The following is a 144,179-nucleotide window of genomic DNA, read 5'->3' as shown; positions in this document are numbered from 1 at the left end:
CAAGACAGAGACACAGGTCATTGGAGCTGCCCATCCCCAGGGCTCGCCGCACGCTGTTGCCATCTAGGTAATGTAAAACAAAGTTTTATAAAGCCGCCGCCATCTTGCCGAGGATCCATTGCTTTGACAGCCTTGGGTCTTCCGAAAACCTGAGGCTGTCTCGTTTTATCCCTTTCATTATGAGGAGGAAAATCCCTATATACTGCCATACTCTAGTATGGCAGTATATGATAGGATCGATCAGACAACCTAGGGTTAAAGTACCTTAGGGCGTCTGAAAAATAGGAAAAATATATACATTTTTTTAATTATAATAAAAAAAACCCAAAAATTAAAATCACCCCCTTCGCCTAGAACTGATATAAATATAAATAAACAGTGTTTAACCCTGTAACGAAAAATGGGGCCCAAAGTCGAAAATGGCACTTTTTGGGCATTTTAAAAAAAATATAAAACATTCTATAAAAAGTGATCAAAGGTTGCACAGTCCTAAAAATGGCAGCATTGAAAACATCATAAAAAGTCACAAAAAATTACACCAAACTTCACAACATATGAGCAACCTGCACAAAAATGTATTTTGAAATGTCATAAAATTCTATAACCAGCTATTCCCATTGATTTGTTTCCCCACCACCCAAGCCATCTTGGATGGCTCTTTAAGTGCAGATCTCCTTTAACAATCCAGTTGAGCTATTTTTTGTAGAATAAATTGACAATTACCAGTACTGCACCAAGTCACCTTCACAAGAAAACCAATTCCAATTAAAGACAGCTGCCAGGCATTGGCATACCTTGAAGCCGGAGTTACATAGTGAAACGTCTTTGAGATGGGTATCCAAAATTTCAGTGAAAAACATTTCTAGGAAGAAAGTCTAATGAATCATGGGCCTACATACATAAAAGATAGGGCGTTTAAAAAGACGTTATTTCAAAAGGATCGGATCTAGACGGTGAGTGGTCTTCTCATTAAAAGGAACCTGTCACCAGGGACCTAATTTTCACTAAAGACAGGTTGCAGAAGACCATTACAGCTTTATTGCAAATATGTCTTTCTGTTTTCTATTTGTATTACAATATAATTGTGTGTTATAACTTACCTTGCACCCTGAAAGAATCCTCTGTGTAGTCCTAGGGGTTGGGCTTTGGTTTCAATGAGAAGGGGTAGAAGCGGTAGGCGCACAACGAGACCGGGTATATAATTTCTCCAAAAGGGTTTATTACGAGTAAAAGAACAAATCACAGATCATCACAACGCGTTTCGGGGAACTGGGGTCCCCTTTGTCAAGTGAAAAAATTCGGTCTCCGGTAGGCCTCTGGACACACTCTCCAGGAACGTCCGGAGGTCTGTGTTGTCACTGCTTTCCCCGGCAGGTCATGTGACCATGATGTCATCACAGGTCCTTCAGCCTCTGCAGCTCCTGCTGGGGAAAGTAGTGTCTGCACATGTACTCATCGTGATCTGTGTCTGGAGGACACAGATGGCAATGAGAGAGGGAAGGAACCTTCTGGGCAGCGGGGCAGATGTTCTGCTGACCCAAGGGCCCGAGTGGGCCCCTCAAGTACTGGCACCAGGCCTGGGTGCATCTAAGTGCATGGGCTTGCGACACAATTTGAAGGTTAAAGGGGTTGTCAGCACCCGTCCAGCAAATTCGCAACCACAACCAGGCTTGGCGCTAGCTGTCAGACTAGTGTTGGCGAACTCACCCTGCGACGTCCCTGCGGGCTAAGGTCCTGCCTAAAGCAGGGCGAACCCACTATCAGGAACCTAACTGACGGTCTCTGAGCGACCCTACAACATGACAGGGAAGACTTACTTCATCTGGCAGCTGCTGGATGGTGGAGCGGACAGGTAACGAGAATACAGGTATAGACTAGTGTTCACATTGGCGCATGGAAACCAACACAAAACTGAACAGGTAACGGGAATACAGGAATAGACCAGTGGTCACACTGGCGCACAGAAACCAACTCAGGACTGAAAAGGTAACCAGAATACAGGAATAGACCAGTGTTCACACTGGTGCACAGAATACAAACACAGGACTGAGACAGGGACAAAACAACAGATATATACAGGTCATCAGGCAGATATACACAGGTCAGGTCAAGATACAGGTACAGGCGGGAAATACACAGGTCAGGTCAAGAACAAACGAGTTATATACAGATCAGGTACAGATACAGGCAGACAAACAGAGACAGGTAAAACTGAACTAGAAACACAGGGAAGACAAGACTCCTGCTGGGCAGGACAGAAATGCAAGCAGCAGGGTGTGGCTCAGTTAATCCAAAACACAAGAATTAAACCACAGTTCACACACAAATAAATGCCATGTATTCCGCCAACTGCGGATGGAGCGACGTTCAAGCACGGACATTACAAGCGTATTCTCGTCTGGGCATTCACATTCAGTGTCATTAATTTGCCATATATAAACATTTCTTCAATGAGATGTTATTAAAAAAATGTTCCTGAGTGAAGATAATTTCTCATAAATGTAATCATATGGACCCTTAGAAACAAGACTGTGTCCTTGGACTGTGACTGTGGACCACCTTTGCTGGAGTTATTGCACAACGTCGTGACAGGTCAAAGCCGTCCTGTGGTAATGATTGCTTAAAGAGAACCCGTCATGCAAAATAACCCCTCTAAACTAAATATATTTTCATAAACTGCCATTAGAGAGCATTGCATCTATCCCTTCATTGTCCCTCTACATGCCTGTAAACCTAAGCAATGAGGTCCTAAAGCTGTATGCAAATGACCTGTGAAATGTCCAATGAAGCATTAGCATATTCAAGCTGTCCACTCTATTCATGAGTGGGAGGCACAGCCACACCCCCAGTGCTTGACTGACAGCCTGTATAATGATGTGAGGCTGTATAATGATGTGCTTCCTGGTGCTGGTGGCCACGCCCCCTGCAGCCTGTGTGTGCATGTGTGTGTGTTTAGGAGATATACAGCAGCTCCAGGCAGCCATGTTACAGCAGAACATGTCAGGTACTTGTGTAGCTGATATCTGTGTCTCTCACCTGTATATTAGGAGGATGCAGCATGTCAGCAGATGACATACACACTAGCCATGCTTTACTATACATTACACACAGGCATGAGCAGGGGGAGGAGAGGGGAGGGGGAACAGGGGTGACATCACTGCCTCTGACCATGTGACCCACCTCATTTACATAATGAAAAATAGATGATTTTACAATGAATAATGTATGAAATAACTAGATAAAGGCTGGGATGGGATCCTTCTGAGCTGCTCCAACAGGAAGAGGTGACAGGACTAGTGACAGAGACCTGATGACAGGTGTCCTTTAAGCCAGGTGGTCAGGCAGAGCTCAATAGGGCATGTCTAAATGTGAGGTGGTCGTATCCGAGGAAGCTATCTCGTTTCTAAGGGACAACTTGGCTACATTTATGAGAAATTATCTTCACACAGGAACATTTTTTTTAATGACATCAAAATGAAGAAATGATTACATATGGCAAATTAATTAAATTAAATGTGAATGGCCAGATGGGAATACCCCTTTAAATCCCGTGCTCAGTCCAAATCACATGGAAGCCATCACAGCTGTGCCAAAAAAGATCCCGTGTGCCAAAATCCCAGCAGAGACACCTGTTAAATACCTGTCCAAGCCGTGCAATCCCCAAAAAAGGCGCAGAATCGCGACCCTTAGTAAATAAGCCCCTTTGTCTACTCAATCCAAGGTGTTGGTGATCAATGTGAATTGATATATCTTTCACTGTTTATACATCATTATTTCCTATAGCCTTTACCATGAGCAGAATATTCTATGTAGAAGAATGTAATGATGCTGGAGCTCCGTCTTGTTTTACGGAGTCCTTACTGTGTTTGTAGTTGGTATATATATCTATTTATTTTACTTATATTTTTTCTTATTTGTAGCCTTTTTGCTGCACCAGTCAGTCTTTTATAGGCTGATAAATGGAGCAAACATCTTGCAAATGAACAGCTTAATATTATTAATTGTCATTTTAAAAAGAGATAGCCAGAAACTGCTCAAATGGAACAGATTATACCTTTAATTACATCCTTATTTCTGCTGATTTCTCACTTAGCAACCGCATTTTCTGTTTACTCTTTAATTGTTGTGTGTGTGAGGAATAGATGAATCACCAAAAACATGGTCAGTAATCAGAACTGCTTACAGATAGGAAATGTTCAAGAGGTTTTTAATTTCTTTCTCTCTTTTTTTTTTATTTTCAATGTATTTTAAAGGCCGGCGTCCTATGTGCCCAAGTGTTAGAGGGCGAGTATAAAAACAGCCTACTGTGCAATGTATCTTGGGATTTAAAAAGTAATTTCATTATTATAAAGATTAAGTCTGAAAAATTCTTCTCTGTGAATCTGTACAGGCAACAAGCACTCAATTTCAAAGCCTCTAATCTTTTTTTTGTCCCCGTATTTCATAGTGCATATCACTACCCAGCAGTCCCTGTTCCCTTACATGTATTTTATCTTTGCTCCATTCCAAATCAGAAACATGAAAACGAATGTAGTTGGCCACAATGTAAATTATACTGACACATACTAGGCTGAGTGTACGTCTAATTATACATGTACATTTCTGCCCAGTTTTATGTGTATAATTCTGATGAACACCAGCTTAGCACATGCTATTTTGACACATGTAATCCTGTAGATTTATTTAAACTGGTTTATATTCAAATAATAAATGAAATATGGAAAATCAACCCATTTAATATGGAAGTAGCACATTCAGAATCCGCACCACTTCGACTGCATTACAAAAGAAAATACAGAGAGAAATATATCCCTTAAAGGTGATGACTTTGTATATTGGTCCCTGATTTTACCTTTATTTTGCATTGTGTTTAGACATTACTCATATACTGTAGCACCGTCTTATCCCGCATCAATAATAGATCATGGATTGCAGATATTCTATAAAATTGGACAGTCAATAAAAAGTTTATGATGCTCATCATTGGTCTAGGTTCACCTAACCTTCCACATAGAGTTTGTATGAAATGGACAATTTTTCACGATCAGGGATGTTGATATGTCTATGCATCTCCAATGTCCAGTCTCTATTTTTTTCACAACACAAACTACAATATTTTCCACAAAAACATGTCAAGCATTCCTTGTCATACTGTGCAGACCATTTCCAAAAATAACTTCATGTAAATTACTTTTTAAAGAAGTTTTCCTATGGAAGAAAGTCCTCAAATCCTAATCCCCTAGTGATGCTAATGTGATAAAGATAACTTTTAACCCGTTACTTTGCAATAATACAGAGTAGAATTGCAGTTTGTACCCTGAGAGATTCAGATCTGTGGGTGGGCACTAGCTGAGCAGTCACGTGGTGCATGTCAGGGCTCGGGGGTCAGTGAACCACCTGGACCACCACGGACGATGACACTAGCCGACACCTGGGACGGTAATCTAAGGGGTCTGCCCATGGTGACAGCCAAGGTCGAGGTACAGAAAAGGGCAGACGTTCAAGGCAGGCAGCAGAGGTGGAGAGTCAGGGTCAGGGCCGGGGTCACAACAGGCGTATGAGCACAAAGATCCGGCAGGGATTGATAGGAGCAGCTGGCTTAAATAGAAAAAACGGAAGTGGCCAGCGCCAATCAGCGGTGCGTTGGCCCTTTAAATCTTTGAGAGCTGATGGAGTGAGCACGCGTGCCGACCTTCCGGGATGGAAGCAGGAACGCGGCGAGGTAAGTAAGGGCTGGGGAGGGCACCGCCACGTAGATCGCTGGAACACCCGTGACAGTGCAGAGCAGACAATTCCTGATTCCTCTTTGCTGTGCTCGTGCATAAGAGGTTCCTGTCTCCTTTTACTGTGTGCTGACAATGGGGTTAGATTATCAGGATACAGGGTTTATCTACACTTTCATTTAACCTCTGAAGATTCTACTAATATCTGACACATCAGATAGATAGATAAGAAAGAGTCATGAGAAGGATAACACACTCAGCTCTACTAGCTCACCTAAGCAATCAGACTCAGCCCTACTATGCCTCCCCTCCTATCAAGAGGCTTGTCTTGTAGGGCAAGGAATATTAAATACCATTACTAGGAAGTACAATATTTTTATACACAAAACAAGCCCTCATACAGCTCTTTACATGAAAAAAATAAAAATTTGTAGATCTTTGAAGGTGGGAAGCAAAAAATGGAAACACCAAACAAAAAAGGGATTAAAGGGAATTTGCTATCAAAATCTATCTTGATAAACCAGGGCCCCCTACTCAAAGATCTAGGCACTGTTACTGTGATAATCTACTTACATTTCTACTTACATTTGTTATCCATGGCCTTCTTCCTTCTAAAATCAACTTTTCTCATTATGCTAATGAGCCCCAAGGGCTGTGGTGGGTGAATCTGCCTTACTGAGGGGATCTGGTCCCGGACTCCTTCGGACTTGTTAGCATAATTTTAAAAGTTGATTTTAAAAGGTAGGAGGCTATTTACGACAAATCTAAGAAGATTACCACAGTCATGTTGCCTGGATAGAATAGAATAAAACGTTATTTATCCCAGTGGGATATTATTTGTACATCATGGATCCAGACAACTTGTTACACTTGTTACACAGGAAACTTAACACAAAACAATGCACATTGATACAGCAATAGGAGGGGAGGTTCTACCAGGTCATCTTGTTGTATAATTTAATTGTTTTAATGACTTCTGATATCTCGTAGTCTGATGGCACGTCTGGCAATATCGATTGTATCTGTTACTCTGTTGTTATGGAATAGTGCTACACAATGGGTGTCCGGTGCTTGCAGCTATAGACATTTTTTCAAGCATCTGTTTTTCCAGATTACCTCAAAGGGACCCCTGGGCACTCCAAATGAATGTAGTAAATGTGTTCTTTTCCTTACCATTTATGCCTCCTCCCCAACAGATGGCAGTATAAAAAATGGCACTCGCTATTGTTGTTTCATAAAACAGGTTCAGTATCTTTGTGCAAATGTTAAACACCTTGAGCCTTCTTGAAAGGTACAATCTGGACATTGTTGTTTGTCCTCCAATCTAACCTGTCATCAATGTACACAGCTAGATACTTGTACTCCCTGACCCGCTCCATCCGTTGCCCTTTGATCACAATCGATTCTCGGACAGTTTTGTTGCTCCTCAAATCGATCACCATCTCCTTGGTCTTATCGACGTTAACGGCAACCTGTCACCAGGGACCTCACTAAAGCCAGGTTGCAGAAGCCCATCACACCTGCAGTGTATAGATGCCTCTCTGTCTTTGCATTACAATATAATTGTTCGTTATAACTTAGCTTGCACCCTGACAAAATCCTGGGGTAGTCACCGGGGCTGGGCTTTGCTTTGGATGCATTTCAAGGTACTTGATTCATACTGAGGTTCTACTGTGCTCCAGGTGTGAATACGTTTTCTGTAGCAGAAGAACTAATGCATTGTCTATGCCTATGTTGTCCTTGTAGATGTATTGGGTCTAAACACCCTCTGACAGCCTCTCTCAGGCCTACCTAACTTCATGATCTGGCAATTGGTCTGTAGTCATTGGAGCTTTTTGAGTCATTTGAGTCTATTGCAGTGGTCGTATACATGAGGTTTTCCAGATCACTGGTACAAGCCTGCAGCTTAGACTGCCATTGAATTGCTCCACTAAAACACACAACCTACCGGCACAGGTTTAAAGAAGGCAAGAGCAGATCCTGAAAGATCCTAGATCTATTAGTAAGTGTCCCTGGTTTATCATGCTTCATATTGATAGAAGATTTCCTTTAAAGGGAACCTGTCACCAAATTTGCACTTATACAGCCGGTGACAGTTACTAGAGCTCTATAGGAAACTGACACCCTCCTTTTAGCCAAAAATTATTTCGCTTACATCCACATAAATCACCTTTTATCTGCGAAATCTGTGTGCGCTATACAAATAAAGGAATTATTATTATTATCTTCTAGTACCAGGCATCAGAGGTGGCATGTTCTGCTTGACCAGCCCCTCCCATATCATCCTCCCTATGCCTTATGCCTCCTTCCTATTCAGCAGTTCATGTCACGTGACCAGGGTGAGATACCTGGGACCGGAGTCTAAGTGGAACCCGGGAAATCAAAACACACGCAAAGGGCAACAATACAAGCTTTCTCAAAGGCATCTAGCACAAAGATCTGGCAAAGTGTGTGGGGAGAGGCTGGATTAAACGGAATTCTGGGTAAGGACAGCGCCAAATAATGGCAAACAGGCCCTTTGAATCTTCAGAAGCCAGGACACGCGTGTACGGCCTAGGACCCGGAAGAAGGAGCAAGGATGGGAAAGGAGTTTTGGAGTGGCGCGGGGGCACATGGAGGGGCACAGGTGAGCCTGTGACCCGAGACATGGGTTGCGGGACCACCTGTGACACATGCATTCACTTTGTCTACTTTATAATTGCAGCTCTGCTCTGCTGATGAAGGTGAAGAGATTTGTACTCTAATATATCCAATATTGAGTCACCCAAAATATCTTTAAAAGTTACATGTTGATAATATAACTCCTCAATCCACCCTAAACAACATTTTCACTGTTCTCAAGCCACAAAACAAATGATCTATGGTTATGTCATCAGTATGTAAAATGTTGCCAAGAATTATGTCGACAAATACGGATCATATTTCATTCCGTAAACCATTTGTTTTGTGCAAGAAAAAAAATGAAGGCTTGGAAATTTTGCCACTAGCTTGTCGCAACCCCTTCAAGGATCACATAATTGTGTTACCAAGCAACAGATTTGCAAATGGGTATCGCACATGGATGACCCTCCGTGGCATCCTTTTTTTCACTTTTACTTCGGGCAGATGCCCACACGCATTATTTTAACAGATCATGCAACCAATTTGTTAAAAATTTTTAATGGCCACTTTTGACAAAGTTTTACATATAGCCTTAGACTTCTATGGGAAGGCTCAAGTTGTAAAGGCAGAAATAGCTCTAAGTTCAACACAGCTTCAACACAGATCCATTAAAAAAAAGTTGATGTGCATAGGGCCATTGAAATTAAAGGGCTCATAAGATTTGCTGATTAAATATGCAGACAGCCGTTGACATCACGATCGGTGGGTGGGACCAGGCTAAAATAAAGAGTGTGGGGGCATGTCAGCAGCGGCAACACTGCAGCATTATAGTGTGTGCCGGGGGGCAGAGCGTTGACGCCTCTCTCCTCTCTCTGTTTCTAGACCAGGGAAGCAAAGGAGCATCGGAAGGTGAGTTCATTTTTTTACACACTCGTTTATGAGCAGAGGTGGTGTTTTTCAGCAAATTTTTGGTGCTGCAAAACTTGGCTTGTATACGAGCATATACGGTAATATTATTACTAATATAATATCCTTGTATCTTTGAAGAAAAAACTAATCCAGTTGGAACATGATAAAATTAAATTGTGAATACTCCATACACTTCGTTAGCTGGTCCTATCAAAATTGGTGGATTTGGTCAATTTTGCATTGAATAAAACTTTAAGACTATATACTTAGAATGTACTTTTATATACAAGCCCATGTGTCTTTTCTAAAAATGGTAACTTTGAGATTTGGCGCCCATATACTTCTACGAAAAAGATTTGATGGATACCCTGGTCCTGGTAGCCTGGAACACTAGTCCGGCACTGTGTGTCATAGTGCAGCTATAACTCCCAGCCGCTTATTGCACGTAAATAAATAATACTTTACATCTGAGGATGATTCTGATATCACAGGTAAAATAATACTAGTAACAATGTATAAAATTGTAATACAGTAATGTAGAACATAGTGCACATGTGCTCCTGATGTCTTTTAAATCAAGGGATAATCAATACATAATACAGCTGTACAAGTTTTCATTTTCCTTCAGTTATGCTGCAATCTGGTAGCGGTATTGATTATTTTTTGGCAATATAATGCAGTAATAATAAAGCTAAGCAAACAGCAGGGAAGAAATCACTAGTGAGACTAGGCCTAAATTGACAGTGGTACATGTGCAAGCATGTTGGGTATGATGTCATCTGACAAGCTCGCTCTATCACTCCATGAACTTCGCCTAAGTGCTCCAATTTGTGCCATATGTTTTTATTGGTTGAAAGCTGTCTGAATCTGAGCACAAGAAGCATTACGTGCTGCACTGCTTTTCAACCCCTTTAAACGAGAAGAACAAGTCTCGACCTGCATCACGTCATTGATTGTAGCTCTTCAATTTAGCAGAATCAACATGAAGCTTAACACTTTCTCCCGGCAATCTGCAAACAGTCCTGTTATTACAGAAGGCGCAGGGAGGATACAGTAAAATAATAAGCAGACTGAAAGTTTAACCTATGAGCCTGGCCGTGACTCATTACAGATCTCTGCATGTTCTACATGAGATCCAAGCGCTCTGCAACACAAATGCCTTTCAATATGACACGGATTTGACATGGATATAGGTGAGAGCGCGGGCCTTGCCCATTATGCATTGTGCTGGCGGCACGGCTGTCGACTGCTTAGCATGCATCCCAGGTATTCCTCGGCTAAAATGGCATCTCAGCAACTGCTTAATTATGACTTAATGGAAACAAATTGATAGTTATCTACAATAAGCCGTTCTCACATTCGGATGACCTAACAACAGGTAAAAATAAAACAAAGAAACTAACTACAGAGCCAGGCCAGGATAGTACCATATTAGATGAATTGGAATGTACATGAGTTCTTAAATAAGCTTTATATCATATTTAGTGAAATGTAGTTTAATGCAGAAAATCTGATACAACGTTTGGTGGGAGCAGAATTTTTTAGTGTATGTTAATATTAATCAACTCATAAGGGTGGCTCAGTGGTAAGCACTACAACACTACAACTCTCGGGTGCCGGGTTAAAGTCCCATCCAGGTCAATATCTGCAAAGAGTTTGTACGTTCTCTCCTTGTTTGTGTGTGTTTCCTCCGGCTGCGCCGGTTTCCTCCCACACTCCAAAACATACTGGTAGGTTGATTAGATTGTGAGCCCAATGGGGACAGGGACTGATATGGCAAACTCTGTGTAGCGCTCTCTAGTGGTGCATAATCTGGGTAAAATAAATAAATAAAGGAATTAATGTAGCATGGAATGTGAAGCTAATTGAGAGCTGTGATGATGTATGATGTTGGCATGTAGGGGTGGAGGCCACTGCTCAGATAAGGTAACATTTTTTGTAATGTTACTGAGGGCACCATACTGAAAGGGGTTCTTAGATTGCAGCAAAATAAATAAAATAGTTGTCATTGTAGATAATGGGGTGCAGGCCCCACACTCCCTATGAATCATGGACTTCTAGATGATAATCCCTCCACTGGATGGGTGCACAGGAAAGACACCAAAACACAGAGGGAGAAACAACAAGATAAGTCAAACGAGAAAAGTCAGACAGAATCGGGTCAAGACCAAGATGGCAGAGAGGTGCAAAGTCAAGAGATGGTCAAGTAAACGTAGTAGAAGCCAGACACATAGAATAGCAAAATAATAGAAATAGCATGGACAACAAGTGTCAGAGGATTGAAATAACCAGCAACCTGTAATCAGTCCCTCAATCAATCCACAAATGAACACAAACTGAACTCAAAATTACCCAGCTTTCCCCAAAGAATAGATCCTAAAAGGCAGATATCAATCAAAAGCAGCCCTGGGAGTGGTTTACAATCACATAAGCCTGAAACTTGATCCCCATTGAGGGTTCTGACAGAAATGTTATACGATTTTCCAATATTTTTTTCTAGCAATTTCTCACGGTTTTCTAGATCTCTACTTGGATTAATTTAACAGGTCCGGTGGATGAAAAACATTTCATGTTCATGTGATGTCACACAGTTCTAGGATTTTTAATTCATTCCCTATTTCATTTTTTGATTTTCATTGTTGAAATTGATATTCCAGGATTTATAATTCATTATCTATGCTTAGGATAGATGATCAATATCAGATTAGCAGGAGTCAGACACCTAGTACTGCCACCGATCAGGTATTTTAAAGCCAGTGATGTCACATTATTGTATTGCCCATTAATCATGTGGCCTGGTTACAGCTCAGTCCTATTTCAGTGAAGGTGGCAGAGCTGCAATATCAAGTACAGCCTCTGTACAGTGCAGGGCACTGTACAAGTGTGAGGAGGCCACAGCATTAATGCAAATTGGGGATCTTCACAAATAGCTGACGGGTTGGGATAGCAATTGTCCACTAAGGATAGATGATCAAAATAAAAAAAAAATCATAAAAAACCATGTAACAGAACTTTGTCTGGAAACCTTCTGCATTTACACCAAAAATTATTAACTCCGAAGGTGGAGTCTAAGATTCTGATCTCTATAATCCATTTGTCATCCAAGATCCATCTAGGTCTATCCATCTAGATAATGTCCATTGTGTATGGCTGCCACTTATCTACTTTATATGACATAAAAATTGTAAAAGCCTCTTAAAGGAGTTTTTCTCGGGCTAAAAGTCTTGATGAATTATCCTACAGATATGTCATCAATATCCCATTTGTGGGGGTCTAGTACCTAATGGATTAGCTCCTGAAGATGAAACAAGCAGCTCCAGTCTTTGTGTAGTGGCAGAACTGAGTCACTGAAGCGTTACTCCTATTCAACTGAATTGGAAGCTGCCTGCAATAGCCTTGTCTGACCACTACATTGAGAAAGGAGCAGTCGCTTCCTATTCCATCCTCTGTTTATCAGTTGCTAAAAACAGCTGAAACAGCTGGACCCCCTCCCCCCCAAATTTGTTATTGAGCATGTATTATATGGAAAAAAACTAGAGATGAGCGAACATGCTCGTCCGAGCTTGATGCTCGGTCGAGCATTAGGGTACTCGAAACTGCTCGTTGCTCGGACGAATACTTCGCCCGCTCGAGAAAATGGCAGCTCCCGCCGTTTTGCTTTTTGGCGGCCAGAAACAGAGCCAATCACAAGCCAGGAGACTCTGCACTCCACCCAGCATGACGTGGTACCCTTACACGTAGATAGCAGTGGTTGGCTGGCCAGATCAGGTGACCCTGGGATAGACTAGCCGCTGCCCGCGCTGCTCGGATCATTCTGTGTCTGGATGCCGCTAGGGAGAGAGCTGCTGCTGGTCAGGGAAAGCGTTAGGGTGTTCTATTAGCTTACTGTTAGGCAGGAGTGATTCTCAAAGAACCCAACAGCCCTTCTTAGGGCTACAATAACGTTCTACTTTTTTTATTTTAATTTGCATCTAGTACCATTTTGTGAGGAATTAGCAGGGGGACTTGCTACCGTTGTGTTTAGCTCTTAGTGGCACACATATCCATAGCAAAGACCGAAGTGGGAAAATTTAGTAGGGGTTGGATTTCAATTAGGCACTAACTCAGTGTCATCTCATCTGGCATAGTAGTGTGCTTTGATACTTGGCTAGAAAATAGCCATAGGAGAATACAAAGAGCTTACTTACGCATACAGTAGCGTTCTATATATTTGATTTCTGGTTGATCTGCTGGTGGCTGTACTTTCTGCAGTGCATGTACTAGCCAATTCTGAGCAATTTGTAGTGAGACTTGCGACCGCTGTGTTCTGCGCTTAGTGACGCACATATCCATAGCAAAGACCGAAGTGGGAAAATTTAGTAGGGGTTGGATTTCAATTAGGCACTAACTCAGTGTCATCTCATCTGGCATAGTAGTGTGCTTTGATACTTGGCTAGAAAATAGCCATAGGAGAATACAAAGAGCTTACTTACGCATACAGTAGCGTTCTATATATTTGATTTCTGGTTGATCTGCTGGTGGCTGTACTTTCTGCAGTGCATGTACTAGCCAATTCTGAGCAATTTGTAGTGAGACTTGCGACCGCTGTGTTCTGCGCTTAGTGACGCACATATCCATAGCAAAGACCGAAGTGGGAAAATTTAGTAGGGGTTGGATTTCAATTAGGCACTAACTCAGTGTCATCTCATCTGGCATAGTAGTGTGCTTTGATACTTGGCTAGAAAATAGCCATAGGAGAATACAAAGAGCTTACTTACGCATACAGTAGCGTTCTATATATTTGATTTCTGGTTGATCTGCTGGTGGCTGTACTTTCTGCAGTGCATGTACTAGCCAATTCTGAGCAATTTGTAGTGAGACTTGCGACCGCTGTGTTCTGCGCTTAGTGACGCACATATCCATAGCAAAGACCGAAGTGGGAAAATTTAGTAGGGGTTGGATTTCAATTAGGCACTAACTCAGTGTCATCTCATCTGGCATAGTAGTGTGCTTTGATACTTGGCTAGAAAATAGCCATAGGAGAATACAAAGAGCTTACTTACGCATACAGTAGCGTTCTATATATTTGATTTCTGGTTGATCTGCTGGTGGCTGTACTTTCTGCAGTGCATGTACTAGCCAATTCTGAGCAATTTGTAGTGAGACTTGCGACCGCTGTGTTCTGCGCTTAGTGACGCACATATCCATAGCAAAGACCGAAGTGGGAAAATTTAGTAGGGGTTGGATTTCAATTAGGCACTAACTCAGTGTCATCTCATCTGGCATAGTAGTGTGCTTTGATACTTGGCTAGAAAATAGCCATAGCAATAGGATAGCATTGTTTGGTTTTAAAAACTCAAAAAAAAACAAAAAACACAAAAAAAAAAAAAAAACACAAAAAAAAACAAAAAAAAGTAAAAAAAAAAATAAAGTTATAACTCTCATTTTAAAAATGTTTAACCCGAGGGCTAGGGGTAGAGGACGAGGGCGGGGACGTGGGCGTCCAACTACTGCAGGGGTCAGAGGCCGTGGTCCTGGGCGGGGTGAGACACCACCTGCTGATGAGGGAGCAGGGGAACGCCGCAGAGCTACACTCCCTAGGTTCATGTCTGAAGTTACTGGGACTTGTGGTAGAGCACTGTTGAGGCCAGAACAGTGCGAACAGGTGATGTCGTGGATTGCTGACAATGCTTCGAGCAATTTGTCCACCACCAGTCAGTCTTCCACGCAGTCCACCCATGTCACCGAAATCGCCACTCCTCCAGCTCCTGCACCTCAGCCTCCTCCCCCCCAGTCTGCCCCCTCCCAGGAAAATTTGGCATTTGAACCGGCATACTCTGAGGAACTGTTTTCTGGACCCTTCCCACAGTCACAAACCACTTGTCCGGTTGCTGCTGAGCAATTTTCCGATGCCCAGGTTTTCCAACAGTCACAGTCTGTGGGTGATGATGACCTTCTTGACGTAGTGGAAGTGTGTAAAGAGGTGTCCGACGATGAGGAGACACGGTTGTCAGACAGTGGGGAAGTTGTTGTCAGGGCAGGAAGTCCGAGGGGGGAGCAGACTGAGGGATCGGAGGATGATGAGGTGACAGACCCAAGCTGGGTTGAGAGGCCGGGTGAACACAGTGCTTCTGAGACGGAGGAGAGTCCTCGACCAGAACAGGTTGGAAGAGGCAGTGGTGGGGCCAGACGGAGAGGCAGGGCCAGAGCTGGTGCATCAGCGCCAAATGTGTCAACTAGTGAAGCTCCCGTGGCGAGGGCTCCTGCGGCGAGGGCTAGATCTTCAGAAGTCTGGAGGTTCTTTAAGGAAACACCGGATGACCGACGGACTGTGGTGTGCAACATTTGCCAAACCAGGCTCAGCAGGGGTTCCACCACTACTAGCTTAACTACCACCAGTATGCGCAGGCATATGAATGCTAAACACCCCACTCAGTGGCAACAAGCCCGTTCACCTCCGGCCGTGCACATCACTGCTCCTTCCCCTGTGTCAGCTGCTAGTCAGCCCCCTGCCCAGGACCCTGCCACAAAAACCCCATCGTCGCCTCCACGATCCTCCACAGCATCCACCAGCGTTCAGCTCTCCATACCCCAGACGCTGGAGCGGAAACGCAAATATAGTGCAACCCACCCGCACGCCCAAGCCCTTAATGTGCACATCTCCAGATTGCTTAGCCTGGAGATGCTGCCCTATAGGCTAGTAGAGACCGAGGCCTTTCGCAACCTCATGGCGGCGGCCGCCCCTCGGTATTCGGTCCCCAGCCGCCACTACTTTTCCCGATGTGCCGTCCCAGCCCTGCACCAGCACGTGTCAGACAACATCATCCGTGCCCTGACCAACGCCGTTTCTGACAAGGTCCACCTGACCACGGACACGTGGACGAGTGCTGCCGGGCAGGGCCACTATATATCGCTGACGGCACATTGGGTTAACTTGGTGGAGGCTGGGACCGAGTCTGACACTGGGGCTGCTCATATACTGCCGACGCCGAGGATTGCGGGGCCTACCTCGGTCCAGGTGTTTCAGGCCTACTATGACTCCTCCTCCTCCCACCCCTCCTCCACCTCCTCCTCCGAACTACCATCCGTGGGCACGGCGCCATCAGTCGGTAGCTCTAGGCACAGCAGCAGTGCCGTCGCTAAGCGACAGCAGGCGGTGCTCAAACTGCTGAGCCTAGGCGACAAAAGGCACACCGCCCAAGAGCTATTACAGGGCATCACGGCGCAGACTGATCTGTGGCTGGCACCGCTGAACCTCAAGCCGGGAATGGTTGTGTGTGACAACGGCCGTAACCTGGTGGCGGCTCTGCAACTCGGCAGACTGACACATGTGCCATGCCTGGCCCATGTGTTAAATCTGATAGTTCAGCGTTTCCTCAAGACATACCCCAATCTGTCTGATTTGCTCACGAAGGTGCGCCGCATCTGTGCGCATTTCAGGAAGTCCAGCCCAGATGCTGCCACTCTCAGGGCAGCGCAGCGCCGCCTCCAACTGCCCGCTCACCGACTGTTGTGCGACGTGCCCACGAGGTGGAATTCAACACTGACCATGTTATCCAGAGTTTACCAGCAGCGCAGAGCGATTGTAGACTGCCAGATGTCAACTTCCACCAGAACTGGTAGTCAGGTCAGTCAGCTTCCTCAAGTCTACAATGAGGAGTGGACGTGGATGTCTGATATCTGTCAGGTGCTGAGTAACTTTGAGGAGTCAACACAGATGGTCAGTGGCGATGCCGCCATCATCAGCCTCACCATCCCGCTGCTTGGCCTGTTGAAAAACTCTCTGGTCAGCATGAAGTCGGAAGCTTTGCGCTCGTCACAAGAGACAGGGGAAGAATATTCCCTTGTTGATAGCCAAAGCACCCTCAGGTCTGTTTCTCAGCGCATATCGGAGGAGGTGGAGGTGGAGGAGGATGAGGAGGAAGAGGAGGAGAATGTTGGTGAGACACAAGAGGGGACCATTGTTGAGTCCTTTACTGTTCAGCGTGTATGGGCAGAAGAAGAGGAGTTGGAGGAGTTGGAGGAGGAGGAAATGGACAGTCAGGCCAGTGAGGGGAGTGAATTCTTACGCGTTGGTACTCTGGCGCATATGGCAGATTTCATGCTAGGCTGCCTATCCCGTGACCCTCGCGTTCAAAGAATTTATTCCAGCACCGATTACTGGGTGTTCACTCTCCTGGACCCACGGTACAAGCAAAATCTTTCCACTCTCATCCCTGCAGAGGAAAGGAGTGTGAGAATGCATGAATACCAGCAGGCCCTGGTGCACAAGCTGAAACAGTATTTCCCTTCTGACAGCGCTAGCGGCAGAGTGCGTAGTTCTGCGGGACAAGTAGCGAGGGAGAGTAGGCGAGCAGGCAGCTTGTCCAGCACTGGCAAGGGTACGCTTTACAAGGCTTTTGCCAGCTTTATGTCACCCCAGCAAGACACTGTCACCTGTCCCCAGTCTCGGCAGAGTAGGGCTGATCTTTACAGAAAGATGGTGAGGGAGTACGTAGCTGACCATACCATCGTCCTAAATGATCACACAGCTCCCTACAACTACTGGGTTTCAAAGCTGGACATGTGGCACGAACTGGCGCTGTACGCCTTGGAGGTTCTTGCCTGCCCTGCCGCTAGCGTCTTGTCCGAGCGGGTTTTCAGTGCAGCTGGTGGCATCATCACCGATAAGCGTACACGCCTGTCGACTGACAGCGCTGACAGGCTGACGCTTATTAAAATGAATAAAGGCTGGATTTCTCAGAATTTCCAATCTCCACCAGGTGAAGGAAGCTCAACCTGAATAATTGATCCACTCCTCCTCCTCCTCATTTTCCTCCTTCTCCTCCTCTTTGTACAGTAAAGCAGAGGAAAATGGCTATTTTTTGACAGGGCCCACTGGCTCTTGCTATAGTACTTCATGCATTTAATTTTTCTGGAGGGCCACCTACCCGGTCCTCTGTTTGAAACAATTTTTGTGAGTGCCACATACAGGCACTCAATCTATTCCATTTTACTGCAGGGCCACCTACCTGCTCCTCTGGTTTGAAACATTTTTGGGACTGCCACATACAGGCACTCAATCTATTCCATTTTACTGGAGGGCCACCTACCTGCTCCTCTGGTTTGAAAAATGTTTGGGACTGCCACATACAGGCACTATCCAAATTAAATTGTCTCCATAGCAGCCTCCACACGTTGTCTCCATTGCTACCTCCAAAAGTCGTCCATATAGCTGCCTCCATACATCGTCCCTTTATCAAACGAGGTGTGTCAGGCAGAAATTTGGGTTGTTTTCATGGATTCCACATCAAAGTTGTTAACTTTGTCGCCACCCTGCTGTGTTATCCACAAAATATACTGGCAAACTTTTACCATTTAGGGATATTATTTCAGCGCTTCTTGCGCATCTGTTTACATTCCCCTCACCCGGCATATCCTAAACTTATAAGAACGCTACTACACTTGATCTTATACAAAAGGTTCTTAGAAGTGCTGTTTGGGGAGTAGCCTAGAGACAGGGGCTTGAATTGGCGAAAGCTCGCCTGGCAGCGGAGCGCCAGCTCCATGCGCATCATGCGCTTCTTGCGCATCTGTTTACATTCCCCTCACCCGGCATATCCTAAACTTATAAGAACGCTACTACACTTGATCTTATACAAAAGGTTCTTAGAAGTGCTGTTTGGGGAGTAGCCTAGAGACAGGGGCTTGAATTGGCGAAAGCTCGCCTGGCAGCGGAGCGCCAGCTCCATGCGCATCATGCGCTTCTTGCGCATCTGTTTACATTCCCCTCACCCGGCATATCCTAAACTTATAAGAACGCTACTACACTTGATCTTATACAAAAGGTTCTTAGAAGTGCTGTTTGGGGAGTAGCCTAGAGACAGGGGCTTGAATTGGCGAAAGCTCGCCTGGCAGCGGAGCGCCAGCTCCATGCGCATCATGCGCTTCTTGCGCATCTGTTTACATTCCCCTCACCCGCCATATCCCAAACTTATAAGAACGCTACTACACTTAACTTGGTGCAGGCTGGGACCGAGTCTGACCCTGGGGCTGGTCATATACTGCCGACGCAGAGAATTGCGGGGCCTACCTAGGTCCAGGTCTCAAAGGCCTACTATACCTCCTCCCACCCCTCCTCCACCTCCTCCTCCTCCGAATTACCATCCGTGGGCATGGCGCCATCAGTCGGTAGCTCTAGGCACAGCAGCAGTGCCGTCGCTAAGCGACAGCAGGCGGTGCTGAAACTGCTGAGCCTAGGCGATAAAAGGCACACCGCCCAAGAGCTATTACAGGGCATTCCACATCAAAGTTGTTAACTTTGTCGCCACCCTGCTGTGTAATCCACAAAATATACTTGCAAACTTTTACCATTTAGGGATATTATTTCAGCGCTTCTTGCGCATCTGTTTACATTCCCCTCACCCGCCATATCCTAAACTTATAAGAACGCTACTACACTTGATCTTATACAAAAGGTTCTTAGAAGTGCTGTTTGGGGAGTAGCCTAGAGACAGGGGCTTGGATTGGCAAAAGCTCGCCTGGCTGCAGAGCGCCAGCTCCATCCCAAGATCCAACTAACATAGTTGCAGCACCTTTAATCTACTACTAGTTCACTGCCTCCATAATAATAATAATAATAATCTTTATTTATATAGCGCCATCATATTCCGTAGCGCTTTACAAATCATAGGAAACAAATACAAATGTATTGTAACAGAGCACAACATTTGTATGGAACAACAGGAGTGAGGTCCCTGCTCGCCAGAGCTTACGGTTTATGAAGATGATGGGGTAACACGAGGTAAAAGAATATTTAACGGTCAAGCCATTCTTCTTAGGGAATAGAACAAAATATAATAAATGGAATTGCTGTCGCTTGAACCACTCAGCCGTCATCTTATATACCAGGTCCAGGGTGAATGGGACTGCAGAGAAGTCTGGTGCCTGTTGGTTGCTGGATAACAGATGGGAGGACGACACAGGACGGGTTAGTAGAAGAGTTAAAACTTCATGCAGTTAATGAGTGTTATAGGCTTGCCTAAAGAAATGGGTTTTAAGAGCACGTTTGAAACTTTGGAGGTTAGGTATTAGTCTGATAGTCCAGGGCAGAGCATTCCATAGAATTGGTGCAGCTCTAGAGAAGTCTTGGAGACGCGAGTGGGAGGTCCGCACTAGGGTAGAGGTTAATCTAAGATCACTGGCGGATCTAAGAGCACGGGTTGGGCGATAGACTGAGATAAGAGAGGAGAGGTAGGGGGGTGCAGCATTATACAGAGCTTTATGGATGAGGGTTATTATTATTTTAAACTGTATTCGAAAGGAGACTGGCAGCCAGTGCAGCGACTGGCATGAACTGTAAGCATACATGGTCCCCTTATCAAACGAGCTGTGTCAGGCAGAATTTTGGGTTGTTTTCATGGCTTCCATGTTAACTTTGTCGCCACCCTGCTGTGTAATCCACAAAATATACTGGCAAACTTTTATCATGTACCGATATTATTTGAGCGCTTCTTGCTCACCTCCTTTGGTTCCTCTCTGACACCCATTGGTTTGAAGCCTGAGTCCAATTAGGGTATGTCGCCATGCCACTCTCTAGCCTGCTGCCGCTGCCTCTGCCTCTGCATGCCGTCCCCTATAGTGTCAGGGTCAATTATTGGATGTTTTACATGCTATCTAGCTTCATTCTGTCACTCTGTCATGGCCATGCTGTTGCCCATAATTTCGGCATAATGGTGCGATTAAGCAGCCTCAGAGGCATCCATGCATGCTGCCCCTGCTGTTTCCTGTCCATTTCCGTGGTGTTTCCATCCTTTTCTGAGGTTCCCAGGTGTTTGGCCAAGCTTCCCTGTGCAGAGCCTTGGTCCCCTTGAAAAATGCTCGAGTCTCCCATTGACTTCAATGGGGTTCGTTATTCGAGACGAGCACTCGAGCATCGGGAAAAGTTCGTCTCGAATAACGAGTACCCGAGCATTTTAGTGTTCGCTCATCTCTAAAAAAAACCCATTTAAGGAAACATTAACACCCAGTGTGATCCTACTATTACAATCGCAATATACAGTCATTATTTCAGGGAAATTCAAGTTCCCTGCCTTGTTCCCAGACCGATGTTGCGATCTGCTTGTGTTTTGTCATTTTAATGAATGGCATTGTTGTCCATAACGACAATTTAACCAGATCAATTACAAATGACAAGTCATTCATCACTCCGCCATCTAGACTCACTAATGTATGGTTAACTTACGTCTCAGCAAGGGGATGGGGGCTCATTGCAGACCAGGTGGTGTGTAAGTGTGCGGCACAAATGGTTAGTTTCATTAAATGCTACTTTTACCATTTCTGTAAATGAGGACCACATCTGACGGAACCGCAATTAGTTCCCACATTAATCATATCCCTGTGGGATGCTAACATAGATGGTGAGTCCATGTATAGATGATTTGATTCTTTATACTGGGGTCTGTATTGGGTCATTAATAAACATTTTTCTATTTTATTCTTTTCTGCTGTAGGCGGAGCTTTGTTATCTTTTGCTCACTGAGAGAGGTAGTGTCCGACACTCTTCCACTATCTGGCTTCTACTTCCTTTCATATCTTACTATAAATGATAATGCAAGAAAAGACAATCCTGACATGTATATTTCAGTAAATACTTATACGTGATAATTATTGCTTATCTTTTATTGTACCCTATATCCTGTTGCTCTCAGCCCCCACCTTTCTGAGGGAGTGGTTAATAGTGTAGCAGTGCTGAGTCACACAACCACCATCTATCTCTCTCTCTCTCTCTCAATGTTCCAGCAAGCAATTGTGTACAACATCCTACTGCCCCAGAAAGTGAAAGTAAAGGGAGCTGTATATGTTGTAGTTGAATATTGGCATATTACATAATCAACTGTGTCAAGTGTTACCAATCCCCTTTTCAAAGGGTGCGTGTCCTTGGATATCTGATCCTGTATGCACTGATTAGTCAATGGTGCATAATGACTAACATGTCCCCAACCAGTAACACCCTGTTGTCATTTAAAAAGAGCCTGTCACCAAGGATCCACCAAAAACCACACACAGTACCTTTTAGTTGTCTTTATATATGCTCCACTGATCCATGGTATTAGAGCCACTGTTCAAGTACACTGTTCTATTCATTGAGGTGGGGAGCTGCAGTAGATACTCTGTACACCCCACCTCCAGACTGCTAACCCTGCCCCCTAGTGAATGAGAGAGAATTGTGACTCTATGAAGACAATTCCTGAAGGCAAATTGAGGTTGATTTGTATTCATATAGTCAGGTCTCTCTCAGTCCCCACTTTTCTGAGGGAATGGTTAATAATGTAGCAGTGCTGAGTCCCACAACCACAATCTGTCTCTCTCTCTCAATGTTCCAGCTAGGGAATGTGTACAGCATCCTACTGCCCCTGAAAGTGAAAGCAAGGGATGTTACATATGTCTGTAGCTGAATATTGGCTGATGGTCCCTAATTAATAGTTCAATATGGCTGCATCTTCTGTAGCAGTAAGACCTGTCAATCCAGAACAAGGAGACAGGGCAGTGCAGTGAACACTGCATATGCAGGACCCCTTTACTATCATTGGATTCACATTAGGTGATAACTGGTTAATTTGCATGGCAGGTTCTCTTTAAAGGGGTGCTCTCTATTTAAGGTCCATCAGCTGTTTTGACCATACAAAGCTGCAGAAAGTGTATTTGATCTGGAGATCTGTGTAACCATACCTTTGTGTATATTGTAAGTAGCAGCAGGACTGTAAAAAAATTAATTTATATACCAGGATTGTATCTGGACATAAGGGAGTGCCTCACACTGCTGTGTTCATAAATATCTGCATTTTATGCATTCAAACTGTTAACCATTACCACCTCTGCTGTAATATCTAACCAGAAGCCTAGTTATGGGAGGGGCTCTGCAGCAGTTTAGAAGGGAATCGCACAACACAGAGCCATGAAATTATTATTTCATGGGAAATATATTTTGGAAAACTAGATTCTGTTAATAAAAATGACATTAATATCATGTCCATGTCCTGAAAATAACCAGTATGGAGTTCATGAATAGAGTTTTTCCGCTCTTGTCACAACACGGTGAGCCGTGTACTGAGGTGTCGCCTTTGTAAGGTTGTGATTATCTACGGCATAGGTTATCCCTAAGCTCCTACAACAAGAAAGGCAAACTCAGACCCAAGCGATCAGAGCTTACTCTCTGCAGTTGTGTGTCTCTCCGGGCTGCAGACATCTGTCAAACAGGGAACTCGAATGCACAGCAAGCTCTTCACAAACAATCCCATGTCAAGCCATCAGCTGTACTAAGCTAGGCAATGCTTTCAGGAATCCAGAATCTATATTAAATAGGACTGAAGGTTTTAAATGCTTGTGGTTGGGAGCAAAAAATGTAGGAAAACCATTCTACTAACTACTTAAATATTCACTATTGTATATTAATAGTGCCATTAGCCCGTCTCCAATTTAGCACATCAAAGCAAAACCTTCATCTCCTGCCGGTGGATTATATGAACATGAGTGACATCTGTAATCTTATAGGTTTGCAATTTAGGAAATGCTTTTAAATCTTCCCATTAACTGAGTAGCAGTTCTTTAAGAACCCAGGGATATAATGGCTCATTTAAAGCGTTATCTGAACTTCGACCCTTACAACACTAAATACCTTTTTTTCGGATACTTACTAATTGTTAGCAGCCATGTTTAGCATTCCTCGCCTATCATACAGGGTGCTGGATTTCAGCCAGTCACAGGGCAGGATTCTCGCTAATACCCTGGAATTCTTGCTTATTAGCATATGGTATATGTAAGCAAACTTGAGTCATATGCGTATAATATATGACCTAAGGCTCAGAGTGCCAGATAAGATGGTACTAGTTTAAGCCTGCATGAAAATGATTAACCTCCACTGGTATCTAGCATCTACACAACTGTAGGGAAGCAGAACAAAAAAGGGAAAATACAACTGGATCATGAGCCCTATTACTTGTATGGCTCATTTTGAAGGACAGCGATTGAGTTGCACAATGTCCAATGTCCAGTCTAAGAAGCACATTCAAACAGTGTGGGACATGGGGTTCCTTGGCTTCGTCAGTAGTGTTAAAGGGGACACAAACCACAAAGTACAACTTTCCCCTGAAGTTTCGGTTTGGTCATAGTTCATACGAACCTCAATTTTAAAATTCTGTTCGGTTCAGTCCTGCCACCAATTTTGGGCTTTAACTCTTTACTTTTACAGTGCCATGTAAATGGGTGGGCCACATGTTGCCACTAACCCGCTTGTGGCGCAGGGTGCCACTATGTTTGGGAGGTTCGCCGCTCCCTAATGATGTCATAAGGAGCAACGAACCTCCCTAAAAAAGCGGTGCTGAAGTTTAATTTGGGCATTTGTGCGCCGGCAGCAGTTTAGGTGTCAGCATCGATCACGGGTGATCTGGGTTCAGGTATTAAGTCACTACCTATCAAATAAAATTATTCTGGGGAACCACTATAATCTAATTTTTCCATAGGAAGGAGACCCAACTAGCCTCCAAATTAGGTTGTCTCCTGCTGTATGTCTAGGGTCTATTATTAGAGTAAAGTCTGGGCCCACCGCAGGTTCCTCTAGTACTCTGGTGGTTCAGTCCGACACTACATACAAGCTATGTAATATCCATTATACTGTCAGATCACAGTTATTGACTAACTATTATGTTACGTTGTTATGTTGAACCTAGAGGCTTTTCTGAGTACTCAAGGATACGTATTTCCTTACAACTTTGTTCCTGTGTTTGGATTTGGTTGGTTGCTGTTTGCAGGATTACATTTGGAGATGGAGTGTTTCTTCTATTGTTTTTTCCGCTACATACTTGTGTACCAAACATTATACACTCCAATGCTAGCCATTAACTTCTTCTGTATACCGAGTCCCTGTATTGCTAGGTGCTTCCTTTATGTCCATTTTAGCCTTACTTCCTGAGCCTTTCTTAAGTCTTGGGTGTACACCCTCTTTGAATTCAATGGCTTGATGTATCATTTTGGGTACATTTGCTAAATTCAACCTCAGACGGATAAATCATACAACAGATTCCACTGTTATTGAACTATAATGCCACAGTTTGTAGAACCACCTTTAGCAGTAATAACCTAAAGGAAACAATCTCTGTAGGACTTTATCAGTTTCTCACATTATTCATGAGGATTTGGCCACTCTTTTTTCCAATGTTGCTTCACTTTATTTAAGTTTATAAGGGAGCTTTTCCAACCATTCTTTTTATAGACTGGTGCCCAGAACTGGACGGCATATTCTAGATGAGGCCTTGAACAATATCCAGGCTAATTATCCCTGAGGAAGTCACCTAAGGGTGACAGTACGCATGGGGTCTGCCTAACTCCCTCTCTGACCACCTCCCTCTCTGACCATGCCTAAATGCCTCCCTTATGTGGCCATATGGAATTAGCCTGGGTATTGTATCATTGGAGCATGTGGGCGCACATGCATTAAGGGATCCTTTGCACAAGTCGGTGCACGCATTTGCTGCATTTTTGTATTCATGTTCATGCATTAGCTTGTTTACATTGCTTTGGTAGATTTAGGGAGCAAAGGGCACATGTTTGGCCCTTGGTAGTTGTTTACACCTGGCTGATGTACCTTAATAAGTGTTTTTGCGAATTGATGTCCTGTTGTTTTCATTGTTTGTCTATTTTTGTACTAATATACTTGAGATTATATTGATGGTCCTATATACGCATCCAACTGTCTTTTCTTTTTGTGGTTCTCATAGTTTCTTGGGATGCGTGGACGCTTGTTCAGTGTCTGATATTGGTAGTGCCTGTCCTCATTTTTGCTTTGTTGTCCTGATAAATTTAACAACAGAATTCAAAGCCCTTCCTGCATTTGGAGGTTCCTGATCGTCCTGTAGTGGGAGGGGGACCAATCGGGGTTGATATTTGATCACCACTGGAAAAGCTGCCAATGGCGCATGGGCGCAGCCATATTGGCTCAGATTGCGGCCCCTTGTGACGTCATTGAGGAGCGGCAATCTGTTACAGACTGAGATAATACAAAGGTCTGAGGCTGTTTCGTTTTAGCACATTTATTACAATGTGTGATTTGCACATACGGTTAATGTACCTCTGGGGGTCTATACAATAGTAAAAAAAATTAATTAAAAAAAAACTAAAATTTCTAATCACCCCCTCTCCCTAGATAGTAAAAATCATATACATTTTAGCTATCTCTGCATCCCAAAATGTCCGATCTATCAAAATATAATGATTAATACCGGTATTTAACCGCATAACTGCAACCAAAGTCGAAAATGCTACTTTTTTTCCGTTTTGCAAAATAAAATAAAAAATCTATAAATAGTTATCAAAATTTCATAAAGTCATCAAAATGGTAGCACTGATAACATCATCAAAAGTTGCAAAAAAATGACACCACATACAGCTCTGTTCACTGAAGTTTGAGAAAATTATTAGCACCAGGATAAGGCAAAATGAAGAATTTCTTTTTTGTACAGGAGGTTTTAATTTTTTGTAAATGTGTGGAACCATTATAAAATCTGTATCAATTTTGTATCCCTGTGATGGTACTGACCCAAAGAATAAAAGGAACGTGTAATTTTGGGTGCAAAGTGAAAGCCGTAGAAAGCCCTCAAGAAAATGGTGCAAATGCATTTTTGTAATCAATTTCACTGCATAAGAAATTAATTTTTGAAGGTGGGGAGTGAAAAATGAAAAAGTGAAAAAGAACCTGGTCGTTAAGGGGTTAAAATCAAAGAATTGATTTTTCTTATGACTGCTTACTTAGGATAGTAAATGGTTATAGGTGAAGTTCAGTTTTGAGATTTGCTGCACAGTTGGCATTGTTATAAGTTCCATTCATACAGTTGTGATGATACATAGGCATATAGCAGTGCTGGCAGTATCTCACAGCGCAAGAGGAATCATGAAGTGTCTGGTTACCGAGTCCCCGCCCACACTCTGCAAACTTACACTGACCATCACTGAGTTACAAGAGCTAAAGCAGCAATACAACTGAGTAAAACGGTAAAGTAGGGGGTTAAAAATGATCTTTTAGTGTAAACATCAGTAGGGGATTAAAATTTGAGAACTTTAATTCATGGGCAAACCCCTTCAACTGAAATTGTTTGGCAGCTTTGGCTTTAGTAGACTGGCAGACGACTCTCCAGACAGGTGGCACTTTGTTTCTCACACCTCTTGTTTCTAGGTATTTGCTTATTGGTAGTTACCGGCAGCTGAGTCGTAGATTTATCAACCAGCTGCGGGGGAAGTGTCAGCAGTATTTTTGTTTGATAGTATAAATACTATAATTATCAGGATTCATGATTTTTATGGTTGCCAAACTTTTAGGCCTCGGTCAGATGAGGTGATAATTAAAAATACTACTTTTTATGTTAGTGATTAAACTTTTTTCTCAATTACAAGTGTGCGGGACCATTGTATAGACCTCTTTTTTTGGGTACCTATAATAGGTATATCAGGATCTTTGTGGCTGCTACACTGTATGACATGTAAACAACAGAGTAGTAGGAAACATATATGAGGTACAGTACTTTCCAAAGGGTTCCAGCAAATGTGACTTAATATGGGAGGCAATACATATATTGTGCCTATTACTTTGATGCAACTTATGATCTTAGGATGATCTCAGGCTGATTTTGACATTGCTAAATGTAACACAGAACAAACATTGTTCAAAATGCTAAAAACTTTTTACAATCATACATGTTTCACTTGGTTCACAAAAGTAAAACATGCTGCCAAATCTGAGAGCAGGATGATATGTGGGGAGAGAAGTTCAGCTCCAAAGAAAGTCCAAAGTCACAGAATTTGAGCATGGTACTTCAATCTATTTGTGAAACCTCTACCGTCCTGGATATTCCACAATATATGCGAAGTGTATTTGAAAAGGACATTACTGGGGGGCTGTGTGGGGGACATTACTGGGGGGCCGTGTGGGGGACATTACTGGAAGATGTGGGGGCATTTCTTAGGGATCGTTCACACGTGGCACTAGCCCCATCACATATGCGTTCTCAATGAAACGAGCACCGAGTAACGAGTCATGCTCCTCCCTTCAGGCTCAGTATTATGTATTATTTAATAAATTAGCTTTACCTGGAGTGTTCCTTTTATCCTTGACCTAAACATTTTGGACAATTGTATGCAGCCGACTTTATGGAAATATAATTAGGTCCAAAGAAGGAGCACTAGAAATTGCAAGCCTGATCCTCTAGTCCAGCATCAACTTTTGACCTAACAAATTCGGGATTTATAGCAAAAAAACCTCCACATTAAAAGTTTGTAGAAAGAATGAAAAGATGTGATCATCTACAATTGTAATGTACATGGATTTAGAGTTCTCAGGCAAATCATGCTCCCTTATCTAAAAATATGGATATACAGTACTAGGAGGAGTAAATCCTGACAGGAGTCTTAGGAGAAATGGTGGGAGTACTTTTTTTTTTACGTCACCCATACATGGTGATTGACACACACATATATAGTTAAAGCTGTCAACCATTATGTGGGATTGGACCCCTAGAGATCTGAAACAATCCTATCAGTATAGTGTGTGGTAGTGATACCGATATTTGTACTTGCATTATAATATTGTTCTCTCCATGCTCTATGGTTCGGGAGGGAAAGGTCACAAAATGGCCAGCATAAGTATTAGAGACATCTCAAGTGAGGAAAGGATTGAAAATTTTAGAACATTTACTTCCCATTCCAAGTGTGGATGTACTTGCCTTTTTAAGCACAAACATTCACATATAATACAGAAGTTGGACAAGAAGATCCTAAAATGAAATATTGATAGAGGTTCTCAAGTAATTTTCCTGGTTCCTTTTGGCCTCTCAACACCATTCATGATAATTTAGGCAATGCAGTTATAGGAAGTAGGTATAATGTTTCACCTACTACCATCACACTAATCCCTTTCATAGGGTTCATGCTCATATGTTTCATCATCATTTCATCTTGCTACTATGTCAGTGGGGATTAAAATATGATAACAGCCAACACAGGAAGCCCCAATATGATGGGTTAATTTTAGCTTCATGTCTGCTATACTTACAATGTAAAATGTAAATGTATCTAATACTTACAGATAAAAACAACAACTATATATAAGGACCTACAAACCAGTTTTTTTATATATGTGTGGTGTCCACAAGTGTCCCATGGTACACATGTTTCACTTACTGGGACTTCTAGGATGGCAATCTCCCATAGTTCCAAGTCAATACAGCCAGGGGCTAGCATGCCCAGCCCTATCTTGTGATTGCTAGACATTTCCAGTAGCCCCCAATATGCCTGTCTCTTAGACTAGCACCCCTACTTCTTGGTTAAGTTATAAAGTAAATATCAGTTTAAGACTTCGCAATTCTCATCTTTAGTCACCAAAAAATCTTACTATAAACATACCCATTTGAATTGTTCTAGTGATTACGTAGTGTATTTGGCCCCTTGCACGTTCTGTAAGGTTCAGTATGTAGGCTGCACCATTAGATCCCTCAAAAAAAGAATTGCTGAACATATCACCGGTGCGACAAAACAAGGGCTTACATAGTCCTCAGGTATGTCTGGTCTCTCACAACACTTCCATGAGGTTCATAACTGTGAGGTCTCTCACTTGTCTCTCATTCCGATAGAACGTCATTTGTTAATTTGTTAGATTTTGACCGTTAAAGATGTATACCGTTTGGTAAAGGTTTAATACATGTTACTCCTGGAGTAGAAAGAAAAAACAAAAAAAACTTAATACTTACCTAGACACCAGACTGCTCTCTGCTTTTAAGTCAGTAAACTCTAGACACCTAAACAGTAGACACCTAAAAATCCATGGATCGAAAAAGTTAAATATAAAACATGTAAACATTCAAGAAAATGCACAAAGTGCAGAAAAAAAAAATAGCTTAAAAAATGGTGACCTTTTCCTCAAACGCTCTATAAGGTTGTCTCATTAGATAACAATTTTTGATACTAGGAAACCTGTGGCTGACCAAGCTTTACCCAAGCACCAGCTGCCGAAGAAGAATGTAGTGAACATATAAACAAACTCCACTACGACGGAAGATTCTTATACTGTGCTACATTTTGACAGAGAGAGGAATTTTTAGCCGGAAACCCTATTATGTTATATGTAGCAGGGATATGTATATTATATACATATCCCTGCTACCCTGGGAAACAGCGAATCACAATTATAGGTTGGTTTTGCTTTCTTTGTATCATATATCACTTTGATTCACAGAGTCCCATGCTCTGTATTGTGGTTGGTCCGTGAAACATTACACAGCACAGTCTGTGATTCACGGACCAACCACAATAGTCTGAAACTGCCCTAAGTAAATGGCTTTATGATGCATAACACTTAATAGATACAAGTAGAATCAGCCTCTACCATTAGCCATAAAGAAGTTGGTACTTTTGCCCTATTGTGATCACGCACAGCCAGTACACAGCTATAAAACTGTTCCTCGAGTGTTTATCATAAAATATAAAACTCAATTTAACTATAGCATTTTAATCTTTTATTACTTAAATACACCATACTAGAGCAAGTCTCTGAAAATATCACAAATAAAAGTTTTTCTTCAATCAGCAAGTAGGTGAAAATTTCTACACAATAGCAGATTCTTTCCCCGCCCCTTCCCTTTTGCCACGGGAAGCAGCAACAATAAGACAAACAAAAATTTAAAAATAAAAAAAAAATAAAATAACACATACATGCATACGTACATTGTATTTTACAGAGAGATACAATAAAAGTGTTTGTGATAAAGTACCACAAAAGCTACAACTCCCCTTTATCTTATGTTCACTTGGATTGGAACATTCTTCCTCACAGCACGTAAAATAGACAAAGAGTGAGTAGAGCCGTCAAGGGAGAGGGTGCAAACTCTGGCCAGTGCCCTGCTAATCGGTAATGAGGGTAGGAAGCAGTTTCTGAATGCATCTTGTAATTGATTTCATTAGTCATTTCCCCCCTCGTCACAAAGTCCTCCCGTGGACTGCTCTTTAATGTTTCCAAGAGTCTCCCAATTTGCCCAGGTTCATGGAATCCTTAATATGTGTCTTCAGTCATTTTCATACACCAATAAATGTGGGAAGGGCAACCAAGAAGAGAAAAAAGGTGCAATGGCATGAAGCTGGCACTGACGCTAGCTACAAAGGTGACGTGTCTACTGGAGACGTATGGGATCCATCTGCGATGAACAGAACTTGAGATGAAGGCACACATTCTGTTTGATTCTGAACTTTTAACAAACCTAAAAAAGAAAAAAAACAGAGAAATATTTTATAAGTCTGGTTTGCAGAAGTTTGAGATAAAATGATTTTAATGTGTGTCATATGCACAGACTTTAGGTGTGGAAGGCAAAGCTTTGGAGAACATCAAGATCATCCTGGAAGGAAACCTCTGACGTACACATGTACCAGATGTCACAGTGTAAATCTAATGAAAATAGTGGAGGTTGTACATATGGAGGTGGACAACCATTTTAGTCTTAGGCTACCTACACATGAATTCCCAAACCTTTGGCAAGATAAACTGTTGTTTTCTTTTGTATTTCATGACTAATAAGCATCAGTCCGGCATCTGATTTTTATAGATCCTCCTAAACGTAAAGTTTAGGATCTAAACTATTAGTTTATTGGTAATCGGTGAAAAAAATCGGTTCTGACTAGGACTTGCTCTACTTTCTAATGGATTGGTCTTGCAATACCAAGCATAACCAGGGTCATACTTCTAGCAGCTCACTGGCTGTAAGTTGGAACTCCAATGAACTGATATTGGTGACCTATATGAAGAATAGCACAACAATAAAAAAAAATCTTGAAAACTCCAATAACTTTATAATGTGTTATACTACTGTAATAAAAATGACATATACCTAAAAGAGAGAAAGTTTTACCTTTAAGTTAAAAAGAAAATCAGTTTAAATTTAAGTTAAAAAGAAAATCAGTTTAAATTCCAAGTCTAAAATTTTACGAAAATTAAAAAATATATAAAAATGCTAATATAACAGAAGTTCAAATCAGTTTTAAAATACTCTTAACCTATGAGGGCACCAAGCAAGTAAAAACTTGAGGTCTCTGACTAAGTTCAAGATCCCCACCCCCCTCCTTCAGGAGCACCAGACTTTCAAGCTAATTAAAGTGGTGCGGGAGTAGAGGTTCAATTCCCAGGAGTTGAAGCTCAGTGTGAGAAAGGTAATTTGGCTGTCCAGAACAAAGAGATTAGAGAGCAGCCAGTGAGCATATTTAATAAATGAGCATCAAATGTCCTCTACTATGGACACAGACAACTCCAATTATATAACAACGAGGGAATTGTTGAGTGATATGTAAACTAGAAGATTTTTTTTAATAACCAATAAAGTGAATAGCGTAGACCTTGGTTTAAAAAGAGGCCAGAATAGATAACATAATACTCTATATGCTGATTGATTGTACAGGTGAGTTTGCTTGATTTGCCATGCTCACCCACCCTCTTGCCAAACACAACGTAACAAAGAACTTAATTAACAAGTAAGTAAATACGGAGGGGCACAACTACATGCGGTAGCCTGTAATTACAAAGAAACTTAATTAGGAACTCCCGTTAACAAAATAGCTTTCAGAGCTATGATCTTTGTGTTTTTTTGTTTCTTCAGGTGTATGGACGGTGGCCCAATTTTTTTTTTTCGATATTGCATTGGAATGAATGTATATTTCAACTGCATATAAAATGATGCTGTGAGTTGGCATTTGTGTGACATAAGAGCTTTGGTTTTGAATTCTGGCTACAAGTTAATAGCCTAACATAGATTTAATGTTTTTGAGACCAACCATGAAGTTATGGCCAGCTGTACACAAGCAAATTTGCAGTGAAACTCACTCTGGATTTATTGGCCTGAATAAATGGACATGCTGAGTTCAGTATAGCATTTCTACATTTGGGGCAGTAAATCCAGCAAGTGTCGGACTAAACTTGTAATGTCTCAGGTAGTCAACACACGCATGGCACTGTGAAAATCAAGTGTGAGCCAAAGAGGGTGTAACTGCAGTGGAAGCAGCCATAGTAGCTGCTATGGGGCCCGCAGTATCAGGGGGCCGCAGCATCCAACCTGACACACCAAAGATTGGAGGATGTGCACCATTATATACATATCATGCTGCACTTTGCACTGTATAATATGTATAAAACAATGTACATATTCCATAGTATACAGCATGAATCAACAGCTCAGATACGAAATGTTGGTGGGGGTGGGAGTATAATGATAGGACTAGAAATCTCTCATCTGTAATTCCCGCCATGTGGTCGGCAGCTACTTGGACACTGTGTAAGTGCCATAAATGTATTTATCAGTGCATAAAAGTATGCACATAAGTGTATAAATGTGTGAGTACACAAATATGTATATTTTCTGATGGGGTATGGGGCCCTAGCTCTCCTAGTTATGCCCCCGGTGCTGTTCTTTGAATCAATGGATCGGACATGGACAAAAAATAGGTGTGTGTAACAGGAAGCCTCAAACTCACAGCTACCAGGTGAGAACCAAGTAAAGCAAGTCAAACGTAAAGGATACATGACTTCAAGTTTAAAGACTGTGCAAAATAATATATTGATCCAAACGACTAAACAAGTGCCAATAAATTAGACATTTAGTTTCTTAGCTCATGGCATGTAGTAAATGGACACTTTTCTATGAGTAAAGTGACGGACCACTGGATACGCATTGCCTATGTGGTCCGTTCTTGCTAAACTTCCTATGACGTTCCTCACAACGAGCGGACCCTGCGGACGCTGATCACGTTGTATATCCACACTGCATGCTGGGAACTTATATATTTTTATTATCTATAACATATAAGATATAACATATAATACTGAATAATACTCTATATATGATTGTGCCAATCCTACACTTTGCGCTCTTGTGCCGGCAATTTGTAGGCAACAAGTCCTCATCGTTCTCGATGATTGTGATTTGGTCATCTGCTCTTCCTCATGGATTGCTCTGTTGAGGACTCGCTGTCACCCACACACCTTCATACACATAAGAAAGCAGTTGGCCCCACCAACTTTGGAGTGTGGGTGGTAACTGAAGCTCCATAAGAGCAAAGCATCGACAGTCCCTACTGTCCATATTTAATAGCCCTGAATAAACCCTAACCTCAAAATCCCAACTGTAATCCATAGTAATAAACCAATCCTGATCATCATCAATCATCTACGAGAGTCTAGACACTTCTAATAGGACATGTCAGCATCGCTCCCAACTTCCATTATAATATACACTAATTTAGTGATTCTATATTAAAAAAACATTCCTGGATAATTATTTGGCACACAAATAAAAGGACTAATAAATCCATTAAGTTGTGTTTAAATGTAATCCTATACTGAGGTAAACTGCTCTGGGAAATGGCACTAAGATATTGGGCGAATAATTGTATAAATGATATACGCGTATTAAAATACTGCTCCCTCTACAGGGAATGTTTTACTAAAATCCCGGCTTATTATATTACTCGGCAATGCGGAGCAGAGAATAAAAGCATTTTCTTTAATTCTCGGCACATTAATGAAGTTTCTATTGCAAATCCATATAGTAGCAGCAACTGGAGTATGCATTTTTTGTTTCACTGCAATAACTCAGTGCAGCGTGATTGCCTGGGTTAATGATGAAAAAGTCAAATACGCTATCAGAGCTGATGGAAAAATCTATCACCAATTTGAAATTAAAATTCATATGTGGTCAATAAGATTTACTACCCATGCAAGTGGAGCTGTAAAGAGTAAATGAATCAATGTCATCAATACATAATCAGTATGAAATATGATGTGAATACAATTATGTGCAGGAGTCGTGCATTCCTTCTTTTCCCCTGAACCAGTGCGGAATGAACAGACTTGGTGAGGACTGACAGTAATTGGTACAAATTAGACACAGCAGTTATCAAAATGCACTCACTAGAATAGCAAGGAGACTTATTAGGAAAATGAAGCTAGATCTTAAACAGTCTCGTTCTCGGAGATATTGTACAACTGTTGATCTGAATTGCCGCTCCCGATTCAGGCATTAGGGGGACATGTTCAATTTAATCTATGAATGTAAATGTGGAAAGATCATACTTTTTGCCCCTTTTTTCTAGAGTGTATTCCCGACTGCTATTTGAGCAACTAATACAATATTGATAAATGTTAGAACTTATCTATGGTGCTGGGTCATGGACCTTGAGTGTCCCTTGATGAGGTGCAGTATGTGCCCCACTATGTGACTCTGTTTTACAGATATACCCATCAATGGGACATATGGGACCTTTGACATGCATTTTTTATTGGCCAATATTATGTCTAACTCCAAGGATGATATAATGGGATGATGTTGCCCATTACCTCCCCAATTAAACCATATAAGAAGTCCATAATAAAAAAAAATTACTTTAAAGGGGTTGTAACAAGTTTTTTTATCCCTATTCCTATCCTGACTGCAGGGACCAGCACCGATCATGAGACTAGGGGTCCCTGTTCTCCATCAATAGGTGAGAAATTCCCCTTTTATAACTGAGGGAGTGTCAGAAACTGCTGAGCACAATGCTTACTTTTCCTTGGCCCTATATTTTCAACACTATATAACGCAGTCTGCTCAGCTCTTCCAGCTCTACAAGATGCTGCCTGCAGACAGGACACTTAGTGCAATCTGCTCAGCTCTTCCTGCTCTACAAAATGCTGCCTGCATGTAGGACACTAAGTGCAATCTGCTCAGCTCCTCCTGGTCTATAATATCCTGCCTGCAGATAGAACACTATGTGCAATCTGCTCAGCTCGTCCTCGGCTATAATATTCTGCCTGCAGATAGAACACTATGTGCAATCTGCTCAGCTCCTCCTGGTCTATAATATCCTGCCTGCAGATAGAACACTTTGTGCAATCTGCTCAGCTACTCCTGGTCTATAATATTCTGCCTGCAGATAGAACACTATGTGCAATCTGCTCAGTTCCTTCTAGTCTATAACATGCTGCCTGCAAATAGAATAGAATGTGAAATCTGTTCAGCTCCTCCTGCTCTATAATATGTTGCAACCTATGCAGCACCTCCTGCCCTATAAGTTTCTGCTTGCAGATGGGACACGATGTACAATCTGCATAGCACCTCCTGCTCTGTAACATACTGCTGGTAAATTAGACTGCCTGTCCTATGTGGCATGTTTTCTTTAATAAATGAAAAATCACACACATAGGGAAATGTACCATAAGCTGGCACTCCTTGCATCTGCGTATGATGTAGACCCCCTCCCGGTGCACCGGATACATGAGGGGGCTCTGGCCTTCTGATAAATCCGCTTGCACTGGCAGAAAATTCTAGATTTGTGCCATAAACTGTGAACGTTGATTCCTGACCATTCGCAGGTGGTGTAAAGGGGGAAATCACAATTACTGGTGATTCGCTAGTAATTGCGATTATTGTAGGTCTTGTACACGTGCCGATAATTCTCCCCCATATAGACTTATTTTAGATTTACCATAGATTAACAAGGTCTAAAAAAACGTGATTATGGGCTTTGCCATAATAGGACAAAGATACGTTTTAGTAGAGCAGTAATAGTATACTAGTAGCAGCGGGTATTGCTCTGGTGGCGGGCGTGTAGACATTTAGTATGATCTATGAAGATATCCAACAAGCAATTATGTATTTGTTGTTTTAAGAAGATAAATATAATTGCTCTAGTTAATTACACCGGATCAAATACGCAAAAAGGAAGTGAAATGACAAGTTAAATGTTGACAAAATAGTTAATTTGCTAGACAGGAAGGCTGGAAATTACATTTATTGTTCCTTGCCCAATGCTGAGAAGGGAGATCACTTCCTATTAGGAACAGTATCCCGATAAACATAGGCTTTATATGAGGGGAGGACAGTGAGCGACATGGAGTTTCTTAAATTATAGTACAATGGCTTCAAATAACCAGTGTAAAATATAAAATACCCAAGCTGATGACAGGACTGTCACCAGACAGGTCTCTTTATATAAGAGCACCCATAGGATGAGGAGTGGGGGAGGGGACATTCAGTAGGTGCAATTACAACTAATAACATAGAACAATTAGAGCATCTTGATAGAAGCTGTAATACACGCCATATAACAGAGCCTGTCTGGTGACAGACCCGCTGAGGTCACAGCTTATTTTTTCTGGGCTTTAATTAACGGTAAACAGACATTAAAAAAAAGAAAAAGCTCATTAATTATTTCAGCTGGAATTATAATTAAAAATCCCTTGTGAATAAAAGTCCTTGTGTTGTTCTCTAGTGTAAATGCTTCATATTCTATTCAGCAGTTTCCTAGTTACATCTGTTTCTAAAAAGGCTTGTTGACAAATATGGCCACCGTTATAACCCTGAGGGTTCGTCTCCTAGCGTATCCACAGCAGTGAATTTTTGAAAAAAAATCAAGTGACGTGCTATTCAGGTCTATAGATGAAATGGGTGACCCTAAATGTTCCCAAATACATAAGAGCAAGTGACATATAGTTGACTGTGCCTACTCTCCCCTGTTACATGATGTGGGACGAAAGAAGGTTCGGATATGGTAAACATCAGCATCTGATCCTTTGTTCTTAAGGATGACAAGCAATCTTATGACATTAGCTTACCTCCCTCTTCTCCACCAGAATCACATCTAATTCTTCATGTGAATGGAGGGGAATTGGGAAGAATAGCTCAATACCCTGACAGTTTTAAAGGTACCTTATGAGCAGTAATGGTGACCGTGTTACCGATTATCAAGTGCCAATACACAGCAGCAGGTAAACTCCAATCTTTATTCATTTCCAGAAAGATTTGCAGTCACCGGTTACTAAACATAAGGATCACCTCCAGCTTATCCTATGTTAATGATTAATCAAAGGCTGATTTTACTTCTCACCTGGGGGTCGCTACCTCCACATGTACAATCTGATTGATTTTAATATATAAATTGCTTAGAACATCTGCGAGAATCTAAGCGGCTGACCTGAATGCTCACTAGTAGCCACTGGTGTATGACATGCTCTACTACATTATGTCTCTTCTCCCCGGGGTCCTGTGGTTTCATACTTGAAACCTTAAACTTTACAGCAACATAGAATATCTAATTTTTGTACCCCAGAGCATTGGAGAACGACGACCATCTTAGGTCCTGCATTCGGTTGTGCAGGCCTAAAAATGAATTAAAACCTAGAGCATGCAAGCTCTATAGCCCACTAACATTTTTCTGGATAGTGGACTGGACAGGTTGTCTCACTTGGGGTGTTACATTAAAATGGTTACCTGAGTTCCACTGGAAATAAAATAAATTTTACTGGCTGCCTCTCGTCCACAACTTCAAGCCAATTATGGCTAAATATCTTCTTATTTAGTTGTAGAACTTACAAATTCGGGAAAAATGTCCTGCCTCATAATACAAAACCAGTATAATGACACACAATCAGTTTGGGGCCAACTTTCATAGTTTGCATTGGGGCCCCAAATTTTTTTTCTTCTTACGTCAAACTTTTGGTCAAACTTGTAACTAACTGGCAAGGTTAGTGTCCAAGTCCAAAGTATGATATTTGTAAAAAATAAAACTTATATATAGAGGTATAGTCACATTATTTTCTCTTTTTACAAGAAAAAAAGTTAAAGAAATGAAGATGTGAGCCCCAAAGAAATCAGATCTGTTGTGTAACTGGTTCCTCCTAACATGTAAGAAATGCAAAGAAGATCACGGAGAAAAGATAATTGTGGCAATTAGCCCCCTGGAAAAACGCTTGTTAATAAAGAGTCAAGTATTCACCTTCTGGTCTGGCAGTAGTGGATTGCTCTGAAGTGAATTCAAATGACCATTGATAAGAGCTGTAGGTCTATCATGTTCGCAGAATAAACTGCCATTGATGTAGTGAAACCGGTCCCCGGGGACGAGGCGATTCCGACAGGTTGAGCACGTAAAACACTGCATGGCAGAAGAGGGAAGGTAATAGAAACAAATTAATCACAGGAAAAAAAGGTTGATAACATAATACTATAGATCATAGCTTCAATCAAGTGACTTCGCTTTTTAACTCCATGTATGCCAGGCACCATCAAATGGCATCGATTTAAAGAATAAAACTACCCAGACAGCCCTGGATTGTTATAGAAGTACCTTAAGATGATAGACGTTTCCTTGTGCCCTCATGACCAGTTCGCTGGCTGGAATTGACTGCCCACAAGCGCTGCAAGCTCCGCTATTTCCAAATAACCTATAGCAAAAAGACAAAACGGTAAAAAGTATAAGGATTGATTGTTCTGATGGCACGTCAAAGCTTCAAAATCAGTAATAACTGACCACAAGATAGAGAAAATTCTGAAGATACGGTGCTGGGTTTAGAGCAGGGAACATGGGAGAGGAGGAAGGGGGGTAATATTTTTTGGTATCAGCAGAAAAATACAACCTGCCTTCGATTCGCAAGGAGCCATGGGATTTAATCAAAAACACTGGCTTATACTTCAAGCAAATACAAAACAATTCTGTTCTACACACATTTTATCAGATTTCCAGCCTCATCATAAAAAAAATAAAATAGATACAATTCATGACTGGAGTTTAAATGCATTGTGTCCTTGAAATTATTTGAAGAACTCGCTTTTTGTGGTTTAATCATATCAAGAGATATGAGTCATCAAAGGGGTTAAGGGGATTTGATTGTATATCTAAGAAGACATCATGCTCTGTGTATTGAAACTCTAGCAAACCGCCATCAGAGCAGAGTTTCCATTAGGAAGTCACTGCTATCCAGGTTGATATATAATGTGTATGGGTTAACCTTTTCAATCATAGTGTCAACACTTTAGATTTGCCTCCGCTCATCTCTTTCATTCTAACCTTCTCTCTCTCTCTCTTGATAATGAAATGCTTGCTCCGACTTCCCTCTATCTGCTCCTGAGTCCACAATTTAGATTACTTCATCTCTGCTAGCAACAAACTGAATGAAATTTCGATTTGAGCAGAAAGTAATTTACCGGGATCTGGACCCATTTGTCATCATATCTCTCTGGGTGTTTGTTGTATCACTGCAGTTTTCCTATGCAATCAAATGAGACCACAACATCTGCCATAGGGGGAGTGTAGAAAGGGGGATGTGGAAAAAAAAAATTTATATACATAATTTCTTAATACATTTAAGCACTCACCAAAACAGTGCACACGCTAGTTAATGAAGATTGCATTTTACCTCCGTCACGCGAGCGAAAAGTTAATTTCGTTTGACATTTTGCCTTTCACAAGGCACCAGTGGCTGCCTCATAATATCTACAACCCAAGGATAAGTCTTTTCTAAATGGACAGATGTTAATTACTGAACGATTTTTTTAATTTAAAGGGAAAGCTTCTGCGGGTCCTAAATTGAATCTTAAGATTGGCTTGCCTATTATTTCTACTGGATTAGAGCACTGACTGCTTGACAATTAAAGGACAATGGTGTTACATTCCCTTCTGCCTAATGGGACGGATGGAAAAAAACGAGGCAAGAAAGTAGAGAAGTCACCCATAGCAGCTGGTTTGAGAACCAAAGCAATAAAACATAATTAAAGTCCAGATTTAGAAGTTTAGAAGTTGTCATGAGCCTGTCCCAAATAATGATCAGTCTCTAATTCTTAAATAACTTCTTGACCGGTGTCATAGCATAGATTTGTATGACAAAACAAGACCCTGTAGATGTTTCTTCTTCTCCGGTTGCCACAAATGACCAACAAATATTTCTTAGTATGTCTAAAGTTTCCCCTAAAAGTAGAATTGGGATGTTAATCTCTGACTGAAGAACATAAGAATTCTAAAAAGTGGCCAATGTGGAAAGCCAATGTCGTAACATGTGCTTGTTGCTTCACACTTGCTGTGTGTATATATAATTTCTATATAACATGACATCATTTACATATGTATATACTAACTGACAGTTGGGTGGAGGCCTAAATATAAGACTAAAGGCATCAAATTATACCTCTGGCCATATCAAATTGAACTCATCTCTCTGAGACCACAGGCATTTTCTGCACCAGTTTTCAACACCCGAAAAAAGAAGTGATGATAAAGATGTTCTAAAAGTTCTAAAAAGTTGTAATTTTTGTGAAAATAGTACTATATACCATAGGTTATGACTTCTATCGGCTTACAAGGCTTGATAATCTCACCTGAAATGTTGAATGTTTGATACCACGAGCTAAACATTCCATGGGACAAATGGTCACAGACCTAGAAGCGGAAGAGGCCCTCTTCTTTAAAGGGAACATTGGATAGGCTGAGGAATGATCACCTATCTTAATGATAAGTGGCAGTCTGCATTCTGCTGCTCTTCTCTCCAGAAGCGGTATGTTTAGGCTAGTATCATACTTTTAGTTTTTGTAGCAGTTATTTGATGCTGTTTTTAAAAGCCAGTAGTAAATTCATAATGATGGTAAATGGAGTCACTCTTGTCATAAGATCTTCATACTCACATTCACCATCTTGGCCTAATGCTGTACTACCGGACACAGCCACTGCACCCAGGGGGAGACATTTCTGTACACACTGGAAACTTTTTTTTTTTTTCAAGCCTTTACATGCACTATGTGTTCCAACTCACCACTACAGAAGGTGATGGATATAATAGTTTAAATCATTCTATGTTACTATGAATGAATACATTTTATTTTGTATTACTTAGTGTTTGGTGTAAGTTAAGAGAACCTCTGTCCTGCGCACCCTAGAGATTAAATTCATCATATAACTGATTAAACTAAGAAAAAAAAAGTTTAGTTTTGCTCTTGCTGAAGATCCTGTTGAAGACTGTATTGTACTGTCTGGTCCTAGCTTCTGTTCTTGAATCAAGGACTTAACATGGACCAACCACACTGCAGGTGATGGGTCGCCATCGCGATATATAATGCCATTGCTTCCCCAAAAAAACACCAGAGCCAATGTGAATAGAACCTTATTGTGTCTATCTAAGACAAGATGATTAGATGGTAACCTCAGTTATTTCAGGGACTGACAATTCATGTGCGGTGCCGTGGAACATGTTAGCGCTATAGAAGAAAACGAAGGCTTTTGCATGAGCTCACAGTGGTGTGAAAAGAAAATATGGTTGTACCTCATTATATTCTGCATTATGCTTGCATTTTCTAGAATTATTAGTGGGATATAGCACTATAGTATGAAGTTGCTTGAGCCTACTCTCTATATAGCTTGGTTCTGCGGTGTGCACAAGGCCTTAGAATATCCCGTTGATAATAAAACCTCCCTGGAATTTAAAACACTTTAAAGCAAACCAATCCCTTCTAAATCTTTTTTCTCAAAGAACTCATCAATTGCTACAAACCAGCCGAGAAATAAGAAGCAGGTTTATGAAATAAACACATTAATAGGCTGCCCACCTACGAGTTTCCACACTAGCCCCGTCTTTCAATAATCGCTTGGAAAGCCTTGTTCAAGTCCGATTACCCCTAGGACATCTCTGAAATAAACGAAGGAATGCCCAGTGCGCTTTTAAAGAGGTTCTGCAATTGAATTGTCCTGTGGTTGAAGAGACAGCCTTCAAGATAATTAATGGTGGTCTCCAACACACAATAGCAGGCCTAAAACCGTCCCTCTGCCACCCAGTCGGAATGTAGCGCTCTGCCCGGCAGCACAGCAGGGGTTAATAATGAGTCTTCGCCACTACGAGTGCTTCTCATTACAGCCACATGCTTCCTCCTTAGGAAAAGAGGAGGAAAAAAAAAAAAACTAATTGCCCAGAGTTTTCTGAATCTGATCTTGCAGGAGGCTTGTCATGTTCAAACTACTAATTTGCTGTCGCCACTTTATTGAAAATAGCCTGTAAGTTGTTATTAAATGTATCGACTGAACGACAGGGAGAGTAGTAAAAACTGCCCCTTAAGATGGCTTTTAATAGGAAGCCCGAGAAACAAATTTTGCAGCAGCATCGATTTGGAGAGTTCAATCAAAACTCCATTTCAAAACTAATTAGTCTGAGGCCCGGGATCGCACGCTGACACGTTCCTGCAGAATGCTCAGGGTGGTGGGAGAGGGGGAGGGGAGCCCACAACACGTGGGACTTCCGGACATAGGCCTCTGGCTGCCAGGGCCCTTATACATGCTCTACAGGGAGGGGAGAGATGAGGCGGGGCAAGTGGAGGAAATGGAGGGATCATAAGTACCTAAAACAAGCCTTGTCTGTAACTACTTTAGAGGGGGCATGTGACATCCTGCTGCTAGGTATCTACTGGACAAAAGGGACAACGTCACTGCCAGCAGTTATGTGTAAGGATAAGCTGTGGCTATAAACTGAAGGAGACATACATATATACATTGTGACAAGGAAAGTCCATCACAGGTTTCTTAAATACTGCTGGGCCTTGTGGTTCCACTACAACTATCTAAGAGGCTGCAGATCATTCTTGGACTGGTGGTTCAGCTGAACATCATCAATTAGGACTTCTAACCTTCAGGGTGCAACCACACGTTCAGTTTTTCAGATGCAGTTTTTGAAGCCAAAAGCAGGTGTGGATGATAATGGGTTGTGACAAATAATTGAAAGGTGCTGCTCCTCTTCCTGCTTTTACTCCATTCCTGGTTTGGGCATCAAAAACAGCATCTGAAAATCTGAACGTGTGACTGCACCCATGACCTAGACAATTCTCAGCCATGAGAAACATTTGTTTCATTAGTATATTTCACAGCCAAGTTATATCCTTGCGGCATCCGTTTTTCACAGATGCTAATTAACTATAATATATGAGTGATCCATGAAAAACTGTTCAGACTAAGACATGCTCTACTTATTAACAGAATTCAAGTACTATCCATTAAAAGGAAGAATTTACATTTAAAAATTGGCAGAATACAATGTGCAAAATTATTCCCCCCCACCCCCAATGTTGTTTCGTATTGTAATACCGTCTACACATGACGTGCATATACGTTGCCTGGATTTCACAGACCGACCACTGTGTTAAGGACGGGACTCTAAGCATCATAGTGATATAGGGGAAGATTTATTAGAAGTGAGTAGTTACTTATGGCAGCTAATCAGAGCTCATCTTTTATTTTATAAACTACTGTGGGAAAATGAAAGCTGAGCTCTGATTGGTTGCCATTAATATGAGTCTAATGCAAGGAGCCCATTCTTTCTAGTGAAACAGCAGCACCGTGATGTTATGATTACAGTTTGACGCTACTGTTTTGGGGAGGAAGAAGGGACATTGTGTATCATATATGACTATGATGAGTCCGGTGGACCAACCACGGTTGTGTGCAATCAGCCTGACACAAAAAATGGAGCAGTATTGTGCATGCATAACCCCAGGGACCATGGGACCCCCATTCTCAGGAAAAGTGTAAATTACTGCAGACAGGCACCTGATTTTACACAACCACCTTATTGTGTAAAGTTTTATAAAGTTACATCCTGGATAGCCTAATAGACCAAGAATAAACCAGCCATCATTTATACTTAGAATACCTAAGCTTGAGTGCCCATCATAACATATGTAAAGTGATAACGTGCAAGCTATTGTTCTCTGTTATCACCCACCCGAAGGTAAGACTAGGTCAATATATGAAGAGACATATGCTGGAAATAGCCAAATTTTAGGAAACATTATTTGCCTATCCAGTAGCAATCTCACGCTTTTCTTTGGGCTGGAAGTAAAAAGCTTTTTTACTGAAAAAAAAAGCATTAAAGAAGAAGTTATTTGCATCTCAAATCTCCAATACAAAGGGGTTTATTCTTTATTGCAGGATAGTGGGTGGAGTCATGCAAATTCCTGCTTACACCTGTACATCACTATGTATTCAGAATGGCCGGCGTTCACAGGAAGCCCCAATGACTAAAAGCTACGGAATATGAAGTCAATGAAGTAGTCTGCGGTTATATGAAGCGGAGACATAGGTTGCATAATGCTACTGAGTAATGAAGCCACTCTCTTCGAGACATGGCAGACTCAACCTCTTAGGGTATATTGGGATTTGTGGTTTTAAAACAACTGGAGGAGTCACAGGCTGCAGATTGTAGGAACATAGTAATAAGTAATGGAGATTGTATTAATATCCTATGGGCCGATTAAAGCAACAATTTCCAAATAAATTGTTATATATCTGGCGATCCTGTAAACAAGCGGAGCTTTCAAAAAGTATTACATGTACAACCATCTTCATTACAAGTCATTAAAATGTCATCTTTTGTTCCACTGGTAACAGTTTGTCACTTAAGTGAATCATTGGACCTTTATGCAAGTTTGTAAGCCACATTAAACTTCTGCAGTCTGGAGTTCTGCATGTGGATACAGTCAATTTACCCCGTGTTAATGGACGTGGCGTCAGGCTTTAGACCCCGCTATCAGGACGTCAGTGCAATGTACAGGGAAATTGAGAATCTATACATCCCAAACTCCCTTATGTTAGACAAATTAAATTATATAAGAACCGGTACCAGAATTTAGGTTCTACTAGATTTTGCCATCCTGATTTTTTTTTTTATCCTGACCGATTGAACCCCTACAACTACACCAAACTTTGCCTGTGATGGAAAAGTTATGATATAGTTAACTAACTTTTTGATAAACTATTGATTCCACTGCATATCCGCCCAGCAGCAGCGCCACTCTTGCCAGTGGTCCCAGTCTGATAGTACAGTTCTTATCTATGAGTGTGCAAAAAATGAAGATGAATGGTAACCTGGTTGAGTGAGTAGCACTTCTGCCTTGCAGCACTGGGGTCCTGGGTTCAAATCCCACCCAGGTCAACATCTGCAAAGAGTTTGTATGATCTCTCCGTGTTTGCGTGGGTTTCCTCCAGGGACTCCGGTTTCCTCCCACACTCCAAAACATACTGTTAGGTTGTTTAGATTGTGAGCCCCATGGGGACAGGGGCCAATGGGACATGCTTTATGCAGCGCTGCGTAATCTGTGTGTGCTATATAAATAAAGAATTATTATTATTATAAAACCCTTCCAACCATTTGAGAAATCTTCAAGACTCCATTGTTATCTCAGCTTATGTGATACAATAGATCCTAAATGAAAACTTTCAAATTTCCAGAGGTTGGGGCTGCTTTGATGGGCCTAAAAGGGCAGTAGAGAAGCATAGGAACTGCAGCACTGTTCAGCTTTATGGCACTAGAGATGGGGAAAGGAACCCCACTCATGTAATTGTTGTCAGTGCCTACTAATCAGACCTTTAGTAGATAAAGAATAAGTTGCAATCGATAGACAACCCGTTTTATGCCACTGACTGTGAAAATTGGACACACGGCTGCACAAAATGCAGTTATTTTCAGATCCAAATCAGATGCCAAATGGACACGACAGGGTGTTAACATTAGTTTTCCACGGCTACAATTTGGCGTTGGCTTGGTTCTAACTGAAATGGCATAAACACTAGTAAATAGATATACATCAAAAGAAAACAGAGAAATGACTCTTTGCATTTCATAACCTAATTAGATCCGATACTAAACCCTTAGATTAATAACTCCCATTAATCTTCATAAATATCAAAAATGTGCCACACCTGTAACTTATAGATCCGTCCAACCCGATCGCTAACATAATTAATGAGACAAGTGGAGTGTTGTTCCCAGGTCTCGTACTTCCAGGAAAGTCTTAATTATAAATAGCCATGTTTCACACGCTAGAATTGTACAATATGATGCCTTCAGTGTTATGCTATCAACATTACTCCATAGTCTTCACTAGGCAACCACTAGCCTATGAAGTGGGGGGTAAAAAAAGCAGAAGAGCAAAAGTCATTGGAGACCTGCCTATCACCAATTATAATCTAATCTAATAGTAATACATACCATAGTAACTAATATGTAGACTATTCCAATAAATATCAATAGGGGGCAGCCTAAAGAATCCCGAATGCCTAATGTTTAATTCAAACAAAGTAATTATCAAATATACAAGAAAAAACATGAGCCAAGAAGGAAAATAAATCTCCTTAATGAAACCCCCTCCAGAGGTGTAAACTTCGCTATGAAAAGAGCTGACACACACCTATGGAGGGACCAGCACTGTTCATTCGATAAGGCTCAAAAGGTCCTCAAACTCTACACCTGAGAACTTTGTCCATCAGCTTATGACATTTTTGTATGTTACCCGTCAAAGTGGGTGTGACTTGACTGTCACCTACGTATAATTTTGTCTTCCCATTGTGTGGAAGATGATTGACGGTTGAGGCATTACGAGTGTGTTTTATTACAGCCTGAAGTATTTGAGACATTTATCATGAGCCGTGAGACATCTTTAAGAATAGGTCAGAAGCGCTACCACCGTGTAAAAACTATTGACAACTTAGCAAAACCTGTCAACTAAGTGATATATATCCAACTACTTGGCTTCTGAACTATGAGGAGATGAACCTTTTACTTCTCGCCTCCACCCAAAGTGTGAATTTCGATTATGGGCATACACAAGGTCATCATTAAGGACCATTGTTAGGTGCATGCTACACCTTTGCCTCCGTAACAAAATGAGTGATCACTGAAGAAAATGGGGGTCTATACAATTAAGTCGTATTCGGCAACAAGTACAGTCAATGGAGCAGAGAAGCCCTTAGTGCTTTTTAGACAAGGTTTCTATTGTATGCCCCATGTAGTCTTCACTCCTTTGTATGAAATAACCACCCAAGACCATATTGGCTACACAATACAATACTATCTATTGTTCTCTTTTAATTGCCTGGATGTTGGTTATCAGTCTTAGCGCATGAAGGTCATTTGTAGGTCAAACCCAATTTCCCTAATGTCGTCCAGTACGATACGTGTGCGTTTCCCTTTCTCACGCTCCCTTACGCAAGATTGGTCAAATTTCCTTTCACGGGGGACAGTTAGTGATGGTCTGTATAGGACAGAATATTTAATGATATCATTTTTGTGGAAATTGAAAAATCTCGCTGAATGTAAACCCTTGTAAATGACGAGAAGTAATTGCTTTTCACTTTGAGCCAAGAACGAAGGCAACTATGTAACTGTAGCCTTTTCTAAAAACTTGTTTTCACAGAGTTTCTGTGAGGCAGGAGAGTTAATTATCTAACCAGGGGATTGTGCAGGACAGTGTTTGATTTAAAAGGCTCGAGGCTTTAGGTGCTCAATTAAGTAGCTATCAGTCTCAGTCTGGACTTTAATGGGCTTTTTCTTCCCCTCCTCTTCAACTCCAGCTATGGGGGGAGATACACCCCAGGTCAGGCTAATTAAAGCCAGGGGACTCCTTAATTGTGATGACAGAAATGGTTTCAGTTTCCTCTGTTAAGGTCTTCAGACTGGAGGAGATCGTTAATATTTTAGCATTTGGGGAACACAATCAATCTCAAAACAGCAAGATGTGCCTAATACAGTGAGACCATTTACAATTACAGGCAGATCATTGTTCGGAATGCTAGATCTGACATAAGAGATTGCCTACATGTAAATATTTTATTTAATGATCTCCACTGCTTGGTGTCACTGGATCTCGTCTAATCTACGGACGTCGCTGGAGTTAATGCACTAGAGGAGACAGGCTAAAGTAGTTGAAAAAGCTCTGTCCGAGTAAACAAAAGGCATCTATAGGTTATATTGCAAAAATGAAAAAAAAAGAAGATAAAATGTATGTTCTTAAGGAGATGTGGCTTCCAAACAAAAGGTTGTTTAACTCTTAAAAATCTATTTAACTCTAAACAAAATCTATTAAGGGGCTAATAGACTTTTTAACATAAAAAACTAAACAAAGAAACTGTTGCAGACATTACAAAAAACAACAACATCCTTTTCCCCTCTATTTAACCCCTCCCCTCAAGATTCTACTTCAAATCAAGTTTGTCATTTATTGGGGCAGCACGGTGGCTAGTGGTTAGCACTACAGCCTTACAGCACTAGGAACCTGGGTTCAAGTCCCAGGTCAACATCTGCAAATAGTTTGTGTTTGAGTGGGTTTCCTCTGGGTCCTCCGGTTTCTTCCCACACTCCAAAACATACTGGTAGGTTGATTAGATTGTGAGCCCTATGCAGCGCTGCGTAATATGTGTGCACTATATAAATAAAAGAATTATTATTATTTACAAGCAGTCCTCATGTGACAACTACAGCCAATCACAAGACACACAGTGGTCACCTGCTATATTTTTCTGACCTAATGTAGGATAGTCAGCACTGGATTGCTGGAGAAATGCTTGCGCTTCTTCTTGCTTTGAAATATTTGCATAGATTTTAATTAGCTTTATTTTTAAGTTTAATCACCCTTTAATCAGGTCAATTGGGAGAACTAAACTAAGCACTGGAGGCTATTATCCTAGATGGCTGCTGAAGGTCTGGAAAACTATATCAGACATTTTATTTTGTACTTCAGCCTCAGTAGTGGGTGTGGCTATTAAGTGAAGAAGGCGTGGTTTAATAGTCACAGTTGTGAAAGATTTATATGGGGGGGGATATGCTCACTACAGGAGGATGGGTATGAAAATTCTGTTGCATGTGTGTTAGTAGTTTTTGAAGCAAAACTGCTTTTGCAATAATGTCTGTGTTAAAGTTTCGTATCATAACAACTTTGCTATTTTTGCATGTGGATACAGAAAATAAGAGCGGCCAAGCTTAGATCTGACACATTTGGCTTTAGTGTCTCACCCAGCACAGAACTGGTAGAAGAAATGTTCCTCAAATACCATGGGAAACTTTAAAGACCCAATACATTGCACCAAATCTGGGACCCGTGAGATCATTTTGGTACATTTTGGTAAAATATTTAGTAAATAAATATATACATTTGAAATAAATATTTATAAAGATCAAATGCTATGCTAATTATTACAAGAATGATAATAATGTGGTCTCCAATGTATGAAAAATTAGAGCTATAGTCCCTATCCCAGTGCCTACATTTATAATCAATGCCTTTTAATTACCATTTTAATTACATTCTTAAGAACTGCCCTGCAGATAATGCAAGGCCATTGAATATATATACAGGACACTAAAAATACCAATTCCTCATTACAAATGGTCGCTAAAAACAATAATCAGCTTGGCATCGCGACTTCCTAACTCCCAAATATCCTAATGTTAATAAAGACATTGATCTCCTCCTCTTAGCTTCGTAGCCATTCTTAAAATAGCATTATTGTCCCGGCTTAAAGGGTAATTTATGGTCCTCAAGGTCATATGCATTATTTCATTTTTCCTATAAAACACTGTTCTTTAGCGTTAACCGTTTTTTATAAGCAATTATATAAGTCTCGTCATTTCATTTAAGTCCCTTCTGCAGAGGAGTGCAATGCATTAACCTCCAGCTCTCCAGGGGTTAATGGGAGGTGTATTAAATGCTACAAAGTGATGCCAAGAGCCAAGTCCATTAAAGGTACTTCATACTAACTGGATACTAAGGCACCTTAAAAGCTCTAGGAGCTATTGATACTTAGAAAAAAAAAGGGCTGTGCATAATGGCTGCAGCTACATTAGAGAAGAGAAGGAGGAAAAAAAAAAATCTGCCAAATTACGCTTGGTTAATTCAGAGTAACAGATCTGCCCCCAAGTGAATTGGAGGCCTTGAATTAATTCTGTTATGACAAATCAAGATAAACGTTCCCCCTAAATTGCATGCGATTTAATTAATTTTTGAGATCCAGTTTTTTTTCCCCTCTCTCCCAGCTAATAGTTCACATGCTCCTGTGCTGTCATTGTGCTTGAGTGGGCAGACTTCAAAGTGATATTAAATAACCAACTATTAGATTTACCTAGCACGTCCTATTGGAAAAACGCCATTTAATTACCTAGCCTGTTCAATTAAAGGGACAGCATTCCCTGAATATAGCAGCTTGCTGTTGATTACCAGGGAAATTAACTCTCTGCATGATGTCTCTTGGATTCCTTCTAAAGGAACAAGGAGGGGCTCTAGGGGTGGGGGGCAGCTACCAGACGTATTACTTCAGCAATTACAGTGAAGACCTCTGTCTAAACTGGGATTTAGGACTGGGGCACCAGACAGCACCATTATTAATGCTTAAGTGTTACACCAGATCCTAATTATTTTATTTATTATCACAAGACGGGGGAGGGTAGGTAGAAACATTTCCAATATTTTCAATATGTAACTTTCCTGACCGCATCAGGGATAAGGGCAGCTGTGTTGACCACAAAACGACACTTGTAGTCACGAAACCGGGATGGTACAGGGTTAACAATGTTATTTAGACAGTAACACAACAGGCATTAACAGACTGTCATTCCCTATGTGACCTATCAAGCAAGGTGAATCGATGGCAGAGAAACCATCAATACGACCCTATTGTATTGTAAAGATGTAGGTGAACCACTCAAGCTCCTCTATGGTATTTTATATCACGCCAGCTCATACGGCGCCCGCTGACAGGGCAGTAAATGTTTAGAGATGCGCAGAATCGAAGATTCTGTAATCACATCAACATCTCTCCAAATCCTTTTAATGTTTCCCAGTCATCAGACACTGGCCCTTTAACAGTCTGAGTCCTCGGCCCTGGTTAATAATCCCCTCTCTTACAGGCCAATTTTGTTAATTAAATGTTTTGTTTGCAATGCAGCTCTCATTCATTTCGGACACGTCATTCCGAGCAGATCTAAGCCAGGGCCCAGATCTCATTAGATAAAACCTATCAGGACTAAAAGAAAATGGAGGAGTCACTAATTAAAGCTTTTAATTGTGTGTATTCACTGTCAGGCTGTTTTATCTTGAATCTATGATTGTAAGCTACATGTCAGTCTCCCACCAAAAGCACTTTCATTAATGGAAGAGGTGGATTTCAACCTCCCCCCCACCAACCCTTCAAATGAAGGGTAGAGCTGAAGCACTTTGTTTGGCCTTCCTCAGAAGGTGCTTTTCAAAGACAATCATATCCTCACATCAAACTCTCAAGACATTTTGCCCAGCCCCTTACCTTTGTGTTTGCCCATTTTGACAGGCATCTTATTTCAATGTTGTATAATCACAGCAGATAACCCTATCAAGGTCCCCATTATTCCATCCCTCTTATTCTCCTAAAGCCCATCTCATGTAGACCACCTTCTTATCCAGATCATAATGTCTGACTACCATAGACTAGGTTGTTTCAAAGAGATTGTACAGTACATCATATAAAATACCTCATATTATCTCAACACTAGTTTATAGTCAAATTTTAGGGTCACATTTTGGTAGGGGCACTAGAACATCCAGAGGGTTGTTTGTACAAGTTTATGAGCACAAATGATTTTAGACACGAAAGAAATACACCGATATCCTTCTCTCAGAAACTAACTCCAAAACCCAAAAATAACCAATGTGGCGTTGGCACCAAACTCAATACCATCAATGAGGTTTAACACTATATTTTACTTTATTTACCCTAACACTTTCTGTTGGGGTTTGCTGGTACACTACAACATGTAGTACAAAAAGTAAAGCACAATTTGACACTTGTGACTGTAGACCAGCCATGTGAATGAGCCCTTAGCACACATATACACTACTACTGATGATGGGATCCAGATGATCACACCAAGTCAGTAATTAGTACCCAGAAGTTAGCTTTTACAGAATGCTGTTTATGGCCAGATACATCTGTAGCATAGGAAGCATTGAGACAGTGGTGTCAATTCTTCCACTTCAAACAAATGGCTCTCTTTCCTCCATGTTCTGCTCCATTTAATTAAAATTCTGTCAAGCCTACAGTAGCTTAACAGCCTGAGAGAGAAGTCTAGAATGGGCTCCGGTTTGTTAAAGCATGTGCTGATTTCCTAACATTTAAGTCTAAAAAAAACCACTTAGTGAAATTAATGTTGCAATCCCTCAATGGCCTTTTCAGTGAGCATATTACTTCTATTTAGCTGATTGAGGACAGTGGGAATCGTCAGGACATAGGTTAGAGCGTTTGGACTTCATCATTTTAGCACTATACGAGGTCTACAGTGTTCTCAAATCCAACTGATGGTGTAACCGGATCCTACATTACCCCGGTAACATTCCATCCTTCAAAAGAAAACTTGAACCGGTATCTTTAGAACATGTTTCTGCTTTTGTTTGATGCCTAGATTGGTTATTTATGGACTACTTTAAAGAAATCTTGAAATAAAAGCACACGTCAAAAAAGTGCAGGGCATCCAGGTGCATCAGTGTATTAAACCGTTCACTTAAATTAAATATGTAATCCTTCAAATGCCTTTCAGTTTAATGACTTAAGAAGCTTGGTTTCACCTGGAAAGATCGCATGGGCACACTATCCTTATTGATTCCCATCTTTAAAATGACATTAGGAAGCATGATGGACATCTAATTAATCTCTGCTCACATCTTGTGCAATTAATGGGTTATTACTTAGGATGATTACATCCAGAAGTCAGGAAATGGATCATTTTCGAAAGGAAGGGAATGCAAAGATGCCCAAACCAGTTTAGTAATTAAGGAGATTCGACATGTTCCGTCATGTGCGGAGTGGAAACTATGTGCAGATAAAAATCAGGCAATATTTCACTTATTTCTAAAGAAACACTAGCTCTGGATGTCATCACATGCTTTGGCTCAGACAATGTTTTGCTACACTACATTCTACTAATATGTGGAGGGTAAACACCTCTACATATGTATCAAAGATATTAATAAAGAAGAAACACGTACCTGATGTAGTCATTTCTGCAGAGGATCATTCCACTCTTTGTATAACACGAGGTGCCAATTTCCCCAAGTTGAGCCTGACAGCACGAACACTTGAGGCATCTACTATGCCAGTAGCTGTCCATGGCGTAGAGCAGGAACCGATCTGCAATCTTGCCCCCACAACCAGCGCACCTTTTCCAGGAGAGGGTGCTCGCGGTAACAGGGGGAGGCTGGGCACTACTACCTGGGTTCACCATGGTCTAAGAAAACAGAGCAAAAGAAGAGGATAGAGGAAAAAAAGAAAAAGAAAAAAGTTATAGAGGATGCTCTTCAACCTTCCGGTGGCTTTCTAGAACAGTAGCAAATCACTGGATCCAGCTAATTAATGGAGACTGCAAGAGACTGTTTATTTTGTTTGGGGTCAGTGATCCCTGTCAGAGGTGCCACCCACCAGATCACTTTTACTGATAGTCCTCCTCCCAACTGTCTGTAGTAATGTCAGGACTTCAGGTGTTCACCCTTTACAGATATCGTTCAGCTATTAAGTGTAGGTGATGACAGAAGGCAGAGATTGGCATCAGAACTGGCACTGCATTTGCCAAAGAAACCATCTAAAAGAGTGATAACTTAAAGGATTACAGATCATTCAGGAATGTTCCATACCCCAGACTTTACCAGCAATATATTTACCACCCCTCAAGAGAGTGAGGGGTAAAAACATGTCGGGCTGGTTTTATTTTCAGTTGGTTTTTTTTTCCTTTGTCTTGCTCGACAATTTAATCAATTTCTTATTATTGTTGGATCAAGGCAATCAATGAATGTCATTTTGGAATTAGGAGCAAATAAACCAGGTTGAACTTTCGGAAGCCCTTCTAACTTGCTCTACAAACAAATAACACTTTTGTACAACTAATCTGTCCTTGATCAGCAATTTAAATGCAATGAATGGACACCTTCAAAAGGCTTCCATTTGCAGATAAAAGTCACCAGAGAGACAATTGAAGCTGTAGTCTGAATTCAACATCTGTCAACACAATTGCAGAAGCAGGGAACCACCTTATCTTTGGAGTAGAATAAGTCATATCCCTGATATAGTTATTTGAAACCAGGGGTCTACGTGAGCCTTCAGCTTCCTAAACCCAACTGTGGGACCACCTCTTAAAGCAAACCCAGTTAGAAGATAATACATCCATGCAACCTACACTTCACAACCTTGGTTCCTGGGAAGGTCCACCTGGTTTCTTAGCTCTTCTGAACTTTTCTCTTCTAACCCACAATTAAGGCCAGTCCTTCTTCTAAGACCACCAGATGTCAGAAGAACCTCATCACAGCATACTATATTTCAAGGATGACCTAATTGTGTCTCCTAATCAATGGTTTGTGAAATGCTATAATGACTTTATAGCTGGCCCTTAATGATCTATGTCACTCTACAATGTGAATTATATACATGATACTACATATTTGTTTACATCCACACGTTCCTAATATACACCACCAAGAAAAAGTTTGGAGCCAGCGAAGTTGATGGCAACATTTGAAGACATTTTGCAAAGGACAGTAAATAAACCACATAATCTGCTATAATCAGAACTGTACCTTTTAAGCTGTAACAAAACACTAGGACTTGGGAAACGGAACCACTCTAAAAGCCATTATCTGTGTGTACCCAAATGCATCATACCTTTATGTAAATTGATTTATCTGATGCATTACTCAACGAATGGCTTTTGGTAACAATTTCATCTCCAAACCCTAAATGAATCTGCATTTCCTGCCCAGAGTCCACCAAGTGTTTTCATGTCTTTTACCCCCCCCCCCCCACCTCCGTTTCAAATTTCTTTTTCGAAGGACTGCCTATGACCGGCCTCAAACCTTGTAGAAAGGTAAATACAAAAAAAAATAAATAATAAAAGAAACGTGACACTGTGCCAGGCATCCAGTAACCACATTAAGTAAAGCTCTTAAAGACAAGCAATACCTTAATGCTGATTAAATCTACTAGAGATGAATCCTTCTTTACTGACCAGAAAGGACTCTCAAGATAACTTATAAGGAGGGCGCTCATCAAGTTTCATTGCAGTTGAGGAAATAAAAACCTTTTAACTTTAATAGAACTGCTACATAAATTATATAGTCAGGCAATTTAGGGAATGTAGAGGGAAGCCAGCAGTCGCAGCTAGAGGCAACAGCAACGTCTCCTGTTTAATGGAGATCTTGAAGAAGAAGAAGAAGAGGGGAGGAGGGTAATTTGTAATACAAAAAAAAAAAGAAAGAACTATAAGCTGGGTTTTAATTAGGCAAGTCGGTGGATTCCCAGTTCAGAGACCTAGGGCCACTTTGATCCTCCTGCAAAAATAAAGGTTTCCCAGCTCTCCCGTCTAGAAGGCGGGTGGCGATCGCCCAATTTACAATGAAGCTAGGGAATCCTTTCCATAGAAAATAGAGTAGGGGAAGGGGTGGAGAGGACCAAAATCTCTGAGTAAAGCTCTGCAGCTATAGCAGGGGGGCACATATATCTGCGTCTGTCAGGGACTAGTGAGAATTCTTCATTATTTGTGCAAGAGTCCCACAACAGAGCGGGAATAAGGGGGGCACATGACCACCGGCTGGCTCTATGGATGAAGCCCACCAAGTCCGCAAAACCTAAAGTCTCCATTTGCTTTGCAATCTATTGTTATGTCTGTAAGCAGCCATTTGAGGCTGACCAGAATGTGGACTAGTGACAGGACGTCCAGACACGTATGTGCCCCCCGTGATCACTACTTTATCTGCCACTTGCACATATACATGGACATGAGAAGACTTTCCCCCTCTTGCTCTCGACTTTGCTTTAACCCCTGAAACTCCCAGCTCTCTCCGGCTTCTCTTACCTTTCCCTGTTTCCCCTCTGGCTCAGCAGACGTTGGGATCTCAGCACAGCAGTGTGAATGCACAGCTCCAGGGATAGGTAACGCAGCTTTTTTTGCGATCCAAGACGCAGCTAGCTCCCCACAAGCGCAGATCCTGCCTGCCAGAAACCGCAAGTTTGCTCCTGAATAGTGGTCAAGTCCTGGTAGAAGCTTCTCATGGACTGAAAAGGGGTGAAGGCTACAGAGTCCTCAGGCAGCCCAGGATATAGACTGTGTGTATAGAGACTGGAGGCCCCCGCTCTCTGCTCTCTCTCCAGCCTGACATGTGTTACTGAGGGAGCTGAAGCCAGCACTGCTGCCTGCCTGCCTGCCTGCTTGCCTGCCTGGCTCCTCCCAGCCCAATCCCCTTCTCTGATTGTTCAGGCGGAATAATAAAATGAGCCAAGGGAAGGCCAGTGCCTGAGACTGGGGGCAGTGCACAGGATGATGGATAGATCAGGTGGAAGAGGCTTTTTTACCATGTTTCCCCCCTTTTAGAAGTCATTTAATTGAGAGATCTAGTCCTAAGTAAAGATCTGTGCTGCTGCTGCTTCTGACAATTCAAATGAGGGACATGTCACAGGTTAACCCTTGCAGTAGCCCCCTGCAGCAGCTACAGGGTTAAGAAGTTTTGGAGGGAGCTGTTAGACAATGACCTCTCTTTTGCATAGGAATGCACAGCGTTGTACACGAGAGCGCTGCTCGCTGCGTCCGTGACGTCTACATCTTGTGTGTCTAGGGTGCACATAGAAATTTGTCAGTAATAAGGTGAAAGCAAACAAAAAAATGTGTTTGGCTTCACGTAACTTTTAGGCGCTGCAATACAGCTGTGAAAATAAATGTCGCTTTTTAGCAGCACTTGACAATGTGACACTGCTCCTTATTATTGTTTCTTTCCGATTTCATTGAATAAAAGTTTTGTGAAAATCTGATGATGTATGAGCCAAGTAACTAAATTGCAGGATAAAACCAATAAAAGAATATGTTGTGTGTAATAGCTCTGCAGACATGTTAGTGCGGGGACGCGCAACCGAGGTCAGTCCATGAATCCTGGATTGTGCACTGGGCAAAACAGCACGTAACAGTAATTAGGATCACAAAACGGAGATGTTGTTCTGTGGGGAAGTAGGGACTCCTTGCATCATACTGTATATCATTATGATGCAAGGAGTCTTTTCCTCTGTTCTGTGGCTGTTCCTTGAAATCCGGTCAGCGCTACCTGCATTGCATGTAGATACCCATAGAGTATAATCACATATAACAGATTTATTTGTAGAAATTTCTATAGAATTCAGATTAACAACAGAAATGCTGTAGTTTTTCCGCAGCAGAAAATCTCCAGCATCTGAAATCTGCACCAATTTCACTGATCGCTGCTGTGAATAATTACAGCATCCGCCACTGTCAGCTGAGACGCCAGAAAAATGGACAGAATTTGTTGCCATTTAGTTCAGTTTTAGCCGCCATCTCACATCACTGCTTTTTTCTAAACTAATTTTAATCCAGGACATGTGTTATAAAGATCAAAGGAAGTTTCATACAGATCATTAGAAGCCAATAGGATACATTAACCCTATGTGTAATTAGAAGCAGCCGTATCATCCTGGATGTCAGCGCAGAAAAATGCAGGATGGTGCGTAGTCAGTAACTACGCACCATTATGTATGGCACCTTAATAATCTCTATTAGAAGTGGTGGATTATGACAAGACTATACAGGGGCATTTATTATTGGTTTTGTACCAATTTTTTGGCAGCCACATTTTTCCCCACTCCCCACACTTTTCCTGTACTTCTAGTTTCCTGACACTTTTTTTGCCAAATTTTTTGGTCGCATATTAGACCAGCATAAAGCAAGCCTTCCAACTTCTGAACCCCTTCATGAATGTGGTTTCTAATTTCTGATGTTCATGAGTTCATTTTACGGTGGGTGAAATACATTACGGCCGTGTGCTCCAAGTAAGATCACAGTGCAAATCGCTGCTAAAATCGGGTGCCAAAAAATATCACCTTGCGCCAAAAAAAATAAATACTCCCCCTCCCCCCATATATCACAATGTAAATTGGACTTAGTTGGGGTGTTGTTTTATGGATCTGTTTAAAAAGGGCAAGTGAAATTTACATGTATGTGTCCATGTTCTGTCCTTGTGTCAAGTGGGCGGCACACAGACCCATTATAGTTCTGTGTCCATCTTTTAGTGTATTGCAGATTACACTTCTTTTACTTGCTGTGAATCCTATTGTTGCCAATTATGGATTACAAAAGTCTATGGGGGACATTTATTAGTATTTCTACGCCAGTTTTCTGCAACTATTCTTGCGACTATACCACCTTCACACAATGTGGACATGGAGGGGGCATGATGGGGCTCGGCGGCCGTTGAAGTGTACCGTCACGTGGCATTCCTGCCCCCTGTCTGAGCAGTTTTTTAAAGCCTGTAAACATTCACCGTGGAATGTTTGCAGGCTTTTAAGCGAAACTACATCAGGTCGGACCTAACATAGTCTTGTCCATTAGCACAGCACGGCTGGCAGATACATGATGTGATTTAAGCCTCATGATATACCCACCGTGGCTGCGGGGCTATATCATACACCGGCACATGGAGCGCTGGATAGTTAAGTTTCCCCCTATATGGGCATCACATGGTGGCCATCACATGGTGGCCATTGTCAATGCATGCAGTTGCAACATAGACTTCGACAAGGTTAAAAATGGGAATAGGGGAGGAGATTGAACAAAAATAGATAAAATGGAAACATTGGAATAGTAACCAATCATATTGACATCTAAATGGTGGATTCTCCTATATATTACTTGTACTGGCTCGGATAAATCTTCCCACGCTTCTTACTGAAACACAATATCTCTGGGTGTAGATGTACGGCTCCTTGATAATGAGTTATTGAAACCCGGGCTTGATTGGGGCCATAATCTTAATGCATACACCGAGCCTTGAAGCTAAACATTCATCAGAATGCAGTTTGTTTACAGCCCTGGCATTTTATTTTTCATGTGAAAAGGTTACAGCAATCTCTTATCCAAATAATCTGATAAGCATAATAAAACTAGCAAAATAATAGCAATAAGAGGAAAAAACTGTATTTATGGTAACTTGGTCAGGATCCAGAACACAAAAAGGGCAAAAAATACCACCCAAAATGCCACAAACCCCTTATGTGCCAGAAATAAAGAACACGTGAGATAAATGCGATTGTTACAATGTGTCAATCCGTTCTGACGACATTGGGTTATTCTTTTAACAGTTCTCCTCAGTCGTGTTGGGTATATTGTGTTCACGCAGTTATTAATTGTTGGCAGAAGTAGCTCGCTAATGGAGGTGAAGGCCGCATTTCGCAGGTGGAACATGCCATTAAGTGATTATTGATTTTAGAGAGGAAAAAAAAAAGCAGAAAGTAAAGAAAAAAAATAATAATAAATAAATAAAGGAATAAGTTGTTTTTTTTTTCCTTTTCAAGTCATAAATGCCTCTGAGTGCTCCTGTGGTGATATGACGTATTTATTCCTAATGTAAATGGATCAAGGTGATACATATATAACCAGGCATTGTAATATTACCCTCAGAAGCTGCTTTTAGAGCTGGATGTGACACAGCTCGGAAACAGTGCTGAAAAGATATTCAAGAGCAGGCAAGGTGGGGTAAAGTCATCAATAGGCTAAACATACTTTCAGAGTGTACATTTTCCTGTCACTCTCACCCCCAGGATACTATTGTCACATATATGATGGAATGGATATGAGCTAATTTGAGGCCTTTGATATACTGTACTGCTTAAGAATATGTAACTGCAAGGGACTTCTGTATTTCTATCTTCAGGATCCGGTTTTACTGGGTCAGAGTTAAAATAGAAACAAAGAAAGTTGCAGTTTTGTTTTCACATCAATTAACCAATGGAGTCCAGTTGCTATGAGTAACAACATATTTTTTTTTTACTACACAATCTGGGGGCTTGAAGACAATGTTTTTTTCTACTGGAATTTTTTTGTATGCTGTTTTTACATTTTTGGGCCTGGTGTCTCCTTGTGTGTGGGCAGATCCCATGGGATTGTTTCAACCACTAGCACACATCCCCATTTACTTCTATGGGCTCATACATACGCCCACATGTATGACCCGACTGCCCGAGCCACAAAACTCAGATCCTGTTTCTGCCCATGTTTCTCTGGTAATCTTTTACTGCAATCATTGGCACATGAGTGGACCTCACAGCCAGATGATACACCTATAGCAAACAATGGACCATGGGCTCATGTGCATGAGGCCTAGCAATGCAATACAGTGCCCTCTTGGCATGGAGGTAGCGTAACAAATAAAAAGGGCACAATTCTGTGCTGTGGGGTAGGAATTGCACTGTTTTCAGGGCTTGCATGCCAGATTTCAGGTGTACAAGCTCTGATAGATGTGGCACAATGGGGGAAATTTATTAATGTGTCCCTGGCTTAGACAGAGCTCGACAACACTAGTCTTGTGCTACGGCATAAAATGTAGCGCACTGGATGAGTTTGGCGCACAAACTATTTCCCACCTGGAAAACACACTCATTTTCTAAAAGTTACGCCCCCTATGTAGAAAAAGGGGCAAAAAATGGTTTAAAAGCCTTTATAAGTGTGTGGTAATTGGTGCAAATTACTCCGAAAGTCTGGCCAAAGTGGCTTCATAAATTGCCTCCAATGTGTCTGAACATTAAGATGCAATTTGTAGCCATGATATAAAGTAGACCTTTTTGGACACTATGGGGGCTTCTATGCCGCTGTATGATAGCCCCTCCAGCCCATTTTTTTTCTATGGCTGGTCCTAAGCGCAGCCAGAGACTTATCATGTTCCTATTCCCATGATGGCCTACTCCCCCGCTGCCGCACCCACTCTTTTTCCTGCAGCGCCCCCGTTAATCCCCTCCATGCCCCCCTTCATGCTCCTCCACACCCCCCCTTCTTGCTCCTCCACACCCCCTCCATGCTCCTCCACGCCCCCCCCATGCTCCTCCATGCCCCCCCCTTCATGCTCCTCCACGCCCCCCCCCTTCATGCTCTTACATGCCCCCGGGCCTGGAGGTGGCAGAAAGTGGAAAATAATCATAAATGCTAGCAATATGCTAGCATTTGCAATTATTTCAGGGTGCAGAAGTCCAGATAAATACCCTTGGCTATATTTGCAGGTCCTGTGTAATATAACTAACAACGCAAGTACGCAGGAGGAGATGAAGCAGCAACAATCTTTCAGGTATGTAGGGTCCAATATATATATATATCACAATATGCTATTCATTGCTCTTTATCAACTCAAAGCGGTCAGACAATTTAAGCAAACGTTTATGTCTGACCTTGGACCTACCCGTCTAAACTACTCAACCTACTAATGATGAAGAATGAGAGTGGGTCATTCACATAGGAACCATAAAGGTCAAGAATGATCTAAAGTTGTCACAATGAGTCTTACAGAGTATTATGCTCTGTGTGTTTGTGTGTATATATATATATATATATATATATATATATATATATATATATATATATATATAAACACCTACAGTCTTTGACCTGAACATGCAGGCTCTCTATCTTCCAATGAATTAGAGTAGTGTCATCCGCTATGTAAGACTTACAATCTGTTGTCATAATGTGCCTGGAGGTAAGTGTACACCCTCTACCCATCACCCGCCTTCATACCTTTCCTATTAACTTCATCCGTAAAGTGTTCATACAGGAAGTGAACTCAATTTGTAAAGAAATTGAAAAATATTTCTTGCCTTTGGATATTACAAGAGCAATGAGCATAATACGAGTGTATAGAGCTCCCGCATAGCTCAATACTATCTATGTTTATCTGAGTACAAACTCAATGTCCCGGTGGAGCGAGAGAAAGGCAAATGGTGACCCTTGGATTCCCTAAGGGGTGGCACCAAAGCCTCTTTAATTAGATTTTAATGAAGGATACATGTATGACTATAGAGGGGACCATGCTTATCCTGGAGGCAGGCATCTACATAGCTACAATGCAGAGACTGTACTAAATTCTATGCAAACTTGTTTTCTCTTGACAAATTGAATGTAACGAACAGTCAACGTCTTACAAAGCCGAAGAGTCACTGTCCTTACCCCAGGCCTAAAATCTGTCCCCCTGCTGTAGTTTCATGTAAATGCCCACTCCTAGGGCCAGTCACATTATGTTTAATTAATAGCGCAGCTCTGGCACCCTAAGAACATTAATGTGACGAGGCTTTGGGGAGATCTGTTCACACGTAAAATGGAAAATGTCCCTTATCTAAATAATAAAAGGGAAATGGATGTTGTTTAAATGAGACATAAATACACGAAGCGCATTAGTTAAAACACTTGCTGTATAGACAAATGTAATATTTATATCCTTATGATTACATTAGTAACAAGAAGAGTTACTTATGCAGGAAGGTTAGACGGGCGGCACATTGTTACTGGGCCTTTACAAGAGCGCCATCTGTTGGATCTTTCAATTTACTGTACACAATTTTTATAACGAGTGTGCGATTTTACTACCCAAAATACATCTACAAAATCCACAAAGTTTAGAAAATAGAAATACAATGTTTCCAATTGTTGAGATTGTTGCAAAAGAGAAGTCATTTCCTAATAACGAGTGGTTCATGCATATTGTTGCAAGTAAGTTTAAGAGTAAATACCCGAAGGTCAACTTGAAATAAAAAGAGGCCTAAATAATAGACTTCTCAGTACAGAACCTGCTTTAGTCCAGTTTATTAGAAATATATGAGTCAAAAAATAATATAAATATAATCAAAAATACCAATACTATATACCTACTTGATATGTGGATATACAGGCGGTCCCCGGGTTACGTACAAGATAGGTTCCATAGGTTTGTTCTTAAGTTGAAATTGTATGTAAGTTGAAACTGCATTTTTTATAATTGTAGCTCCAGACAAATAATTTTTTTTTTGCCCCAGTGACAATTGGAGTTAAAATATTTTTTGCTGTAATTGGACCAAGGATTATGAATAAAATTTCATTACAGACACCTTACAGCTGATCATTACAGCCTGGGACTATAGTAACATCCAGAGAGCTTCACCAGAGGTCATACAGGGCAGGGAGGTCTGTCTTTAACTAGGGCTCATCTGTAAGTCGAATGTTCTTAAGTAGGGGACCGCCTGAAGTTCCTTTTCATCTATTCATCTATAGATTGAAACATTTTCAATTTTGTCTCCAAAACTCCATCAAACATGCAGTAAAACTCCAATTTAAAGGAGATGTTCAGCAGATGTTACCCTATTAAACTAGTAGCCCCCCAGGTAGGGTATGAAATGCCCTTTCTAGGATTCCCTCTGTTATGTGAAAACTGCTTGTTTATCTAGAAAAAATCTCTAAATTCATATGACAAGAGAGAAGAGTCATATTTTTCCAAAGTATTTGGATTGTTGTTTTTTTATTTTATTTTGCAGGACCAATGGGCATTAGTGGGTAAGTGGGTCACATTAGGACTAGAGATGGGCAAATCGATTCTAACAAAGTGGAATTCATTAAGAATTTCAGGAAAACTTCGGTTCTGCACAAATCCGAAGTTTACTGTGATTCGTGGGAACTAATTATTTTTTTCCCCTTTATTAGCAAAATGGACGCGAGCACAACATGTTACATAGGGGAGAGAACTCTGGGAAGAAGAAAGGAACACCCTCGATCACATGTGCAGACATGTAAGCCAATCAGCGACCGGCAGGCTTATGTGATGTCACAGCCCTATATAAAAAGACGGCCATTTGTAATTCAGTCATTCCACACTGCATGTGCTGTCTCTAGCGTCTAGCTGCTTGTACTCAGTAGCTGCTGGAGTGGTTTTTGCTCAAAGTCCAGGGTGTCCATTTTGGGGGGGATCTGTATACCCCAAATTTTAATTCTTTATTTTTGCTTAAGTTGATATCAAGAAATTTGTGTCAAAACCACATAGTTGCTGGAGTGATTTTTTCTCAAAGACCAGGGTGTCAGTTTTGGGGGGGATCTGTATTCCCCAAATTTTAAATCTTTTTTGTTGCTAAAGTTGATATCAAGAAATCTGTGTCAAATAAACCTAGTGCACTCTTTGATGTTATAGTGGGATCTTGGCCCTCAGCTCGGTCCTTTCGAGCTGGCACAGACATTACCTTGTCAGGCTGCGTTCCCGCTTCGCTTATTTGGGGAAGTTGGCCTCTGTAAGTGCCCATGGAAGTGAAGAGTGAAGCTATTCTAAGAGCGGTGCCTGTCATGTGCGTGTCATACTAAAACACAGCATTGTTTGAAGACCAAACCACGCTCCCTATGCATATTTACCTATGGCACAATGTTCTACATCACCCTACAGGCTCTCTGCAGCCAGGAAATACCTGTTTTAAAACGTGTTTCGCCATGATTCGATTTTGTCGGAAAATTCAGTGAACTCTGCGAATCGAATTTTTGAAAATTCGCCCATCTCTAATTAGGACACATTAGTCAGTTTAGCAGTCATGAGGCCTACGAGAATAATCAGACTGCCACTTCCCCTCTTTAAGGTCCTTATAGTATGATATTATATAAGGCTGGAAAAAGACGCAAGTCCGTGAAGTCCAACCTCTAAGAATGAAACAAAAGTTTTTCTGTAATATTTTTGCTCTCCAGAAAGTCATCCAAGCCTCTCTTGAACATGTACATAGAGTCCGCCATAACAACCTCCTGCTGAAGAGAGTTCCATAGTCTCACTGCTCGTACAGTAAAGAATCCCTGTCTATGCTGATGGTAGTAGCACACAAATTTTGGATGGCTCACTACCCAGCAGTGCTCTGGGGGTCAACACAAGACGAAAATTCCACAATAGAGAAAATCCCGGCACACAGAATCATGTCAGCTTACTTCATTCCTTGTTCATTCCTCGTTCAGGTTGCTGTTGGTACAGCAACATTGATATAGCAGGACATGTTTCGGCTCGTCCTCAAGCCTTTGTCAACTACTGTACAGGTAAATACAATGTAACAATATATTATCAATAATGTAACCTTTCCCCCCGACGTCACATCCTACCGGAACCACTCCTCCTGTGGTTTGGCACAATGGGTCCAGCCCCTTCTAACATATCTCTATGCCGTATTCTTTTTCTAAATCAAAAACACAAAACTCTAATTAGAACAAAAGATTTAAACAATAAGACAATTATCACTGCATGTATCCTAGACACAAAGTACTATTCAAATTGCATTCACCAGAATGTATCCACGATTTAACCCCTTAGGCTCCAGAGTGCACAGAGTATGTATCCAAAACGCCTTGAGTCAGGGGTAACAGTTTTTTTTTTATTACCGCCTCGTCTTGGAACTTCAACCTGCTCAATAACTTGACATCTAAGTTGTGCAACATTATGCTTCTTAGGATGGAAATGAAAAGGGACCGATAATAATAGATTGTTACAACAAATTGTAGATTTGTGTTTATTGATTCTCTCTTCTACCCGTTGTACAGTCTCCCCAACATATAGATATCCACAGGGACATTTAAGAAGATATATAACGTTAGTCAATTCGCAGGTAAAAAAACTTTTATCTGAAACTGTCGTACTGTATATGGATGGTAAAAGAATTCTCCCCGTAACACGTTGGAACATTCAGAACAATTAAGACGAGAGTAGGTCCCATTTCTCCTGCTGGCTAAGAATGTCTGTCTCGAAACTTTGGTCATGCTCCCAATATCAGCTCTTATCAGTTCATTCCTTAAATTCTGTGGCTTTTTTGTTGCAAATTAAAGGTAGGTTACTTAGTTCTTCAACATCGGGAAAAGTTCTCTACTCCCTCTCAACAAATATTAGGGATAACCCCAATCCCTAAATGCTTTTCCATCTCATCTAACCTTCTTTCTCTCATGTCGCTATCCGTCACAATCCTGCATATTCTTTGGAACTGTGATTTGATGATCAATCTTTTCGTAGAATAGGGATTATTGCTCCTATAATGTAGGATACTGTTTCTCTCATTCTCTTTCCTAAATAAATTGGTCTTAAGTCCACCATTTTTATCCTTGAACATTAAAGTGTCAAGGAAGCTCACCTGTTCCACATGACTGGTGACAATGATCTGTATCTGTTCTCATAGATTTCAAATGTCGGAGGACATGTGGCCCCGCCCACACTCAAAATATGTCATCAATGAAACGACACCAAACTTTCGCATACTTCAATTATTCTCTATTATGGCGATGGTAGAACCGCCTCTCCTCTAGGCATAGAGGATGCCCCCTTGTCCTTGTCACAGGCCTAGATATCAAAAGATCTTTGGAGAGATCCTTGTACTGTCCGTTCAGGTATTTGTACATTGTAATGAGGTCTCCCCACAGTTGTCTTTATTCTAAACTGAATAACCCCAATTTTTGCAATCTGCCTTATCTAGATCTGGCTAGTATCATCTACCACCCCCCCCCCTCCCCCCCATTCCCCTAATAATCTTTGTTGCTCTCCTCTGTACTCGTTCCAGTTCTACTATGTCCTTTTATACACTGGTGCCCAAAACTGTACACAATATTCCATGTGTGGACTGAATTTACATTTATCTACATTAAACCTCGTCAGCCATTTCTCTGTCCACTTTTCCAGCTTCCACAAATCACTCTGTAATGTGATACTGTCTACCTCTGTATTAATTTAATTAACCTCTGAATTAATTTAATTAACTTTACAGAGCTTAGTATCATCTGCAAATATTGAAACACTACTGTGTAAACCCTCTATAAAATCATTAATAAAAATATTAAAAAAAGGGGGCCAAATACTGAACCCTGTTGAACTCCACTGGTAACATCAACCCAATCTGAGAATGTGCCATTAATGATGACCCTCACTAAGCCAATTACTTACCCAAATATACAGATTTTTCCCTAATCCCAGCAGTCTTATTTTATGTTGTAACTAGAGATGAGCGAGTATACTCGTCCGAGCTTGATGCTCGTTCGAGTATTAAGGTACTCGAAACGGCTCGTTGCTCGGACGAGTATTTCCCCTGCTCGAGATCGAGCATTTAATTAAAAATACACAGTGAAGAACAATGAAGAATAGAATAAAAACAGTGAACACAGGATCATTTAAGTGAAAAACACAGTAAAGAACACAGTGAAGAATAGATTACAGATGTTCGGCACATCTGCTTAATTGTCGGAAGATACCCGCGGAACAAAATAGTATGTGAAGAACAATATATATATGTGTGAAGAACACATTGAAGGGAGCAGCACAGAGACACCGGGGAGCAGCACAGAGACACCGGGGGAGCAGCACAGAGACACCGGGGGAGCAGCACAGAGACACCGGGGGAGAAGCACAGAGACACCGGGGGAGCAGCACAGAGACACCGGGGGCGCAGCACAGAGACACCGGGGGAGCATCGAGGCTGGGGCAGCACGGATACATCGAGGCTGGGGCAGCACGGATACATTGTGGGAACGGGCAGAACGGAGACATCGGGGGAACGGGCAGAACGGAGACATCGGGGGAATGGGCAGAATGGAGACATCGGGGGAATGGGCAGAATGGAGACATCGGGGGAACGGGCAGAACGGAGACATCGGGGCTGGGGCAGCACGGATACATCGGGGCAGCACGGAGACACTCACGGAGGGGCAGCAGCACGGATCCCCGACAAGTAAGCAGATGTGCCGAACATCTGCAATCTATTCTTCACTGTGTTTTTCACAGCGTTTTTCACTTAAATGATCCTGTGTTTACTGTTTTTATTCTATTCTTCAATGTTCTTCACATCTGCTAACTTGTCGGGAGATAATATACGCGCAGAACAGTGAAGAATAGATTGCAGATGTTTGCATACATCTGCTAACTTATCAGAAGACATTCTTTTTCAATTAAATAACACATTTTATTCCCGAACCATGGTCCCTTTGAAAAATGCTCGAGTCTCCCATTGACTTCAATGGGGTTCGTTAATCGAGACGAGCACTCGAGCATCGGGAAAAGTTTTATTATACCTATATCCAGACCTTATAAAAACCATCTAATTAAGTAGACAACAATTGTTGACAAAATATATGTCGGGAAAAGTTTGTCTCGAATAACGAGCACTCGAGCATTTTAGTGCTCGCTCATCTCTAGTTGTAACCCTTTATGCATCACTGTATCAAATGTCTTGGAGACGTCCAGATATACAATATCCACAGCCTCCCCCAGAACAAGGCTAATAGTGGATTATAGAAAAATAATATCAGAACCAGAGTCCCTACAAATTGCTGCAGTAATAAGAGATCTTTACTGTCCCCCTGCTTGCTATCTAACTTTTCCCCCTAGGTATTTATGGAAATCCTCTCATATTGAGCAACAGGAGATCCTTGTTGTAGTAGGGTTTCCACTAATAGGACATTTATCATCTATCCTGTATGTTTACTGTTTTTTACTGTTCGTCTTTGGCTAACAATGTGACACTTGAAGTTTGAAGTTAGACTACATGCAAATGACTGTACATTTTGGCTGTGAATCAGCTGCAGAAAAAGTAACTTTTAAAATGATGTTAATAAGTCTGAAAGGTTCCTGGGGTCTTTACCAGAACTCAACCCTGCAGTAGATTCACAGGATATTGCACTGTGCAAGAGCCCGCCCCCCCCCCCACCCCCCACTGTGTGCTGAAACATCCTCTGCTACAGTGAGATTACAGCAGGCAGAGGGGGAGGTTAAACAGTGTAACAGCCTGTGAAGCTGAAGCATGAAGGGCCTCTGGTAACAACCCCAGGAGCCTTTCATTTAAAAGTTGATTGTAGAAGAAAAGAGGCCATTGATATATAAGAAGATTACCACAGTCACAGTGCCTGGAGCAATGAGTAAGGCCACTGGTCTATCCAGCTAGATTTATTTATTTTTAAGTTCAACAATATTCAATAAAATTTCTTGGATACCTTGGATTTCTTGGTTAAAAGCCTCAGGAGGGAAAATCCAAACCACAAAATTTCAGCTTGGGCCCATATGAAAATTGGGCATTCTCTACAGAAGAGGTGGTTCTACCATTACCATAGACAGGGATTTTTCCATGTAAGGCCCCTTTCACGCACATGTATAGGTCCCTGATATGTTACACGTCTGGCTGGACAACATACAGTACCAGTGCATCTCATACCGCTAGCATACGGCCCTCATATACATTTGTGTGAAAGGGACCTAAGAGCGGTGAGACTGGGGAACTCTCTGCAGCAAGATGTTATACTTTCTGCAGGTTCCAGAGAGGCCTGGACTTCGTTCCTGAGAGCAAAAATAACAAAGATTACAGTATGTAAATTGTTGATGCAGGTCCACATTTAGGGCCGGGAAGGAATTTTTTCCTTTTATGTGCCAACTGGCATTAGCCTTGTAGGTTGTTTTTTGCTTTTCTCCAATCGTATCAACTATGATGCCTGATTTGTTATATATTTTTTTATTAACTTACTTGCCTTCTTTGAGTAATTTGCTCCCTATGATATTCTTGGCAGTTGATATTAGTCTTTAGTGTTGGTGTGGGGTACGCTACTGTTTTGGGTTCTAGTTCAACTGTTTTATGTTGCTATTCTTAATTCTATAACATTCTGCATGCAGTACAGAAGGACCCACATCTCCCCGATGCTCCGTGCTGCTCCCTGTGGCTCCTCTTCTTTCTTCTCTCTGCTGTATTAGCCGGCAGAGGCGCGGCCATGCGCTCTGCCAGCCGGTGCAGCGCTTGGCCGTGCCTGTGATGGCTAATACAGCAGAGAGAAGAAAGAAGAGGAGCCATGGGGAGCCGCGGCAAGCATCGGGAGTGCCGGAAGGTGAGTATGTAAGTTTATCTTTTTATGTACTGGGCAAACTGTGGGCTAGCTGGCTATATACTACACGGAGCTGGCTATATACTACATGGGGATTTCTATATACTGCACTAGGCTGGCTATCTACGAAAGGGGGCTGGCTGTATACTAAAGGGGGATGGCTGGCTATATACTAAAGGGGGATGGCTGGCTATATACTAAAGGGGATGACTGGTTGTATACTAAAGGGCGCTGTCTATGCACTGGGAGGTTGTGACCAATGCGTTTTCCACTCTTTGCTTTTATGCGAGTCAATAGGTTTTCCCAGTTTTCGTGGTAAAATTAGGGCCCTCGGCTTATACTCAGGTCGGCTTACACTAGAGTAAATACGGTATGTCAATAACTCATTACTAGATGTAGACAGAGGTTCATACAAGTAATGGTACCATATTGCAGTTCAATTTCCTATTGGGATGTATAAAAAAAATTTCTAATCATTATTAAAATTGTGCCTTTTTAATTGGATACATTTATAATAAGAAATTTTTCCTAAAAAGTGTAATAAATATGATATGTATTACCTATGTAAGATACTCTGATCCCAATGTTAAGTAGTTGAAAAAGACAAAGGTGGGGGAAGGGCTCAAATTGCCAGCCCTGCACTATGTTTAATGCTACAGAAAGTTAATTTGGTAATAATGCTGTATATGAGATTTATCAAAATCCTCTGACACTTTTAAAATAGGAAAACCTCCCTATTATATAGATATGTACGGTAGGGTCGTCCACCACTGTAATCACACGGCTCCAACAGAGGAGCCATTAATAACATTATTAATAAACATATTTTCTGCAATATGTAATCAGTGGTGAAAAATGAGCCATTTACTATTGGTCTGAGTAGACTCCAGTCTTTTCCCATACAATCTTTTTCTTCCTAACACATAACAGAAATGCCATGTCTGCCGGGAAAACAAACTGTCTTACAAGACTGTAAAGGATTAGTTGAAAAAATGAGAATGTTATACATATATAATTATCTTTCTATTAAAGCAATTATTCTGAAGTACCCTCCTAGCATATGACTTTGCCTGTGAATAACCTTTCTATCATGATATTCATATCTCTGCCTCTGAAGCCTGTAATTAAACCAATACATTAGAAAGTGTCATTTTCTGAGTTCACTGGATATCCTTCATTTATACTGAACCGCTGAAGTGCTCTATTTTGACAGTTTAGTGCATTCACCTGTGTTCAGTAAGAGAAGCCGCATCCTGCAGAGCTGGAATAGTCTATAACAGCCGCCTCCAACCTGTGGCTGTACAGCTGTTGCAAAATATCACTTTTGGCATGCCCCAAACAATCTACAGTGCTGCTTCAAAGTTTGTGAACCCTTCAGGATTTTCTATATCTCTGCATAAAACTACCCAGAACTTCATTATTATCTCCATACAATTCCTAAAAGTACATAAAGAGCAAAAGAATCACTGCTGACTTTACCCCAGCAATAGTTTTGCAGCCATTCCACAAGCATCAGAAACCAGAAACTGGCTTATTTCTGATACATTTTAGTCTGCAACAGATTTGAAAATTTACCAATTCAGATAGATCTGATGGCAGGCTCCTAATAACATGCCAAACCCTGATCTATCTTTAACCAACCCTATAATGCTTTATAAACTAAGCTAAAATGTATCTACCTAATATGTAAATTTTCCAGAGAGGCTACTGGGGTGTGGTGTAGCCTTTCCGGGCAGTGGGAGCAAAGATTAGTCCACGCCCCAATAGCCTCTGCTATCCCTCCTACCTGTGCGTACAGGGTGCGCTCCTCACACTGCTCCATCAGATTCAGAGTCTCTGTAGATTATAGGGGGAGCCAACAAAGACAACTGGCCCTCTTTACATAGCCAAGGAGATACGTTTTAGAATGGTAAGGGTCCAACCACTGGAATCACCACTAATAGGATAATAGGGGTCTATTCTACCTGTGTATCTGAATGGAACCTTAGTCCAAAAGGTCGCCAAGTAGAGATGAATAGATTGGCAGTGCACCCATGACCGTAATCATATACTCATGTGATCTGTGGGGTAGTCAGTGCCGGGATCCCCATTAATCCATCTTATGAATAGAGGATAAGTTGTCTTTGTTCCCTTTAAAATTACTTACATATATGTCCCCACACTTTATACTCGTCTTCATCCTCTTTATAAAAGAAGCATAAGGACATCACAAAATCAGCATACGACTTGGCACCTGAACAATTTGTCTCTGGCCTTTGACAGAGCATACACGGTTCAGCCATAACATTGAAGTAAACAGGTAAAGCAAATAACATTGATTATCCTGTTACATGTAATGGCACCTGTCAGGAGGTTTGGATATATTAGGTAGGAAGTGAATAGTCAGCTTTCGAAGTTGATGGGTTGGAAACAGGTAAAATAGGCAACTTTAAGGATGTGAGTGACTTTGATAAGGGTCAGGAATGTGATGGCTTGATGACTGGTCAGGGCATCTCAAAAATGTCAGGTCTCTAGTGTTCCATGTAAGTTAGTACTGATCAAAATAATCCAAGAAGTACAGTGGGCAGTCGGGTCATAGGTGCTTATTAGTGTGTCTAGGGGACAAAGGCTAGCTTGTCTAGTCTACTTCGTTAGAAGACCTTTAGAAGTATGAAAATATAATTTTTTTACAAGCCTTTTTGGGCCAGGGTTGACATGGTAGCACAAGGAGAATCTACACAATGTATTAGGCAGGTCATTTTAATATTCTGCCACTAGCATTAGCATTAGGTAGGCCATTTGGAGGACTATCACTTGCTTATGGAGGTGTGTGGTATAAATGACGTAAATTAGGTGACACATAACAAGTACACTAAAAATACCCAATATGTACGGGATTATAACATATTCATTAACAATTTACATACAGAGAAACCAAAATCATTTTTATTTCTGTAATCCTGCAAGTAACGCACTTGACCATCAATCCCAAAAGCTTGTCAATTTGCACAAATGAAAAACCTCAACGATTCGCTTGTTCTAATATGAATTTTGAACTCAACTTGAAACAGAAATCGACTAAAGTGGATTGAATTGGACGATGCGGTTTAAAGTGGGAGCACAAAAAAAATATATATATATCAATTTTAATCTGCAGAACTATTCATCTAAAATCAACTTACTATCTTCTTGCACATCCTTGAAATCATTTCGGATGATTGATCTGGGACCGGTTCACTCCTCTGTACATCCAGGTAAAATTATTCTGGTTTATGGATAATCTGTGCATATGACATTAGATTCCTTTCAAAATAATAAGCATGGTGAAACATAGTATTATCGTATTGGTTTAGGAGCTGGGACCATTTACTCATATGTGTATCGCTAATGCATCTCTATTAGAGATGAGCGAACACTAAAATGCTCGGGTACTCGTTATTCGAGACGAACTTTTCCCGATGCTCGAGTGCTCGTCTCGAATAACGAACCCCATTGAAGTCAATGGGAGACTCGAGCATTTTTCAAGGGGACCAAGGCTCTGCACAGGGAAGCTTGGCCAAACACCTGGGAACCTCAGAAAAGGATGGAAACACCACGGAAATGGACAGGAAACAGCAGGGGCAGCATGCATGGATGCCTCTGAGGCTGCTTAAACGCACCATTATGCCAAAATTATGGGCAACAGCATGGCCATGACAGAGTGACAGAATGAAGCTAGATAGCATCTAAAACATGCAATAATTGACCCTGACACTATAGGGGACGGCATGCAGAGGCAGCGGCAGCAGGCTAGAGAGTGTCATGGCGACATACCCTAAATGGACTCAGGCTTCAAACCAATGGGTGGCAGAGAGGAACCAAAGGAGGTGAGCAAGAAGTGCTCAAATAATATCGGTACATGATAAAAGTTTGCCAGTATATTTTGTGGATTACACAGCAGGGTGGCGACAAAGTTAACATGGAAGCCATGAAAACAACCCAAAATTCTGCCTGACACAGCTCGTTTGATAAGGGGACCATGTATGGAGGCAGTGAACTAGTAGTAGATTAAAGGTGCTGCAGTTAAAACTATGTTAGTTGGATCTTGGCATGGAGCTGGCGCTCCGCTGCCAGGCGAGCTTTCGCCAATCCAAGCCCCTGTCTCTAGGCTACTCCCCAAACAGCACTTCTAAGAACCTTTTGTATAAGATCAAGTGTAGTAGCGTTCTTATAAGTTTAGGATATGCCGGGTGAGGGGAATGTAAACAGATGCGCAAGAAGCGCATGATGCGCATGGAGCTGGCGCTCCGCTGCCAGGCGAGCTTTCGCAAATCCAAGCCCCTGTCTCTAGGCTACTCCCCAAACAGCACTTTTGTATAAGATCAAGTGTAGTAGCGTTCTTATAAGTTTAGGATATGGCGGGTGAGGGGAATGTAAACAGATGCGCAAGAAGCGCTGAAATAATATCCCTAAATGGTAAAAGTTTGCAAGTATATTTTGTGGATTACACAGCAGGGTGGCGACAAAGTTAACAACTTTGATGTGGAATCCATGAAAACAACCCAAATTTCTGCCTGACACACCTCGTTTGATAAAGGGACGATGTATGGAGGCAGCTATATGGACGACTTTTGGAGGTAGGAATGGAGACAACGTGTGGAGGCTGCTATGGAGACAATTTAATTTGGATAGTGCCTGTATGTGGCAGTCCCAAACATTTTTCAAACCAGAGGAGCAGGTAGGTGGCCCTCCAGTAAAATGGGATAGATTGAGTGCCTGTATGTGGCAGTCCCAAAAATTGTTCAAACCAGAGGAGCAGGTAGGTGGCCCTCCAGTAAAATGGAATAGATTGAGTGCCTGTATGTGGCAGTCCCAAAAATTGTTCAAACCAGAGGAGCAGGTAGGTGGCCCTGCAGTAAAATGGAATAGATTGAGTGCCTGTATGTGGCAGTCCCAAAAATGTTTCAAACCAGAGGAGCAGGTAGGTGGCCCTCCAGTAAAATGGGATAGATTGAGTGCCTGTATGTGGCAGTCCCAAAAATGTTTCAAACCAGAGGAGCAGGTAGGTGGCCCTCCAGTAAAATGGGATAGATTGAGTGCCTGTATGTGGCAGTCCCAAAAATGTTTCAAACCAGAGGAGCAGGTAGGTGGCCCTCCAGTAAAATGGAATAGATTGAGTGCCTGTATGTGGCAGTCCCAAAAATTGTTCAAACCAGAGGAGCAGGTAGGTGGCCCTCCAGTAAAATGGGATAGATTGAGTGCCTGTATGTGGCAGTCCCAAAAATGTTTCAAACCAGAGGAGCAGGTAGGTGGCCCTCCAGTAAAATGGAATAGATTGAGTGCCTGTATGTGGCAGTCCCAAAAATTCTTCAAACCAGAGGAGCAGGTAGGTGGCCCTCCAGTAAAATGGAATAGATTGAGTGCCTGTATGTGGCAGTCCCAAAAATTGTTCAAACCAGAGGACCGGGTAGGTGGCCCTCCAGAAAAATGGAATAGATTGAGTGCCTGTATGTGGCACTCACAAAAATTGTTTCAAACAGAGGACCGGGTAGGTGGCCCTCCAGAAAAATTAAATGCATGAAGTATAGCAAGAGCCAGTGGGCCCTGTCAAAAAATAGCCATTTTCCTCTGCTTTACTGTACAAAGAGGAGGAGAAGGAGGAAAATGAGGAGGAGGAGGAGGAGTGGATCAATTATTCAGGTTGAGCTTCCTTCACCTGGTGGAGATTGGAAATTCTGAGAAATCCAGCCTTTATTCATTTTAATAAGCGTCAGCCTGTCAGCGCTGTCAGTCGACAGGCGTGTACGCTTATCGGTGATGATGCCACCAGCTGCACTGAAAACCCGCTCGGACAAGACGCTAGCGGCAGGGCAGGCAAGAACCTCCAAGGCGTACAGCGCCAGTTCGTGCCACATGTCCAGCTTTGAAACCCAGTAGTTGTAGGGAGCTGTGTGATCATTTAGGACGATGGTATGGTCAGCTACGTACTCCCTCACCATCTTTCTGTAAAGATCAGCCCTACTCTGCCGAGACTGGGGACAGGTGACAGTGTCTTGCTGGGGTGACATAAAGCTGGCAAAAGCCTTGTAAAGCGTACCCTTGCCAGTGCTGGACAAGCTGCCTGCTCGCCTACTCTCCCTCGCTACTTGTCCCGCAGAACTACGCACTCTGCCGCTAGCGCTGTCAGAAGGGAAATACTGTTTCAGCTTGTGCACCAGGGCCTGCTGGTATTCATGCATTCTCACACTCCTTTCCTCTGCAGGGATGAGAGTGGCAAGATTTTGCTTGTACCGTGGGTCCAGGAGAGTGAACACCCAGTAATCGGTGCTGGAATAAATTCTTTGAACGCGAGGGTCACGGGATAGGCAGCCTAGCATGAAATCTGCCATATGCGCCAGAGTACCAACGCGTAAGAATTCACTCCCCTCACTGGCCTGACTGTCCATTTCCTCCTCCTCCAACTCCTCCAACTCCTCTTCTTCTGCCCATACACGCTGAACAGTGAAGGACTCAACAATGGTCCCCTCTTGTGTCTCGCCAACATTCTCCTCCTCTTCCTCCTCATCCTCCTCCACCTCCACCTCCTCCGATATGCGCTGAGAAACAGACCTCAGGGTGCTTTGGCTATCAACAAGGGAATATTCTTCCCCCGTCTCTTGTGACGAGCGCAAAGCTTCCGACTTCATGCTGACCAGAGAGTTTTTCAACAGGCCAAGCAGCGGGATGGTGAGGCTGATGATGGCGGCATCGCCACTGACCATCTGTGTTGACTCCTCAAAGTTACTCAGCACCTGACAGATATCAGACATCCACGTCCACTCCTCATTGTAGACTTGAGGAAGCTGACTGACCTGACTACCAGTTCTGGTGGAAGTTGACATCTGGCAGTCTACAATCGCTCTGCGCTGCTGGTAAACTCTGGATAACATGGTCAGTGTTGAATTCCACCTCGTGGGCACGTCGCACAACAGTCGGTGAGCGGGCAGTTGGAGGCGGCGCTGCGCTGCCCTGAGAGTGGCAGCATCTGGGCTGGACTTCCTGAAATGCGCACAGATGCGGCGCACCTTCGTGAGCAAATCAGACAGATTGGGGTATGTCTTGAGGAAACGCTGCACTATCAGATTTAACACATGGGCCAGGCATGGCACATGTGTCAGTCTGCCGAGTTGCAGAGCCGCCACCAGGTTACGGCCGTTGTCACACACAACCATTCCCGGCTTGAGGTTCAGCGGTGCCAGCCACAGATCAGTCTGCGCCGTGATGCCCTGTAATAGCTCTTGGGCGGTGTGCCTTTTGTCGCCTAGGCTCAGCAGTTTGAGCACCGCCTGCTGTCGCTTAGCGACGGCACTGCTGCTGTGCCTAGAGCTACCGACTGATGGCGCCGTGCCCACGGATGGTAGTTCGGAGGAGGAGGTGGAGGAGGGGTGGGAGGAGGAGGAGGCATAGTAGGCCTGAAACACCTGGACCGAGGTAGGCCCCGCAATCCTCGGCGTCGGCAGTATATGAGCAGCCCCAGGGTCAGTCTCGGTCCCAGCCTCCACCAAGTTAACCCAATGTGCCGTCAGCGATATATAGTGGCCCTGCCCGGCAGCACTCGTCCACGTGTCCGTGGTCAGGTGGACCTTGTCAGAAACGGCGTTGGTCAGGGCACGGATGATGTTGTCTGACACGTGCTGGTGCAGGGCTGGGACGGCACATCGGGAAAAGTAGTGGCGGCTGGGGACCGAATACCGAGGGGCGGCCGCCGCCATGAGGTTGCGAAAGGCCTCGGTCTCTACTAGCCTATAGGGCAGCATCTCCAGGCTAAGCAATCTGGAGATGTGCACATTAAGGGCTTGGGCGTGCGGGTGGGTTGCACTATATTTGCGTTTCCGCTCCAGCGTCTGGGGTATGGAGAGCTGAACGCTGGTGGATGCTGTGGAGGATCGTGGAGGCGACGATGGGGTTTTTGGGCCAGGGTCCTGGGCAGGGGGCTGACTAGCAGCTGACACAGGGGAAGGAGCAGTGGTGTGCACGGCCGGAGGTGAACGGGCTTGTTGCCACTGAGTGGGGTGCTTAGCATTCATATGCCTGCGCATACTGGTGGTAGTTAAGCTAGTAGTGGTGGAACCCCTGCTGAGCCTGGTTTGGCAAATGTTGCACACCACAGTCCGTCGGTCATCCGGTGTTTCCTTAAAGAACCTCCACACTTCTGAAGATCTAGCCCTCGCCGCAAGAGCCCTCACCACGGGAGCTTCACTAGTTGACAGTGGCGCTGATGCACCAGCTCTGGCCCTGCCTCTCCGTCTGGCCCCACCACTGCCTCTTCCAACCTGTTCAGGTCGAGGACTCTCCTCCGTCTCAGAAGCACTGTGTTCACCCGGCCTCTCAACCCAGCTTGGGTCTGTCACCTCATCATCCTCTGATCCCTCAGTCTGCTCCCCCCTCGGACTTCCTGCCCTGACAACAACTTCCCCACTGTCTGACAACCGTGTCTCCTCATCGTCGGACACCTCTTTACACACTTCCACTACGTCAAGAAGGTCATCATCACCCACAGACTGTGACTGGTGGAAAACCTGGGCATCGGAAAATTGCTCAGCAGCAACCGGACAAGTGGTTTGTGACTGTGGGAAGGGTCCAGAAAACAGTTCCTCAGAGTATGCCGGTTCAAATGGCAAATTTTCCTGGGAGGGGGCAGACTGGGGGGGAGGAGGCTGAGGTGCAGGAGCTGGAGGAGTGGGGATTTCGGTGACATGGGTGGACTGCGTGGAAGACTGACTGGTGGTGGACAAATTGCTCGAAGCATTGTCAGCAATCCACGACATCACCTGTTCGCACTGTTCTGGCCTCAACAGTGCTCTACCACGAGTCCCAGTAACTTCAGACATGAACCTAGGGAGTGTAGCTCTGCGGCGTTCCCCTGCTCCCTCATCAGCAGGTGGTGTCTCACCCCGCCCAGGACCACGGCCTCTGACCCCTGCAGTAGTTGGACGCCCACGTCCCCGCCCTCGTCCTCTACCCCTAGCCCTGGGGTTAAACATTTTTAAAATGAGAGTTATAACTTTTTTTTTTTTTTTACTTTTTTTTTTTTTTTTTGTGTGTTTTTTTTGTGTTTTTTGTTTTTTTTTGTGTTTTTTGTTTTTTTTTGAGTTTTTAGAACCAAACAATCCTATCCTATTGCTATGGCTATTTTCTAGCCAAGTATCAAAGGAAGCACACTACTATGCCAGATGAGATGACACTGAGTTATTGCCTAATAGAAATCCAACCCCTACTGAATTTTGCCACTTCAGCCTTTGCTATGGATATGTGCGCCACTAAGCGCAGAACACAGCGGTCGCAAGTCTCACTACAAATTGCTCAGAATTGGCAAGTACATGCACTGCAGAAACTACAGCCACCAGCAGATCAACCAGAAATCAAATATATAGAACGCTACTGTAGGCTTCAAGAAGCTATTTGTATTCTCCTATGGCTATTTTCTAGCCAAGTATCAAAGGAAGCACACTACTATGCCAGATGAGATGACACTGAGTTATTGCCTAATAGAAATCCAACCCCTACTGAATTTTGCCACTTCAGCCTTTGCTATGGATATGTGCGCCACTAAGCGCAGAACACAGCGGTCGCAAGTCTCACTACAAATTGCTCAGAATTGGCAAGTACATGCACTGCAGAAACTACAGCCACCAGCAGATCAACCAGAAATCAAATATATAGAACGCTACTGTAGGCTTCAAGAAGCTATTTGTATTCTCCTATGGCTATTTTCTAGCCAAGTATCAAAGGAAGCACACTACTATGCCAGATGAGATGACACTGAGTTATTGCCTAATAGAAATCCAACCCCTACTGAATTTTGCCACTTCAGCCTTTGCTATGGATATGTGCGCCACTAAGCGCAGAACACAGCGGTCGCAAGTCTCACTACAAATTGCTCAGAATTGGCAAGTACATGCACTGCAGAAACTACAGCCACCAGCAGATCAACCAGAAATCAAATATATAGAACGCTACTGTAGGCTTCAAGAAGCTATTTGTATTCTCCTATGGCTATTTTCTAGCCAAGTATCAAAGGAAGCACACTACTATGCCAGATGAGATGACACTGAGTTATTGCCTAATAGAAATCCAACCCCTACTGAATTTTCCCACTTCAGCCTTTGCTATGGATATGTGCGCCACTAAGCGCAGAACACAGCGGTCGCAAGTCTCACTACAAATTGCTCAGAATTGGCAAGTACATGCACTGCAGAAACTACAGCCACCAGCAGATCAACCAGAAATCAAATATATAGAATGCTACTGTAGGCTTCAAGAAGCTATTTGTATTCTCCTATGGCTATTTTCTAGCCAAGTATCAAAGGAAGCACACTACTATGCCAGATGAGATGACACTGAGTTATTGCCTAATAGAAATCCAACCCCTACTGAATTTTGCCACTTCAGCCTTTGCTATGGATATGTGCGCCACTAAGCGCAGAACACAGCGGTCGCAAGTCTCACTACAAATTGCTCAGAATTGGCAAGTACATGCACTGCAGAAACTACAGCCACCAGCAGATCAACCAGAAATCAAATATATAGAACGCTACTGTAGGCTTCAAGAAGCTATTTGTATTCTCCTATGGCTATTTTCTAGCCAAGTATCAAAGGAAGCACACTACTATGCCAGATGAGATGACACTGAGTTATTGCCTAATAGAAATCCAACCCCTACTGAATTTTCCCACTTCAGCCTTTGCTATGGATATGTGCGCCACTAAGCGCAGAACACAGCGGTCGCAAGTCTCACTACAAATTGCTCAGAATTGGCAAGTACATGCACTGCAGAAACTACAGCCACCAGCAGATCAACCAGAAATCAAATATATAGAACGCTACTGTAGGCTTCAAGAAGCTATTTGTATTCTCCTATGGCTATTTTCTAGCCAAGTATCAAAGGAAGCACACTACTATGCCAGATGAGATGACACTGAGTTATTGCCTAATAGAAATCCAACCCCTACTGAATTTTCCCACTTCAGCCTTTGCTATGGATATGTGCGCCACTAAGCGCAGAACACAGCGGTCGCAAGTCTCACTACAAATTGCTCAGAATTGGCAAGTACATGCACTGCAGAAACTACAGCCACCAGCAGATCAACCAGAAATCAAATATATAGAACGCTACTGTAGGCTTCAAGAAGCTATTTGTATTCTCCTATGGCTATTTTCTAGCCAAGTATCAAAGGAAGCACACTACTATGCCAGATGAGATGACACTGAGTTATTGCCTAATAGAAATCCAACCCCTACTGAATTTTCCCACTTCAGCCTTTGCTATGGATATGTGCGCCACTAAGCGCAGAACACAGCGGTCGCAAGTCTCACTACAAATTGCTCAGAATTGGCAAGTACATGCACTGCAGAAACTACAGCCACCAGCAGATCAACCAGAAATCAAATATATAGAACGCTACTGTAGGCTTCAAGAAGCTATTTGTATTCTCCTATGGCTATTTTCTAGCCAAGTATCAAAGGAAGCACACTACTATGCCAGATGAGATGACACTGAGTTATTGCCTAATAGAAATCCAACCCCTACTGAATTTTCCCACTTCGGTCTTTGCTATGGATATGTGTGCCACTAAGAGCTAAACACAACGGTAGCAAGTCCCCCTGCTAATTCCTCACAAAATGGTAAAAGATGCAAATTAAAATAAAAAAAGTAGAACGTTATTGTAGCCCTAAGAAGGGCTGTTGGGTTCTTTGAGAATCACTCCTGCCTAACAGTAAGCTAATAGAACACCCTAACGCTTTCCCTGACCAGCAGCAGCTCTCTCCCTAGCGGCATCCAGAGACAGAATGATCCGAGCAGCGCGGCCAGCGGCTAGTCTATCCCAGGGTCACCTGATCTGGCCAGCCAACCACTGCTATCGACGTGTAAGGGTACCACGTCATGCTGGGTGGAGTGCAGAGTCTCCTGGCTTGTGATTGGCTCTGTTTCTGGCCGCCAAAAAGCAAAACGGCGGGAGCTGCCATTTTCTCGAGCGGGCAAAGTATTCGTCCGAGCAACGAGCAGTTTCGAGTACCCTAATGCTCGACCGAGCATCAAGCTCGGACGAGCATGTTCGCTCATCTCTAATCTCTATGTATTGGTTATTCTTTGTAGAGGGACAAAATGTTCTCTGTTCAATGTTCTTTTGCAACATTCAACTCTATTATTATTAAACTGTCCTTAAGATGCTTAGGGAAATTAGGAAATGGTTTTGTAGGTTTCAACTTTCTTTTTGGGAAACATTAGTAAATAACTTTGGCTATAAATTATCCTACTGTTGGCTATGAATGGTTTCCTCTTCAGGACAACATTATCAAGAATGAGTCTACAATGTATATTTCTGAGAATCAAATGTCTAATTTTCTGCCTCATATTCATCCATCTTCTCAGTCTGAGCTCAGCAATATTATGAGCTTGACTATTTGGATCAGGAAGGATCAAAGCTGGTTAGAAATAATCCGACTTTATGGCCTATATTGAGTGGTTTGATCAGATTCCAAATTCGGAACCAATCCTGCTCTTTAATACGGGCCATGGTTGGCTGACACTGCTATGGTTGTTCCAGACGTATTTGCAGACGAGTTAGCTGACATATGTGACAATCTGTTCTCATGACCTATTTAGCTTTGTTGTTTCTCTACTTCTGTTGTCTAGTAAGGGTTAACCTATCACTCTAGTGCTAAGCTCTTCAATCAGCAGATGTTAATTAGGTAATTAAGGCTGAGCTTTGTACCCAGCATTTACTAAATCCTGTGGTTCCTGGTTATTGTATATTATCATACTAGTTGGATTTCTGTTTCTACGTTGTGACCCAACTATCATCTGACCAACCAACCATAATTTTAAGTTTCTCACTTTGCTGGGCCTTGACTTTGAAACCCAGATATTATGGGTACAGACTGGTTCCCGAATACTCCATCCATAATGGTCAGCATTCATGACAATGGAGATTTTCATTTGTCATTACACAAGATATATCAAATGGAGAACCTGCATTATTTGCAAAGTTCATTAGAGGTATATGCTGCATTATCATCAACTATGCTTATATCTCACTTGTACATATGCAATATAAAGGTGACTACAATATAAAGGTGACTACAGGATCCTTCTTAAGTACAAAATAACAAAAACCCTTAAAGACAAGAAATATTTCCTGCAAAAGGACATTTCAGAAAAAGACCTTCATGGGACACACCGAGAAATCATTCACATGAAAACCCTGGTATTGGATGGTTTCCTGGAGAAACATTACACATCATTGCCTTCAGAGATAATTCAAAATCTCAGTAATTTATTTTAATTGGTATATATCTAGTCCCTTATATTAGAAAATATTACATACGCTAGAACCATCTGCTTTGCAGAGGCTACAATCAGGTAAAGACCCAAACCTTCTCATCCAGTACCCTAAACCATACTTAGTGATGTCTAAATGTATAACAGAAACCCAACAGGACTTCTTCCCAAACCAACAGTCACTCATAACATGTGAAAGATATTGAGGCACATTTAGGCACATTGAGGCGTCAGTTTTCTGTCGGACTTTGCACATTCGTTCATGTGCAAACTGCTTGTACATGTATTTAAGAAGTGTCCAAGACACATATGTGGCTCAACCCTCAACACTTTGTGGCGCACGCTTCACTATACCCAACGTGACACAAAATTCTGCAATGAAAGGGGCGTACGGGTGCTCAGTCAGACTGTACGACACATTTATCATACAAAATCAGACAGAAGTCTGTTGCACGCCCCATATAAGGTGCACCAAAAAAAACTGCAAGGCAGTGCAGGGGGCGCCAGATTCATGAAGAACGGGTGCCACAAATCATGAATCTGGCGCCCTCTGCACACTACACAGGCAAACTGCCTTTTACAAAAAAGGCTTTTTAAATTATGCAATTGAGGCGTAGTAGTTCCAAGATCCATAGGTATTAGTGGAGCATGGAGCCCCTGAGGCTCAATTCATCATTTTTAAAGCTTTTTTTCTCAAACAGGGGTATAGGAAGCTAAATGAAGAGCCGATCCTGCCAGAGGGGGCACATACCAGTATGTCAGTGTGCTTGGTGAACACTCCTTTATTCTGGTAGATGTCCTTTAACATGCCAATATTTTAACTAATATGAGACTAGACACACCTCCCTTTCCATATATTGATACATATTAGATTTCTGAATAAACTAGATATTTCCAGAATCTATGCTAAAACCTTTGTTTCCTTGTTGTTGCCAGCTATCTTCTTTGCCTGAATGGACTGAAAATGTTAAGTCACGTTGTAAGACCTACTACTTTCATAGCTCTTCACCCTATATGAATATCAAAATCAACCATTAGGCATCTGCAACATCCCCCACCGGGGCCTAGCCTTTTTCTTGGGGCCTGGAGACAGCCGGGGCCCAGGATAGTGTCACGGTGCTTGGTATGGGGACCGGAGGGCTCTCCTACAGCCTGGCAGGTCTCCAGCAGGTGGTGTTGGCAAGAAATGATGAGGGAGAGTCTGTTATAGTGGTTCTCCCTGGGGCAACCCTTTGGGGTCTGGAGTATGAGTCCCTGTGTAATGGATAGGGTGCCCAGTGATGGTGACAGCCGTAGTAGCAGGGAGCAGACGGAGGCAGACGTTATCTAAAAGCAACTTAAAGTTCTTTATTGGAACCGACAGGAACAGTGGAAAACGTACCAAACAAATCTTGACAATAGTAACAGGCTGGGGATGCTCTTGAAGAGGGAACCACAGGGATTGATCACCAGCCTGGATGCAAGGGCAGGCTGGGATATAGCTGTGTCCTTGTAGGATGCTTCAGCTTGTCCTGGGTTACTTCAGATATCACCCTTGAAGGTAGGATGATACCTCTTTTCTCTCACTAACTCCTCACTGCTATACTGTCTCACTACTTTGTCTGACTGACTCCTGTCAGACTGGTCTGATCTGGTTTACTGGCTGCACTGTACTGGTCTCCCTCAGAGACCAACTGAACTGTCTGTCTAACTGACTCCTGTCAGTCTTCTGATGTGACTGCTCTCTCTCAGATACTAGCTAGTCTGACTGACTCTTGTCAGTCTCTCTCCTCTGACTGACTCCTGTCAGACTAACCTGACTGGATAAACTCCAGTCTTCTTCTGACTGCCTTCTGTCAGACTAACCTCCTGACTGACTGCCTTGTCAGTCTGCTCTGACTGGATCACCTCTAGAACTTTCCTAACCAGGGGTTTTATTACTCCCACTGGTCAGGTGGTGGTTACTCCTCCAATGGCATCCCAGCTTACAATACAATATTATAACAGGTGTGATTGGCTGATGGAATGACATCACATTAAAACAATTAACTCCTGCCTTATCAGGCAGGATCTACCGCTGCAGTGTTCCCTGTGTTGTGTAGTGACCTGCTGTGGGGTTGATCAGACGCCACACAGGTTGCAAGCTACATATTGGGACGTATTCGCAACAGCCCCTCTGCCTTGCATTTGCAGGGGTGTTGCACATCCATCTCCAGCCATGTAGACTGGAAGTCTGCCTTGCCACATATGGCTAAGGCTACATTCACACAACAGTATGGGGGACATATGTACATACGCCCCCCCCCCCCCATAGAAAGCAATGGCCGCCTAGAGCCACTCCGTACGTGGGGAAAAGATAGGATATGTCCTATCTTTTCCCGTGTTAGGGGTCATGCGAAATGGATCTCTATGGAGAGGGGTCACCCACTCCTCCTCTCCATCATGGCTGACATATGCCTGCCGGGCCACAGCCGAGCGGCCATACGTCAGTGTGCATGTAGCCTTAATCTGATTATTTAATCACCTAGATACATTTGGGGATATTTATCTGGGCTTCTGTGCCACGCTTACAGCTAGCATTTGCAATTATTTTCCCCTATCCGCCACCTTCACACCACAGTTGGGTGGAGGGGCGTAAGGCGTCGCTGCAGCCAAAGAATTTTCATATATTTTCATACATTTTCATCAACTGCGCTGGCCCCCACCAAATACATCAAGAGGCTGAAGCTTCTTGATGTATCTGGCTCTGCCGGAGCAGCGGCAGAGCTGTCATACACCGACGGCATAGCGCCAATGTAAGGAAAATACCCAGTTAGATATGTGGAGATGTGCAGTCTAGCCTAGAGAAAGTATGTTACTAAGCAAGGCGAACTGAGCTGATCAGATAACAGGAGAAACTGAATAGATTTTACTGCTGGAAGCATGCTATAACATAGGAGCAGAGCAGAACAGGTAGCATGTTATAGAGCAGGAGGAGATGGGTAGATTCTACATAATGTCACATCTTTATTTTATAAAGCAGAATTAGCAAAGCAGATTTTACAGTGAACTTTCTGCAGGTATCAAACCAGCTCTTTCGTGTGAATGATGGGAGTCGCCTGCAGTGAGCGGATGGATCACTTAACTGCGCCCCAATTGGTTAAACAAGCCCCCTTAAACCTAATAAAATTGTGTTAAAAGGGATGAGGAGTGCGGGACTGACTGGCCTGCGGCTCCTGATTATATATTTAATAGAGAGACTTTCAGGACAATCAGCAGGCAGCATGTTATAGAGCAGGAGGAGCTGAATAGATTGTACATTTTGTTTACCATTAAGCTGTATGTTACAAAGCAGGAAGAGCAGATTTTACTTAATATTTATCTGCAGGCAGGACATTATTGAGCAGGAGAGGCTGATCAGATTGTACATAGAAGAGGATATTGTACATTATTTCTACCGTAAAGCTGCATGTTACAAATCAGGAACAGCAGATTTTACATAATACTTATCTGCAGGCGTTATATTACAGAGAATACAGATTAATAATTCATTTTGTGAGAATATAGTTCAGTATAACAAGTCATTGTTGTCAGGAAAGTTGTCAGTCACTAGTAAAACTGCCCAATGCCCAATGTAATTAATTACATGTTTTTAAAATTATTTTCTGAAAAATTATATTTTAATCTGCTTATCTCCTCCAACTATAAATTACTACCCATAGATTAGACTGCACATTAAATATGACAGGTTCTCTTTAATTCTGCTGTCTCTGACCATTCTATATATCCACTTTGTTGTCAGAGCAAGAGGTTGACAGAGGGAGGGATAAAACCAGACCTGACAGCTGCCTGCTGTGTGTAGACAAGCTTACAAAGTGTTATTCTGTAAAATGTCACCAGAAAATTGTTGTTTATGAATTTTTGGCATTAACCCATCATAAGACTACACATCTATTGTTACAGAATGCAGGAACATTCAGGGTCTTGCATTTGTCCTACTTATTTTGCCTTTTTTTGGCCTATAAATAGAGATAAGTAAATCAATGGACCGTCACTCAAATGTTGTATTTATTATTTTTGCATAGAGAATGGTGCCATCATTTAGAAAATCACCCTAGTTCTTTGACAGCAGATGTATAAGAATTTTTAGTATAAAAATAGTATAAAATTATTATAAATCATGACAGAATTTTTACATCCTAACCTCTATATTATCCTGCCTCACAGTTAGACCTATACACTTATACACACTTAGATCTCTGCACTGTTACACAGATAGGCCTATAATACAATGCAGCCTTATGACTACTATACACACTACCCGCTATGATAGATGTGTCATCTGGGCTGTTCAGCAGATGCTATCACTCTCATCCCAAGGCAGTGGAGAAGGGAGTACAGAGAATGGAGAAGACAGAGTACACCCAGAAGTAAGTCATATCCAATCCCTATCTCTTCACTGACCCAACTATAGAGTAGTGTTGTAGAGAGATGGAGAGGTGCATGGCAGTCTTGTGGAGGATATTCTGTGCACAATAGATTTTAAACTTAGCAGCTGCTGGGGAGGTGGCAACATAAGAGCATAGTATAGACAGAGCAGATATGATGGAGCTGATTCCTGTAAACACTGAACATAGACAGAGGAGCACACTGCATAGCCCCCCATCCCACATCACTCTATAGAGTTTCACTCCATAGACAATCCTTAGCAATCCGAATGAAGGACAGAAGGGAGTAAGGCTAAAGAAAGCAGAATTAGCAGCAAAACTGATGAAATAAGGTAATAAACGTATATTGGAAAAATGTTAGGTTTAAGCTATTGCATCTATAGAACAAACTTTATCAACTTTAGAGTTAAAAGCTTTCCAAATCAGTCCCTGTCCCCATGGGGCTCACAATTTAATTATCCCACGATATCCCCCTATGTTTTTGAGTGTGGGATGAAACCAGAAGACCCGGAGGAAACCCACACAAACACAGAGAGAACATACTAACTCTTTGCAGATGTTGCCCTGGATGGGACTTTAAGTGAGGACCCTAACACTGCAAGGCTGTAGTGCTAACCACTGAGCCACCGTGCCATTCTAGTATTTGGTAACTTTTACCTTCCTGTAATGATTGATGCTACATAGTCCCAGTATCATCATAGTCATTAAACATTAGTTGGCTAGTCTTGTGTGACTTTATTCAAACCATTAGGGTTCATCCCAGTGTGACTCTTCTCCACCTCTGTGACGCCTTATAGGTCAGTGTCATACTGTGGTTCCTGTGGTCGACCAGATAAAATTATTCTGGGTGCCCCTTTTTCATCATCCCTAAAGTGTAAGACCCTACTCAACTCCCAATTTGAGTTTTTTTGGTTGTAATACAGTATCTCTGTGATCTAGTATTTGGACAGAGTTTTCACCCATCCGGCGATCCTCTGGGGGTCAGTCCTACACTGTTACAGGATATTTGTATAAAGCAGTTAAACAGGGGTGGATTTTGTGCTGCCCTGGCCCTGGGCTGTATGAATATTATAGCACCTACAAGTCTGGAATCTAATCCTACATATGGTACTAGAATCAGGCTTCTCGGAGAATGGAGGATGTATCCCTTCTGCCTGGTTTTAATCCGCGATTTCAGGACCTTTGGAGAACCTTCAAATGTCCTGAAATAGGTCTTGTGTACATGTGTATTGAGAGCATAAACAGATGTACAAGGATTTCATGGGTAAAGGCCCTTCTGAGTATAAAATGTGCTGGGTGGTTTGGTCGGCCATGGGACCCCTAGAAGGACTTGGCTACTGTTCAAACTGGCTATATTATAATCCATTACTGCAGTTATAGATCTTTTTCTGTATAATGCTGAATACAGAAGGATCCCATTGCAATCCCATCACTGTTCCAGATAACAACTTGATGTTGGCTTATAGACCCAATTACTCGGGATATACATTCCCTTTAAACTGTGGGTCCTGGTCAAGCCAGAAACTGGTAACTGGCAGAATAAAAGTTCTGTATCCCTGTAGGTTACATCCTAATTCCTTAAAATGTCCTCTAACGACAAAGCTCTGTGTTAGGTCTTAGGCCTCTCAGAGAAAAGCCTTCCATCTGATGGATTATAACAGCAGATCCATCTTAACCTAGCTAATGAAAACATAAGTATATGACAGTCACCTCTCATAGTGCTTCCATGCAGCAAATTCATTTTTAAGCTGCGTTCAGCTCTTTCCTATTTGCAGAATGTAAAATCCATAGAAATAGTTGGCACTGACAGCCTATATAATAGTTGGAGTTAAGATTGGATATGTTCAATACGTAAACACATTAGCGTCCTTACATATAATCTTGGACATAAATCATATATCTCTTAAATTGTCTTTGATAAATAGCTGTCAGTCCATTTGAACACAGTAAGTCATTGTCCTTCTGTTCCCTAAGATGGAAAAGTAACAGTGGCTTATTACCAGCTACGGCATTCATCGGAAAGAGCTTTTTTAACTCTGAAGCCAAGATAACACATACTACATTTATTGTATTACTAAACAGCAAATGACTAGAGTGCTTTTATGTATCATAAGGAAAAAAAGCATTGTTACCTGCCTTTTACCGAAAAAATACTGTACAATCGAAAGACAAAAGACTGAGAAACCAAGGCTTGTGCATAAATATATTCTCTTCTAGAAAATGGTAAGTTTACCGCTAATAGCTGCTATTAGCTTCTATGTACGGTGGATGCTGAGTACAGTCTTGTATGTCTACAAGAACTGATAAGTAGATTAGCAATAATCACCACGTTGTAGATGAAATACAAGCTTAGGAACCCTTTCATTATTTCCATTATTGATAGAGATGCTAACTTGTAAATTTTGAACATTTTTATGATACACCAAAAAAAATGTTTTGTTTCATAGTTCATGTATTCAGATTTAGAAATAAATACCCTTGTTGATCATAAAACTGTGATAGCTTTAGGATTGTTAACCTTTGTCAAAATCTTTGTTAAGATTTTGTGTGAACTCTAGAATGGCAAAGGACTTTTCTAACCTCCTAAAAACATCTAGGACTCCTTGGGGGATTAGTTTACCTTATGGAATATGGTATGTGGAATGTGTTAAGACACCTATAACCATCCAGAGAAAAATTGTCCAAATCCCTCTTTTTGGAAGTGTTCAGACAAATTTCTAATGTGTATAGGGGCCCCACACTCACCCCGACTTTCAGGCATTGGCAGATTGTCAAGTTGGACTACAACCTATTGTGCACGCGGAAAAGGTCAGAAGGATACAAACTTTGATGCCTTTCCTCTTTACACTTTCTAACCTACAATGCCTCTAAGGCAATCATAGTTGCTTTATGCAAGTAAAAATGCCCTCCATAACAGCCAAAGTGCCCCTCATAAAAGCCAAAACTTCACCATGAGCAAATGTCCTCTCTGGAATACTTCAATCAATAGCTTTATTGATAAGTTTCGGAGGTGGAACACCTCCTTTATCTGTCTTTTGGAGCCAGACGCTGTGTCCTAGAGTACAGTTTACACCAGAACACAGTGGTGCACATTTACTAAGGGTCCGAATATCGTTTATTCCACCGGGTTTCCCAAATTTTTCTGATTTGCGCCGAATTGCCCAGGGATTTTGGCGCACACGATCAGATTGCGGCACCTCGGCGCCAGCTTTCACGTGACAGAAATCGGGGGCATGGCCGTCGGAAAAAACGCAGAGTTTAAAAAAAATTTGTGTCGCAAGAATAGCACTCACATACACCGAGACTTCAGCGCAGCATCGACACCTAGTGGACATCGTGCGCACGACCTTAGTGAATCCCAGCAGAACCCGAATCAGTGTCGGAGAACGCGCCGCTGGATCGCGACTGGACCGGGTAAGTAAATCTGCCCCAATGTCCAGGTCTCACAGATTTGAGGAAGCAAGTGGTCCACCTTCAAAAAGTGTCATCTTATTCACTAGGTTAATTGATTGAAGAATTCCATTTTTACAAAACCTCATTGTTGTTGTGACCTCCCCCTTACACACATACACGATGAGCAACTTTATTGGGTTATTAAGTTGAAGCTTTTACTAAAACACCTCAAGGTCTCCATGTGGGTAAGTAGGACCCATCTACCAAACAAGACTACCCAAGAAGAGCACCAGCAGCTTCCTCTTTGTCTCCTTTGTACTATAAAGACATCATGATGCAATTTTAATTGTTCTTACATGATTCTTTTTTCTGTTTGATCTAAAAAATACAAAATCTTCTATAAAAATACAGTTATACAAAAAAATTCTCACGACGACAAGTACAATTGCCCCATCACAGCCACAAATGTTCTTTCATACCAGCCGCAATGCTACCCCTGACACTCACCCCAATTTTGCCTCCACCTTGTGATAAGTGTGCCCCCCTGTGTGTTCGATACGTCCTATACTTTAGTTATATTTTATAGCTAGATGGATAGGCATATAGAGATTTTTTTTTATTTTGACAATTTGTCTTCCAAAAGAATTGTACTGAATTTATGTTTCATCTGTCAAAAGAAGAAGACTGCTCAAGACTCCATCTGCACCTCCCATTCTCGGAAGAACTTAATTTTACAATTTATCGCCTTCTGGTTTGAACTATCCAGCTTCTTTGCCAAATCTTAGAGGTGTTAAGTCTCAGCTCTTGAATAACTTTCTCCATTACATTTTGACTTTGCCATTATTTAATACTCAATGTTAATTTTCATTATTCCTTAATAATAGATAGCAATTGCGTATTCTTTCTGGATCCATGTTAATGAACATCTGTCTAAATCATCCTCCTTTGAGCCTGGTGTGTAGCAATTGTACATTATTATTTCCTCTGCTCCTCTATTCTGTACGTTATTAAAGAAAAAAAAACAGCACAGCTAATTTGCACATAGATAATAAATCCTCTGACATGGTTCCAGTGTTTGCCAGCATATAAAATATATAGGGATACATGGAGCAAGCCATCTAATTGCTACATTAACCAGTGCATGCTCGGATCTTGTTGTCGCTTGTTCCCAGACTTGGCCTAATTGCTTTGCGAAATCTGAAGGAGTGCAAATCTTTTCCATACGTTGCACTTGGTAATTGAGGGATAAAATGGTTTCCAAATGTATCCTCTGTCCAGTCGGAGTCAGCGGCGAATCTCTCTTGGGACTCTTTAAAGTGCAAGGGAAAGGTGGTGTCAAGAGCAATCTAGCATTGGTAAATAACTGAGCTTGGATTCATTAAGGAAGATGAAAGGGTGAGCCGGACCCTTTCAATGATTTGAGCTTTTAGACCTAGCCCTGAGCATGTCCTACAGTTTAACCCATCTGTGGGCAACAAGCTCTCCAAGTCCTTGCATAGCATCGGTGCACCTAATGTGGCTCATGTGGCAGTCAAAGGGTTATGAGAACACCTCAAATGCCAAGACCACTGAGAGGAGAACAAATAATAAAGCAAAAACACTACAAGAGATAAATATAACTGGAACAGTCAAGATGATGCTCATTGTATAAGAACATTTCCACTGTGTGTACAGGCTCGTAATCTCCGGAGTACTATCCACCCTGCAGTGTATTGTTTTCTGGAGAACACAAATTAATTCCTGCTCTGTTCTTAGAGATGGGGATTTAAGTTCAGGCTTTTACTATCACAGGTCTGGAGTTAATAGCAGGTCTGCTGCCTCTACCCCCTGGGTTTGTTGATAAGCAATTGCATAAGAAGACATTGCCGATCTAGAACTGAATGATATCAATAATCATTAGTGTCTATGAAAATACATATTTGTCTAATTTCCCTTCTGCATTGAAAGGCATTCTATGACATGCAATCACCCCCTTTCACCCGGTGCAAAATAGAGAGTAGGGATTGTATACTTTTCACTAAGGAATAATTAATTTGTCTCAAGTATTAGAACAGAGAGAGGTAGAGTGGCTTTGAATGGAAGCCTCAGAGGGCTGGCATTGTTTGTTCCTTCCAATCTTTAATGAGCATTAGTAAATGGCCAGGAAAAATTACCTTCTTTCAGTAACTTGAGAGATGTGAAGAATGAAGAGAAGCTATTAAATCTTGAAGAGAAAAGGGACCCAAGTGTCTTCATTTCCCTGTGCTCATTTACTACCTCCTGAAATGCTTGGTGCTAATTTGGTAGTCAGAGAAGTCTTAGTGCACACAGCTGTTTACTTGTTTGTCAACATGTTATAAAATTATATCTATAGGATTAAGATTAAATGGAGACATTTCTGGTCTTAGCTGTGTGCAACCCATACACACGTTTCCGGGCTACCGGGAGGCCAGCCAAAGATCACAAAGGCACCCCAGAAAATATAGTGCCGATAGTACCGGGAAAGCGTAGATAAGTACAGTCTTACACCAGAAGCCAGATAGCGATATAAGATACAGATGCCTCTTGTCCTTGTCACAACCGCTTCTTGAGTATTTCTGAACATGCAAGTATGACAACTGGCATCAACCACAAAAGCTGCAGGCATCATCGCTTCATCACTGTAGTAAAACAAGACATTAAAATGGTTTTCCTAAGAAAAGATCATCACCTACTGATTGGTGAAGGTCCCATAGCCAACAACAATACAAATTATCTGTTCTCGGCAGACATAATGCATATTTTCTGGATATGCCGGAAGCTTGGAAGAATTAAGGAACAAAACTGAGCGCCGATACAGGAAGTGTTGGGAGTCAGGAATGAGCGGGACCCCAAAGTTTGTATCAGGTATGAAAGACCATTGCAAGGCACTGGCTGGACGCTGACCCACCAGGAATGTCAAAAATTAAATGACTGATGAATAATACAAGATGGAGCTGGGGGTATACCTCAAGAGGAACGTGGCCGGGAAGTTTGAGAAACAATGGGGCAAGTCACTAGAAATTCCAGGATTAGAGACAGAAGAGCTATTACAGAGATGGCAAAGGGTTCGCCCTGAAGAATGGCTAGAATTGTGATGGGAGAGGGACAGAATGAGGAATAGGTGTTGCTGTAGACAATCTTTATGGCACTGGAAGGAGAGCTACTTCCGGAGGGGAGCGTAACGGCCAGACCAAGGGAGGGGGGAGTTGAGGGGAAATAATTATGCTGTTCAGTAACGATGTATAATTGTACAGTTATTTTTATTACTACTGTATATTGCTACTGTAAAAATGATATGCCTTAATAAAAGCTTCCTGATTTAAAAAATCTAATTACATGTTCTCAGAAGACAGCTCCATTCTCTACGTAGAAGCCAAAATGAGTCACAGCAGCTAAGCCCTCAATCACATGAATGGAAGCTGATCTGCAGTAACCTGGTCTGACCACTACACTAGAACTGGACCATTTGCTTCATTTTCCATTCTTTCCGCAAAAAAGCCTAGGACAGGGGTCAAGATGAACTTGCAGGTTACTCGATACAATCTATAGTCACAAGAAATTCAATCTTGTTGAAAGTAGCATAGAGCTGTCCAAAGGGTGTTGTGGCCAAAGTCGCTATGTACTCTTAGCATAAAAGTCATTTAAACAAGCTTTATTCTTTGGAAGGTTCAGTGGGTACAGCTGAGTTTATGTATGAACCTGCTTACCCCAAAATTAGAAAAATATGGTAACCTAGAGCTATGAGTGCGGAAATAATCTTCTTTCATTTAGGCTTTTAGACTACCAGGCTTTTATCAGAACTCATCAGATCTGAGATAACTTTATGCCTAGTAACATGGAGCTTTACATGTGCTCTTTCTTTAAAGCTTCAACCATTACATAAAAAAACAATTCAGATTGGGATTGCGGTGGATTTTTATTTCAGATATCTTTTACTGCAAGTTCATAGGGTTTGAAGAACCCATTTACCTTAATGTAGTGAACATTGGGATGTAAGCCATCTGTTAACCCTGTTTAAACATTGGCATTTTTGAGTAGTTTTTCCTACAATCTGATTCATACCTTATAAATCTGGGTCAGTGACTGAATAGTGGATTTACACCATGATGCAGGACCTGGTCTCCATTTTAATGGTCTCCATATCGTAAAGAAGATTTTTTTGTACATATGCTGATGATCTGTAAGTGCTCTGGATAGGTTCTGGCTGTACAGACATAACACTCCCCCAACTGGAGCACTTACATATCATTAGCAGAATTAAAAATATCTTTGTTAGGAAAAGGAGAACATAATAATGGATTGCAAGGCCTGATCCTGCATCAGGGTGCAAAAAGGACTCAATCAGTCATGTTGCTTTATAAGGTATGAATCAGGCGGCAGATAATAATAATTCTTTATTTATATGGTTGGCACAAATTACGGAGCGCTACATAGAGCTTGTCAAATCAGTCCCTGTCCCCTATGGGGCTCACAATGCATACCTCCCAACCGTCCCGTTTTGGGCGGGACAGTCCCGTTTTTTTAACCCTTGTCCCGCCTGCACGGACCGTTAAGTGAAAGTCCCGGTTTTTTTGCGGTTTCACGGATTTTTCCGTTTTGTCCCGCCCCCGAGTCCCGCCCCCCCCCCCGAGTCCCGCCCCCGAGTCCCGCCCCCGTCCTGCTCAGGATACAGAGAAGCCAGGGGGCGGGGTACAGCGTCCTCCTCCTCTCCAGCTCCCGGGCTGTCTGCTGCAGAGCCGGCACCTCCCCCATCCCCTCCCCTGGGAGGCAGAGCCCTCCCTGTCCTCAGGCTGCCACTTGCAGGCACATGGATGGATGGATGGATGGAGCAGTGCAGAGTGTCATGTTCTCTGCACTGCCCCTGCACAGCAGCCCCAGGGGATCATCCTCCGTGCAGGCAGGAACTCTCCAGCTCTGCTACATCAATAGCTCCCTGCCCCCACCTCCTCCTGCTCCTCACTGAAGTTCGTCTGATGAAGCAGAGCCGAGTGTGTGCAGCTGCTGCAGTGTGATAACAGGTACTCTACAGTGACTGCAGGCAGCAGCTAAAGGGTTAAACACTTTCCTCCATAGACCCCCTGCCCCCATCCCTAACCCCCCCAGTGCCCTTCTATTCTGCTTTTATTGTACCATATACTTAATCCCTTAACCCCTTAAGGACGCAGGGTTTTTCTCTCATTTCTCGCTCTCCAACTTCAAAAATCCATAACTTTTTCATTTTTCCGTGTACAGAGCTGTGTGAGGGCTTATTTTGTGCGTAACAAATTTTACTTTCCCGTAATGTTATTTATTTTAACATGCCGTGTACTGCGAAGCTGCAAAAAATTCCAAATGTGGAAAAAATTTTTTAAAAAACCGCACATGTCACGTTCTTGTGGGCTCAGTTTTTTCGACTTTGACTGTGCACTCAAAATAACACCTCAGCTTTATTCTTTGGTTTGGTGCGATCGCGGTGATACCGGATTTATAGGTTTTATTGTGTTTTAATACATTTTCAAAAATTAAACGCATGTGTGCAAAAAAAAAAAAAAAAAAATTTTTGCCATCTTCTGACGCTAATAACTTTTTCATATTTCGGTGCACGGAGCTGGGGGTGGGGTCATTTTTGGCGAAATGAGCCGACGTTTTCATTGCTACCATTTTGAGGTCTGTGCGACATTTTGATCATTTTTAATTTCATTTTTTATGTGATGTAAAAAGGTGTAAAAGTCGCATTTCGGACATTTGGGCGCCATTTCCCGCCTCGGAGGTCACCGCCGCCCGTAACCGTTTTTATATTTTGATAGATCGGGCATTTTGGGACGCGGCGATACCTAATATGTCTGTGATCTTTACTGTTTATTATGTTTTATATCCGTTCTAGGGAAAGGGGGTGATTAGAATTTTTAATATTTTATAAATTTTTTTTATTTTTAAAACCTGTTTTTTCTTTTTTTTCCACTATTTCTTAGACCATCTACGGTACATTAACCCTAGATGGTCAGATCGCTCCTACCATATACTGCAATACTTCTGGCTCATTGTAACGAACCTGCAGAAGCCATGTAGCCTCGTGTCAAAAGAAGACCCGAGGCTACCACGGCAAACGATCGCCGCCCCCGATGACGTTCGGGGGCACAGCGATCGTAAAAAAGACTTTGCCGGCGACAATGACCGACTGCGGTTATTAGCGGTGGGGGTTTTCTGCAACATGCAAAACCCCCCACCTTGTATGAAGAAGACTCAGCCCGTGAGCCCTCTTCATACACTCCTTATACTCTCTGCGTCGTAGAGCTACGGCGCAGAGCGTTAAGGGGTTAAAGGGGTTTTCCCACAAATACAAGTTAGGCCCTATCCATAGGACAGGGCTTAACCTGCTGATGTGTGGGGGTTTCAGTGATGTGACCCCCATAGATCATGAAAACAAGGGGTCTGTTGGGGTCCACATAAGGTCCATGTCATCGCTCTATGACGGTAATGGAGCAGAATGGTCATACACGGCTGCCTGCTCCATTACTCTGACGGAACAATTTTTCGTTTCCATATTTCACTCCCCACTTTCAAAAATCAATAACTTTTTTATTTTTCCACGTACAGAGCTGTGTGCGGCCTGTTTCTGCGTAACAAATTATACTTCCTAGTGACAGTATTAAATATTCCAGGCCCTGTACTGGGAAGCGGGAAGGAAAATATCAAATGTGTTTTTTATGGCTTTCACTGCGCGCTCAATAGGACTCCTCCCCTTTACTGCGCTCCATAGGACCCCTCCCCTTTACTGCGCTCCATAGGACCCCTCCCCTTTACTGCGCTCCATAGGACCCCTCCCCTTTACTGCGCTCCATAGGACCCCTCCCCTTTACTGCGCTCCATAGGACCCCTCCCCTTTACTGCGCTCCATAGGACCCCTCCCCTTTACTGCGCTCCATAGGACCCCTCCCCTTTACTGCGACAACGAGCATGTCCCCCCCCTAGACAACGAGGATTTCCCCCCCTAGACAACGAGCATTTCCCCCTGCTAGACAACGAGCATGTCTCCCCCTGACCCCTAGACAACGAGCATGTCCCCCCCCAAGACAACGAGCATGCCCCCCCCCCTAGACAACGAGCATGTCCCCCCCCCCAGACAACGAGCATTCCCCCCCCTAGACAACGAGCATGTCTCCCCCCGACTCCTAGACAACGAGCATGTCCCCCCCCTAGACAACTAGCATTTCCCCCCCCCCCTAGACAACGAGCATGTCTACCCCTGACCCCTAGACAACGAGCATGTCCTCCCCTGTGGCTGCGTGCCCTTTTTTGTGTGTTTGTGTTATTTTTGTCTTCCAGGACCGTGCCTGCTGTGGACTGCTTCGGATTCGAAGGATTACATCGATGACCGACAGTTCTAACAAATAAAATGGTCAACGAGGGTGTGTCTGCGTCTTTTGTTCAATAAAATTTTCTGAAAACGGTGTGATTATTTATTTTTTTGCGACACTCTTCATAGTTTGCCGTAGTAGTGGTGCCGGCTAGGTGACGGTGCTCATTACTAAGGGCTGGCCTTAGTGTTTGCCTTAATTTTTTTGGCAAATTTACACTAACGCCCATACCATTACCCCGGTACCCACCGCCACCAGGGGTGCCGGGAAGAGCCGGGTATAAATCAGTACCTGACCGTCTATAGATGGTCAGGTAGTGGGGCGGCTGCAGGCTGTTATTGTTGCGCTGGGATAGCCCCCTAACAGTGGGCTATCCCAGCTCAGTAATGGCGGCTGCTGCTGCTTTTTTGTATCTGGCTGATTTGAACAATAGGGGGCACCCCATGCCGTTTTTCCCCCCCATTTTTTTGTAAAAATGGGGGAAACAGCCTGGGAGCCCCCTTTAAAGGGGGGACCCCACGCATATTTTTGTCAAATATTTGAAGAAAAAACGGCATGGGGTGCCCCTATTTTTCAAATCAGCCTGATACAAAAAAGCAGCAGCAGCCTGCCATTACTGAGCTGGGATAGGTCACTGTTAGGGGGCTATTCCAGCGCAACAATAACAGCCTGCAGCCGCCCCACTACCTGACCATCTATAGACGGTCAGGTACTGGTTTGTACCCGGCTCTTCCCGGCACCCCTGGTGGCGGTGGGTACCGGGGTAATGGTATGGGCGTTAGTGTGAATTTGCCAAAAAAATTAAGGCAAACACTAAGGCCAGCCCTTAGTAATGAGCACCGTCACCTAGCCGGCACCACTACTACGGCAAACTATGAAGAGTGTCGCAAAAAAATAAATAATCACACCGTTTTCAGAAAATTTTATTGAACAAAAAACGCGGACACACCCTCGTTGACCATTTTATTTGTTAGAAATGTCGGTCATCGACGTAATCCTTCGAATCCGAAGCAGTCCACAGCAGGCACGGTCCTGGAAGACAAAAATCAAAAAAACCTACACACAAAAAAGGGCACGCAGCCACAGGGGGGGACAGGCTCGTTGTCTAGGTGGGGGACATGCTCGTTGTCTAGGGGGGGGGGACATGCTCGTTGTCTAGGGGGGGACATGGTCGTTGTCTAGGTGGGGGTACATTCTCGTTGTCTAGGTGGGGGTACATGCTCGTTGTCTAGGGGGGGGTACATGCTCGTTGTCTAGGGGGGGGCATGCTCGTTGTCTAGGGGACATGCTCGTTGTCTAGGGGGGGCATGCTTGTTGTCTAGGGGGGGCATGCTCGTTGTCTGGGGGGGACATGCTCGTTGTCTAGGGGGGGGCATGCTCGTTGTCTGGGGGCGGACATGCCCGTTGTCTGGGGGGGACATGCTCGTTGTCTGGGGGGGACATGCTCGTTGTCTAGGGGGGGGCATGCTCGTTGTCTGGGGGCGGACATGCCCGTTGTCTGGGGGGGACATGCTCGTTGTCTAGGGGGGGACATGCTCGTTGTCTAGGGGAGGACATGCTCGTTGTCTGGGGGGGGCATGCTCGTTGTCTAGGGGAGGACATGCTCGTTGTCTAGGAGGGCATGCTCGTTGTCTAGGGGGAGTGGAATATGCCCCCCAATTATATACATAAATATACATTGGTGCCAGTGGATGCGTTGAAGGTATGAGCAGTGGCGTGGCCAGGGGGTGTGGTTAGGGGGCGTGGCTAGGGTGTGGCTTCTGTGGGTAAAAAAATCGCCATTTTGTCCCTCTTTCTCCTCCACAAAAGTTGGGAGGTATGACAATGTAATCAACCTACCAGTATGTTTTGGAGTGTGGGAGGAAACCCATGCAAACATGAAGAGAACATATAAACTCTTTGCAGATGTTGACCTGCATGGGACTTGAACTAAGGATCCCAGCAAGGCTGTAGTGCTGACCACTGAGACACCGTGCTGTAGATTTCCTTTAAAAATTGGAACAACAGCTACAAAAAAACCTGTGAATTACTATAAATATGTTATAGAGAACACAGGAGCTCATTTAATCCTTATCATTTCCATTTATGACCGACTTTGTCTGTGGAGGTAGTCTCTATTTCGGAGGGTCTTGCTTCAGTTGCCAGCTGTTTTGCAGCAATGCAATTATAGGAAAATATCCTGGATATATATACAAAAAAGATCACAAGTTATAACTAAAATATGAAAGTCAAAGTAGTAAAAAATTTGAGGGACTTTTTACTATTGCCACAATCACATTTAAAGTAAGACTTCAAATGGTTTTTGACCAGTAACATCTTCTACTTACAGATATTTATATATGCAACACCCTCGCCGATGCAAGGGGGAAGAGTGGTTGCGAATACGTCCCACCATGTAGCTTGCAGCCTGTGTAGGGTCTAGTCAGTCCCACAGCATGTCACTACATCACACTACATAGTCCTTATAGGACACAGGGGAACACTGCAGTAGTAGATCCTGCCTGGCAAGGCAGGAGTTAACTGTTTTATGTGATGTAAGATGTGTCATCCAATCACATGTATTACACTCTATTCTCTGTAAGCTGAGATGTAATTGGAGGAGTAGCCACCACCTGACCAGGGGAGTTACAAGACCCTGTCAGGAAACTTCCAGAAGTCAGTAGTCTCTCTCAGGAGAGAGTAGAGACCAGTTCCCACCAGACCTAGGAGTCTGCAGAAGCAGACAGGAGTAACTCCAGTCTAAACTCTATACAGCTAGCATACCAGACCAGAGCAGGAAGAGCCTAGCCCCTGCCTGAAGAGTGGAGCTAATAGCTAAGAGTTAGTGAGGAAAGGGGTATCATCCTACCTTTAAGGGTGATACCTGAAGCACTCCAGGACAAGCTGAAGCATCCTATTAGGACACAGCTACCTCCCAGCCTGCCCAGGCTGGCGATCTACCTCCTGTGGCTCCCTCCAGCTGCATCTCAGCACTCCACTACTCTGTTAAAGGCACGTTGCTGCGGTTCCTGTCGGTTCCAATAAAGAACTGTAAGTTGTTTTTGTTCAACCTCTGCCTCCGTCTGGTCCCTGCTACTACGGCTGCCATCATCACAGGCACCCTGTCCACTACACAGAGACCCATACTCTAGACACCAAAGGATTGCCCCAGGGAGATCCGCTATAGCAGCCTCTTCCTCATCATTTCTTGCCAACACCACCCTGCTGGAGACCTGCCAGGCTGTAGGACAGCCCTCCGGTTCCCCATACCAAGCACCGTGACACTAGCGTGCCTAGGCCGCAACCGCCAGCCACTCAGGTACTGCGGGCCCCGGCTGTCTCCAGGCCCCGAGAAAAGGCTAGGCCCCGGTGGGGGATGTTGCATATATTTCGTTGTAACATAGCAAAATAAAGCATAGCTATGTGAACATCCAATGCAGTAATCCCTCTCTATTGATCTAAAAGCAATATTTCAACCTCTTGCAATCTTGAGCTCCTTCTGTAGCATAAAGTTCCATCCCTTGGTTTCCTGGTTTCACTGACGGAGAACATGCCGAACCAGAGGTTGTGGTGATACTTCGATAATAGCCCTACTCTATGGGGCACATGTACTTAGCTGTCCGCAGGAGTTCCCCAAAAGTGCATTGTCTGACCGGAATGCACATTCGATTCACTACGATCATGTGCCCGATATCCTGCTTGTGTCGCTTCCCCGCTCAGGTCCGCCGGAGTTTACATTCTTCTTCCTGGTGCATGTAAGTGCTTGGTCTTGTGACACAATTTTAAAGTTAAATCCTGTGTCAGTCGGATTGTCCGAATCAGTCGGATTGTCCGAATCAGTCGGATTGTCCGACGGCCCGCTCCCCGGTTTCTGTCGCATGAAAACCAGTTCAGCTGTGCCGCAACCCGATTGCATGCAACACAATCCACAGTTAAATACCTGTCACAGCTGCGCAAAACCTGAAAACGTTGGATAATCCAAGTATGTCTGCAGACCCTTAGTAAATAAGCCCCTATAAGTCAAATGAGCATGACAAAATTACATTTTCCCTACATGTATCTTTTATTTGTGAACATACCTTTACATATGTACTGTGCATGTCTCTTGAGCAAATAATAATTCCTATATTTGTATAGCATTGCGGGGAGCAAATCAGTCACTGTTCCCAGGGGGCTCACAATCCAATCAAACTAGTATGTTTTGGAGTGTGGGAGGAAACTGGAGGACCTAGTGGAAACACATGCAAACACGGAGAGAACATACAAACTCTTTGTAGATGTTGACCTGGATGGGACATGAACACAGGACCCCAGCGCTCCAAGCCTTTAGTTCTAACCACTGAGCCACCATGCTACCCTTAATTTTTACAGATAAAACTGTATACTTTTTTCATGCATTCACCAATACTCAGCAGTAAACAAAAAAACCTAAAAATAGTCCAGAAAATCATAAAAAAATAGAGGACAATTCTTGAAGCAATCTATAATCCCATAATTACCTCTTAGTGAACCTTTGCGATAGAAAGAAATTATGCTCCAAATTGATACCATTTGGGGACGATGTATTTAGCTCAAAGATTCATCTTGCTTCTTTCTGCTTCAACAATTGCTCCTTATCACCTTTTCTCTTTAGTACTGGGTCAATAACATGATGTCTCGCTTGTAGTACCCTGTATTACAAAGGGCTGCTCTGCTGGAAGCTCCATGACCTCAGTGATAATTGTTACGTTTCCACTACTTGTTTTTATTTAATTAGTCGTTTGAACTCTTTATGCTTTTCCATTTAGACAACTCAACATATATTATGTATTTCAAAGTTCAGGTACAGGCAATCCCTGAGTTACAAACAAGACCGGGCCTCTATTATTAAATTTGTATGTAAGTTGGAACATCATTGGCAAGTATTGTTTTGATGCTTGTGCTGTTAAAATTTTACCTGTCTTTTCTATGTGTGAGTTGTCTTGAACGCTCTACTGTACCTTATTGACTTCCCAGGGAAATTCTCTGGACGCGGAGACTGTAATTCAATTTAGCCTCAGGCTGCAATGACTTGAGGCTGTAGCACAGCATCACTGTTGGACATGACCAGGGCCGCCATCATGAGGGCCTAATGGGACTGTGTTCAAGACCCCCCCCCCCATTTTCCTATCAAAAGGGGAGCCCAAGGAGCTCACAGTAGCCACTGCTACACACACACACACACACACATTTCCAGGACTTATATGAGAGAAAAAAATCTGTACTCAACTTCTGGCTATTTCTCCTCGGCCTGCGGCTCTGTCTTCTGCTCGTCTGGCTCGGGTGAACCAGTAATGATTGTCTGGCAGGACAATTCATTAAAGAAGGCCTCTGGCAGGACATTTCATGAAAGGGGGCATCTAGCAGGACATTTCAATAAAAGGGGCGTCTGCCAAGACATTTCATTAAAGGGGGTGTCTGGCAGGACATTTCATTAAAGGGGGCATCTGGCAGGACATTTCAAAAAGGGGCAGGACAGTCTGGCAGGACATTTCATTACAGGGAGCATCTGGCAGGTCTTTTCATTAAAAGGGGGCATCTGGGGTGGACGTTTCATTAAAGGGGAGCACCTGGCAGGACATTTCATTAAAGGGGGGCATCTAGGGTGGACATTTCATTAAATGGAGACATATGCTTTGAACTCGGGGGTCTGACTGTGGACTGGTCGGGCTATCTATATACTGAGGGTACATGTGCTAGGGCTGTCTATACACTGAGTGGGCACGTGCAGGGGCTAGCTACATACTAAGGGGGCACATGCAGGGGCTATCTATATACTGAGTGAGAACGTGCAGGGGCTATCTATATACTGAGTGGGAACGTGCAGGGGCTATCTATATACTGAGTGGGCGCATGCGGTAGAGTAGGGTCCTGTCTAGCTTGTCATTGCTCAAAAATGCTTTGGTCAAAAAAATTGTGTATAATGTTATGTATCAATGTGGGAATGGACACCAGTGAGGGAGGGGGCGGGGGGCTGGGCGGCACGAAAATCTACCAGTCAGGGGCATAGACATAATGGGCCACATTTACTTACCCGGTCCAGTCGCGATCCAGCGGCGGGTTCTCCGACGCTGATTCGGGTTCTGCCGGGATTCATTAAGGTCCGTGCACCGATATTCACCACGTGTCGCTGCTGAGCCAAGGTCCGCCGAAGTTCACTTGCTTTTTTCTGGTGTATGTGAGTGCTTGATCTTGCGACACAAATGGCTTTTTAAATTCTGCGGTTTTTCCGAATCCTTCGGGTTGTCCGGTGGCCACGCCCCCCGATTTCTGTCGCGCGAAAGTCGGCGCGATTGCGCCAAAAATCGATCGCGTGCGCCACAATCCCGTGAAATACAGCGCAAAGCGGAAATATTCGGGAAAAACCCGACGGATTCGCGGCTGCGGACCCTTAGTAAATGTGCCCCAATATGACTGTGTGTCACATCACATTGTGGTGTTGTGCCAGAGAGGTCATTTGACTATGTAACTATGAGATGTTTTTAAGTTGGACATTGAAGAGTGTTGTAAACATATTTCTAATATACTTTATTGAGAAATTCTGTTCATTTGGTGAAAATACCATCTCACCCTCCCTGGCAACAACTCCAGCCTGGATAGTGTGTCTTGATGGAGGCTGACTAGATGCTTTTACTCTGACTATAGGATTCTATGAGCAGTATTGTCAAACAGAAGATCTTATCAATTGCTCATTCCTTCTTTCCTATCAATTTAAAAGTGAAATTAAGAAACATGAAGAGAAACACTTCTGTTGGAAAAATATGCTCATAAACGACAATAGCCAGATGGCTTAAAACTCACTGCTTAAAGCTGTGTAACCAAACACAGTGGGATCTATCAACAATATAAAACTCTTATTGTTTGTGTACAAACTAAGCAGAATTTCACAAGACTCCCCCGAGTGTAACAACACACATCTAGCCAAGGCAATGGCTAAAACCAGAGCAAATTAGATAGAAAATAAGATGAGGTCACACAGATTCAGGAAAGGCTAAAACCAGGTCACAGAAATCAAAGGCAAGTCAATGAGATCCTGGAACAGACTACAACCAAACAACAGCAAGGCAGGTCGCAGAAATCCAAATCAGTCGCAAATGGAAAGTCAAGTACTGTATACAGGCTGGGTCTGAGTGGGGTTCTGGAACTGTTTTCTGTGTGTGCATGCCCTTGAGTAACGCTTGCTCCAAATAGCTTCTAACAGCTATGTCACATCAACCTAGATGTTGGCAAATTTGTTAAAATGACCATCTCGCTTCTTTCCTCTTCTTCATTGCCAATTGCTAGATAGAAGTTGTCCAACTGTATCAAAAACGGCACACAATGTTATAAAATAGTAAAAAACAAAGTCATACTCAACTTATGACTACATGTCCTTAGCTAGTCCCTATACCTTCTTCTCTATCAATAATGTTCTAACACAAGAGTATAGCCACTTTGAACAGTTACTGCTTGTGGCTGGTTACCACTGGCCCATCTCTTTAAGGTTTGATTGTACAAAACAAGTGCACATATACTTTCTTATTAAATAAAATACTTACAGCCATAATACCCCAAGTCCTAGATCATTACCCGTTTTGTAGAGCTCTTTACTCTAATCATGAACATAAAAAACAGGTTTATTTCTGGAGATGAGTGGGAGTTCAGATTTGCTGGCTCAGATACGTCTATAAACTCCATGCTGTTTTCTGTGGTGCTCTATAAGCAACATGTTGATGCTTCGTGTATTATTAGAGGTAAATTGTTCTATTTTGGCTTTGAATCCAGCTCTGTGTTTTTGAGTGCTGATATTATTGGATCATCTGGCAAGGGCTGAACTTTGCACAGAGTCCTTGTAGAGCGTGAACAAACAATGCAAAATGAATAGTATTTGTCAAAGTCGCATCCCAGGAATCGTTCAGACACCAGCCACCTTTGTTTCTTAAAGTTGTCAATCAATACGGTAGACCAGAGATCTGTGCCACAAATCAGCTTCTAGAAATGACCTAAAACCAACATTGCCTAGCGGTTTCAGTATAAAACCTAATATGGTTCCTATAGTATAGATGTAATTTAGATGGTTTCCATCTAGATGCCTAGGCTTTACCATTGGTTATAACGGACAGCATGTAGCATTGGGATTTCCTGTTTTAATAACACAAAAGGCAACATCTCAATGGGGTCTTTATGTTCAACTTATAGTATATGTAAGGTTTTTTTTCTCCATTTAGGGAAACGTTAGGTCCATTAGATTTTTGTGGAATCCATGAGGGAAAACCTTTTATCCTGCCCCATCATATGGTATATTTCGGATATACTACTTATCCTACTGTGAGCAGGCAGACTGTGGATCGCTCTGCAACAAAATAATTTTTATTGCTGATAATTGTAACTTGTTCCAGAAGGACCTAGATGTCTTTCTGGAGAGCAATAATATCACATTTTCTGGGAATAAAACTTTAATAGTTTGTGTTGATCCAGGGGTCGGGAAGGAATTTTTCCCTGCTTTGGGCCAATTGGCATCAGCCTTGCAGGGTTTTTTTTGTCTTCCTCTGGATCAACATTGTATAATGTAGAATTAATAAGTTGGATTTTATGGACTGATGTCTTTTTCTAACCTTATGTGCTATCATACTATAATTATTCTTCCTCTGAAGCATTCTTCTAAGAGAATATGCAATGAATCATGGATACAGCATACTGTAGGGGGAGGATTTACCCATAAGGCAACCAAATCAATTGGGACATGCCTGTTCTGCTGTCTGTAGAAAATACTGTCCATTATGGGGACTCACAATCATAATTCTGCCATAAGTGTCAAATGGCACATGAGTGGCCTACAGATCAATCAGAAGGGCTTGAGGACTCTGTGTGTCATCTGTCATGGCCATATGCATAAGCCCCTGCTAAAACCCAAATGTCTGATGCAGTTTTTTTGGGACTTCACATAAGTGGTCAGTGGTCGCATACCAAGCCAAATTCAGCACTTGTCACCTACCAAGCCAATGTATAGCAATATTTTTCATGGGAACTAACCAGAGCGGCAGAAAATATGCTGTTCGAAACATCGGGCCTGAAGTGATCAAACACTCTTTTTACTTTTACTTTATTTTTTTCTCTTTTCCTTCAGATTTATAAATCTAATGTCTAAGACTCCAACTGTGCAGTATCAGACTGCACTCTGTGCTCCATGTGCATTAAGTGTGTGGGGTCCGCTCACTTGCTGATGATAGTAGGAAAAGACTACTGAAGCTTTGGGCTCAGGCGGTCATCTCACACATGTGGCCTTGGAAACCACAGCCTTGTGTATTTGTCCATAGAAATACTTGGGGCTAGCAAACAGCCAAACAACATTTGTGTGCATGTAGCCTTATTCAACAAGCACAGACAACACATTGAACCTTAGAATCATCATGTTCTAAAAGGCTTATTTAAAGGAAATAGAAACCACTAGACTATGACCAATGGTAAAAGCCTAAGCAACTAGCCTTCTATAGAGACTTGGAAGCCTTGATCTAAAGTACATAGGAACCATATTTGGATTTATTTGGAAACCACTGGGCGCTGATGGTTTTGGGTCATTTGTAGCAACTGATTTGTGGCCCAGATCTCTGATCTACTGCAGTTCTATAATAGGGTGAAAAAAATAGAAAAATGTTATAGAAAACTTCCCATAATGTTAACACTAGCTCAAAAAAATTAGCAGGGTCCTCTTTCAGCCCCGGTAGATAATGAGAGTCTTCTTTCAATAAAGTAGCCGGAAATGGGTGCACTTAAAAGGCACTTAAAAAAATTCCCACCTCCAACCTGTACTACTTTGCTTCTGGCCATTTCCCAAGCAAATGCTATCGTAGCCGTTAATACATGAGACTTTCCGCTACTCCTGGCATAGTTATTGTAGCACTGGAAAAAGCATATATTCTTGGAGCCTGTACCCACTAGATCAACCTGAGTAAACCTATAATGAGTGCGTGCGCTGTGTGATAAATCTCGTAATTATTCAGGACTCAGTACTAGCACCAAGATTCATCAGTCAGAGCAAATTAGCCAAGATTCATTAGAAGCAGACATCTACTAGTCACTTGTATATTATTAGCCACTTACACCAATAGTTTTAATAATGAACATATATCAAGTCTGGGGAGCTACTAGAGAATTTGTTTTATCTGGTTTATTTACAGTAATAAGCCATCAAAGCAACGGCTTCAAATGGTATTTTGATTTAACACGAGACGTATCGGTTCCAACACTACTAGATGATTATTGAGAATCTTAATCATATCAATCTTGAAAATGGGACATCATTACAAAGACATGTTTTACAGCGCCACTGAAGCAAAAGACATTAGATTTTTGCATCTGAATCTAAAATGCATTACAATGTGTTTCCAGCAGGAGTAAGGCTGCTTACATTGCCGGATAAAGTAAGGCATTGTGGGTCACCAGAGCAGTGAAAGTGATAATAGGCAGTCATTACGACTAAATAGGTCGCCCTATAATCTCCCTCCAGCCCTTTTATTTATCACATCAGAGAAGAGATTTTTGTAATAAGGAAAATAAAGAACATTCTTACACGGGAATAAAGGGAATATCAACTTTTTTTTTGCTGGAGATATTGAGATATTGAGTAATCATTTCTATAATTTATATTTCAGTAACATTCTTACACAAGAATAAAGAGATCAACTTTTTTTCTTTGCAAGAGATATTGAGTAATCATTTTCTAGTATTACAGGAGCAGGAGAATATGATTACTTCATTTAAAACACTGTAAATATGATAGTAAATACCTCCTACACAGCGGTAGTAAAATACATTACCATAGAATTTATACTGGACATACACAAACTGACACAGAGAATGGAGCTAGATGCATGACTTCATTTTTCTGTGTAGTTGCACTGCTGGATTACTGTAGTTTAGATTCACATATGTAATGGACTGCCCAATGCAGCCATCACAAAACACTGCTCCTATTAGATTGCATGTGTCCCATAGAGCCTGATCGCCTTTGTGTGCCATCTACTGTCTACATTTGGTATTGCAGCTGCATTATATCTGCCACGGCAGGAAAATGTTTACATTCTGACCAATAGGATGTCATGTTTATTAATTAATTGTTAATTTTATATAGTAAGAAGGTCCCTGTTTGGATAAGGGAACTTGCCATCTCTCAATGGAAGTTCATAAAACCCAGAGAGTTCCAGATAGTTCTGAGATTGATTCCTGTTGAGATATGTCTGAGACCTGCTGTCCAGAGCCCTTCCAGAGCCTGCCTTGCAGAACTGCTATAGCAGCTCGTCATATCTCCAGCCTGAAGTTACCTAAATACCTAAATACCAGGCCGTGAGCACCGTTTTCTCAACACAATGCAACAAATGACCTGGGACAGAGACCAGTTAGACAGTTACCTTGGCCTGTTGCCTCTGTCAAGTTGGTGTTCTATGAATAAAGGAAACGTGAGTTTTTGCTTTTTATATCTCTTGCCTTAGTGTGATCCCTGGAAGCCACATAACATGCATAACATTCCCTCTAACATTTACCCCTGGGACCCTTCCATACATAGACATAGGGAATGCCCCAGGGAGAACTGTTTTCATCCATCCACGGGATCTCACTCATTTTTTTACCAACCCTCTGTTGGAGACCTGCTGGGTATGGACGAGGCTTGTTCTAGTTCTAGTGACCCAGTCGCTAGACTATGTTCAAGCCAACCACTCCAGGGGAATCCAGCTCCCCCCAAGCCAAAACGGTAAGGCCACGGTGGGAGAAGTTGTACATAAATTGGTTATCCAGAAGTTAACATTTACTTCTATAGTAGCTTTGGGTCACTACACATTGGACACAGTCATCTGTCTTTATTGCTATGGCTGATCAACATAAGAACCAGATACATGTATCTGCCCAGTTCCAATCAGACAGTGTTGAAAGGGGATGAGATGCAATGACTCAGCTTGGCTACTACAAAGTAAATGGAGAAATGCTTTCAGCTTCATTCATTTGAGGGAATTCTTTAGAGGACATCTGCCACCTGGATGGAGTATTGAAAACCAAGTACACCTAGATGCTCTGATAGGATCTGCTCTTCTTTGGTTCTAATGTCCTGTTTTTTTCAAAAAAGACTTTTATAATTATGAACATCTACGGAGCCTGGAGACCCTCAGACTCATTGCATAAATTATAAAAAACAAGGTCATAGGAAGTGTAAAGAAGAGAGGATCCTGCCATAGGGGGCACACACCAGCATATAAGTGTGCTTCGTTTACCATCCTTGATCCTGGTTGTAGATGTCCTTTAAGACTGGCATTTGGAACACCCATTGTAAAGCCTGGCCTCTTGGTAATACAGGCTAAAACTCTGCCAGTTCGCACATCTGGACCAGGTCTGAAGCGGCAGAGTCTGGCATGGCATGCAGGTTGGATTAGCCAGAAAATTGGTGAGGAGGAGCGTACACTCTTAAATGAGTGAGTTCCTAAACATTATTGATCCTTATTGCCTGTCTATATGGTCCATGTGGTGTGTGCAGAACTCCATTGTATTCCTGTGTAACAAAGCTTTGTCTTGTTTCCCCTGCTTCCTGCTATTAGTGACAGGTAGATTTTCCTATCAGCTCTTAAAAGCAGGAGGCAGAGGTGATCAGTGTTAACGAAGCAGCATACCATAGAAGTACTTGACATCTGCTAAAATAGCTATATATACTAACTACACAAGACTCTGTTTTCTGCAATAATAACCTTTGCTCTGATCAAAATATGTAATCAAAAACAGATATCATAAGGAAACTATTTCTTTAAATCCATTGCAGTACAACTATGTATAGCTGTGTTCCCCTTTAAAGGAGTCTAGACACATTAGATGCAAGTTGGTTAGTCCTGCGGATTTTTGAAATAGAGGCCAACTAGTTTAGTTGTGGTAACATACAAAAAAGAAGTTTCTCACATACCCTGGCTTCTCAATGATTGTGGTCCTGCAGCAAAAATACTTCTTTATTACGTTTGTTTGGAATAAAAATAGGTTATTGTCCAACTAGGGAAGGGGACTGGAGGAAAGTTCTAAGGAGAGAAGCCTTTTGGATTCTAGCATTGAATTCTAGATATCCAAACGCCATGATTCAAAAAATGATCTCACATATATATTAAGCCATTTGTTGATGTTATGTACATTTACAAGCTCACAAGAAACAATACCTGTTTGTTTAGCTTACTAACCTTTTACTTCAGCAACCAGATATGATGTGTACCATTGCTAATTGGTCAAGTGTTTCACTTTGTTTTAAGATATGTGTGTAATGTCATTTGTTTCATACCATGACTAAGGCTTCCAGTTAAGCCGAAACGCGTAGGTGTGTTGTGCCTACACCAACCATGCACACTTGTTGTGTGCGTTTTTATATGACTATTAAATAAAGAAGATTGCATTTTTTATTCTGATGTGCGGCTTTCCTTCTGGTTTTTGTGGATTAAGTTTAGTTGTGGTTCCAATATTGCATTTTACCTTGTATTTCTACAATGGATACTAACGGGGATATAAAAACCAGCCATATTATCTAAAATAGAATCCATAAAGTTCAGTACATTTTAGAGCCATCTGAACTTAAAGAAGACGATTATCTTTACCAGACTGTTAACTGTAATTGTAATATTACTGAAATATTACTCCTACAAGGTAGTGTTGCAGGCACACAAGTCGCAAGTCCTCCTGGCCTTAAAGTGGGCCCTATTTTGTTTTACATTATGAGGTCATCTATGTATACCTTTTAATCTTTTCCAAATCCCTTGGAGCCACACAGCAAGCCAACTATTAGAGATTATGAATAAATATGTCTGTCTTTTCTGAGGTCAGAGGGAAAATTAATTTCAAGCCAATGGTATATCACCTTCAATGACATTTCCCAAAGGTGAATGCGGTTGATCTATGTGTACATGATTTAACGTGATTATATTTCCATAGAAACACAGGAGTTTTTAATAGCAGGTAAAAGGCACCTAGGCCGTATTTCTATCTGATTTACAGCCTTCAGTAGCACGTGATCCTTGCCATTCTCTTACTGCCTTCATAATAGTTTATCCATTTACTTTTCACTTTTATTACTTTAACTTTTACTTAAATTATGTATTTGTATCTCGGTCCTGAACTTCAATGATTCCAACATTTCTGGGTTTTGCATGGCTGTGACAGGTATTTAATTGGGGATTTTGTCACACGCGATCGGATTGTGGCGCAGCTGCGCTGGATTTCATGCGACAGAAATCGGGGGACGATCCGACTGAATCGGACTGAGCGCAGGATTTAACTTTCCAATTGTGTCGCAAGTTCAAGCACTTACATACACCAAGAAGAAGAAGGTGAACTTTGTCGGACCTGAGTGGGGAAGCGACACATGCAGGATACCGGGCATACGATCGTAGTGAATTGCGGCACAGTGCATTCCGATCGGACAAAGCACTTTCGGGGAACGCATCAGGATGGGAAAGTAAATGTGCCCCATTCAATTTATATGTAAACCATCTTTAAAAGACCTCCAGGTATTTTGGACTGTTATATTCCGTCTCGAACTTCTCTGCACTTTTTCAACATAGCATGCAGGCAGTCTCAGGGAGATTGTTAGGGGTCATTATTTTATCTCAGAAGGTAGGGAAGAAAGAAGGGGACAACTGATTGGGGATGGGTAGAAGGGTGACACACCACAAAATAAAGCAGATGAGTTCACACGCAAGTCACATACCTTGGAGTCAGAAGCCAGAGGTCTTGTAAGTGTGTGTGACCATTTCTACTCTCCCCCTTCTCCTCCCCTGACTACAGCTCATGTCTTTGGCAAGGACAATGGAAGCTGTCACTGCAGCCCGGGACACACAGTGTACATGAAGCTGCTGTGTGGGTGTGGCTTGCATTGTACTGACTGTTCCAGAGAAAAAAGAATCCCAGTAGGGAGCATGCAGCATATAGTGAGTAAGTGTGTGGCTGCATGCAGGGGCTGTGCTAGAACCCAATACTGTGCCATGCAGCCAGACAGTGTTGTACGCTTATACTTGCTTCTCAGTCAGTGTCTTCACCGCTGCTTTTAACTGAATGCAGAGAGACTGTGTAGCCACTGAGTGACCTGAGTGAGATTCTGTCTGTGGATAGGTGATCAATTTTAGATCATCTACCTGAAACACTTCTGCTTCATAAGCCAATGATGTCACAGTGATTTGTCACATGGGTTGTAGATGCCTTAGTTCCATTCAAGTGAATGGGGCTGTTCTTCAATACCAAGTACAGAGGTGCTACGCAATGTTGGTGAGATTGGTTGGAAGAGAAGAGACCTGATCTTGGAAACCCCTTTAAAAATTGTATATGATATAAAATGAAAGGGATCGCGTACATAGTTATTACTGAATCTCTGTGCCACTTTTAATAGTCCAATATGATATTGCACAGCTTTGGTATTAAGCTACCATACACTTTTGGTTTATTCCAGTAAAAGAAATGTCTAGATAGAAGTGTTTCAATACTAAACAGCAATTTTGAAGAAAAAGTGCTGTCTCTTAAACTGGGAGTGTGAATCACTGGGACTAACAGATTAGTCTGTAAGATCTCACAGTAGGGTCATCTCCATGCTGTTTCCTTTGATCATTTGCACTTACGGTAATTCACACTTTATCTCTGCTTCTCTTTCTTCTTCTGAAAAGGTTCATGCGATATATGATGACACATGAGTAATATTCATAGCTTCAAATGCAGTGAGAACTGTTATTAAATATAAGAATCCACGGCAAAATAGAAATAGATTTTAGATCACAATAAACAACATCAAGAATGAAGGGATCACAATACCATCAAATGTCAGTCCTGGGAGATAAAGTAACGCTCCTTTGTTAGCAGATAATGAGGATGCACCTCAGTATCCAGGCAATTGTCTGGCTTCAAAGCACCATGCAAGCACTACGCCAGTGATAAATATAGGAAATGTGTCATTGTTTCTTTATGAAGGGGATATCCCAAGCCACAAGCTGTCCTGTTGACAGCTAATTTCAATCGGTAAATGTGGAGCCGGTGATATGTTAACTAGTATGGGTGAACCAGATACACCCGCTGTAGTTCCTAAGGGCTCAGTGCTAAAAGCAAACAATTCAAACACAGATAAGTACTTTCACTTCCATACTTTTTATTCTATTCAGCATTTAGCATTGTGAGTATTAACTGAATTGTAATTCAATAATTGTATTATTGAATATTAAACTCTGCTATTTTATATAAAATGTTTGGAAATAATGGTGATGGTATATTAAGAAATTCAAGATATCACAGCAGGATTAGGACTTATACAGGTAATTATTTTTCAACCGTGTAGTGTTTGATTCTTGATATCCAGACACTGCATAGTCCAATATTCATGGACTATTCTTCTGAGTAAGATCTAAAACATGTTGTCCATGACCAAGTTCAGTCCAACAAACTCTCTCCATGTTCTTGAAGGATTTACCGGTCCGAACCTAGAACTGCTAAACTCAGCAGGTCAGTCCAGGGATTTTGGGTTCTTTCTGTAATGGAAATGTGTTGGAAACTTATTTGTAGATAACAGGATTTACAATGATTCTTCAGGATTCTTCAGCCATCCATCTTTTCATGGTCCGTATGTCAGTGATGGCATGCACTACTTTTTGACACTACTTTGTGCAGTTCACAGATTTCTTTAGGAGTTAATGGGTCCACAAAAAAATATGAAATATGTCACCTTTGTGCTCATTTTTTTTCTTGGATATTATTGGAAAACTAGGCTTTTTGCAAAACATCCTTTTTTGGATGGGATGAGAAAAGATGCCTTGAATAAGCCATTACGTAGAAGTCATGTGCCTATAGTGCACAGACGGACTCCCCGATAACATATCTGGTGCAACTATGTAAGTGAGCAAAGATTAAAGGTGCTCCATTCAGTGATAGGATTCAGGTTCTCTTAGCTTGAACATATATCCCTCTTGTCAACTTCAAGCTGTCACCGGAGAACACAATTTTAAGTGGAGTAACATTTCTTTAATAGAAATATTTGGTGGTAAGAACACATTTCATGAAGAATATTGTATACATCCAGCTTATACCCTTCTAATAAAAGAGCTGCCTTCTGGAATGAAGTTTACTTAAATGGAACAAAGGGTAATGCAATAATTATAACAATAGTTTATTTATGTAATGCACAAAGATTACACAGCGCTGCACAGAATTTGCCAGATCAGTCCCTGTCCCTATGGGGAGCACAATCTAATTCACCTACCAGTATGTTTTGAAGTGTGGGAGGACCCGGAGGAAACCCACGCAAACACGGAGAGAACATTCAAGCTCTTTGCAGATGTTGACCCTGGGACTTGAGCACAGGTCCCCGGCGCTGCCAGGCTGTAATGCAAACCACTAAGCCATCTTGCTGCCCATACATATTTCTTCACATCCTTAGCTTGAAATTTCCATGACCCATTCAGAAAGAAAGCACAAACAGTAAGTGGATATTTACTGTATAATGGCTATAAACTATAAGGAGAAAAATGTAACTGCAGTATTTAATAATAAACTAAAAAAAACAGGGCAGTAAAACAGAAGCGGGCATGTGGTTTCTGATAGACATTAGATCCGTGTAATGTTTATATTTGTCTAATGAAAGCCATGATAGCCTCCAACAAATACATATCCCTTCAGATCAATAGGCTGCTACTGCTACAACCACAAGATGGATGTTGCAAACGGTATTTTAGTAAAACCATTGTTTGGCTGTTCCAGAATTTGCAAACAATGCCCCATTATCCTTTGCTAAAATCTGCTGCTCTAGCCACGGCAATGAAGTCACCTATGTTGTACGATAACTTTATGTATATTTATTCTCCCTGAAATATCATAAATATTAATAAGTTAGAAATTAAGCAACTTTGGAAAATTATCAACATCATAATCATTACATCTTGTACAGGTTATCCCCGACTTAAGGACACCCGACTTACAGACGATCCCTAGTTACTGTGTGTCAGGTTCCAGGGTTAGTGAACCCACTGGATCACCGTGGACGATTACGTAAGCCGACACCTGGGAGCGGAGGAGTGTTACCACCAGGTCATTCCACAGGTGCGACTTTGTCCGGGGTGGCAGCCAAGGAGAGGTACAGAATCGTCAGACAAACTTGTGGTCGGGGACAGGCAGGAGGTCGAGACAGCAGCACAGGATCAACGTCAGGAACAAAACAAAAAGGTCAGAGCAGGCGGAACAGGATCAGAGTCAGGATCATAGCTTTCTCAACGGCATGAGCTTGAAGATCTGGCAGGGAATGCTGGGAGAGGCCAGCTTTTAACAATTTTCTGAAAAGGGCCAGCTCTAGAGATGAGCGAGCACTAAAATGCTCGGGTACTCGTTATTCGAGACAAACTTTTCCAGATGCTCGAGTGCTCGTTTCGAGTAACGAGCCCCATTGAAGTCAATGGGAGACTCGAGCATTTTTCAAGGGGACCAAGGCTCTGCACAGGGAAGCTTGGCCAAACACCTGGGAACCTCAGAAAAGGATGGAAACACCACGGAAATGGACAGGAAACAGCAGGGGCAGCATGCATGGATGCCTCTGAGGCTGCTTATTTGCACCATTATGCCAAAATTATGGGCAACAGCATGGCCATGACAGAGTGACCGAATGAGGCTAGATAGCATCTAAAACATCCAATAATTGACCCTGACACTATAGGGGATGGCATGCAGAGGCAGCGGCAGCGGCAGCGGCAGCAGCGGCAGGCTAGAGAGTGTCATGGCAACATACCCTAAATGGACTCAGGCTTCAAACCAATGGGTGGCAGAGAGGAACCAAAGGAGGTGAGCAAGAAGCGCTCAAATAATATCGGTACATGATAAAAGTTTGCCAGTATATTTTGTGGATTACACAGCAGGGTGGCGACAAAGTTAACATGGAAGCCATGAAAACAATCCAAAATTCTGCCTGACACAGCTCGTTTGATAAGGGGACCATGTATGGAGGCAGTGAACTAGTAGTAGATTAAAGGTGCTGCAGTTAAAACTATGTTAGTTGGACCTTGGCATGGAGCTGGCGCTCCGCTGCCAGGCAAGCTTTCGCCAATCCAAGCCCCTGTCTCTAGGCTACTCCCCAAACAGCACTTCTAAGAACCTTTTGTATAAGATCAAGTGTAGTAGCGTTCTTATAAGTTTGGGATATGGCGGGTGAGGGGAATGTAAACAGATGCGCAAGAAGCGCTGAAATAATATCGGTAAATGATAAAAGTTTGCCAGTATATTTTGTGGATTACACAGCAGGGTGGCGACAAAGTTAACAAGTTTGATGTGGAATGCCCTGTAATAGCTCTTGGGCGGTGTGCCTTTTATCGCCTAGGCTCAGCAGTTTGAGCACCGCCTGCTGTCGCTTAGCGACGGCACTGCTGCTGTGCCTAGAGCTACCGACTGATGGCGCCATGCCCACGGATGGTAATTCGGAGGAGGAGGTGGAGGAGGGGTGGGAGGAGGAAGAGGTATAGTAGGCCTTTTTTAGACCTGGACCGAGGTAGGCCCCGCAATCCTCTGCGTCGGCAGTATATGACCAGCCCCAGGGTCAGACTCGGTCCCAGCCTGCACCAAGTTAAGTGTAGTAGCGTTCTTATAAGTTTGGGATATGGCGGGTGAAGGGAATGTAAACAGATGCGCAAGAAGCGCATGATGCGCATGGAGCTGGCGCTCCGCTGCCAGGCGAGCTTTCGCCAATCCAAGCCCCTGTCTCTAGGCTACTCCCCAAACAGCACTTCTAAGAACCTTTTGTATAAGATCAAGTGTAGTAGCGTTCTTATAAGTTTAGGATATGGCGGGTGAGGGGAATGTAAACAGATGCGCAAGAAGCGCATGATGCGCATGGAGCTGGCGCTCCGCTGCCAGGCGAGCTTTCGCCAATCCAAGCCCCTGTCTCTAGGCTACTCCCCAAACAGCACTTCTAAGAACCTTTTGTATAAGATCAAGTGTAGTAGCGTTCTTATAAGTTTAGGATATGGCGGGTGAGGGGAATGTAAACAGATGCGCAAGAAGCGCATGATGCGCATGGAGCTGGCGCTCCGCTGCCAGGCGAGCTTTCGCCAATCCAAGCCCCTGTCTCTAGGCTACTCCCCAAACAGCACTTCTAAGAACCTTTTGTATAAGATCAAGTGTAGTAGCGTTCTTATAAGTTTGGGATATGGCGGTGAGGGGAATGTAAACAGATGCGCAAGAAGCGCATGATGCGCATGGAGCTGGCGCTCCGCTGCCAGGCGAGCTTTCGCCAATCCAAGCCCCTGTCTCTAGGCTACTCCCCAAACAGCACTTCTAAGAACCTTTTGTATAAGATCAAGTGTAGTAGCGTTCTTATAAGTTTGGGATATGGCGGTGAGGGGAATGTAAACAGATGCGCAAGAAGCGCATGATGCGCATGGAGCTGGCGCTCCGCTGCCAGGCGAGCTTTCGCCAATCCAAGCCCCTGTCTCTAGGCTACTCCCCAAACAGCACTCCTAAGAACCTTTTGTATAAGATCAAGTGTAGTAGCGTTCTTATAAGTTTGGGATATGGCGGGTGAGGGGAATGTAAACAGATGCGCAAGAAGCGCATGATGCGCATGGAGCTGGCGCTCCGCTGCCAGGCGAGCTTTCGCCAATCCAAGCCCCTGTCTCTAGGCCACTCCCCAAACAGCACTTCTAAGAACCTTTTGTATAAGATCAAGTGTAGTAGCGTTCTTATAAGTTTAGGATATGGCGGGTGAGGGGAATGTAAACAGATGCGCAAGAAGCGCTGAAATAATATCCGTAAATGGTAAAAGTTTGCCAGTGTATTTTGTGGATAACACAGCAGGGTGGCGACAAGGTTAACAACTTTGATGTGGAATCCATGAAAACAACCCAAATTTCGGCCTGACACACCTCGTTTGATAAAGGGACGATGTATGGAGGCAGCTATATAAACGACTTTTGGAGGTAGCAATGGAGACAACGTGTGGAGGCTGCTATGGAGACAATTCAATTTGGATAGTGCCTGTATGTGGCAGTCCAAAAAAGTTTTCAAATCAGAGGAGCAGGTAGGTGGCCCTCCAGAAAAATGGAATAGATTGAGTGCCTGTATGTGGCAGTCCAAAAAAGTTTTCAAACCAGAGGAGCAGGTAGGTGGCCCTCCAGAAAAATGGAATAGATTGAGTGCCTGTATGTGGCAGTCCAAAAAAGTTTTCAAACCAGAGGAGCAGGTAGGTGGCCCTCCAGAAAAATTGAATAGATTGAGTGCCTGTATGTGGCAGTCCAAAAAAGTTTTCAAACCAGAGGAGCAGGTAGGTGGCCCTCCAGAAAAATTGAATAGATTGAGTGCCTGTATGTGGCACTCCCAAAAATTGTTGAAAACAGAGGACCGGGTCGGTGGCCCTCCAGAAAAATTACATGCATAAAGTACTATAGCTAGAGCCAGTGGGCCCTGTCAAAAAATAGCCAGTTTCCTCTGCTTTACTGTACAAAGAGGAGGAGAAGGAGGAAAATGAGGAGGAGGAGGAGTGGATAAATTATTCAGGTTGAGCTTCCTTCACCTGGTGGAGATTGGAAATTATGAGAAATCCAGGCTTTATTCATTTTGATAAGCGTCAGCCTGTCAGCGCTGTCAGTCGACAGGCGTGTACGCTTATCGGTGATGATGCCACCAGCTGCACTGAAAACCCGCTCGGACAAGACGCTAGCGGCAGGGCAGGCAAGAACCTCCAAGGCGTACAGCGCCAGTTCGTGCCACATGTCCAGCTTTGAAACCCAGTAGTTGTAGGGAGCTGTGTGATCATTTAGGACGATGGTATGGTCAGCTACGTACTCCCTCACCATCTTTCTGTAAAGATCAGCCCTACTCTGCCGAGACTGGGGACAGGTGACAGTGTCTTGCTGGGGTGACATAAAGCTGGCAAAAGCCTTGTAAAGCGTACCCTTGCCAGTGCTGGACAAGCTGCCTGCTCGCCTACTCTCCCTCGCTACTTGTCCCGCAGAACTACGCACTCTGCCGCTAGCGCTGTCAGAAGGGAAATACTGTTTCAGCTTGTGCACCAGGGCCTGCTGGTATTCATGCATTCTCACACTCCTTTCCTCTCCAGGGATGAGAGTGGAAAGATTTTGCTTGTACCGTGGGTCCAGGAGAGTGAACACCCAGTTATCGGTGCTGGAATAAATTCTTTGAACGCGAGGGTCACGGGATAGGCAGCCTAGCATGAAATCTGCCATATGCGCCAGAGTCCCAACTCTCAAGAATTCACTCCCCTCACTGGCCTGACTGTCCATCTCCTCCTCCTCCAACTCCTCCAACTCCTCTTCTTCTGCCCATACACGCTGATCAGTGAAGGTCTGAGCAATGGTCCCCTCTTGTGTCTCGCCAACATTCTCCTCCTCTTCCTCCTCATCCTCCTCCACCTCCTCCGATATGCGCTGAGAAACAGACCTAAGGGTGCTTTGGCTATCAACAAGGGAATCTTCTTCCCCCGTCTCTTGTGAGGAGCGCAAAGCTTCCGACTTCATGCTGACCAGAGAGTTTTTCAACAGGCCAAGCAGCGGGATGGTGAGGCTGATGATGGCGGCATCGCCACTGACCATCTGTGTTGACTCCTCAAAGTTACTCAGCACCTGGCAGATATCAGACATCCACGTCCACTCCTCATTGTAGACTTGAGGAAGCTGACTGACCTGACTACCAGTTCTGGTGGAAGTTGACATCTGGCAGTCTACAATCGCTCGGCGCTGCTGGTAAACTCTGGATAACATGGTCAGTGTTGAATTCCACCTCGTGGGCACGTCGCACAACAGTCGGTGAGCGGGCAGTTGGAGGCGGCGCTGCGCTGCCCTGAGAGTGGCAGCATCTGTGCTGGACTTCCTGAAATGCGCACAGATGCGGCGCACCTTCGTGAGCAAATCAGACAGATTGGGGTATGTCTTGAGGAAACGCTGAACTATCAGATTTAACACATGGGCCAGGCATGGCACATGTGTCAGTCTGCCGAGTTGCAGAGCCGCCACCAGGTTACGGCCGTTGTCACACACAACCATGCCTGGCTTCAGGTTCAGCGGTGCCAGCCACAGATCAGTCTGCGCCGTGATGCCCTGTAATAGCTCTTGGGCGGTGTGCCTTTTATCGCCTAGGCTCAGCAGTTTCAGCACCGCCTGCTGTCGCTTAGCGACGGCACTGCTGCTGTGCCTAGAGCTAGCGACTGATGGCGCCATGCCCACGGATGGTCGTTCGGAGGAGGAGGTGGAGGAGGGGTGGGAGGAGGAGGAGGCATAGTAGGCCTGAAACACCTGGACCGAGGTAGGCCCCGCAATCCTCGGCGTCGGCAGTATATGACCAGCCGCAGGGTCAGACTCGGTCCCAGCCTCCACCAAGTTAACCCAATGTGCCGTCAGCGACATATAGTGGCCCTGCCCGGCAGCACTCGTCCACGTGTCCGTGGTCAGGTGGACCTTGTCAGAAACGGCGTTGGTCAGGGCACGGATTATGTTGTCTGACACGTGCTGGTGCAGGGCTGGGACGGCACATCGGGAAAAGTAGTGGCGGCTGGGGACCGAATACCGAGGGGCGGCCGCCGCCATGAGGCTGCGAAAGGCCTCGGTCTCTACTAGCCTATAGGGCAGCATCTCCAGGCTTAGCAATCTTGAGATGTGCACATTAAGGGCTTGGGCGTGCGGGTGGGTTGCACTATATTTGCGTTTCCGCTCCAGCGTCTGGGGTATGGAGAGCTGAACGCTGGTGGATGCTGTGGAGGATCGTGGAGGCGACGATGGGGTTTTTGTGGCAGGGTCCTGGGCAGGGGGCTGACTATCAGCTGACACAGGGGAAGGAGCAGTGGTGTGCACGGCCGGAGGTGAACGCGCTTGTTGCCACTGAGTGGGGTGTTTAGCATTCATATGCCTGCGCATACTGGTGGTAGTTAAGCTATTAGTGGTGTGTCACGAATTCGACTCACCGGAGTTCACAACCTGGGATACCTACTCTATGGAGTCCCAGAATTTAGCCCTTAAGCTCCGCCCACTTCCACAAAATGGCGTCCTTACGCTAAATTTACTCCACAGAATTTCGGCCCCAGCCAATCCGCACTGCCACCACCCACGAATTACTTATGCAAAGAAGGCCGTAGGCACCTCAACCACACAGACAATGCACCCTGATGATAACTCAGCACATGCACTCACTACTTACACGATATTACAATTATAAATTCACACAGAACATGCAATCGCTTACTACATGGACTATGCTAACAATGACCTCTGGTAACGTGATTCCCTTTAGAGACTCAGATTCTTTAAGGCTACAAGCAGAGGCTTATTAAAAAGTTTTAATTTACATAAAAATGCAGTACACTCAAAAGAATTAAATTGTCAGATAAAATGAAAAAAGGATTAAAACAATACACATACAATACTTACAAACAGTTATGGAAGTAGAAACAAAAAATTCTTGCTAGTGGAATAGGAAGAAATTCTTTGGCCCGAGGACAGGGCATAAGCATCGATCCAGCCTTCTATTGTCATAGAGTCACTCAGTCTGAACACTACTATGTGGCTGCTTCATTCATTTAAGCCCAGGTGATTTTTGACCACCACCCCTGGCTGTGATGTCACTGTGAGGGGGATTTTTCTATCCCCCTCCCATCAGTGAGATACTTTTTGGGTCTGGGTTTTTATCAGAACCCCATAACTTTTGATTGGGAGATGGCACAATTGTGCCATGGCTTCCAACCAAACGGGCATGTTATTCCCATTAACCCCATACCAAACTCGGGGTGTCTTAGCCTAATATCAGGGGTGTTCTGCTATTGACTGCCTTCCATTGCAGCTAATGTTCTGATTTTCGGACCAGGAGTGTGTCTAGACCCCATAACTGTCCTGTGTAACTTGGGACCTATAATTATGAATTATGTCCCAGTTATGGACAGCTATGATATTCCCCTTTGTCTGAATTTGGAGGGAAAAACATGCAGTCTCTGGCTTCTTTTCATCCCCCACTAACTAGACTACTCTGGCCGAGAGGTGTTAATTTTACCACTTAGAAGACCATGCTTCTCTGATCAAGCATAGACTCCCTGGGGTTTTATAACCACCCTGCGAGGCTCCCCTTCCTGGCTGATCTTAAACAAATGGAGCCTAATGATTTATAACAGGCAGAATGAAACAACACAAAGAAAGAATAAAAAAATATATATATATATCCAACAAACAAACTGTGGAGGAGTAATATTATTATCACACCTCCCTTCAGAGATATGGCATGGGATTTGGATATTCTAATCAATATCCCAAGCCATTGTCCGCCGGCTCTCCCTGCCGTGACAACCCGTCCGCATTCCCATGTTCACTGCCCTTCTTGTGTTGAATGGTAAAGTCATATTGCTGTAGGCCTAGACTCCATCTCAGCAGCTTTCCGTTATCCCCAGATACCCGGTGAAGCCAACTGAGAGGGTTGTGGTCCGTTACCACGGTGAACTTTCGGCCATATAAGTAGGGCTGTAGTTTCTGTAGGGCCCACACAATGGCAAGGCATTCTTTTTCTATGGTGGCATAGGCCACCTCCCTGGGTAAGAGTTTCCTGCTTAGGTATAGGATGGGGTGCTCATCTCCCTCTGGGTTGACCTGGCTGAGTACCGCACCCAAGCCATAGGCGCTGGCGTCAGTCTGGACTACGAACTTGCGGCTGAAATCTGGACTCTGTAATACTGGAGAGCTAGTCAGAGCCAATTTCAGAGCCGCCATGGACCGCTCACAATCGGCAGTCCAGCTGACTACCTGTGGTAGTTTCTTCTTTGTGAGGTCTGTGAGGGGCTTGGCCAGGGTACTGTAGTTAGGGACGAACTTACGGTAGTACCCAGCTGTTCCTAGAAATGACATCACCTGTTTCTTCGTTTTGGGGGTAGGCCAATTTGCAATGGCCTCTACTTTCCCTGGCTCGGGCTTAAGTGTCCCCCCACCTACCAGGTGTCCTAGGTATTGCACCTCAGACATGCCTATCTGACACTTCCCAGGCTTGATGGTGAGACCGGCTTCCCGGAGGCGCTTGAGCACCTGTGACAGGTGTGCCAAGTGCTCCTCCCAAGTCTGGCTAAACACTGCAATATCATCCAGGTATGCCACAGCAAACCCTTCAGACTTACTTAGCAGTTTGTTCACCAAGCGCTGGAATGTGGCAGGGGCATTCTTCATGCCAAAGGGCATGACTTTAAACTCATATAGTCCAAAGGGGGTGATGAAGGCGGACTTTTCCTGCGCCTCCACTGTCATGGGAATCTGCCAATACCCCCTACTTAAATCCATGATGGTGATATACTGGGCGCTGGCGAGTTGATCCAAAAGCTCATCTATGCGGGGCATTGGGTAAGCGTCAAAAACTGTGATGCTGTTCAGCTTCCTGTAGTCCACACAGAAGCGTGTGGTCTTGTCCTTTTTGGGGACAAGCACCACAGGTGATGCCCACGCACTTTGAGACTCTTGGATCACCCCCAGTCCCAGCATTTCCTCCACCTCCCTCTTAATGTCAGCCCTTACTTCTGTCGAAACCCGATAGGCACCCTGTCTGACTGGTGGGTGTCCCCCCGTGTCTACATGATGAGAGGCTAGTGGGGTTTTTCCTGGTTTACCGGTGAAAATGTCAAGGTATGGGTTGAGTGTCTTTCTCAGCTGGGATTTCTGAGATCCAGACAGCTGGGCGCTGACTATGGCATCCTCAATGGACCCTCCCTCCTGTGCGGATGCCACTAAGTCAGGCAAGGCCTCCCTTTCTCCCTCCTCTGGTATACTGCAAACTGGCAGGACGCTCGTATCCCTATCATGATGAGCCTTGATCATGTTCACATGAAAAACCTTGTGCTTCTTGCGAACATGGTCGATCGTGACTACATAGTTCACGTCATTTAGGCGTTGATGAATGGGATATGGGCCTTCCCACGCAGCTTGGAGTTTGTTTTGAGTAGTGGGGATCAGGACCCACACCTTCTGGCCCACCTCATACACTCTCTCCCTGGCGTTCCTGTCATACCACCGTTTCTGGTCGGCCTGGGCTTGAGTCAGGTTCTCCTGCACCATCCCTGTCAATGCCTGCAGTCTGTCCCTGAACTTCAGAACATAGTCAACTACAGAGACCTCTGGTGACCCTAATTCTCCCTCCCATGACTCCTTCATGAGATCTAGTGGGCCCCGTACCTTCCTGCCATAGAGAAGCTCAAAGGGAGAGAATCCAGTCGATGCCTGCGGTACCTCTCTGTAAGCGAATAGCAGGTGTGGTAGATAACGATCCCAGTCCTTCCCATGGGTATCCGCAAACGTCCGGAGCATCTGTTTGAGGGTCCCATTAAACCGCTCGCAGAGTCCATTGGTCTGCGGGTGATAAGGACTGGCTACCAAGTGCTGCACCTGTATTTTCTTACAGAGGCACTGCATAAGGTGAGACATAAACTGGGTCCCCTGATCTGTGAGCATCTCTCTGGGGAACCCTACACGAGAGAATATAGTGAGGAGCGCATCTGCCACCTTGTCAGCCCGGATGGATGACAATGCCACGGCCTCTGGGTAACGTGTGGCATAATCCACAACCGTCAGGATGAAGCGTTTACCTGAGCTGCTGGTGACATTCACAGGGCCTACAATGTCAACAGCAATTCTCTGGAAAGGCTCCTCAATTATGGGTAAAGGGATGAGGGGTGCTCGCTGTACCTGGCCGGCCTTCCCCACCCTTTGACATACTATACAGGAACGGCAATATTCCGCCACATCATTCCCCATATTGGGCCAAAAGAAATTCAGCTTCAGTCGACTTTTGGTTTTACTTATCCCCAGATGGCCTGCTAGTGGTATCTCGTGGGCAACTCTCAAAAGCTGCTCCCGGAAAGGGCGAGGTACCACCAGTTGCCTATCAAGGGATACATCCTGCTGGGGGTCAGTGTGAAGGCTCTGTCTATATAGCCTACCCTGGTCCCATGTAATACATTCCTTGTCCCCCTCCTCAGGGATCTGACCAGCCCTCTCACGTAGCTTGTGTAGACTCTCATCTGAGTGCAGGGCGTCCAGAAACTGGCGACGCTCTGACTCTGTACTGGTTAATAGTTTAACCCTTTGACTGGTCTCAGCCACTGGTGACAGGCTGTCAGTCTGCTCCTGTTCCTCTGTAACCCGGACAGCAGGAGGTTCAGGACTCAGGCAACGGTGAGCTTCCTGAAGACTCCGACTGCGAGTTACAGCGGACACGGACACACCACACTCCAGTTTTTGGCGCAGAGCTGTGGGTGTTAACATACTACCACTCTTAGCCACATTATTAACACAGTTAAACTCTACATCATTACTATGTTCACATTCATGGTCTATGGCATTAGAAGCTAGGTTAGAAACAGGTAAATGGTTACTACACATTTCAACAATATCACATGATGCATCATTGTCACAGTCTAGAGTTGGCATAGTCCCAACAACATCAGATGTTAACTCACGTGGGGCACCAGGGATGCCTGTGTCCTCATCGGCATCCTGGATTACATATCTAGAGACCAGACGCCCCAGGTCGGTCCCCAGTAACACATTGGTGGGAATTTTATCCGTTACACCCACGGCTGTCATCCCTCTCCCCGCCCCCCAATCCAGGTACACCCGGGCCATGGGCAATGCAGGGGTGAGGCCTCCAACTCCAGCAACTGTAAGAGTCCGTCCTGGGATGAGATCCTCCGGCTTGACAAGTGAGGGGTGCACAAGGGTCATCTCTGCACCAGTGTCCCTCAACCCCATTGTGACATTGTCACCCACAGTAACCTCCTGTAGGTTGTCACCAACCACCCGCTTACTCCCACCCACAAACAAAACAGATGGTGAAGACGATGTTGGTTTGGTCAAAGGGGTGGTCTTCCCCTTCTCTGGGCATGTAATGCTGATGTGCCCCGATCTGTTGCAAACAAAACACCTGCGTTGGTCTCCTGCTGGCTTAAATGATGAAGAAGGGGATGCCCCAGAAGCTTTGTGGGCAACTGTAGAAGAGTTAACAGGGGGCTTACCCCCCTTCCATCCTGCAGCTGCAGGTTTCCGTGCCTCGGGCACTCTGCTGGCAGCAAACACATCTGCCAGCTGGGCAGCCTTTTCCAAGGATTTTGGCTCCCGTTCTCGTATGAACTGTCGCACCTCCGCTGTACAGGTGTGAATAAATTGGTCCATGGCGATCAGGTCATCCATCTCCTCTAGAGTGGTCACACCCCATCCTCTGGACCATTGTTTCACCAGGTTTAGCAGTTTCCTGGCAAACTCGGCATAGCTATCCGTATCTGTCCGCCTGACAGTACGGAAACGCTCCCTGTATACCTCTGGAGTGAGGTTAAAACGCTGTATCAGAGCCCTTTTGATTGCCTCATAATCGTGCTCCACAGAGGCAGGTAAGGCTACAAACGCCTCCAGTGTTTTGCCTTTAAGTCCAGGGGTAAGGTATCGGGCCCATTCAGCAGGCGGCAGTTGAAATTGCCTGCAGACCCTCTCAAATCCTTGCAAAAAGACATCCAGGTCCCCATCATTCTCCAGGACAGGAAAACGATCCAGGCGGGGCCTAAAAGCAACACTGTCCATGGACTCACTCTGTGCTGATGGTGAAGCTCTTTGCTGTTGTTGGAGCTGTATCTGGGCCATCTGCAGCTCATGCTCCCGCTCTGCTTGGCGTTCAGCAAACTCACGCTCTGCTTTGCGCTGCTGGGCTGCTTCTCGGGCAGCTTCTCGGGCTGCCTGTCTCTCCAGTTGTTGCATATACAGCTGCATCCTAAGGCTAGGATCACAGTCACCGATCTGCTGGAGAATTAGAGAAAAAGAAGTGTCCATACCGCTGGCGCCGCCATGCCCAGCCGGTTGCTGCAAGACATCTCCTATCGGTTCCTCTGAGGCTGGAGGTCCCTGGTCCGGTTCCGCAGAAGGATGGGACTGCAAATCAAACTCCACCAGCGTTTGAATTATCTCCGCCTTGTTCTGGCCCATTGTTATTAGCCCTCTCTCCGCACAGAGAGTCAGCAGATCAGCCTTGGATCTGTTTCTGTATACCTCTGCCATCTAAGCAGTGGTCTCACTAAGCAAACAAAAGATAGAAAAGAAAAGAGGGGGAGGGGAACTGTTTTGCACGTATGTATATTGACTGACAAGTTTTGAGTGCACTGAGTCTCTTGCTTGTGGACTGTAGTATTAGGAATACTTCAGCCCTTAAGTGAAAGGGTTAATTGCTTAAACCAAACACTTAAAGCCTTAACAGTGTAATAAAAAAAATTATACACTATCCCACCGCTATGCCACCAATCTGTCACAAACCCGACTCACCGGAGTTCACACACTGGGATACCTACTCTATGGAGTCCCAGAATTTAGCCCTTAAGCTCCGCCCACTTCCACAAAATGGCGTCCTTACGCTAAATTTACTCCACAGAATTTCGGCCCCAGCCAATCTGCACTGCCACCACCCACGAATTACTTATGCAAAGAAGGCCGTAGGCACCTCAACCACACAGACAATGCACCCTGATGATAACTCAGCACATGCACTCACTACTTACACGATATTACAATTATAAATTCACACAGAACATGCAATCGCTTACTACATGGACTATGCTAACAATGACCTCTGGTAACGTGATTCCCTTTAGAGACTCAGATTCTTTAAGGCTACAAGCAGAGGCTTATTAAAAAGTTTTAATTTACATAAAAATGCAGTACACTCAAAAGAATTAAATTGTCAGATAAAATGAAAAAAGGATTAAAACAATACACATACAATACTTACAAACAGTTATGGAAGTAGAAACAAAAAATTCTTGCTAGTGGAATAGGAAGAAATTCTTTGGCCCGAGGACAGGGCATAAGCATCGATCCAGCCTTCTATTGTCATAGAGTCACTCAGTCTGAACACTACTATGTGGCTGCTTCATTCATTTAAGCCCAGGTGATTTTTGACCACCACCCCTGGCTGTGATGTCACTGTGAGGGGGATTTTTCTATCCCCCTCCCATCAGTGAGATACTTTTTGGGTCTGGGTTTTTATCAGAACCCCATAACTTTTGATTGGGAGATGGCACAATTGTGCCATGGCTTCCAACCAAACGGGCATGTTATTCCCATTAACCCCATACCAAACTCGGGGTGTCTTAGCCTAATATCAGGGGTGTTCTGCTATTGACTGCCTTCCATTGCAGCTAATGTTCTGATTTTCGGACCAGGAGTGTGTCTAGACCCCATAACTGTCCTGTGTAACTTGGGACCTATAATTATGAATTATGTCCCAGTTATGGACAGCTATGATATTCCCCTTTGTCTGAATTTGGAGGGAAAAACATGCAGTCTCTGGCTTCTTTTCATCCCCCACTAACTAGACTACTCTGGCCGAGAGGTGTTAATTTTACCACTTAGAAGACCATGCTTCTCTGATCAAGCATAGACTCCCTGGGGTTTTATAACCACCCTGCGAGGCTCCCCTTCCTGGCTGATCTTAAACAAATGGAGCCTAATGATTTATAACAGGCAGAATGAAACAACACAAAGAAAGAATAAAAAAAAATATATATATATCCAACAAACAAACTGTGGAGGAGTAATATTATTATCACATGGTGGAACCCCTGCTGATCCTGGTTTGGCAAATTTGGCACACCACAGTCCGTCGGTCATCCGGTGTTTCCTTAAAGAACCTCCAGACTTCTGAAAATCTAGCCCTCGCCGCAGGAGCCCTCGCCACGGGAGCTTCACTAGTTGACACATTTGGCGCTGATGCACCAGCTCTGGCCCTGCCTCTCCGTCTGGCCCCACCACTGCCTCTTCCAACCTGTTCTGGTCGAGGACTCTCCTCCGTCTCAGAAGCACTGTGTTCACCCGGCCTCTCAACCCAGCTTGGGTCTGTCACCTCATCATCCTCCGATCCCTCAGTCTGCTCCCCCCTCGGACTTCCTGCCCTGACAACAACTTCCCCACTGTCTGACAACCGTGTCTCATCATCGTCGGACACCTCTTTACACACTTCTTCCACTACGTCAAGAAGGTCATCATCACCCACAGACTGCGACTGGTGGAAAACCTGGGCATCGGAAAATTGCTCAGCAGCAGCAGGACAAGTGGTTTGTGACTGTGGGAAGGGTCCAGAAAACAGTTCCTCAGAGTATGCCGGTTCAAATGGCAAATTTTGCTGGGAGGGGGCAGACTGGGGGCGAGGAGGCTGAGGTGCAGGAGCTGGAGGAGTGCCGATTTCGGTGACATGGGTGGACTGCGTGGAAGACTGACTGGTGGACAAATTGCTCGAAGCATTGTCGGCAATCCACGACATCACCTGTTCGCACTGTTCTGGCCTCAACAGTGCTCTACCACGAGTCCCAGTAACTTCAGACATGAACTTAGGGAGTGTAGCTCTGCGGCGTTCCCCTGCTCCTTCATCATCAGCAGGTGGTGTCTCACCCCGCCCAGGACCACGGCCTCTGACCCCTGCAGTAGTTGGACGCCCACGTCCCCGCCCTCGTCCTCTACCCCTAGCCCTCGGGTTAAACATTTTGAAAATGAGAGTTATAACTTTAATTTTTTTTTAAACGTTTTTTTGTGTTTTTTTTTTTTTTGTGTGTTTTTTAGTTTTTAAAACCAAACGATGCTATCCTATTGCTATGGCTATTTTCTAGCCAAGTATAAAAGCACACTGCTATGCCAGATGAGATGACGCTGAGTTATGAAAAAAATAAACGTAAAATAAAAAAGGAAATGGCAGACTGTGCCTAATTGAAATACAACCCCGGGCCCTAATAAATTTTCCCACTTCGGTCTTTGCGATGGATATGTGCGTCACTAAGCGCAAAACACAGTGGTCGCAAGTCTCACTCCAAATTGCTCACAATTTGCTAGTAGATGCACTGCAACAACTACAGCCACCAGCAGATCAACCAGAAATCAAATATATGTAACGCTATTGTAGACGTAAGTAAGCCTTTTGGATTCTCCTATGGCTATTTTCTAGCCAAGTATGAAAGCACACTACTATGCCAGATGAGATGACGCTGAGTTATGAAAAAAATAAACGTAAAATAAAAAAGGAAATGGCAGACTGTGCCTAATTGAAATACAACCCCGGGCCCTAATAAATTTTCCCACTTCGGTCTTTGCGATGGATATGTGCGTCACTAAGCGCAAAACACAGTGGTCGCAAGTCTCACTCCAAATTGCTCACAATTTGCTAGTAGATGCACTGCAACAACTACAGCCACCAGCAGATCAACCAGAAATCAAATATATGTAACGCTATTGTAGACGTAAGTAAGCCTTTTGGATTCTCCTATGGCTATTTTCTAGCCAAGTATGAAAGCACACTACTATGCCAGATGAGATGACGCTGAGTTATGAAAAAAATAAACGTAAAATAAAAAAGGAAATGGCAGACTGTGCCTAATTGAAATACAACCCCGGGCCCTAATAAATTTTCCCACTTCGGTCTTTGCGATGGATATGTGCGTCACTAAGCGCAAAACACAGTGGTCGCAAGTCTCACTCCAAATTGCTCACAATTTGCTAGTAGATGCACTGCAACAACTACAGCCACCAGCAGATCAACCAGAAATCAAATATATATAACGCTATTGTAGACGTAAGTAAGCCTTTTGGATTCTCCTATGGCTATTTTCTAGCCAAGTATGAAAGCACACTACTATGCCAGATGAGATGACGCTGAGTTATGAAAAAAATAAACGTAAAATAAAAAAGGAAATGGCAGACTGTGCCTAATTGAAATACAACCCCGGGCCCTAATAAATTTTCCCACTTCGGTCTTTGCGATGGATATGTGCGTCACTAAGCGCAAAACACAGTGGTCGCAAGTCTCACTCCAAATTGCTCACAATTTGCTTGTAGATGCACTGCAACAACTACAGCCACCAGCAGATCAACCAGAAATCAAATATATGTAACGCTATTGTAGACGTAAGTAAGCCTTTTGGATTCTCCTATGGCTATTTTCTAGCCAAGTATGAAAGCACACTACTATGCCAGATGAGATGACGCTGAGTTATGAAAAAAATAAACGTAAAATAAAAAAGGAAATGGCAGACTGTGCCTAATTGAAATACAACCCCAGGCCCTAATAAATTTTCCCACTTCGGTCTTTGCGATGGATATGTGCGTCACTAAGCGCAAAACACAGTGGTCGCAAGTCTCACTCCAAATTGCTCACAATTTGCTAGTAAATGCACTGCAACAACTACAGCCACCAGCAGATCAACCAGAAATCAAATATATGTAACGCTATTGTAGACGTAAGTAAGCCTTTTGGATTCTCCTATGGCTATTTTCTAGCCAAGTATGAAAGCACACTACTATGCCAGATGAGATGACGCTGAGTTATGAAAAAAATAAACGTAAAATAAAAAAGGAAATGGCAGACTGTGCCTAATTGAAATACAACCCCGGGCCCTAATAAATTTTCCCACTTCGGTCATTGCGATGGATATGTGCGTCACTAAGCGCAAAACACAGTGGTCGCAAGTCTCACTCCAAATTGCTCACAATTTGCTAGTAGATGCACTGCAACAACTACAGCCACCAGCAGATCAACCAGAAATCAAATATATATAACGCTATTGTAGACGTAAGTAAGCCTTTTGGATTCTCCTATGGCTATTTTCTAGCCAAGTATGAAAGCACACTACTATGCCAGATGAGATGACGCTGAGTTATGAAAAAATAAATGTAAAATAAAAAGAAACTGCCAGACTGTGCCTAATTGAAATCAAACCCCTAATAAATTTTCCCACTTTGGTGTTTGAGGTGGATATGTGTGTCACTAAGAGCTAAACACAACGGTAGCAAGTCCCCCTGCTAATTCCTCACAATATGGTACTAGCTGCACTACTAGTGCCAGCAAGCCCAGCCACAAGCAAATAAAAAAAAAAGGATAACGTTATTGTAGCCCTAAGAAGGGCTGTTGGGTTGTTGTAGAATCACTCCTGCCTAACAGTAAGCTAATAGAACACCCTAACGCTTTCCCTGACCAGCAGCAGCTCTCTCCCTAGCGGCATCCAGACAGAGAATGATCCGAGCAGCGCGGGCAGCGGCTAGTCTATCCCAGGGTCACCTGATCTGGCCAGCCAACCACTGCTATCGACGTGTGAGGGTACCACGTCATGCTGGGTGGAGTGCAGAGTCTCCTGGCTTGTGATTGGCTCTGTTTCTGGCCGCCAAAAAGCAAAACAGCGGGAGCTGCCATTTTCTCGAGCAGGCGAAATACTCGTCCGAGCAACGAGCAGTTTCGAGTACGCTAATGCTCGAACGAGCATCAAGCTCGGACGAGTATGTTCGCTCATCTCTAGCCAGCTCCAATCAGTGGTGTGTTGGCCCATTAAATCTTCTGAAGCTGGGTGGGACGCGCACGCACGGATGTCAGACGGGAATCAGGAACGAGGACAGGTAAGGCACTGCAGCGGGGTGCTTTACTTTAGTCACAGGCTGCAAAGATCAGCTGTAAGGTGTCTGTAATGAAGCTTTATTGATTATCCTTGTCCACGTGACAGCACAAAATTTTGAAAATTAATTTGTCTGGAGTTACAATTTTAACACATACCTGTTCCGACTTACATACCAATTCAACTTAGGAACAAACCTAAAATACCTATCATGTATGTAACTCGAGGACTGCCTATAAAAGCAGATATATTGCTATAGCTACAAAATCCTGAGGTTTTATAATTATAAATCATAAGGCTACACATCTGCATTGGTTCTCTTTTAAGACATAGACCATTATAGAGAGCAGTGTATCGATAATCTGCAGAAGTGATATATCATTGTAGCTAGCTACTTTCTCTTGGAGGCTGTTCCAAGCACCAGATGTAAAGCCTAGATAAGAGTTGTATCATGTATCCTGATTAGCGACGAGCAGACCCAAATCCAGACTTAAACCAGCTGGTGGCATTTAAATGTGGTTAGTTTGGATATAGATCAGGTTTGGGTACCCGAAAACAAACCTTTTTTTAAAGTTCAGTGGAGCCCAAACTGATTGAGTCCATTCATCCCTTAATAATGCCCAAGAGTCTAGATATTGCATGGAACAATCCAGAATCTTCTGAGCTTGCTCACAACATGATCTACACGAGAGGTCTATTAGGGGGAATGGTAGAAGGAACTTAGGGTTTATGCAATATAATTGGTGGACTAAGAGGTAAATAAATGAATAAATACCTGGTGTATAGTAGGTCATAGTACGCAGTATATTAGGTCACAGTTACAGATAAGTGAATCTATTTGTTGGTTCGTAGATTCGTATGAATCTGGAATTTTCTGGCTCTGAAACAAATATTTTAATATTTTTTGATTTTCTTCGGAAAGATCTTTCAAAATAGCAGCTAGCCAATACCATAATTCTTTCCACCACTTAGGGATTGGCCATATACAAGGGGAAATCAAAAAAATTAACAAAATAAAATGAACTCGTGTAAAAAAAAAAAACTATGGTTTTCAGGGCAAGTGTTCACAGTGTTTCAATTCAGAATCAAAATGAATCTTTTGAGAAATGTAAACTTCTACAAATCTAATCTTGGATCAATCAGTCATCTCTAGTTACTGTACTGTATTAATGTTCTATACCTTGTTATCAGTTTATTTTACTATGTATATGAGATGATATGCCCTCCCATAGAGCCCTCATCTGAAAAGGATTGGGTCTTTCTGGGATTACACAAAGAGATTGGAGCAAGTCTTTATTAATAGAAATGTTTCGCACAATATCCCTTTGGAACCGAGTAACTGTACCTAAAAGAATTCATGTTGTATGAAGGAAAAGGCTGGTCACACGAAATGTTGGTTTGTTTCAGATTTCCCTTTGCTCATTCACTTTGTTCTTTAGTCTTGTACTTTCAATGAAATCCACTGAGACATCTGGTTGTGTTGTGATTGTCCTTTTACATTGAGGAGATGGCCATGAACACAGCTTTTTCAAACCTTCTACCAACTATTTTTAAAAACACTCAATTATATTTAAGCATGTTTTTTCTATACACCTGACTAAAACTTTATCAAATATATATATAGAATTTTTTTTTTCAACTAGTTCAAGTTTGTCATTCTGAAGGATCCCATCCCCTCTTCTGCTTTGTCTACAAATTCCAGTAACATCACAGATGATGAATTCCCCTTCCTTTATACTATAGTAATATGAAAACATGTTGAAGGTTTGTTTCTTTGTCATGAAAATGTAATTCTCGAGGTGAACTGCTAATATGATGTGACAGAGGAGATGCTAACCTTCCATTAAGGTCCTGCTGACTCTCATCCATAATGCTGCAAACATGATTGGGCCATTATTTTTATTGACGTCCAGATAACCCTTTTAGGCCTGGATGCTCTGCACAGCATTGTGGGAAAGTGAAAGCAAACACAGGAGAGCACATTTTGTGTGTATAGGAAAGGTACATGGTAAATGAGTTGAATATAACCATCACTACGTAAGGTGGTGTAATAACATACAAATACTGTGCTCTTTCCTGACTTACTTTTATGACTGCACACACTGTATGCTAGCTGCAGTATATTCATGTATCAGTTCTATAATCTTAGTTATTGCATGAAATATCCTACTGGTATGTATATTTCCTTAACTTGAACTAAAAGTAATGACCTTGCTGAAAGTGAGTTCTCTTATCACCTTCAAAATAGGTTTTGCCCTTGCCTTTCCTTATTGAATAAAAACATATATATATCTTTTCATCCTGGACTCATGAATAATTAATATGCCTCTTCCGTCTACTGATTTAAATGATAAAGTGTTAAGTATTAAGATTTCACTAGAGACCCCTTTGTGCAATTTTTTTTTTAAACTGTGTATTGGGAATCAGCCTGATATTGTTTTTTAATATCCAATTATTAAAGGGGTTGGCCACTGTTCAATAAATCTGTTCCATTAGACATGTCCCTGCACATATCTGAACCTATGTCTTTACCTCCTTTGAGAGTTTCAGCATTTCCCTGTTCTAACCATGCTGCCCTCTGCATATGTACATAGCTTACTCTCTCTCATGGCTCTAGGCCATCCTTATGGTATCATCCACTGTGTCTCTCTTTTCATTTTCCTCCTCACTAACAGAGACAGGAAACGGGGCAAGGAAGAGAGCATAACTCCCCTACTACAGTTCCGCCCATTTATCAGTGCTCACTCATATAATAAAAGAATAATGGAGAGTTTGTGCCCAACATAAACTAAGCAGCAGGAATGCTGAATCAATTGATGAATATTCAAGGATTATTATTATTTAAGCAGTAAAGTCACATGTGCAATGTATGTAAAAATAATGACCAAACTCTTTAAATGGCTCAATTATAGTTACTATTAATATACTAACCTATTATTCATAGGGTGACTAATGGGTAAAGTCAAATTTATCATTCAAAAGGTAACTAATTATCCACTCACCTGTGCATTCATCAGAAATGCCCCATCCACAAATTCAGACCCAAGCCAAAAAAAGAATATACCTACACTCACCACTCCCAGCTTTCCCTTATTTGCACATTCCATTGCAGACAGGGTCCCTGATGCTGCACAGCATTGGGACCTTGTATGTTCCAGGCATACAACACCAACTATTCCCTTACTATGTCATCACGACCTTTAAACTAACCTGTAGCAGCAGTTGCACTCATGTGGGGGTCCAGATATCTGCCAATCTCTGAAAGTTGAGGACCCTGTTCTAGATTTTGCATTGCAGTTTAGATATTCTAACGGCTTTAAATACTAAAAGATGACAAAAAATACTCATCTTACTATTACCTATTGCCCCTGTCCTAATGCTTGGGGTCCCTGTTGGTCTATGTTATTCTGCACAACATAACATGTGACCCCCTATTGCCAATCACAAGTTATGTTTGTTACCCATCATTCTAGTTGACATACAATACCTCGAGAAAAAAGATTAGAGACTGATAATGAATCCAGATAGCAATGACTTGGGAGCAGCCGGACCAGTATAAAAAGCAAAAACATTTATTCAAAATTCATTAGAAGCATGTGCACACAACAAGTTCCATTGACATGTTTTGGACAGATAATGGGTCCTTAGTCATTATGATGACCTTCTTTTCTCAATGATTTCTCCAAACTCTAAAGCAGCCAAGGCTGCTTTTCTCCCCATTCACCTGATTGCCAACCTGGAGGGGTGCAATGGTTTCCATTACCTACCTTTTTTTCGAGGCTCGAAGTGTGAATATGGGTTCTGTTGTAATTTTATATCATTGTGAGTTGATTACATCATCCAGTATTTAAAGGGGTTGCTGACTTTAAGTAAATAATTGATATTGTTTGTGTAATGAGAAGTTATACAATTTTCCAATATACTTTCTGTATCAAGTCTTCATGGTTTTCTAAATTTCTGCTTGTTGTCTTCTTTCTGTCATGAGACAGGAAGTTTCATTGTTTACTTCCTGTAGTTAAACACCGGTCCAGGGTCATGTAATGTGATAAAGGTGCCCGGCTCCTTATATCACAAATCTATGATTACACAGTGGGGCAGATTTACTTACCCGGTCCTGTTGCGATCCCCGAGGTGCGTTGTCCGTCGAGGATGAAATCCGTCACGATTCTTCAAGATCATGCATCCATTTTCCTGCATCTGTCGCTTCCCAGCTGGGGTCCGCCAGAGTTCACCATCTTCCCGGTGTATGTGAGTGCATTGTCTTGCGACACAATTTGAATTGTAAATCCTTCGCTTAGTTCTAACCAGTAGGGTTGTCTGTCAGCCTGATGAAAATGTGCTGTGCGGACCCTTAGTAAATGTGCCCCAGTGTGTTATAAAGGGCTGTGCATCTGTGCGACATCACATGACCAGGGACTGGTGTTTATCTAGAAGAAGTATACTATGGGGAATACTATGACTATATACTCGGGTATAAGCCGACCCGAGTATAAGCCGAGACCCCAAATTTTACCACCAAAAGCTGGGAAAAACTACTGACTCAAGTATAAGCCGAGGGTGGGAAATGCATTGGTCAAACACCCCCAGTAGTATACAGTCTGCCAGCCCCCAGTAGTATACAGCCTGCCAGCCCCCAGAAGAATACAGCAGCCCCTAGTAGTATACAGCAGCCCCCATGTAGTATACAGCAAGCCCCTAGTAGTATACAGCAGCCCCTAGCAGTATACAGCAGCCCCCATGTAGTATACAGCAAGCCCCTAGTAGTATACAGCAGCCCCTAGTAGTATACAGCAGCCCCCATGTAGTATACAGCAAGCCCCTAGTAGTATACAGCAGTCCCTAGTAGTATACAGCAGCCCCTAGAAGTATACAGCAGCCCCCAGTAGTATACAGCAGCCCCCCTGTAGTATACAGCAGCCCCCATGTAGTATACAGCAAGCCCCTAGTAGTATACAGCAAGCCCCTAGTAGTATACAGCAGCCCCTAGTAGTATACAGCCAGCCCCTAGTAGTATACAGCAGCCCCTAGTAGTATACAGTAGCCCCTAGTAGTATACAGTAGCCCCTAGTAGTATACAGCCTGCCCCTAGTAGTATACAGCCTGCCCCCAAGGCCCTTAAAAAAATTAAACTTAAATACTCACCCTCCGATGTCAGTGCGGCTCCCCGATGTCGGCGCGGCTTACCGATGTCCCCGATGTCAGCGCGTCCCGTCTTCTTTCTTCTCCGCGCCTCCTCTTCACTCTTCCGGCATGGACGCGGCCGTGTTTTCTTCTAGCAGGGGCATACTATGATGTGGCCGCTGCTGACGTCATAGTATGCGAGGCCACAAAGAAAACATGGCCGCGTCCATGACAGAAGAAAGAAGAGAGAAGAGGAGCCGCGGAGAAGAAAGAAGACGGGACGCGCTGACATCGGTAAGCCGCGCCGACATCGGGGAGCCGCGCTGACATCAGAGGGTGAGTATTTAAGTTTATCTTTTTAAGTGGGTAATTTTTTTTGGTAATAGACTCGTGTATAAGCCGAGGGGACGTTTTTCAGCACATTTTTGTGCTGAAAAACTCGGCTTGTACACGAGTATATACGGTAAATGATTGAACTTCCTGTTGCATGACAGCAAGCAAACAAGAAGCAGATCTTGGAATCGTTGAAGAATTGATACAGAAAGTGAATTGGAAAATTGTATTATTGCACAAACAATATCAATCATTGCTGGAATGACCTTAAAGTGTCCCTTTAAGCCTAAAATTCCCTACAAGACGATTAAAATCACTGCAGTTCCTTCTATCATCTGACGGGTTAATCACAATGTTTTAGCTATTCCCCTGTTTCAGTAGAAATAATAAGTGGAAACACATTGGGAACATTGTCTGATTTTGCATTTTATTTTGGTAATATTATATTAGTTTGATTAGAAGCTCCAAAGGCTCATTAATCATAAAGATGTGAATGGCTGGTATAGTACGAGGCACAAATTAGAAACACGTGCTCCTTTCAAAGTTTCGAACCCTGGGATATCTCATAAGGAGAAAAAAATTGCAATTCAATAATAAACTAGCCATGTCGTATGATGGCAATTTGTAACTGACCTAATTTCTCTTGTTTTCTTGCTGTTACTGCTGGTTCTATTTCGAGAGCGCCCTTTTCTACTAATGTTATATTATTCAGGCTATAGTGTTCCCATGCAAGATTTAGAATATCCTGTCTCTCCTGCAGTCTCGGATCATGAGTCAGTCTTCCATTTTCAAAACCGGTCGCAAAAAAAAAAGATGCATTTCCTTCAGCGCACTTTTCATCTTTTTTAGCTTTCTTCCCAAACTATGTAGCGTAAGTGGTAATCTTCTGGGAGCATAAATATGATTTATTATTGTTAGATAATGGAATCGGTGTGGACCAAGCAAAAGGGATATATTGTTTTTTTTCATGAAATGGCTCTTTTCTTCCCAAATGGGAGAATTTAGAGTGTGTACTGAGTGATTGTATCCTGAGGGTGAATAAATGGCAAAAAGGAAAAAAAAAAAAACGACCCTACAGAATATGTTCTTGTTGGTCATAGCATGCCTCGAGAGTGTCCCCGGATCTCACAGTGTTTGACAACCTGCAGACACATTTGATGAACTGTATTCTTCTATCAGAGACAGCCTGTCTGGGAGGAGAAAAGAGATCCTTTATCGTCTGATCAGCTATTATTGTCTTGATCTTTCATAAGCAATCTGCAATGCACGTGAATGTAATATCCTTTCACACAAGTGCCAGGGAGAATAGAAATCAGTCAACCTCCCCCCCTCTTCCCACCAGTTATGGAAATGTCCTAATAATATAATTAGAAAAGATGGTTTGTGAATGATAGGAATAAGAAGGGGTAATCAAAATGCTTTTGCATTATCTGTCTGTTTAAAGACCAAGCAAGCCACAATAAATAGATCTTACCAGAGCTATCAGGAACTGGGTTATATTGAATTCTTTGTCTAAGAGAAAACATTTGGAGTATGATCTGAATTGAGCGGGATAATGGTGTTTTATTTTCATAAAACATGTAAAAGGCTGCTGGGCCCAAGCCAAGAACGATTAATGCACTGATAGAGTGTAGAACAAAATAAGTAGCCGGCTCAAACATTCCTTTTTAAACTCTAATGGCATTACCAAGAAGATAGTAATTTAATTTTGCACATGGACAAATGGGTCCAAAACACTGAGCTCTTTGCAACTTAAATTATAAAAAGGTTTATTTAATGTCCCTCTTGTCGTATTTCTATCTGATTTTGTATTTAAAGCATTTCCATTGCTAATCTTCAGGATCTTTGGAAAAAGCAATATACAGAATGCGGTGATTAAAAACATTGATGTTCGCTTGGAATGCACCCGGCTATATTTCTCCTTTGTCAATAATACAGAGCAGATTACAAGTAAAAACGTGTCTAGCGTTGCTTGCATCCCAATTTAGGAATTGCAAAGGATGCAAACAAATGCATTTACCTTATTACAGAGTATAAAGATAGATAGATAGATAGATAGATAGATAGATAGATAGATAGATAGATAGATAGATAGATAGATAGGATCCCCAGTGATTCGAAGAATGGGGCTCCTGTTCTCCTGGTTTGAGCAACAGGTTAAGTATGTGTCCTGCCGCTCCATTGAATTGCATGCAGGCAACTTAAAGAGAACGCGTCATGCAAAATAACCCCCCTAAACTAAATATATTTTCATAAACTGCCATTAGAGAACATTGCCTCTATCCCTTCATTGTCCCTCTACATGACTGTAAACCTAAGCAATGAGGTCCTAAAGCTGTATGCAAATAACCTGTGAAATGTCCAATGAAGCATTAGCATATTCAAGCTGTCCACTCTATTCATGAGTGGGAGGCACAGCCACACCCCCAGTGCATGACTGACAGCCTGTATAATGATGTGAGGCTGTACAATGATGTGCTTCCTGGTGCTGGTGGCAACGCCCCCTGCAGCCTGTGTATGCATGTGTGTGTGTGTAGGAGAGATACAGCAGCTCCAGGCAGCCATGTTATAGCAGAGCATGTCAGATTCATGTGTAGCTGATGTCTGTGTCCCACACATGTGTATTAGGAGGATGCAGCATGTCAGCAGATGCAGCACACACACTAGCCATGCTTTACTATACATTACACACAGACATGAGTAGGGGGAGGAGAGGGGAGGGGGAACAGGGGTGACATCACTGCCTCTGACCATGTGACCAGCCTCATTTACATGATAAAAAATAGATGATTCTACAATGAATAATGTATGAAATAACTAGATAAAGGCTGGGATGGATCCTTGTGAGCTGCTCCAACAGGTAGAGGTGACAGGACTAGTGGCAGAGACCCGATGACAGGTGTCCTTTAAGTAACGGTCTCCAGCACTTCTATTCGTTGACTAAAGACAATAAATGGGAGTGCAAAAAATAGCCGAGCCCTGTGTTTGGCAATTCCCTAAACCACCAATGGAGCACCACTAATTAGTGAGAACACAACCCCCATTCTCTGGATTGCTGGGGGTCCCAGCAGTCTTACCTGCAGCTTGTATCCTCTATTATAAGTAAAATTTTTGGTTAGCCTGTCTAAGAGAAGTTCATACTTTAGAACTTTATTCTATCCAATTCCCTGGATAGATTTTGCCTTGTGTAGCCCAATACAGATTGGGCTACTTGGACAGCCCGTTTGTTGGCATTGCTTTGTGTGTTTTCATGATTGTTTTCATGCCAATTACTCCTGTCATTTGTTCTTTATTGTCCTTTACAAAAAAAAATTATTAAAAATACAGTTGAAAGCAGAACTAATGCTGGTAGAGAACCAATGGAGATGGCTACAAAGATTGGTATCATTACCTTTTTCTATGAGACTGTAAGAATCCGCACATAGTTGCGTATAATAACAATAAGATCATCTTTAGTAGTAAGGTGGTGTCATGCAAGAGCTGATGGGAGTCTAATTTTTATCTTTCACATAAGATTCCTGTCTTCTAAGTACAGTTAATCCTCTGGACAAGATCAATCTAGACATTTGTCAATAAAAAATAACAAAGGTTATTGGTTAATTCAATGTTTGTGTTGCTAGAAAATTAATTCTACGATCTGTAGGGATCTGACCTCCTGGGCCTCCTCCAGTCCTGAAAATGAAGGACTTACAATAACCTTTAAGTAAGAAAAGTGTTTTCAATATAAATTTACTAATAAAGTGTTGTTTTTAGAATTTCACCAAGTTCATCACTTTTTTATTTTTGCTAAATAATAGAAGATATCAACTGACTGTGACACTAATGTAACCTGTATCCATCTTGGATATTGTTGACCTATTCTCTGGTCTTTGGTCAAAATCATTAGGTTAGGTAGAGGTTAGAAATCTTGCAACAGTTGGGTGAAGCCGCGGTTGATGGAAGCATGACAGGGTAGAGGGCTGTCTTCACTGGCTGTAAACATTTATCCTGTTAATGTATCTCAGTATCTCAGTTCCCATTTAAGGATTCTGGTAACAGTAATAACAATAACATAATCCTGGAAAAAGGAGAAGTATAAGACCTAATTGGGTTACCCATATTATATTTATCCTGTTACACACTGGAAGCCGCAGGTCACATGACCACCCGGCAGCAGGAATCTGGACTCCGTGTAATGCCCTGTGTCCTGCTGGTTTGAGGGGGGTGGAGGAGGACCGTTCAGACATTACAATCTCCATCATAACCACTCCCATATTAATGCTTGGAGGAATTTCTTGGCACGTCCCTCAACCACTGATATGTTAAATGTTATGATGGAGGGGCCATGCAGACGGTTATTACTACATGGCCCCCTCCATCTGCCAGAAGGCAGAAGGACAATGGACATCACAGGTTGTTTCAATTCCTGATGCCCTGGAGTCACTTAAAGGGCCTCTACCACCAGGATGAAGGACTGTATG

At 42.9% G+C, this 144,179-nt stretch overlaps 1 protein-coding gene across 2 annotated transcripts; it reads right to left on the bottom strand.

Annotated features, from left to right (window-relative positions):
* Nucleotides 1-30,725: 30,725 nt before the first annotated feature.
* LMO4 (LIM domain only 4) lies at nucleotides 30,726-85,363 on the bottom strand. 2 transcript variants are annotated; one of them, XM_072128666.1, is made up of 5 exons: nucleotides 85,137-85,363; nucleotides 53,834-54,072; nucleotides 39,369-39,465; nucleotides 39,021-39,176; nucleotides 30,726-31,486 (listed from the first exon to the last, which is right to left on the bottom strand). In XM_072128666.1, the coding sequence occupies exons 2-5, from the start codon at nucleotides 54,067-54,069 to the stop codon at nucleotides 31,478-31,480; spliced, it is 498 nt and encodes a 165-aa protein (XP_071984767.1). In that variant the 5' UTR covers nucleotides 54,070-54,072; nucleotides 85,137-85,363; the 3' UTR covers nucleotides 30,726-31,477. The 2 variants fall into 2 exon arrangements, with proteins under 2 accessions (XP_071984767.1, XP_071984766.1); XM_072128665.1 differs by lacking the exon at nucleotides 85,137-85,363 and adding an exon at nucleotides 56,686-57,056.
* Nucleotides 85,364-144,179: the final 58,816 nt, after the last annotated feature.

Source organism: Engystomops pustulosus, chromosome 10, assembly GCF_040894005.1.
Source record: "Engystomops pustulosus chromosome 10, aEngPut4.maternal, whole genome shotgun sequence".
Lineage (NCBI taxonomy): Eukaryota > Metazoa > Chordata > Amphibia > Anura > Leptodactylidae > Engystomops > Engystomops pustulosus.
This window is presented reverse-complemented; position numbering and strand designations above follow the sequence as displayed.

Coding starts and splice junctions, on each gene's coding strand:
- LMO4 (XM_072128666.1), bottom strand. CDS start 54,069: ATGGTGAACCCAGGTAGTAGTGCCCAGCCTCCCCCTGTTACCGCGAGC. Junction 39,466..53,833: donor TGCAGAAATGACTACATCAG/GTACGTGTTTCT, acceptor TTTTTGCTATAG/GTTATTTGGAAATAGCGGAG. Junction 39,177..39,368: donor GAAACGTCTATCATCTTAAG/GTACTTCTATAA, acceptor TCTGCCATGCAG/TGTTTTACGTGCTCAACCTG.